The following is a 132,767-nucleotide window of genomic DNA, read 5'->3' as shown; positions in this document are numbered from 1 at the left end:
TGTGTGTGTGTGTGTGTGTGTGTGTGTGTGGTAGGTTTATTTGAACAGTGAGAGAACAAAAAAATCCAGAAAAATGCATTTAAAAAAAGTTATAAATTGATTTGCATTTTAATGAGTCAAATAAGTATTTGATCCCCTATCAATCGGCAAGATTTCTGGCTCCCAGGTGTTTTTCATACAGGTAAGGAGCTGAGATTAGGAGCACTGTCTTAAAGGGAGTCTCAGTTTGTTACCTGTATAAAAGACACCTGTCGACAGAAGCAATCAATCAATCAGATTCCAAACTCTCCACCATGGCCAAGACCAAAGAGCTGTCCAAGGATGTCAGGGACAAGACTGTAGACCTACACAAGGCTGGAATGGGCTACAAGACCATCGCCAAGCAGCTTGGTGAGAAGGTGACAACATTTGGTGCGAATATTCACAAAATGGAAGAAACACAAAATAACTGTCAATCTCCCTCGGACTGGGGCTCCACACAAGATCTCACCTCGTGGAGTTTCAATGATCTTGAGAACGGTGAGGAATCAGCCCAGAACTACACAGGAGGATCTTGTCAATGATCTCAAGGCAGCTGGGACCATAGTCACCAAGAAAACAATTAGTAACCCCCTACGCCATGAAGGACTGAAATCCTGCAGTGCCCACAAGGTCCCTCTGCTCAAGAAAGCACATGTAGAGGCCCGTCTGAAGTTTGCCAATGATTCAGAGGAGAACTGGGTGAAAGTATTGTGGTCAGATGAGACCAAAATCCAGCTCTTTGGCATCAACTCAACTCGGCGTGTTTGGAGGAGGAGGAATGCTTTCTATGACCCCAAGAACACCATCCCCACCGTCAGACATGGAGGTGGAAACATTATGCTTTGGGAGTGTTTTTCTGCTAAGGGAACAGGACAACTGCACCGCATGAAAGGGACGATGAACGGGGCCATGTACCGCCAGGGCCAGGGAACTGAAGCCAGCAAGGGCATTGAAAATGGTTCATGGATGGGTTCCAGCATGACAATGACCCAAAACACACGGCCAAGGCAACAAAGGAGTGGCTCAAGAAGAAGCACATTAAGGTCCTGGAGTGGCCTCGCCAGTCTCCAGACCTAAATCCCATAGAAAATCTGTGGAGGGAGCTGAAGGTTCAAGTTGCCAAAGGCCAGCCTCGAAAACAATGACTTGGAGAGGATCTGCAAAGAGGAGTGGGACGAAATCCCTCCTGAGATGTGTGCAAACCTGGTGGCCAACTACAAGAAACATCTGACCTCTGTGATTGCCAACAAGGGTTTTGCAACCAAGTGCTAAGTCATGTTTTTCAAAGGGGTCAAATACTTATTTGACTTATTAGAATGCAAATCAATCGTTTTTCTGGATTTTTTTGTTGTTATTCTGTCTCTCATTTTTAAAATAAACCTACCATTAAAATTATAGACTGATCATTTCTTTGTCAGTAGGCAAACGTACAAAATCAGCAGAGGATCATATCATTTTTTTCCCACTGTATGTATATATATATATATATCAGTGGCGTTGCGTCCATATAAACTGCACATGCGCCGCATACCCAGGCCGTCTGAGAGAATGAGTTCACGAGCTAATTAATATAAACATGATTATAAGTCACATGATTATATCATTTGAGATGTGACTTCAAGCTTAATAAAGTGTTTGGAATAAGTATGTAAAATTATTTATTTGAAAGCAACTGTAAATCTTCCGGGCGAGCGCATTCTCCGCAGCTTTGGCGTCTTGCTCTGTTGCTATGACTCCTCAGGATTGTTGCCCGTTCACAGTGCGCGTGATTTCATGCGCGAGGTAAGCTGTCCTCGAAGCGCGCGCCCGAAAATGCGCTGTTGCTGCCAGATCTCGATTGTGTTTGATGCAAAACTAACTCGACGAAATCATATAAAAAACAAACAAAAAACATCATAACTGTATATTTTCATATATTTAAAATTTTGAAAGTCCATCAAAAACATATCTGGTCATATACAACGTTATTGTCAACATGCCTAAGTAGTAAATAAAAAAATAAAAAAGTTTATAAAAATTTATATAAAATTTGAAATAATAACAAACATCAGGAAAAAATAGGAAACAATACCTTTGTTTTCCGTAAACTAGTGTGGCTTACAGTTAAAGTCCTTCTGTGATTTTATTGTTGTTTGCAACGTTACTTGGCAAAATTTTAAAGATATTATTATTATTTTTTATATACAGTATATATATATATATATATAAATACATATATTTAAATACCAAGGCCAAATATATGTATTTGCTAAAATGTTTCAAAATATATTTTACTTTAATATACCTGCTTAAATATATCTACCATAGCCCATTTTTTTCTATAATTTTGAAAATACATTTTGAAATATATTCTGTTATAATTTTAGCAAATATATTCTATAAGCATTATTAAATCATAACTTATATTTAGACTAAAATTTGTATTAATCTCAAGCATAAATGTAGGCTAGGAGAGATGGAAAGTGTATGTTCTTGCCTCTGATATAAATATTGAAGGTTAAAACTAAAGCCTAGAACTGTTGTGTTGGGTTTTGCACAGGCAATCATCACACAACTGAACTTTTAATGGAATTCAAGATACTACACTGGTTAGGGAGCAACATATGACATAAATAAGAAAGTGCAACATCTATATATATATATTTTTTTTTTAACTAAACTATAATGTGTTGAAGATGATGGCTCATGAATGATGCGTCTCCCATCATAAGCAAATACTGTTGAAGAAATGTTTCTCCTGTCTGAACTAACAGGCAGTGAAACAGCTCATATGATTTACGAATGTAGACACGACTGATCTCCTATGATTTTGGAGCAACACTTGGCCTGTTCTACAGTGCAATGGAAAGTGCTGGATTTGCATATATGCTGTCATGGCACATCCTAACTGTCGAACTCCCACTTCAAGCTAATTCATGCAGGCTGTAGAGCTCACAATGGAGCCATAGAAAAACCACAACCACAATATCAAACGTCTGTTACGATGCAGTTATGTTAAGAAGCCTCGCCACTTTGAAATAGAGACCATTTGAATTCAAAGGGTGTTCAAGCGAGTCTTCACGCTCCTCTTGTATCTATTGGCAAGATTTACAGTAAATGCAAAAAGAAAAATATGTTTTATATAAATGTTTATTTGTAAACCGCACTTTAAAACAGCTTACAAATTCCACAAAGAAAAAAATCATTACAAACACACAAAAAAAATACAAATAAAGGTAGTCTATATATATATACTACCATGTAATTAAGCTCACCAAGGCTGCATATATTTGATCAGAAATACAGTAATAATGTGAAATATTATTAATATTTAAAATGTTTTCTAATGTTTTGTAATTTATTTCTGTGATCAAAGCTGAATTTTAAGGACCGTTACTTCAGTCTTCAGTGTCACATGATCCTTCAGAAATCACTCTAATATGCTGATTTGCTGCTCAAGAAACATTTCTTATTATTATCAATCTATATTTGAAATAATTTCATGTTTTTGTAGAACCGGTCATACATTTTTCAGGACTCTTTGATAAATAGTTCAAAAGAACAGCTTTTATTTATAAATGTCTTTACCGCTTTTGAGCAATTAAATGCATCCTTGCTGAATAGAAGTTATAATTTCTTAAAAAATACATATCTTACTGACCCAAAACTTTATAACTATGGACATGCTACACGAATGCTTCCAAAAAAAAAAAAGTGTTGTATTATTTTTCATCTTTCAAGCTTTTCAAATCAAACAAACTTGAAAAGAGTGTTTGTTTGTTTGTTGTTTCTTTCTTTGAAATAAATGCACATGATTTGATGTTTTGTATACCATGCATTGACTATTATGTGTGCCTTAAGCATCCAAATAATTTTAGGGAAACATGTTTGTTCATGCATCCGCATTGGTTAAGCTTTCAGGTATGTTTTGCAGTATCTGAACACATGGTTGGGGAGTTGTGAGTGTTTTGGACAACTTTTTCCAGCTTTCCATGAACTCAGTCTTCTGTCCAGTTTCCATCACACCACGCTGGGTAAGATAGCAGCTGGTGGGTGGTATGGGTAGGGCAGGCTGGCGTGGCTGTGGAAGGCAGCGGTGGGCGGCAGTGAATGGGAAGAGTGGCTGTAGAAGCCCAGAGCTCCCGGACTCTGAGAATACAAGTCGAAATGCTGATCAGACACAGGATTCTTTGAAAAATACAGATTCTCCTCTGTGGCGCTAAACCTTTTCCCTTTCCTGTTCTTGCTGGACACTTTACGGTTACGTGTCTGAATGCCTTCCTTCTTCATAGTCAGCGGTCTGTTCACCTGATGAGAAGGATCGAAGTATTAGACACAGAACTACAGTTAAAGCTGCTGTGTGTAATTTCTAGCCAAATGGAATTGCATGAATAATGAAAAACTGGTTGAAAAACTCCTTTAAAGGGATAGTTCACCCAAAAATTAATGTTTATCTGCTTACCCCCAGGGCATCCAAGATGTAGGTGACTGTTTCTTCAGTAGAACACAAACCAAGATTTTTAACTCAAACCGTTGCAGTCTGTCTTCTGACTTTCTATTCATCAAAGAATCCAAATGCATCACGTTTTCCACAAAAAAATTACGCAGCGCAACTTTTTTCAACATATCAGTAGCGGCAAATGAGCATATACAAATATTTTTAGGGCAACATGTTTTCATGCATCCGCATGTGGGTCCAATTAACTGCCATTATATGACTAACAGACTGCAACGGTTTGAGTTAAAAAGAAACAAAGTCACCTACAGCTTGGATGCCCTGGGGGTAAGCAGATAAATGTCACACTTTCATTTTTGGGGGAACTATCCCTTTAAGGTGTTGTGTTTGTCAGAAGTTGACAATGAATATGTCAAAATGTCTTTTACAAGAAGGAATTTACTATGAATGTTTTTTTTGGAACACAAATCATACAACGAATTCATGCAAATCAGATAACAGCACAAATGCAGGCAAAAATGTAGTGCTGGATACATGCTGCAATTCCCACTCTTGCAGTGCTAAGTTTTGAGTGACACAACTTTTAACATTAAAATGACACTCATCGGCTTTTACTAAATTAATCGAATACAATTTTTACGTTTTAGTCATGTGAAATGAGTGAAGTTGCTCACATTGTGAAGCTTGAAATAGAGTCCGCAAGCGTTACACACGGGCTCTCCGCTGGCGTTGCGTCTCCACAGCGTGGTGGTGCTGGTCTGACAGTTCGCACACAGAGTTCCTGTTCGCTTACTGATGACCTACAGAAACAGAAATATCATATAGCAGAAAGTCTATAGATTATATATACACTAGTGTTTAAAAGTTTGGGGAAATTAATACTTTTATTCAGCAAGGGCATTTTAAACTGATCAAAAGTGACAGCAAAGACATTTATAATGCTGCAAAATGTTAATATATTTGAAATATATGCTGTTCATCAACTTTCTATTCATCAAAAAATCCAAATGTATCACAAAAACATTACACAGCGCAACTGTTTTCAACATATCAGTAGCGGCAAATTAGCATATTAGAATGATTTCTGCAGGGTCATGTGACAATGAAGGAATAAATCACAGTTTTCAAACAAATTACAGATATATTAAATTGTAATCATATTTCACAGTTTTATAGTATTTTTGGTCAAATAAATGCATTGCAGCCTTTTTTTAAAGTTTGTTATCATTATAGTGAGAATGGGAGACGTGTACCAGTCTCTTTTTGGGCTGGATGAGGGGTCTGTTCTGTCCGTTCATCTTGTGGTACAGACCGCAGGCATTGCAGAGGTAATGTCCCGTTCCATCACGCCGCCACAGAGGGGTTGCAGTGGCTCCACAGTTCACACACTCACGCGGCTCTGTCACCACAAAAGATCAGAAATAGTGTTTACATTGCACGTCATCACCCAACTTTAGCAGAAATGCATGCAAAATTTCAATTAAAATGTTTACTGACTGATGTCCTAGGAGAATTTTTATTCTTTAGTTTTTTAGAAAACCATTTATGTGCTGGTGATTTGTGCTGATCTGAAGAACCTTCAGAGTAACATTAAAGAACCATATAGCTGCTGAACCAAAGGTACTGCAAAGAACCACTGAAGGATATTCAACTTTAAGATTGGACTCTGTAAAAAAATTTTGGCAGGAAAAATACTAGGGTAAAAACCTGTTAATTTGGTTAACAATATGTTCCCTTATTCTATACTGTCAAACTGTTTCTAAAGTGACTTTTCGTGTAATTTTACAGGAAAAAAACTGTTAAATGTACAATTTTTGCAAGTGAAAAGAATGTCATCTTTTAGTTTACACTTAAAAACTGTTAATTGACAGCTCACTGTTGATGTTTTTTCATTGATGCATTCATCTTGGTTTTTAATGCCAGTTATGTACATTAGGGTTTTAGGTTACATCTTATTGCATTATTTTAGTGTCATGCGTGTTCGTATTTACCTCAGCTTGTGGAAAAGCTACTTGTGATGAACTTTGATTTTGTAGCTTTCTCTTCACCATCTGTATTATTATGGTGGTTGTCAGTATATTATAAAGGTAAAACCAGATTTGAGTCATTTTAAATTAACATGACTTCACATTTTTGAGTTTGTTATTATTATTATTGTTGTTTTTAATTATTATAAATGTTAGGATGGAAATATTGTGGTGTTTGGATATTATAACAAATAAAAAAGAGCAGAATGGCTCTAATTAATGGCTCACATCATGGAAATTTTGACTCTAGAACTGTTTAACTTAACTGCAGAAAAAAGATTGTATTTTTGTTTTTTCTAGTATAAATATATAAACATTCTTAAACAAAGACACAATTATTTGAGAAAGAAAATTACAAATTATTAAGTCATTTTCCTGAATTTTTTTTTTTTTGGTCAGATGAAAAATACACTTAATTCAAAAGAAAACAAGATTATTTTCTGACCACATTGGCAGATATTTTTTTCCTGTTTTGAGCTAATTTTATCAGAAGACAAAACTTAATACCTTAAGTAATTTTGATTTATCTTGATTTAAGAATGTTTAGATATTTGCACTGGAAAACAAGACAAAAATAGAGAATAAGAAAATTGCTTTTTGCAGTGTTTTTTCCCACAACTGTATCTGACTGTTATGAGGCTGTTAAGGTGCAGTCGTGGCCTAATGCATAGAGACTTGGCCTTGTAACCCGAAGGTCGTGGGTTCTGGCAGGGATTGTAGGTGGGGGGAGTGAATAACCAACACTCCTTCCACCCTCAATACCACGACTGAGGTGAGACCCTTGAGCAAGGCACCGAACCCCCAACTGCTCCCCGGGCACCGGGTGTGTGTTCCCTACTGTGTGTACACTTGGACGGGTTAAATGCAGAGCACAAATTCTGAGTATGGGTCACCATACTTGGCCACACACCACTTCCCTTTCCTCACCTAAAGGAGAGAATTTCATCTTGCTGCATAATTTGGGTGAGAAGGACGAGGCTGTGTAGAGAAGTGAACTGTTGTAATCCTGCGTGAAGCTCCCGTAGGGACTGTAGTGCGGCAGTGAGTGTGTTTTTAAAGAGTGTGTCTGCGCATACACGTCGCTCACTGAGGGGGGAAACACACCGCCAAACGCCTCCCCACCTCCAGGAGGACTCAGCCTCTCTCCTTTCACGCTCTCCTGCACACCGAAGCTCTCCTTTTGGTGCTGTGAAGGGGAGTGAAGGGCCGAACGAGGCAGTCTGGCAGAGACGTGAAAGGATGACGAGGACGTCTTAGAAAATGCACTGCTGTGCCAGGATGATGGGGATGATGGGAAGGGGTTGGTTAGAGCGGGGCTGTTAGAACTTTCCAGCCATGACAGATTTCCGAGGAATGGAGAGGAGTAAACGGGATATACTGTGGGAGAGAGGAAGGAGAGGAACTGAAATCAGGTTTCTGGAGACAAACAAATTACTTTTTTATTCAACTTTTACTTAAAACAGCCAAAAAGATTATTTTTAGTGTAACTGGTCACCTTGTGAATGGACAAAACACAGCCTTTAGCCATACATTTGAAATATAACCATTGCTGAAGATGTCAAAGAACTAGTTTTAAGATACTGATTTTTAGCTTAACATCCAGGTGCATCAAAATTACTTTAATATATTGTAAATTAACTTTTAAATGCTGAAGTATAACTAAATGTGTAAACATTTTTAGTTTAATTCACCTTATGGCTTGAAACTTTGGCTTACATACTTTGGTCCTTGTTATATTATTTATAGGCTTTTTAATTCATAGGACAGCACGGTACATTTTGGACATGGTGATACTATGGCATTGTTCTTATAGTATCGTGTAAATGTAATAGTTTATGATATGAATGTGGTAATAGTTCAGTACCACAGTGCAGTATACACTACTATTCAAAAGCCTGGGGTCAGTAAGATGTTATTAGAGAAATTAATACTTTTATCCATGAAGAATGCATTAAATTAATCAAAAATTACAGTAAAGAAAAGATTTCTATTTTAAATAAACAAATGTAGAATAAAACTTCCTATTCATTAAACAATCCTGAAAAAAAGTTAACGGTTTTCAACATTCATAATAATAAAAAAATTACTATTAAACAGCAAATTAACATATTAGAATGATTTCTATAGGATCATGTGACACTGAAGACTGGAGTAATGATGCTGAAAATTCAGCTTTGCATCACAGGAATAAATTATATTTTAAATATACATTCAAACAGAAAATAGTGATTTTTAAACTGAAATCATATTTCACAACATTACTGTTTTTACTGTATTTTTGATCAAATAAACACAGCGTTGGAGACTTCTTTCAAAAACATTTTAAACAAAAAACTCAGAGTTTGGAAGAATGATAGGTGAATGGTAGGTAGTATATATCAAAATATCATATGACACTGCTATAATACAGTGTGCTGTGTCCTGTACCTGGGCTGTTTTGAAAAGCTCCAGATGGACGGCCATGGACCGGGCTGCTGAACAAAGAGGGCAGGCCGCTGTGATCAGCATCAGTGCAGGGGAACATAGAACCCTCTTCGGTGTGGACCACATAGCTGGAGTCAGTTGGGTAAGAGGGCATCATCTCTGATGATATCATGGAGGAGGTAACCCAGCGAGCCTGTTCAACGGAGGTCTCCATGTTTGTCAGAAACTCCTTTTGTATGGTGTGAAAAAGGGAATTTATACACACACACACACACACATATATATACAGTATATATATTCTGAAGTAGCATGTTAAAGAATAGTGCAATGAAAAACTGTATGGAACTTTTTTGTGCAATTGGAAGTGTGCTACACACAGGTTTTGCCTGTACAAACCACCTGTAGTACCACACTCTCCTCTATGTGCACTAGACACTTTACACACACTGCTGCGTGTATACAATCCCACAAAAGACTCAGCAATATATGTATGTTTACAAGCTCATGCACTACAAATCATCCTGCTCTGTTCCCCGACCAGCTGCTCGACTCAAAATGTTTCTCTTTGCACATGTACAGTATTTGTGTGAAGCATTCGTATAGTTTGTATTTTTTATCTTTTATTGTTTTAGTTTGTATAGGGTAAATATTTATTTATAGTATACTTATAGTTAAATCTGTCAGTAGGTTAGTTGTGTATAGGTTTATAGTGTTTTTTAATCATTGTTGTACGTCTGTATTTATGTAGCACCGTGGTCCTGCGAGGCATGACATTTCGTTTCACTGTATGTCCCCACATGTAGCGGAATGACAATAAAGCTCAACTTGACTTGACAAAATTTTTTTGCACTGAGTGCAACAGTTACAGTCTAAACTATTATTTGTTTCAATAACTGCAATAGAATATCTTCAGTTAAAAGTTGCAAGAGACCACATAGAAATGCATTTCAGAAAAATATTCTATATATGTTTGGAAATCAATCGCAATAACATTTATTAGCTGTACACAAGACCATATTTACATTTCAAACCATATTCTTACAAAACCCATATTTTCAGCAAACAAACCTTTCTATTTTTCACACTTATCTTAAAATAAGTGATACTATTTGAAGTGCATGACAAATCACAACAGCAATGACAGTCTCGCCTGTCCATTTAACAGAAATGATATTTAGAATCAAATTACTCTAAAAACATGATAAGCATCACTTGCATTGTTTGCTTTGCTAATGTAACTGTAGATATGGTAATGTAGATCAGATTGTAAAGTGGCATACCTGAGCTTATCTCTTCAGTCTTCAGGACAGGTGTCTGCAATGAAGATGAGTGCTGCTGGTGGGTCAGAACTTTATGTGTGAAGGTTTCTGTGCTCTGGCATTGTGGGTGATTGAGGTTAGACATGTGGGGACAGTGGGCGGAGCCAAAGACAGGTCAGCTTCAGCAAACGTGGTGCCTCATAAATGCAAATGCACAAAAAAGTCTGAAAATATACCACATCAGTCTGCATTGCAAATGAGAATTACAAATATGCAAAGCTACAAAGAGTAAAATGACCAAAATCAAATACTCAGATCTGCTAAAATACACAGAAAAGTTTATAAGTGGAAGTTAATTTTTTTATATTGTATTTTACAATTTTCACTCTCCTGCCTTTCCAAATTTCGACATACTTTTGTGGAGCACAAAGAAGATATTTTGAAGAAAGTTGGGATACAAACAACTTTGGAGCCCACTGACTTTCACAAAGCAGGAAATTATACAGGTATGGAACAACATGAAAATGAGCAAATAATGACTATTTATTTTGGTGCGAATTTATTTAGGTGAAAGCTAAACCACTGATGGAACGAAAGGGAAAGTGGAGCCAATAAAAGATGCAAAGCGCAGCTTAATAGGACAGTTGAGCAGATCGCACTAATGCAAATAGAGACAAATGCTGCAGTCGTTCTAAAGACATCCAGCCTGACCACATGCACACAGAGCGGGGCTGTGGAAGTCATTTGTTAATCAAAGCGTACCGTTTTCTTTCCTATTGTTCACTCAGTCAGAAGGGAAATTAGAGCGGTGAATGATGCTGTGTCTGTCATTCAGCTAAAAATGTAAAGTATGATATTTTTAACAAACTACAACAGAACAAAAAGTCCTGGTTTGGAGTTTATGTGCCCTAACTGCAATATCATGTCTATGTTAATTGAAGATTCACTGAAGTTACACTATTTGCCTCCACCTTTGAGGTTGTGTGAAATCATTCACCACTATGACTGAGTTAGTGATTAAAGTAATTAAGTGAAATTAAAAAAAAGTAATTCAGTAATTAAGTAAATAATCTAAGCTATACAACAAGGACAGAACTGCTTTACGCACTATTAATAGAAACTAGTTGTTTGCATGTTCGGTGATAAGACTAGTTTCCTTCACTGCTTTTCAACAATGTAACGATCATTTGAAAGGTAGAATGTTTCCCTATTATTATTAACTATATAACAGGGGAAGTTTTAAAATGGTAAGATTTTTTTTACTGTTTTGAAAGAAGTCTTGGTAACACATTATTTAAGGTGTCCTTGTAACACGTTACATGTACTTACTAATGTAATAACAATAAATTATGCATAATTACATGCAAGTAACCCTAATCCTAACCACATAGTGTCAGAGAATCACAGGCACCTGCACCCTCGTTACCCAGATCACAGTCACCTGAGTTCTGATTCCCTGCACCTGTCACCGCCTAATCACCAGCACTATATCTACTCGCTGCCAGCACTCCATCCTCGTCCGGTCTACCGTTCACAACCGAACCTAAACCAGACCCCTAACCTTGTGTTTACTCCCCTGCAGTACTCTGACGATCTCCACCGCTCCTGTTCTCCACCTCTCCAAGGACCCACCTACCTGCACTACCGTCCTTCCCTCCTGGATCCAGCCCCGCTCCTTGACACAGTCTCTCTCCCTGTTATATTCCAATAAACCTTGTACTGATCCAACTCCTCCGTGTCTCTAGTCCCGTTCGTGACAGAAGACCGGACCAGCCCAAACACCGCGTGTCATGGAAACCTCAGGCTCTCCAGTACCAGATCCCACGCTTGTCGACACCGCCTGCCTATCCCGCACGGAACGTGCGCGCCGCCTGGTGGCGAATTTGTGTCTCTACTGCGCCTCGCCAGGTCATTACATCCGGGAATGCCCCGTGAGACCACCACGCCCAGCGGTGAGTACCCTCCAAGTAGAACCCGATATTTCTTCATTATCGCTGATGTCAGTACAACTGGTCACCCCAGACTCCTCTTTTACAGTCTCCGCCCTGGTCGACTCGGGCTCCTCGGGGAATTTCATCTCCCAAGCCCTTCTAAACCGCCTCAATCTCCCCCGGAAGCGGCAACCCCGAGATCTCCAAGTCGAGACCATCCAGGGAAAGCCGCTGGGAGGCGGCAAGGTGAAGTACCGAGCTCCCCCACTGACACTCAGGATTGGTTGCTGGCATGAGGAGTCCATCAGCTTTCTGGTACTGGAGGGGCCCACGGTGGATATCATCCTGGGACGTCCCTGGCTCCATCAACACTCTCCAGTAGTCAGATGGGATCCCTGTGAGAATTCGCTGGAGCGAAGCCTTTTCCCATTCCTGCCTGCGGTCAGTGCAAAAGATTCCACGGAACCCCACACTCCTTCCAGTCTGCTCCACCCGAATAAAAAGTCCTGAGCCCGAGGTTAAGATCACGATCCCACCTGACTACCAGGCGTTCCAGGATGTGTTCAGTAAACAGGCAGCCACCCGCCTTCCACCGCACCGGCCATGGGACTGCGCCATCGACCTGCTGCCTGGAGCCAAACCCCCGAAGGGTAAGGTTTACCCCCTGTCCATCCCGGAGCGCAAGGCAATGGAGGAATACATCAAGGAGGCTCTCCAACAGGGGTTCATCCGACAGTCAACATCCCCTGCGGCCTCAAGCTTCTTCTTCGTGGGCAAGAAGGACGGAGGCTTGCGGCCCTGCATAGATTACCGCACTCTGAATGACCAGACGGTCAAGCTCCCTTACCCGCTTCCCCTGGTCCCGGCGGCTCTAGAGGAACTGCGTGGGGCCCGCATCTTCTCCAAGTTGGACCTGCGTAGCGCGTACAACCTCGTGAGGATCAAGGCGGGCGATGAGTGGAAGACGGCCTTCATCACACCATCAGGCCACTATGAATACCGGGTTATGCCGTATGGCCTCTCCAACTCACCGTCCGTCTTCCAAGGCTTCATGAACGAGGTGTTCTGGGAGTTCCTCCACCAGTGTGTTATAGTATATATCGACGATATCCTGATTTACTCCCGGAACCTGGCCGAACATCGCCACCACGTTACGCAGGTCCTCCAGCGGCTACGAGAACACCAGCTCTACCTGAAACTGGAGAAGTGCGAGTTCCATCGCCCCTCGGTGCAGTTCCTCGGATACATCATCAGCGCCCAAGGAATCCAGATGGACCAGAGGAAGGTCAAGATGATCCGGGACTGGGCCCTACCCCAAACGGTTAAGGAGCTCCAACGTTTTCTGGGGTTCTCCAACTTTTACAGATGGTTTATCCATCTATACAGCCGGCTGTCATCACCCCTCACGTCCATGCTCCGCGGTAAGCCCAAATCTCTGTCCTGGAACCCAGACGCCCACGAAGCATTCCAGCAGCTAAAGGAAGCTTTCAGCACGGCCCCCATCCTCCGCCACCCTGATCCCCAGACCCCTTTCGTCGTGGAGGTGGACGCCTCCACCACAGGGGTCGGGGCCGTGCTGTCCCAGTACCAAGGTGAGCCTCCCCGCCTCCACCCTTGCGCCTACTTCTCTCGTAAGCTGTCCCCTGCGGAGGTGAACTACGATGTCGGCAACCGGGAGCTGCTGGCCATTAAGTTGGCCTTAGAGGAGTGGCGTCACTGGCTGGAGGGAGCCGCCTTCCCCTTTCCCGTCATCACAGACCACAAGAACCTGCAATACCTCAGAGACGCCAAACATCTAAACCCCCGTCAGGCACGCTGGGCCCTATTCTTCACCCAGTTCTCCTTTGTCATCACCTACCGTCCAGGAGTCCGCAACATCAAAGCGGATGCCCTTTCCCGCCTGCATGCCCCAGAATCACCCACGGACCCCGACCCCATTCTCCCTCCAGCCCTTATCGTAAGCCCCATCCAGTGGGAACTCACCGACCACATCCGCGACGCCACCCTCACCGAACCCGCTCCGCAGGGAGGCCCAGAAGGGAAAACCTATGTGCCCCGCTCCCAACGCCTCACCCTTCTGGGCTCAGCTCACGAAGTACCGGGCTCTGGACACCCAGGCAGCCAGCGAACCCTTTCACTTCTCCAAGCTTGGTTCTGGTGGCCCGGTATGGCCAGGGACGTCATCAGGTACGTCCGAGGATGCTCAGTCTGTGCCATTTCCCAATCTCCCCGTCATCTCCCCGCAGGCAAGCTGGTTCCCCTGCCCGTTCCTCAGAGACCCTGGTCTCACATCGGTGTGAATTTCGTCATCGACCTCCCGGAGTCGGAAGGTCACTTGCGTCCTGGTCGTCGTAGATCGGTTCTCCAAAGCCTGCAAGCTCATCCCCCTCAAGGGCCTACCCACGGCTTTGGAGGCCGCCGAATGCTTCTTCCACCATGTGTTTCGCAACTACGGCCTGCCAGAGGATATAGTGTCAGACCGAGGCCCTCAGTTCGTGTCCCGGGTCTGGAGATCCTCCTTCCGCCTCCTCGGGGTCACCGTCAGTTTGTCTTTGGGCTACCATCCCCAAACCAACGGCCAGACTGAGCGTAAGATCCAGGAACTCGGACGCTACCTCCGGTCATACCCCAGACCCATGTGAACTACGTCACCTATGAGCTCCAGCTCCCCCCCCAGGTACCGCATCCACCCTACATTCCACGTCTCCCTTCTCAAACCCTTTTCCCCTCTGCCACAGGACCCACGGAACCGGTCGCACCCCCTCCTCCAGAGATGATCGACGGAGCAGAGGTCTACCGAGTCCACAACATCCTGGACTCGCGGCAACGGGGGGCCCGGCTCGAGTACCTGGTGGACTGGGAGGGGTACAGCCCAGAGGAAAGATCCTGGGTGGCCAGGGACGATATCCTCGACCCCTTACTCCTGGAGGAATTCCATCAGAGCCATCCCAATCGTCCCGCACCCAGAGGCCGAGGCCGCCCTCGTCGCCGCAGTAGGGCGTCAGGAGCCGCCCCTGGAGGGGGGGGTAATGTCAAAGAATCACAGGCACCTGCACCCTCGTTACCCAGATCACAGTCACCTGAGTTCTGATTCCCTGCACCTGTCACCGCCTAATCACCAGCACTATATCTACTCGCTGCCAGCACTCCATCCTCGTCCAGTCTACCGTTCACAACCGAACCTAAACCAGACCCCTAACCTTGTGTTTACTCCCCTGCAGTACTCTGACGATCTCCACCGCTCCTGTTCTCCACCACTCCAAGGACCCACCTACCTGCACCACAGGTCCTTCCCTCCTGGATCCAGCCCCGCTCCTTGACACAGTCTCTCTCCCTGTTATATTCCAATAAACCTTGTACTGATCCAACTCCTCCGTGTCTCTAGTCCCGTTCGTGACACATAGTAAGTACATGTAGTTAATTAATATTACTCAGCACTTAAATGTATAATTACACTGTAACAAGGACACCTTCAAAAAAAAAATTATCTTATAGTCTCTTATGCTCACTAAGGCTGCATTTATTTGATCATAAATACAGTAAAAGCAGAAAAATTGTTAAATGCTGTTACTATTTAAAATAGTTGTTTTATAATCGAATATCTTTTAAAATGTAATTTATTGCCATGATGAAAAAGCTGCTCTCAGCATCATTAATCCAGTCTTCAGTGTCAGCATATTAGAATGATCAGAAATCATTCTAATATGCTGATTAGCTGCTCAAGAAACATTTCTTATTATATTAGTCTTATTATTACAATTATGTTGAAAACAGTGGTGCCGTTTCATATTTTGTGGATACATCTGTTTCAATTCAAAAGAACAGCATTTATCTGAAATAGAAATCTTTAACATTATAAATGTCTTCACTGTTACTATTGATCAATTTAATGCAACTGACCCCAAATGTTTGAACGGTAGTGTATGATATCTGGCAATTTGTTGTTTGGTGCTCTGAGGAGTGATAGCAGTAAACGACATGACCAAACCTGTTCTGGTACATCCATTACCATATAAAGCTGAGCCTAACTGAATAAAAACAAAACCAGTTCATTTACACCGGCGTGAAACGATAAGGTTAATGGTTGTTGAGGAAAAAGGAAGAATCGTTTTTTTTCCATTCTCATTTTACAATTCCTCTGAAGTGGAGTAACTAAAACAGCTTGAGATGATATCAAGTCAAATATGCTACTCTAGAAATGTGTACTGTAATTTATAGCATGTAAATTGAAACGGAAATATACACAAATACAGTTAGACATGCCGTTTGAATGTCTTACATAAGCAAAACTGAAACATTATATAACCTATTCCTATATACCAGAGCATTATAAAAAATTAATCTGAATATTTAAAATCTTTTTTCATCAACAGATGACAAATATTTTTTTCATTTTTTGTTATAATCATGACTTAGTATGTCACAATTTTGAATTTATCAAAAAATCTTTATTAGAAATTTAAACACCTATCACAAAAAAGTATTTGAAAGTTTACTAAACGTATACTCAACAAAACGGAAACATAATATAACCTGTATAATAGAGCATTATAAGAAATAATTTGCACATTTTTTTTTTTTCATCCTCAAGAAACGACAAATCATGCTTTGGTAAATCATAATGACAAAAAGTCATATTTAGGACAAATGTTTCGACTTTTTCTCATAATTAGGACTTTTAATGAAATTATTTTGCCTTTTTGTCCCATAATTGATTATTTCTTGAAAACATTTTATCCAATTTAAACACATCACAGAAAAATAAAGCTAGACATCTTCACTACAAGAATATTCAGCAAAACTGAAACATCATATAGACTATTCTTGTATAACAGAGCTTTATAACAATTTAAACATCTTACTACTTTTTTCCATTGTCCTTAAATTAAATAAATGTGTATGACTTAATGGGCCACTTCCTGGTAAAGTAAAAAGCCCTACATTTCTGCTCATACCACTGTCATAAACAGCTCCGCGCATGTCTCTGGATCAGACTTGGGTCCACCACGCTCTCGTGTAAAGGTCGATCCACTGTGAATTCATAAGGGGGCTGCATGCGCTGTCTGGAGTGCTTTCCTCCATACTGAGGGATGGGCAGCTCTGAGTGATGAGCCGGGAGAGGGTCTGTGAAGAAATACGGATGGAGCAAAGCCTGAGGAGAGAGACAGGGCATTATGAGTATTATTCGATGTACATGACTGAATGAACCTGTACAGAACTTCAAATGTGCACCTGTCTAGCACTGATCCTCTGTTTGGACGGATAGACGAGGAACTTCTTCAGCAGGTCCACAGCTTGCGGTGACGTGTCAGGCACGATCTCCTCCAAAGGAATGGGGGGGTTTTCTTTAAACGTGATCTTATTGTAGTCTGGTAGTTCTGTTATTTCCTAGATTGGATCATCATAGAAAAAACATTCACACGCAGTCCACCCATTGTGTGTCATGTTGTTGTAAACAACTGGTCTCAAACTCAATTCCTGGAGGGCCACACAGTTTAGTAAATAGTTGCACAGTTTAGCTCCAACCCTAATCAAACACACCTGATCCAGCTAATCAAGGTCTTTACAATTACTAGAAACTACCAAGCAAGTGTGATTTAGAGCTGGCTAGAGCTAAACTCTGCAGAGCTGTGGCCCTGCAGGAATTGAGTTTGAGGCCACTGTTGTAAACTGTAATGATTAACAGGCATAGCGAATGTAAATGAGAGCTCACTGGCCAAACTTTCTGGTTGGGAGTTCCCAGCACTCGTAACACACAGCACAACTGCTCAATGTCATTCTCTCCTGGGAAAAGTGGAGAGTTATTCAACAGCTCCCCAAAAATACAGCCCACTGCCCTGAAACAAGCCAGAAGAGACACACAGACACCTGCTGAGTGTGGAATAGGCACTGCTGCCATCTAGTGGACACTTGAGGAAAGACAAAATTCACAAAAACTACTCCAACACCCAATTCCAGAGAAGTGCAACAAAATCAAGAATCTGTGATTTGTTCATTCTCTTTAACTTTTTTTTACAAATAACAGATTTCCAAAGTTTTCACTGACCAACGTAAATGTATATTGTAAATATGCACAAATTTAGATTTTGATGGCTGCAACACACTCCAAAAAAGTTGGGACAGAGGCACGTTTAACACTGCGTCCTTTTAATTGCAGTGTTTAATTGTTTAGGAATTGAGGATACTAATTGCTAAAAGTTCTGCAAGCTACATTTTTGTTCAATTTCGCTTGAGACAAGACTTCAGAAGCTCAGCAGTCTGTGATTGTTGTTGTCTGATTCTCCTTTTCATACATTTTCAATAGGAGACAGAGCTGGACTGCAGGTATGCCAGTCTAACACATTCACTCTGTCTGAATGTGAGAGCTGGCATTGTCTTGATCTACTAACCAAAGACTTCCCATGTAAGACATCATCTTGATGGCAGTATACGTCTCTGTACAACCTCAGTATATGCCTCCATGACAATGGTACCTTCGCACATACTTCAGTCACCCATGCTGTTTGCTCTGCTGCACCCCCATACCAAGACAGACATTTGCTTTTGCTTCTGTCGCTGATGAAATCTGGATGGTCCCTTTGGTCTGTGGGACTGAGAACTCCAAATCCATTTTTTCCGGAAACAAGTTGAAATGAGGACTCATCTGTGTACAGCACACATTTTCACAGTCTTTTTGACTATCTGAGATGAGCTCTGGCCCAGAGAATCTGGCAGCATCGCTGCATAGAACTGATGTATAGCTTTCTCCTAGAGGAGTAAATATTCAAGTTGCATTTCTTGATGCAGCAGCAGACCGTGGTAATTGATCGTAGTTTTCTGAAGTACTCCTGAGCCCATGTGGCTATATTTAACACCGCAGCATGACGGTTTCTTATGCAATGCCATCTGAGGGCTCAAAGGTCAAGCACATTCAACTGAGGTTTCCTGCCTTGCCCTACATGCACTGTCATTTCTCTGGATTCCCTGAATCTTTTCACAATATTTTGTATGGTACTTGGTGAAAGACCTCAATTCTTTGCAATTTTGCATTACGCAATGTAATTTTTGATTTCTTTGACGCTTCTCTCGTGAAATTTGGCACAAAGTGATCCAGCTTTGCTTGCAAAGACTGAGATGCTCCTTTTATACCCAAACATGATAACCTATTATCAACTCACCTGCTTACTCTGAACTGTTTCAAAACAGTTAATAACCTTTTCATGGATATTCTACAACCTTTTCACTTTTATTTTGCCTCTGTCCCAACTTTTTTGGAATGTGTTGCAGCCCGCAAAAATAAAATTTGTTCATATTTACAAAATACATTTACGTTGGACAATGAAAACTTTGGAAATCTTTTTTCAAAGAGAATGAACAAATCACAGATTCTTGATTTTATTTTATGTTTTATTGCATTTCTCTGGAATTGGGGTTGTAGTAAGTTATCTAAATATTTGCCTTAATGCTCATTTGAATACCATTTTTACTCATAATACTATGAAATCTGACACAATTTAGTTTGATTTATTTTTTTGGTACAATTCATCTCAATTAATTTCCAAAAAAATCGAAAACATACAAAAATGTAAACTATACATTTAAAGACTTTTTAAATTTAACACATTGATTATTCTTAGAGTGATTATAATTAATTGTAAAAATGGATAGAAATAGACAAAATTGATAGTTAATTTATAGTAATCACTGAAATATTACATTAAAAAGTTGGTGACTGGAAAAAATTATTCCACAATTTCTTACCAGAGATCAACTCCTTCATCATATTTCCGGGCACCATACAAAAGTTCTGGCGCTCTGTACCATCTGAAACACAGCACAACTAATATTTTTAGTCATATGTCACCATGGAGCACAAAACCAGTCATATTGTTTTTTTTTATTAGAAAAATCAATAATTTTGACCCATACAATGTATTTTTGGCTATAGCTACAAATATACCCCAGCGACTTATGACTGGTTTTGTGCTCCAGGGTCACATATGATCTATGTTGTAGCAGAAAATCACTGCTAGGACCAATGAAGCTCAATGCTTGCTTGACAGAAGCTCTAGTAAATGATCACCTGGTGGCCACCTGGTGACTGTACAGACGATCTCCTTCATTGGAAAAGAGCCTGGCCAGACCGAAGTCAGCGATCTTCAGGTGACCCGTTGAGCTGATTAGAAGATTCGCAGGCTTCAGATCCTACACACAAAAGCACGTGAAGCACATATATAGGACAGATCACAGCGAGGGACAAATGTAATGGCATCAGGAGCACAGTCTCACCCGGTGCATGATGGAGTTCTCGTGGCAGAAAGCCACTCCTTTCAGCAGCATCAACATGTAACCTTTGACCTGGGATGCGGTGAGAGGACGCTGGGAATTCCGAATGACTTCCGACAGATCTGACAACATGTACTCAAACACCAGCACAAAGCCTGTGCCGTGAGGGAAGACGTCTTTCAGCTTCACCACCTAAAGAGATAATCAAAATATCAACCAAATAATCAGATCAAATAATGAAAATATAAATAATGTCTGTGTGGATTCCCAGTTATTCAAATAACCCATTTCTGCCACAAAAAATCATGCTTTGGTAAAACAAAATGGCACAATTGTTACAAAAAGTTATGACATAAAAAGTCATAACTGTGACAAAAATTTGACTTTTTGTTATAGTTATGACTTTTTATAATTCATCCTTCTGTTATAGTTTTGACTTTCATCTTATATGAATTTTTGTCAGTATGACAAAATGACATCTCATAATTATGACTTAGTATGTCACAGTTTCATCTTTTTTCAGTGACTTTTCATCATTTCACCTTAGTATGTTGTATTTTTAATCTCATAAATCAGAACTTTTTTCTTATAATTGACTGTCATGACTTGATATGACATAATTTTGACTTTTCATCTCATACATATTACATTTTTATGTCATAATTATTGCCATGGTATGTCGCAGTTAAGGCTGATAATTCTTATGTTATAAAATTGACTTTCATCTCATAAAATGCCTTATGTTATAATTATGATACATCTACCTAAATTTAGACATGTCTCAAATATCTCATAAAAAAACACCTCATAAATGACAGTCATGATTTTAACTTTTTATCTCCTAATTATGTAAAATTCAACTGATTATAATTTTATAATTTAAAAAAAGTTACACTTTTTTTAAATTCTTGTCATCATTTTTTTACTTTTATATACCTGTAATAATCTAATAATCTGTCATAAATCATAACTATCATCTCATAAATGACTGTCATGACTTAGTATGTCAATTTAAATTTATGACACACTTTTTATGTAATAACTTTGACTTTTATCTCATAATCATGACTTGGTATGTCATAAACCTTTTGCCATAATTTTCACTTTTGATCTCCAAATTATGACGTAGTATGTCATCATTTCCACTGTTATGTGCTAATTATGTTTTTCCAAAATAGTTTTATTATGTGAAGCAAATGGGCTTCTCTATTCCTAGAATGTGAGTTGGATAGATATAGAGCTACTTCAAGTTGTAAACAAAAGAGTTTATCTTGACATTACTAAACAAAACTTTGTAAATCTTCAGTGGCCAGTATAGCACAGTATATCTCAGTATATCACAGTATAGCACAGTATAGCTCAGTATAGCTCGGTATATCACAGTATAGCACAGTATAGCTCAGTATAGCTCAGTATAGCACAGTATAGCTCAGTATATCACAGTATAGCTCAGTATATCACAGTATAGCTCAGTATATCACAGTATATCTCAGTATAGCTCAGTATAGCTCGGTATATCACAGTATAGCTCGGTATAGCTCAGTATAGCTCAGTATAGCACAGTATAGCTCAGTATAGCTCGGTATATCACAGTATAGCTCGGTATAGCTCAGTATATCACAGTATAGCACAGTATAGCTCAGTATAGCTCGGTATATCACAGTATAGCACAGTATAGCACAGTATAGCACAGTATAGCACAGTATAGCACAGTATAGCTCAGTATAGCTCGGTATATCTCAGTATATCACAGTATAGCTCAGTATATCACAGTATAGCACAGTATAGCTCAGTATAGCTCAGTATAGCTCGGTATAGCTCGGTATATCACAGTATAGCTCGGTATAGCTCAGTATAGCTCAGTATAGCACAGTATAGCTCAGTATAGCTCGGTATATCACAGTATAGCTCGGTATATCACAGTATATCTCAGTATATCACAGTATATCACAGTATAGCTCGGTATATCTCAGTATAGCACAGTATAGCTCAGTATAGCTCGGTATATCACAGATTAGCTTGGTATAGCTCAGTATAGCACAGTATAGCACAGTATAGCTCAGTATAGCTCGGTATATCACAGTATAGCTCGGTATATCTCAGTATATCACAGTATAGCTCAGTATATCACAGTATAGCTCGGTATATCTCAGTATAGCTCGGTATATCTCAGTATATCACAGTATAGCTCAGTATATCACAGTATAGCTCAGTATATCACAGTATAGCTCGGTATAGCTCGGTATATCTCAGTATATCTCAGTATATCACAGTATAGCTCGGTATATCTCAGTATAGCTCGGTATATCTCAGTATATCACAGTATAGCTCAGTATATCACAGTATAGCTCGGTATAGCTCGGTATATCTCAGTATATCTCACACATTGGTTGTCCTCGATCTCTTGCAGGGCTTTGATTTCTCGAAGGGCCTGGTTTGGAATTCCATCTTCGAGTTTCCGCAGAGCTACTTTTTTCAAAGCCACCGTCTCTCCTGTCTGAAAATAAAAAGATAACGCAGTGTACAGCTTTTGTAAGCTTCTGTCATTAACACAGGATTAATATAGATAAACCGAGAACAGTCCAGTCTTACCTCGATGTGTTTGGCTTTGAAAACAATTCCGTGAGCTCCTTCCCCGATCCTGCCCAGAATACTGTACTGATCCATTCCACGACTACACAGCTAGCGAAGCAGAAATATGTTTTTGATTCCCGTTCACGCACTGGCAAGTATTCACCAAAGAAACTGTGCAAAACAGAACAAAATAAAAACAACTGCTAGCAGGAATATAGTTTCGAAGAGATCATCTGTGGCAAAGATCCGGTGATGCTCCGCTGAGGCGAATAGCAGTTGCCATGGAGATCGTCTCTGGACGGCAAGCGAATGAAGACAAAATTTGTTTTAAAACGACCACGTACTGATTTCCTCTAGCTAACTATATAAATACAAACGGAAAATATTTTTTTCTAACAAAAAAATACTTTAATATATTATTAGTGTAATTTGTTTAGATTTCTTAATGGCTCTGGTATAAACACGGATTTGTCAGGTGGCACCTGTTACTTTTCTCAGCGCTGGTCTGGACGGACCAATCATAATCGATTGCGCTTACTGTAAATTATTTTTTATTTTTAATGATTTTGAAGCGAATAAATGCCTCTAGGCTTATGCTATCAACACAGGAGTAAAATAATTTTACCTTGGATATCCTAAGTTTTTATCCCCCCATATGCATAATAGTTAACACCTATGAGCCAAATAACATTAAGCAATCATTTGTTAATGACAGTAGAATTTTGCAGACATTTAAGGGCAAATATAGTACATTTTCACTTTACTTACTGTACTTAAAGAGAATGTTGAGGTTAAATCCCAAAGCCTTCTCTTATTTTTCCTGCTACAAATAATCTTTAATCTCTTGCTGGTCATCTATATTTCTTGTACATTACATTTCTCACAAGACAAGACCATCAGCAACACAAAGGACAAAAACGCAGGCAAAACAAGACAAATCAATACAGAGACAGAATTCCATTACTTTTATATGTCAAGACACAAAAGCAATCAATAGACGACGACATGTAAAAACATTTTGTTACAGATAATCATATAAAAAAGGCAAAGTGTTTTTTGTTTTACGTCTTGCTACGTGAAATAACTAATTTACAACGGAGTTCAAACTCTGGCTAAGCCAACAATCCATCTGCAACATTTCCCAACCACTAGAAACAGGAACAAACCGTTTCTAACTTCCATTCAAAAAAAGACATACCCATCAAAACCTCTCCTTACTGTCCACCAGTTTAGCATTTACACAGGCCTGCATCCATAAGTCCAAACAGTCCGAAGCAGAGAATGAAAATGGTTCAAACTTTTGCCGCACAACTTGAGAAGAATCCCAATTCATATCTACCAACTCACAAAACCAACGTGAGATTCAGAAAAGTAAATGTACAGGAACTATAGACTAATGACAAGAGGGAAATAAAAATAAAAGCATATTTTTCTGCAGTAAGCTTCTATAAATGCCCAAAAATAAAAAGTTGGGTGGAGAAAGCCTCAAAAGTGGGTCATTGTTTAGAACAAATACATATATTTTACACTACAACTCCCAAAATAAAGGTGAAATCATTCATGAACACGGGAAACACTGTGGCCCGCATGTCAAATCCACAAGCATGGAGACTACAGGAACGAGCAGTTAACATGTTGAGGAGAGGGGTGAGGTTTAAAACTGTGCCCTGAAGCACAAAAACATGAGAAGGAAAGACCTTTTCTTATTTATTAAAAAAAGAAATCCAAACATAAACCACAAAGAACTCCTGTATCACCATTTACTATTTTGGGGATTTTTCTCTCTCTTTATACAAGATCTAGTTGACGCAATGCAAAAGTAGTATGCTTTTCATCTACATGGATCGAAGTCCTTTTAGTCTTCAGCGTTGCGGTCCTCAATTGTCCCTCACAGCAAATGTATGAACACACAGTGATGCAAAACAGGCTACTGAACTCGAAGTGAATGAATAATTACAGATTCTCCAAATGAACTGAGTCTTTTCCCTCACAAGGATCGCCGTCCATTTTCATTTGATTTCCCCCGCTTCCTTTTACCGTCTGCACTCCTTCCTCCGTGTCTCCGTCTCCTTTCAGCGCACGGTTGAAATATACAGACTTGCCCAAATAATGAAAACATCAAAAACTGACAAGAGAGCAAAGTTATTTTTCTGTTATCTATTGGTTGTATTGAAATAAGCTTAAAAATAAATGAATATCAAGGGAGGAAAAAACAAAGAATGAGTATCTGATAATAGTTGTAACTAGATTGAACGCTGCTGTCGGAATCTCTTTACACAAAATTGTCAGGAAAAGCAAATGTATGTGCTTCTGAGGAGGAACATTTACGTTTTTTTAAAAAATACAGTTAGAAATTAGGCGTCCATGGCACCAACATGTCAAATGATGGGAGCAGATTTCTCAAAAAACGGAAACGGAAAGGTTTTTCTTTTTTTTTTAACGTTTTCCTATTTTTGGCTGCAGTTTCCTTCCGGTTCATTGCAGAGGATGGAATGGGGTGAGAAGTGGAAGCAGGAAGGTCATTCAGCAGGAGGTGGAGTTCAGTCATGGTTCAGCTCATAAACAGGGCGGGTCAGGGGTCACTGTGAGCTCTCACTGGTCAGATCTGGCCTTCTTTGGACCGGCGCCTTTCCTGAAAGGGGAAAGCAACATTAGGTTGGATATACAGATCGGTACTGTTCATTTTGAAAGGTATAATGGCCACAAACTCACATATCAGGTGACGAGACCGGCCTCTTTGCTGCAGGTTTAGCCGCAGAGCCATCTTTACTGGTTTCTGCAAACATATTTGAATAAAATTAATAAAACAAAATCCATTCCATAGCTTAAAGATCTTTAAATACACCCTTTTCGGATTTCCAGGCTTCTCAGAAATCATTGTCATAGTTGGGTTAACTTGGTTAATAGAAGCAACAAATATATATTTTGCTACACATTTGCTCCAATAGCAAAAATCCACAATAGCATTAGTATTAGTGTTATGGTTGTATTTAAATTTATTGCCATATCAGCTTTATAGGCAATTACATGGGAGATACAGATTCAACATTCAAAATATATAATAAAATCATTTAAATTGAAAAAAAAATTATATAAAACATTTCATGCAATAAGTGAAAAAATATAATATAAATAATAAAATACAATAAATTATAAAACAAATAAAAAAAACATACATATATACATAACTCTTTTATAATAGATTTTTAAATGTAATCTTTTTTTATCTAGTCCTTTAAAGTCACAACATTAAATTTTACCAAAATGTTTAGGCATAGTGTTCTAAAGGAATGTTTAACATTTACAATGTTAATAACTGTGGAAATGCATCACCACAGAGGGTCCATCCAAGTAAATATCCTCACCTTGTAGCCACCTGACTTGCGTTGCAGGGCCGTAGCCCTTCTCGTTGCGTGCGGCAATGCGGAAGATGATGGCGGGTTTGGTGGTGTAGTCGATGTGGGCGTTGGAGAGACTAGACGACTGCACTAGGCAGGACGGGTTGGGCCCACAGTACACCCGCATAAAGGCAAGCTGAGCCGGAGAAGATGCTTTAGCCTCGACTGTTTGTGAGCTTTGGATGGCCAGATACACCGAATATTCGATGATCTTCCCCGACGTCACTGAAGGAGGCTCCCAGGTCAGATGGGCACCATCGGGGCTCTAATGGGAGAGGAAAAACTATTTTAGTCACCAAGATTAACCCACATGTAGATCAAACGCAAGCCATTTGCAGTGACCAACCTTGCTGATTTTGATGGCACACGGTGCTCCAGGGAAGCCAGGTAAGCAGGTCTTAAATGCAGAGACCTCGGAGAACGTCCCGCGACCGCACGCGTTGACACCAGCCACGCGAAACTTGTATGCAGTGCCTGGAGAAAGCTCAATCTTTTTCATTCGGCTGTAGTCTGGGATTGCGCCAGAATCATCCTGCAACATCACAGTAAAAAAAGATGATTAATGGTCAACTAATATGGATTCTTTCTCTTGCTCTTTTTAATGTAGATAGTGACATAGAATCTTTTTCTCAAAAAAGACCAGATAACACTAATCTTACATACAGTACACAGTGATTATGACATGAGTAACAGTTAATTAGATATTCAAAGACTTGATATAAATTTGTATTTGTCAAATGCTGACATTCTATGAAAATACTGTAGTTTGACTTTCTATTAAACAGAGAACAAACTAAACTAATGCAAGTTCTCAGAACTGTCAAAATGAAATCCTGCTTGCAAATCATATCAGCCAAAGTGCCAAACTTACTGGCCTTGGCAAAATATATTTCTCTACCACAAAAGTCGATTTCAATTAGTCCTAAATAACACTTCCTTTTCCAAAAGACATTTTACTTGAATTGCAGCAAAATACACACACTGCAACTTAATCATTACTTACATCAGTAACTGCTGAATCATCTGCTGGCACATAATAGTGCGTGACAACCATGTTTGTGACCTTAACGATTCCAACGTCAAACCACTGATTCTCTTTCTTCACTGGTGGCTTCACAACGGCTGGAGGAGCTTCTTGCTTCTGCGATAAACAGAGATGGTTGAACAATAGTCTCAAAGTTAATGTCTGAAATGGAAATGCATTAATTCAAATCATGTGCCACCAGTAAACTTACCCCAGCTGCTGATTCAATCCCATTGGCCACCTCAGCTAAAGCAGTGGCCGCTTGCATCTTGGCAGGACTGGCGACCACCATTGGCTGAGATGGTGCAAAAGTACTCGATGGGGCTAGAGCTGCAGCAAAAGAGAGGCATTTTTAGCATGCACTATAAACCACCAGATTTGATCATAACTAAAATATTAGAAGAAAAAAAAAAAACACCTTAACTAATTTGGTAACACTTTACAACAAGGTACCGTTTGTTAATTAACTACATTTAAAGAAATAATTCACCCCAAAAATTACAATTTGCTAAAAATGTACTCACTCTCATGCAAGCAAAGAACAAAAAGTGTTTGTTTCTTCATCAGAACAGATTTGGAGAAATTTAGCACCAATGGATCCTCTACAGTGAATGGGTGCCTTCAGAATGAGACTTCAAACAGCTGATAAAATGCATCGTTTCACTTCACAAGACGTAAACTGATGGACTGGAGTCGTGTGGATTATTGTGATGTTTTTATCAGCTGTTTGGACTCTCATTCTGACGGCACCCATTCACTGCAGAGAATCCGTTTCTGAGCAAGTGATGCAATGCTACATTTCTCAAAATCTGTTGATTAAAAAACAAACTCATCTACAGCTTGAATGGCCCAAGCGAGTACATTTTCAACAAATTTTCATTTTTTCATTTTGTGTGGAATAGGACTATGTTGTAAAGTGTAACCAAGCATTTTTGTTTGCACCATTACAAATGATCATTTAAAAACAAAAACAAGCATCTCTTACTCTCTGCAGAATTACGTGGAAGGAGACAGGCCACAGCTCCCGCAACAGCAGTTGCCATCTCGTGGCCGTTGCTCTCAGACGCTGGGTCGTTGAGACTGTCTGCTGGTGCCAAGGCTTCAGTGGGCAGTGCAGCTGCGGCTGCTTCAGCGCTTAGCTGCTGAGCTGCGGCCGCCTGCGCCTCCTGGAGCTGCTGCTGCTGCTGCACCAGAGCAGCGAGCTCCTGCTGAGTCAAAACTATAGGGATGGTGGTGGGTTGTTGCCCATCGTGACCTGTGTCTCCCTCACCTGAGATAAAGTCAAGCAAATCTGAGAATTCAAACTCTACTGTATACATCATAATGCATACGGCAGTCTCTCGTACACTTACTGAGCACAGCCTGCTGAGCCGCCTGTAGGACAGCCTGGATGGCGAGGGCCTGTGCTTCTTCTGTAGCGGCAGCCTGTGCTGCAGCCTCAGCCGCTGCGGTCACAGCCAGCTCCTCTGGAGTCAGTCCGGTCACCATGAGGGTGGTTTGTTGTCCTTCTGCAGACATCAGCTCCTGGGGCAGAGCGAGGGCTTCGGAGTCTTGAGCTGCGAGACTCATCGCTTCTGCACCCTCCACACCGGCCTCCATCTGCTGTATGGAGAGCACAAGGAATTGTTTATTATGCACAAGAGAAATGCATGCTTTTATTCAGCAAAAATGCAATAAACGGATTAAAGGTGACAGGAGACTTATACAGGTGCATCTCAAAAAATTACAATATAGTGAAAGTAATTTTTTTCTTGTAACTTATTTGAAAAAGTGAAACTTTCGTATATTTTAGATTACATGTAAAGTAAAACATTTCAAAAGTTTTTTTGTTTTAACTTTGATGATTAGAGTTTACAGCTCATGAAAGTCATCTCAAAATATTTCCTAAGATCAAACAAAAAAAGGATTTGCAAAACAGAAAAGTTCAAGTTCTTTAAAGTATGTTCATTTATGCACTCAAAACTTGGTCGAGGCTCCTTTAGCACAAATTCCAGCATCAGTGAGGAATGGCATGGAAGCGATCAGCCTGTGGCTCTGCTGAGGCACTATAGGTCTGGATTGTTGGATTGACTGTTTCTCATCTTTCTCTTGAAAATATCCCATAGATTCCATATGGGGTTCAGGTCAGGATGGTATGGATGGATGGTCATTTATTGAAACTCAAAATGTAAATATTCTAATATTTTGAGATTGATTTTTGACTTTCATTAGCTGTAAACTCTAATCATCAAAATTCAAACAAAAAAAACTTTAAATCTTTTACTTTACATTTAATTAATCTAAAATATATGAAAGTTTCACTTTTTGAAATGTTACAAGAAACAACTTTTTCACCATATTCTAATTTTCTGAGATGCACCTGTAAAGTAACAAGAGACAAAGACCCTTAAATGTTACAAAAGATTTCCATTTCAAATAAATGCAATTCTTTTGAACTTTCAAAATAATCTAATAATTCTGAAAAACAATGTCTTACAGCTTCCACAAAAATACTAAACAGCACAACTTGTTTCAACATGAAAGATAATTAGAAATGTCTCTTGAGTAGAAAATCAGCATATTAGAATGATTTCTGATAGATCATGTGGTACAAAAATAACTGAATTACAGTTGTTTTGGTGAAAGAAAGTGACTAACATCAGCATAAAAGTATAGAATATGGCTCTTAATTTATGAAAGCAATACTTATCAATTTACAACAAAATTCTTATGTATTCATCTCTAAATCACTCGTTTACAAAACTAGAACTGAACAAATGCTGCTTCACAATTTGCTTCATTATGGATGGATTAGGCAACATTGACCGAATCCGACCGAACCGAATCAACACTGAACTGCTTGAGCTGAATAACAACACTTGCCTTCTGTAGAGCTGCTTATAGCTTAACTGAATTATTCATAAGTGATCAACTTCACATATTTGCTGAACTGAACCAACACTAAACTGACAGCTGAACTTGTCACTATTGTCTGTAAAACTGTTTTACAGCATAATTATAATGTTTCATTTTTAAAGTTTGCATCTTTGATTCTGTGAGTTAACTGTTTATTACTGTAAGGCAGTAATAAAGAATCCATACTGTATAATGCACTAAATAAATAAAGGTGACTTGGCAAAAAGTTCCTTACCTCAGCTTGATCTGCTTGACCTGGCTGTGCTTCCATGGCGACATGAACCTGCAGCACGGTGCCTTCCTCACCGGCTGCACTTTCATCTATGGCCACGACCCTGACGGCTCCCTCTTCACCCAGCTCTCCCTGACACTCGGTCTGCATGGGCTCTTCTCCTGCTGCCACGGCCTCAGCACTGGTCTGCTCCATGGCCTCGGCCTCTCCTGGGACCTCAGCCACTACCGCAGATCCAGCCATGGATGAAATCTCCTGCATTGTGGAGAAAACACAAACAGAACATGAGAGTGACAACAAAACATCTTAATTTAGAGAATGTATTTGCAAAAACTTGCATGACTATCACAGCAAACATGTCTTGCACTACAGCTTATTCTGGTAAAGATGCTCCCAATTAGACAGGCAAGGACTGTGTGTTTATGTAAAATGACTTTCCTAGTAACTTTGAGAGCAAAGTGGAATATACAGGTATGTTGGCTACAGGAAATCCACAAAGCCAGCTGATCAGATTAGAGTTGTGTTTGTACCGGTACTGATGGTCCTGGAGTGGGCGTGGCCTGTGTTACTGTTGTGATGGCTCTGCTTTGTGCTGTGGGATTGGCTGGTTCTGTAGATGATGAGGGTTCTGAGCTGGTACCACTATCACTCTGTCCATCACCGGCCTGCTGGGCTAGAAGGACAAACACAGATGAGCTTAATTACTAGGGATGCATTGACACTGATAGACAATTTACGTTGATAGCTGACAGTTGATAATAATTGTGAAATGCAGTTGATATGATGAGCAATATCATAAATGCCTGAGAACATTTTAATTTACAGTAGAAAAGATGAACAATTTAGTACTTCTGAGACTGTGCACATAGGGGAAATTAGTCAGCCCTAGTATGAACAGATTTAAATGTCTGGCTAATCAGATAAAACCAAACAAACAAAAAAACATGAAAAAAATTAATTTACAAATAAAATAATGTACCTTTGCTTACATATACTTTATGCACAGATGAGTAACAGATGAGCAAACATATTTTTACATTAACATAAAAATCTGCCCACAGAACTTAAAATATGAATACATTCTCTTTTAAAAGCAAAAAAAGTATTACTACAATCATTATTGCTAATAATTTAATAATAATTATAATAATAATAATAAATACACAACACCTTCACTTTTGAAAGCAAATTAAATAGAATACAATTACCACCATTTAATTAATAATAAAAATACAAATACTAACAACCAATAATAATAATAATTTTATATTATATTTAATAATTTATTAATTATTTATTTTGACTTGATTTGCAGCCCTTTTTTAATGTCTGGCAAATGAGATCAGTGGCAAAATAGGTCAGCGACAAGTTGGGACAAAAATAAATAAATACAAAGTCTCTCTTCTACAAGCTATAACACATGAAAATATGATTGGATAAAATGCATCTGCCAGTTGAGCTGAAAAATACATTCTTTTAAAAGGGAATACAAAATTTTGTATTATTAATTAAACATTATAATACATCAAGTATACATATTCATGTGCACACAAAAAATAATCTTCAGGTGTTGTACAGATAAGTACCTGTTCCTTCTCCAGTTTCTAAATTGCTTGTTGCTGTCGTGGCTGTGTTGGTGGTGCCGGTCTCGTGGGTTTCACAGGGTGGATTGGAACACACCCTCTGCACAGCGCCGTTCTGTCCATCACCAATAGAAGACGAGGCCTGAGTCTGCGTGTTTGTAGTGCCCGTTTCATGAGTTTCACAGGGCGGATTGGAGCACACCCTCTGCACAGCGCCGTTCTGTCCATCACCAATAGAAGACGAGGCCTGAGTCTGCGTGTTTGTAGTGCCTGTTTCATGAATTTCACAGGGCGGATTGGAACACACCCTCTGCACAGCACCATTCTGTCCAGCACCAATAGTAGACGAGGCCTGAGTTGGTGTGTTGGTGGTACCCGTTTCATGAGTTTCACAAGGTGGACTGGAACACACCATTTGAACAGTGCCATTCTGTCCAGCACCAATAGAAGATGAGGCCTGAGTTGGCGTGTTGGTAGTGCCCGTTTCATGAGTTTCACAGGGTGGACTGGAACACACCCTCTGTACAACATTGGTTTGCCCACTACCCATACTAGAGCTCGACTGCGTAGCCGTATTAGTCGTGCCAGTCTCGTGTGTCTCACAGGGAGGATTTGAGCAGACCTGCTGGACGTCACCAGACACAGGTGAAGCGTTTGTGGTGCCCGCCTCGTTTGTTTCGTCGGGAGAGTTGGAGCAAACAGACATCAACGTCGAGGAGATGGCGGCCTGGCTCTTGTTAGAGCTCTGCACCGTTCCTGTCTGGTCAGAGCCCATGTTGGAGCGGGCGGTAGTGGAGGTGTTGGTGGTCCCCGTGCGGAGATTCTCCGGCCGCATGGTGCCCGGTCCAGCACTGCTCTCTGAGACGGGTGTTGCTGGTTCTGAACCAGAAGGTGAAGACGTAGCTGGTGAAGACGACTCCGTCTTGCTGTTCACGGTTCCCATCTCTGTAGAGCCCATGTTGCAGCTGGCAGTGGTGGCTGTGTTGGTGGTGCCTGTGTCATGGGTCTCTGTGTTGGTGCACACCTGCTGTGCACTGCCCATGTTCGCAGAGGCCGTGGTTGCCGTGTTGGTGGTGCCTGTGTCATGGGTCTCTGTGTTGGTGCCCACCTGCTGTGCACTGCCCATGTTCGCAGAGGCCGTGGTTGCCGTGTTGGTGGTGCCGGTCACGTGCATCTCACAGGGAGGGTTGGAACAAATCTGTTCTGTGCCCATTTTGGCAGAAGCCGTTGTCGCCGTGTTGGTCGTTCCAGTCTCATGGGTCTCACACGGAGGGTTGGAACAAATCTGTTCGGTGCCCATTTTGGCAGAAGCCGTTGTCGCCGTGTTGGTCGTTCCAGTCTCATGGGTCTCGCATGGAGGGTTGGAGCAGACCAGTGTCACGGTGGTAGCACCATCGCCAGCGCCGTCACCAGCATCACCACCAGTGGTGGACAGCTGCTCTGAGGTGGGAGAGGCCAGGATGGAGACAGGAAGGTCCTGTGCAGGCTGGGCCTCAGCACCACTTGGAGTCGTGATCAGGGTTACTTGAGTAGGTTGGGCTGCCGACTAAAAAAAAACAAAACAAAAAAAACATTGAAATTCAAGAAAGCTCCAGTTCCCATTAATTGTGCACATCAAAAGGAATGGATAAATTAATTATTGTAAATTATTATATTATTATTACTACTTATATTTGTTTATATAAATATAAATAAAAATAAACTTTTAAACAGTGTACAAGTAATTATAATTTATTATACTATTTTGTATGTTTATTTTTATGTTTAAATGTTTTTGAAAGAAGTCTCTTACGTTCATCAAGGCTGCAATTATTTAATGATAAATACAACAGAAACAGTGAAATATTATTAAAATGATTTACAATTTTCTATTGAATATTTAAAATGTAATTTATTCCTATGATGCAAAGCAGCTGAAGAAACATTTTTTTATTTTCAATGTTGAAAACAGTTGTGCTGAATATTTTTGTGGAATCGGACACATTTTTTCTGGATTCTTTGATAAATAGGAAGTTAAAAAAAAAACAGCATTCATCTAAAATCATTAAAATCTATTGTAACACTATAAATGTCTTTAGTCTCACTTTGTCAATTTAATGCATCCCAGCTGAATAAAAGTATTAATTTCTTAATAAAACATACAATAAGAAGGTCAAGTCACCTTTATTTATATAGCGCTTTTAACAATACAGATTGTGTCAAAGCACTTAACCGTATCAAATTGGAGGATAGAGTGTCAGTAATGTATAAAAATAAGATTAAACACTCAATTTTCAGTTAAGGCATTTCATTATTGAATTCAGAGATGTCATTGTCTAGCTCAGTTTAGTTTAAATAGTATCTGCGAAATCAAATTGACGATAATCACTAGAAATTAAGTGTCCCCAACTGAGCAGCAAGAAGAAGAAGAACAAGAAGGAGTGACTCACTTGTATTGTAGCGGTGGCGAGGTTGGTCTGGGCAGCAGATGCAGTGATGGCCGTGGGACTGATCACCTGGTTGGACAATGTGGCGATGGAGGCAAGTGTGGTGACTGGAGTCACCAGGCTGGAGTTAGCGCTTGCCACATTGGCCCCTGCCATGCTAGTCGATACAGTACCACTTACTTTACCTAGAGTTGTGACTCCTAAATTCAGAGAGGGCATTATTAATGAGGCACATATTTCAAGAACAACAACTTCTCTGCAATTTGTATAAAACCACACTGCAGAGAAAGTTTACAGACTAAATATTCATACCTGTGGTGCCCTTGACAACCAGTGTGGTAACAGTTGGTTTGCCAGCGGACACAGTGCCTGGTGAAACCAGACGCATTCCACCCATAGGCAAAGTGCGCAGGATGGTGCCGGGCTGCCCTGGCGCCCCCTTCAGGACCACCTGAGAGCAAATCAAATATTCATGGCCCACACAAAATACCAAGTCAAAACTAGATGAGCTTAAAATGAAGCATGGATATGCTTTGACTGTGGTTACGGAGTTCAAATGGGCCTCACCTGAGTGACCCCCTGTTGTCCTGCACCTGTCAGTTTTGGCACAGCTGTTATGATTTTCCCTGGAGTACCCGTGCCAGGAGTAACAACCTTAGTGGTGATAATTGTGATGGGGGACTTGACGCCAGGGCTGCTAGTCAGACCTAGAAATGAGACAGGAAATAACATCAGGAAATCATGTGAGCTTGCAACGATGTGTAAAAAACAGATCTGTTAGTTAGATATAAACAATGTGACATTGTGTGGCTTAACTCCCGAGAGCAAAAGTGAGATATAATTCAACTAAAAGCTCTTTAAATATTGCACAATTACAAATGAGATGAACAGTCAGAAGTGAAACGGACCTGTTGCTCCTTGTTGGAGAGCAGACATGGGAATGGTTTTAATAATGGTGGTTCCTGGTTTGTTGGCGGCAGTTGGAGAGACAGTGCTGATGCCCAGGATAGTGGGTTTGGTGCCAACCCCTCCTGCCTGTGAAGTTGTAATGATTGTGGTGGGCTTGCCATCAGCAGATGTGACCAGTTTCAGGATGGTACCAGCAGGCAGAGGAGTCTTTGTCTAAGAAAAACAAGTACAAATCAAAATAAGCTACTTAATCTAGGAAATTCATGAGAAATGTTTTTGAGTTGCATATCAGAATGATTTCTGAAGAATTATGACATGGAAGACAAAGTGGAGTAATGATGCTGAAAATTCAGCTTTGCCATCACAGAAATTACAACACGTACAAGTGCAAAATCGCAATAAGCTACTTATTCTAGGAAATAAGCATTTAAGTACACAATTTAAGTACACAATTTATATTAACGCGATAGGTTCACCCAAAAATTTAAATTCTGCCCTTTACTCACTCTCCAGTTGCTCCAAACCTGTATAAAAGATCATTTGCAGGGTGCTGTAACCAAACAGTTGACAGTAGCCACTGACTTCCATAGTTTCATGGAAGTCAATGGCTACTGTTAACTGTTTGGTTACAAACACTGTTCAAAATATCTTCTTTTGTGCTCAACAAAAGAAAGAAACACATAAAAGTTTGGAACAACTTGAGGGTGAGGAAATGACCACTCATTTGCGCAAGTTTAGATAACAAAAAAGTTTGCACATAAAATGAGCAGCAACACTGACTTGTATTAGAGTAACAGGACTGCCTCCAGCCTGCCCGGTGACCGCAGAGGTTTGTACTGGTTTCGTCTGGACAACAGACATCATCTTCCCAAGGCTGGAGATCTGAAAACAAAGGGTTATTGCTTGAGGATATTAACCAATCAACTACTATAAAACCCAAGTTGGATCATAAAAAAAATAAAAAAAACCTTTCCATATGATGAATCATTAAATGTATTCCTTATGGAAAGGTTAGAAAATAATCTCATAGTGATACCTAATTTAGGTCACAGTGGTTGAGCAGAACAAAAAACAACAAATAGAGGAGAAAAAAAAAAAAAAAAACGTTTTCATGTTTGGGATTGCCCATAATTATAAAATACCTTCAATTCTTGTCATTATTAACTCATTTAAATGTTCCCCCCCCTTTTTCTTACCAGAGAACCACTGCCACCCATCGTAATGGGGCTCTTAACAAGGGTTATAGTTTTGGTGACTCCTCCGACCATGGTGGTGACGACCTGAGCCTGCTGGGCTACCGTAACTGTGCCTGATTTGTGCACAGTGATGATCGGCCGAGTCTGAGTGTTAGGTGTAGAGATGGCGGAAGTGCCGACCTGAGCTGCAGCCGTTTTCAGCATTCGGGTCGCGGGATTAGTAACCTGGAATGGAAGTAGGAACAAAGACACATTAAATCACAAACAGCTACAGGACAGGAAGTGGATAATCTGGTTGATTCAAGTCCGGAAGGATGTGAGAAAGAGAAGTTGATGAAACTTTTTTTGTGTTTTATTATTTTAAGAACACATAAAATAGACAGTTAACTAAAAAATCCTACATCATCTCAATTTATTAATAATAATCCATTTTAGGCATGTAAAAGATACCTAATGTCTAGATGGCTCTCAGACAGAATAAGCTGCATATTTTATGTCGTTTGGTCAAAGGTCTGGTTATGAGAGTCGATACGTACCATTAAAGGGGAAGCTACTTTGACAGTACCAGGCAGAGTTGTGGATCCAGGAGTCATAGCGACAGTTTTCATGATGGTGGCTCCTGCTGGAACATTTAGCACAGTGGTCGTGGAAGAGGGCGGGATCTTCTGTGTGGCGGCTGCAGCTGCAGCCAAAGCAGCCATGCCACTCATCTGAGGACTGCTGCCGATTGGCTAGAGACCAAAACAGTGTTACAAAGGGTTTCAATACAAATTCAACATGAGACACTAACATTTGAGACAGGGCTGAATGACTAGGGAAAAAACTGAATTGCTACATTTCGGATAAAAATTGTGCCAAAAATGTTGTGATTTTATCTCAATAAAACAACAACAATAATAGTAATAGCGGTTATTTATTAATAAATTATTTGTAAATAATAAAATCATTAAATAAAAGTAGTAATAAAATACATTAGTTTTTATCATTAACAACAACTAGTAATTAGTAACATTTTATTTGTAAACTATTTAATAAATATTTAAATAAAATATAATAAATTACTACTTGAAATAAGATTATTACTATTATTATTGCTTAAAAAATTTAACACAAGACCGTTACTATTGTAATATTTTGCTGTAAAATTACAACACTAATATTTGTCTTAAATTTCCTCATTTTCACACCCGATCATGAGCTTGCATGTTTGTAAAAGAATAGTGCTGCACTTCACTCTAAAACAAGCAGTGCATATATTTATTTAATAAAAATGGCAGCCTTTGGAGTTTGTGAAATCTCTTTTTCACTTCTGTTTAGATTAATTGTGCAGCCCTTATGTAAGATTTACACTGATACTGATTATTTACATACCGTCCCCTGGGTGCTCTGTGCAGGGACAACCATGCGGACACCTGCAGGAAGTGATGTAACCGTGACTGGGGACTTTCCTCCTGGAGTGGCCTGACGCACAGTAACGACTGACGTCCCGGGGGTGGAATGAGGCGCTGCCACTTTAAGAATAGCTGGGAACGGAGAGTATAAATTGGCTTAGGTAGTGTCACAATTATTAATATCATTCTTCACAGAAAGTTGCACAGCAGTCTGCCAGTTGCAAAAACCAGAAAGTCATTTGTACCTGGTCCACGAGGTGAGGCTGCAAGCGGGCTGCTTGGCATGGCGGTGGTGGGGGAAGGAACTTGTGGCACCATTGTGACCCCAGAGAGGGGCAGACTCTGAGCTGCAGGAGCAGCAGTGGCGGGCGCCGGACTCTTAGGCGAATTGATGGGTAAAGACGGGGTTGGGTTGACCATTGGCGATGTGGCAGCTGTTGCAGCAGGGATGTCGTATTTTTGCAGCTGCAGCAGGTAAGTGTCGGCGGTAGGCACTGCCCCCCAGCTCACCTCCAAAGAGTTGGTGTTGGCACGGACCAGCTGCACACGTGACGGAGGCTGAGGACGATCTGTTAGTGAAAAATTAGATTTTAAAAATTGCCTGAAATAATATATAGCACCATGCCAGCTATACTCATGTTTGAAAACTAGTGTGAAAATAGAAAAGGAAAATGTACTAAACTATATATAAACAAGAAATAAAAACAAAATAGTCCCAGCATTTTCTACCAACCACACGAATGATTTTGTAATGTTTATTTGTGCTACACTGATACCACTGGGCTCGCCATTTATTGAGGATGTAAGTATTTGAAATGGGTTAGGTGTATTAAAGCTTTTTCTACACGGAGGTATCAGCTCAACTCACCTGTTTCCAAATACCACAGATCTTTGCAGCAAACTTGGTTGTTCCAGGCTTTGCGGTAGCCATCTCTTCCACTCCAGACATACAGCCTGTTGTTTATAGCCACAGAGCAGTGTCCGGCTCTGGCCCTTGGGATATTATCCTCGAGCGTGTCCATCAAGATGGTTTCCCAAGACATTGAGTCTAAAGGAAATAAAGGTCAAGTTCAGTGATGATAAAGCATATAAGCGGTGTTCTGAAACCTAATGAGCTATGAACAGAGGCAGCATTTTTTAAGGCATAAGAGGCTGTTCTCTTTTAAAGACCTTTGGCTTCTTTATTTAATGTACCTAGATTTAAGCAGGCCAGTGTGTTAGTGCACTTCCATTCCTTTTCGTGTGTCGCTACTTTGACATCATCCATGACCAGAGGAACCCATCCACCAAACACAAACATCCTAGGAAAACATGAGACCAACATTAGTTATGTCCACACTAAATAGACTACTAATTAGGACATGGTTCAACACATTTTACTTTTGTGATGTGAAATTATGAAAACTGTAGGGTTGCACTTAATTGTATCCACTTCCAAAAGAGAGACAAAGACATTCATTCAGACAAAAAGTTTTTTGATGGCCAATGCGAATACCATTTATTCAATACAAAATCGATCATATTTATATTTAACTCTTTAGTTACACTTAAAAGATAATAAATAATGCACGCTGCAATTAAATATATTTTCCATACTATTTTCTGAAATAATTTACAAATAAAGAAATTATGCAGGATACAACTTCATAAAATCTAAGAACTGGATTTGCTAGTTTGCAATGTTTGTGGAATTAATAATTTACTAGATATTTAAAGACTTAATGTCAACGCTATGTGAGAAAGTATTATCTCACTAGCCTTTTTATTACTATTTAATAACATTATTAAATATTACTAATAACAGAAAAGCAAACACTATAATACTTTTAAACGCAGTTTAAGTGCTCAATCTATTAGTTTAATAGACAGAACTCATAAGCAAAGGCAGTCAACTATTGCTGAGGGAGAACGGGAGCTCCTTTCCATCTGTGATGAGGTGCATTTTCAGCACGGTTAAAATAAAAGCTTCCGACACTCATCAGCCAAACAGAAAAACCTAAAATGCCAAATATCATAGAGGTCAACTACTAATTTATTTCCTTGAAATAACATGGGTAATGACTAAGAACGCTTGTTGAAGTCAATAATGACTTCATGTCAACTTTAAACCTGCATAAAAATAAACAGTACCGGTTTCTTAGCAATCATTTCCAAGCTTGAAGACAGTCAGTGTTTAAATAAACACCATGTTTAAACAGGTTTGAGAAAGTTATAACGTACTTGTTGGTTATAGTGGTGGCAGAGTGGAGACTGCGGGGCAAAGGTGCCGCACCACTTATGGCAGGTTTGTTCCAGGTTAAAGTATCTACAAAGCAAAAAACAGTTCATGCATCTTATTTAACATTACAGCTTTGGAGTTTCTTGAACAAATCATTTACGCCAATACTTTCTCTCACCTATGTCTAAAGTCCAGAGGTCTCCAAGACGGCAACCACTCATGCCGCCATAGATGACGAGACGAGACTTTTTGGACGTTTTCTCTGTGTAGACAACAGCAGTGTGGCTTTCACGAGGAGGGGGAAGCACACCGTATGTAATGGGGATGTCCCAGCCTGCTACGTTAGACCCCGGGCGTAGCTCGAGTGTGTAGAGGTCATTCAGGTATCTGGAGAACAAATGGAGAAAGCATTTATTTGCGGATCTGCTGCTCAAACATTTAGGAATTAGTTTGAGCATAAACTGTACAAGGCCTTCTACCTGGGAATATTGTTCTTGGGATCTTCACTGTCATTTGCCAGTCCACCAAACAAATAGCATTTGTTTCCAACCAGGGAAAAGCTGTGGCCCAGCCGAGGACATGGTGGTGGGCCATTCTTGGGGGCTTTGGGCTTCAAGCGTTTCCACTCCCATCTACTGGCCTGTTTGAAATATTTGACAGAATTTAATGAATTATGACCAATATTAGGGCTGATATTATGAAAAAAAAAAACAACAGTCACTTCTATTGAGCTCAACCTTAAAGATGATTTTGAGAGACTTACCTGTAGTTCATAAAGATCGTTGCTATACTTTCCGTACTCAACCATGCCCCCGAACACAAGGAGTCTGGTGCCGTCGCACACAAACCCATATGCAGCACAGCCGGGAGGAATGTCCCCCCGGACAGCAGGAATAAACCACTGATTGGTGGCTGTTGAGAAACATAGTTGCGTCATTGTGTGTTTGGATGAATAAAGTTCTTTCAGAGCTGTGTTACAATGCACCGCGTTCTTTTATTCTGTGCAGAACAGGGTTAATACAGTTAACTAAAACCATTCAAAAACACCAAAAAAACAACTTATTTTAGGTAATTTCAAAAGCAACCTCTCATTTCCATTTAGCTTAACTTCATGTACTAAAATAACAAACTGATTATAAATATAGTATAAAATATTACGCTAATTCAAGTTATGTTTTGTACATATTTATTAGTTACAAGTAAATAGCTTTAAAATGAAACAATATAAAAAAAAAAAAAAAAAGAAATAAACCTGCAAAATACACATTTTTACTTTTAATCATACAGTATTTTTCACAAACAAAGAAATTGTTAAAAACATGCATTTTCATGCAGGCTACAAATACACGTCAAAGGACCAGAAATGTGCTATATTTTGTCTGTGGAACTAAATATTTATTTATATTATAATTGAGAAATGTTGCTTGGGCAATTAGTTGAAATACTATTCAAAATAACTCGGTGCAATAAAAGTAACTAACAAAAATATTAATAATACTACAAACAATAAATAAATGACAACACAATTACAACTCAACATAAAAACTCGTTCAAAATATGTCGATAAAAACTTCAATACTATCTACAGCAGATGCTTTAATAGCATCTCAATGATACTAAAATTAGACCGATTCGACAGATCACCCATGAGCAAAACGCAAATGTGGCGCATCTTTATATCACAATCTTAAAAATCATCTCTCAGCAGCATACAGTGCAATACATATCCTTGTAAAACAATGCTTTTTGGAGTGCTTCTACTCCCCAGGCCTTCCCACAACTTTGCAACATTATTTAAACCTCAACAAAGTTATCCACACCGGAAATACTGCGATTGACAATCTCTTCCATTCATCCCAGAAGTATTTAAAGGGCAATGCGGGAAATATTGTGGGCGGGGCCTGTGTGTTGTGATGACGCATGCGGCGTTCTTTTAACCCGCCATTTCTCTTTGCATTTTCTTGGCGTGCTTGGCTAGTGCTGTAGCGTTAGCTGACACTTCAACCCATAAACACCTTAACATAACACAACACAGATCAGCTAACAGTGCACCTAAATGCAAGTCCACATTCAGCAGATGATGCACTGAAATTAAGTGCGCTAACATTAGTCCAAACACGTCTTATGTGAGTTGAATTACACAGCCATGTGTTATTTTTGTGCACATTCTTTATGGCTAGTTAGCTTATGTAGCTGATCACTAATGCAGATTTTGTGTAGCCGCTAACTGCGCTAATGCACCTGGCTAACCCTGAAACAATTAGACAAGAAATCGCTTAAGAAATAAAGGAGTTGTGTAAAATGCTATATATGCAATGAATTATTTCACCTGTCAAGAGGCGTTTGAAATAAAGCAAATGGCAAAACTGACAACAAAGGCAGAAAAGATAGAATCTGGCTAGTAATAACATAGCGAGCTAATGTCTGCAGAAACAAAATGCACAAATATAATCGCCTTTATCACTATATAATAAGATCCTCACCTGTATTATAGACGTGCAGCTCGTCCACGATGCCTTCATTCCCTCCGCCGAACACCACCATCAGCTCTTTAATGGCCACAGCTCGGTGTCCGTGTCTCGGGCGAGGAACCGGGCCAGACCAGCCCAAAACCCTCTTCCAGCGCGGCTGCAGAACCGAGGTCCCTGAAGAAGCCATGTCCACTTCTCTAGCGAGACACAAATCCCACGCACAGCGCTGATTTTAGTTTAGCATTCGTGTGTCTAAAGCTCTATGCTAACTGGATTAGCCCGCTAGTGCTCTGTAGCCTCGCGCAAGCTAACTAGGTCACCGAAACGGGTTCGACTTTCACAAGGTTTTTTTAGGGGGGCCAAATGCTCTCCAAAATACACTAAAAGACTCCGCTATAGCAAGTGCTGGCGTTTATGCGCGTCGGAATTCAAAAGTATAGAGTATGAAAGAAACGTCGGCCGGTTAGCATGTTAGCCGCTCAAATCTGCGCCAACCGCCATTTTAGCGGCAAAGACGAGAAGAAAATAAGAGACGCCGGCGGCTGAGCAAACGCGAATTACCGGCGAAACGAAGGAAAGCTTCGCATGCAGATTGGCTCCTGCGCATTTTTTCTTGAATCTCCGTATAGCAAGCGAAAACGCGTTTTTGTGTTAAATATCTTTAGGAGAAAAAGAAAAGCGCGATGAAGATGTGTACGCCGCCATCTTGCAGAGGCTAGCTAAACGCTACCAGCACAAGCGCCTAGTTAGCTGCTAAGCGGCTAAGCTAACACACACACAAGCTAGTGAATAGAAATGGGCGGCGTGAACATAATAATAACAATAATGATAATAAATCATAATAGTAAACCGAGAGGTGGAATAATATAAATTAAGAAAATTAACTAACACGTACAAGGCAGAAACCCCATATGGTGAGCGGAAAAAATACAAATAAATAAAAATAAAAAAGGATCAGCGAACCAAACAAAATATGAGCTTTTATTGAAATGAATATTACGGAAATCGTATTATAATACTAAATACGTCCGCAGGTAAAATGTGTTAAAAGGTTATAAAATTGACTCGTTTAAAGTCCGCATTAAAACAAAAGCGGATAGAGGTTATTAGTGTAGTTTTGTGTGATATGTGGGTTTTCATGCCTCGCTTGTCTGGGTGCCGCCATCTTTATAAACAAACCAAACAATCCACCCTCTGGAGAAAAGCTTAGGGCTTTTTTTAGTGATCCAAATGCATTTGTATATTTATAAAAAAAATACACAAGACTCTTCAAATACAGATTGTTTTTCTAACAAAACAGCGCTGATCAGACTAAAAAGCACTTTATATTGGCTGCTGCTAGCCGCATTAGCTGAAATGTTCATTGGGCAGCCAGTTAGCTTCAATGCTACATAGCTCATTACAACACTGCAAATTCTACATACTCATTTGGCACAACAGAGAAAATGTTACAGGTTTCATGTTTATTTACTGTTAGAATTGCAAGTGTGATTTTATTCGAGATGCACAGTTCAGTTATTGTTTGGTCCCTGGCTACTCGCTTAGCTTCCCTCAAGAGAAATGGCGGATGTACCGTTAGCGTCACAGAAAGCTGATTCTGGCATCGCCTGGCACCAAATACTTACTCGTTCCGATTCGTTAACTTAATTTAAAAATCACGAGGGAGGACTCAGAGAACGAATTCGACCCTGGGTGCGCCTTTCACTGTAGATATTGCTAACTCTACATCTTTTCATGCCGCCCAGGAAGCCGCCATCTTCTTGACGAGCGCTCAATAATTCAGCAGCGCGCGCAGCAGCATCGCGTTCTGTGTACGCGCATATATTTTCTGTTCTGTGTACGCGCACATATTTTCTGTTCTGTGTATCTCATATATTTTCTGGCCATATATGACTTATTGGTTTCGAAACAAGGGTCCAATCACTGCCTGCTTTTTTCTTTCTGGAAACCATATTGTTTGTAATGTTGTCGGATGACATATTTTCATTTATGTAATGTTGATTCTTTATCCATAAAATATAAGAGTAACGTTATACGAAGACATAATTCAGTATTTTAAATAAATGTTTTATGTAACTATAATTGAACTATATTTCGGGCCTGCAAATCTGCTGGATTGATCAAACGTTTGGAAGATGAATCTTTTATTGATGTGGTATGCTTTATGAATGTCATAAATTATACCCAAATTTTACAGTTTATTACTGTAACAATAGGATTAGATTCACATGTGGCCTAGTGTAGCTATGCTCTGTTGTTTTTGCATATATATATATATACAGATACCTGTGGGTGTGTATATATATGTTTTTTTTTTTACTTTTTATTCATCAAAGAATCCTGAAAAAAGTATCACACGTCACTTTCAAAGATTAATTAAGCAGCACAACTGTTTCCAGCATTGATAATAAATCAGCGTATTAAATGATTTCTGAAGGGTCATGTGACTGAAGACTGGAGAAATTATGCTGAAAATTCAGCTTTTCATCACAAGAATAAATTACATTTTAAAGTATATTAAAACAGAAAACCAATATTACAATAATAAATACAGCCTAGATGAGCATAAGAAGCTTCATTAAAAATCTTACTGATCCCAAACTTTTGAACGGTAGTGTGTGTGTGTGTATATATATATATATAGGTAGATAGATAGAATTTAGCTTTTCAGAAAAGGTTTTGTAAAAGTTGTAATTTTAGCTTTTAAGTTTTTATTTTGTCCTTTTTAAAGTTTATTCTTCAATGACACTTGTCTCCTTGTCGAACAAAAACAGTAACTTTACATTAGGGGTGGTGGAATTAATGGCACAATATTTATTTCACTTAATAAAACTGCTTTTGCATTGCAGTAATCTAAAACAAATCCAACATGCATAATGAAGATTGCACAGGTTAAATGTTTAATTTAAGGTATGTAACAATCAGCAGTTAGTACCATAGAAATAGATTAGTCATTAATGTTAAATAGTACTCTCATACAAGTAAACTTGATATTACGTTATAAAAAACAATATGCTGCCAAGAACTAAGCCAAAAACAACAAGCAACAGACAGACATTCGATCGCCAAAATAACAGGCGTATAACAATAAATTATGCACTTTTATATTTCTTTGGCTTGTCAGTCAAGATTCACAGGTTCATAACTACAGCTTTCTTAATTTCACTTGCTATTACCATAAAAAAAGATTATTCATCTGCCGCTTTGGCCGAGGTATTTATGAAGGTATTTTCTCTACCATAACCGTAAAAGAAGTACCATGTGAATATTTCATAGAATATTTTAACAACATATTTGCTGGGTTCCTTCCTCCAAACATTGGGCAGTGTTAAACAGCAGCAGGAGACTGCATATTGATGCCAGATGTCTCACTTGCAAACTCATCACTCTCTTCTGGCTCCCTTGTTTCAGCATTCATCTCCTCCCGGTCTACAAAATAATAGAAAAACACAAATATACTATATTATTGATTCAAATAAACAAGCACTGCAATTTTCTGTTGACACATTTAGGAAAGATCCTCTTGTATGTTTTTAACTCAATATTAAATAATGCACCGACAGAAGCAGACAACTGACACATTTGTGGGGTTTTGTCTAATCAGTGTGTTACACCTCTTGTTTTCACTGATTGAACATGTTGACTGCATTTGTCGGGTCTTCGAATGTCTGAGAAGTGACATTGTAATCTGGTGAACGTAGGCCTTGGTCTGCATCCGTTTGTGGGAATTGGCCTTTAAAATGATAACTGAGCAGCTCTGCAGATCTAATTGTCCGTTAAGCACGGTATAATGTTTGTTAATGCTAATGAAATTTATTATAAAGTGGTTTACAGTGACGATATATAGGTTCTTGTTTCACATTTATTCCATTGAATTTGTCGGATGTCTATCAGACAGGGTTGTTTTAGCATAATTCAGATATTAGTGTAGTTTTTATTGGGTTTATATTTCATTTTAAATTTAGCTAATGTTTTGTTGTGTGATTTGTCATTTTTATTAGTTTTCTTTATTTTCCATTTGAAACGTCTTTTCATTATTTTTAATTTATTATTAGTGTTAGTTTTATTTAATACATCAAGATAAACTAAGATAAGTTAAAATCTTTTATTCTTAACTGTTTTAATTAATTTGAAATCAAATTTTTAAATCATTTAAAAAATTGTAATTCCTTGCGTTTATTGTTGTGATTATTTTTTATTTTTAATAACCATTGTGTATGAAATGAGCTACATAAATAATCGTGACTTTCCTTGCCTTGCTTAAGTGAAAATGAGAAATGTTGCTGAAATCAAATCAATTTAAGTTTTTGTATAGATTATCTTATTTCGGTTCAAATTTATTTCATGTCAACTATAATAACCTTGGTATCATAGTGATGAAAAAATCATCACATTTACAAATAACTAAATAAAAATGCAGACATGCTTATTGGGTCCTGATAGAATATGGGGGTCTTGTACTTGTCACCCCAGTTGCACTTTGAATGTGAAAACTGAGTATTTGTGACTTGAGCAATGCCTTAAAAGCAAATCTCCAGACATCAGCCAAAGGGCAATAAGATCGAGCAGATACAGGATCTATGACTACTCTATATGGGCAATTTTCAGCTCAGCTGTTGTAAACAGTAACGTCATCCAGTTATAGTTGCTTTGGACACTTACATAATGAGGTGCCTGATGACAGCAGATCAGAAGTTAAAATCCTTCCCTCATCATAAAGCTCCATTTTTTGGACCATTCGTTGCCTCACAGGATTGACATACACTTTCTTGTCAGAAAAATCTGTAAATTCAGACAGGGCCAACTAGAAAGTTATAATCCCATACATACAGAAAAAGGCTCTTAACTATTTATGATCTACCCATTTTAATAACAAACAATCTTGTTACCTTCATTGGGACTGGACTGTGATGAGTTTTCCACTGAAGAACCACTTGTTTTAGTGCTCTGAATGCCACAGGCCCCACATGACGTCGCCTGAGCTCTGCTACAGTGATTTGTCAAGTACTGAGAAAAGCCTTGACTCTCATCCGATTCACACGGCATACCAGAGGACTGTGAAGCCCATGATTCATCTTTCACCTCTGACTTTGAGCAGCTAGACTGAGTCACGACAGAGGTCAAGGTGGGAAAGACAGTCTTGTCAAGGCAGGGGTACGTGTCCTCTTGAGGGCGGAGTTTGGAGAACTGATGGGTGAGAGAGTCCAGGGAGCTGCTGTCGGAGCGCAGGGGCTCAGGGGTGGATGGATGAGATGATACGGGAGACAATCTGACCGTGGTTGATCTGCCAGAGGTCTTCAAGCCTAAATGCACATCTTGAAGTGCTTTGAACACCTATAAACACCAAAATAAAACACCAGAATAAACCTGATAATTCCAACTAAACATAATATTATAAAGGGGTATTACTGTTTTTAATAATCGTATTTTTTTTTTCCTGATGTTCACTCGTAGTAATAATTCAGTTTTTGTGACCACTCTCTCCATTTGAATGGAACTTTCTGTTTTTGGATGCTGATCCTGTGCCTTTAAGAAACACCCCCTTCACATGTTTGTTGTCAGGTGCAATTGTTTTAAATCGCTCCATCCTTTAATATTTAATAACTTGAAGAAATGCTCTTTTTAGTTCTGAAAATAATATTACATTTACAAGACCGTTTAAAAGTTTAGGATCAGTAAGACTTGATTTTATTACAGGATTTTATTTATTTTTTAATGTCTCACCAAGGCTGCATTTAATACTGTGAAATATTATTGCAATTTAAAATAACGTTTCTATTTGAATATATTTTAAATTGTAATTTATTTCTGCGATGCAAAGCTGAATTTTCAGCATCATTTCTCCAGTCTTCAGTGTCATGTTCCTACAGAAATCATTCCAATATGCTGATTTGTTGCACAAGAAACATTTCTTATTATCATCATCATTAAAAACAGATGTGCTGCTTCATATTTCTGTGGAATCTGTGATACTTTTTTTGTCAGAATTCTTTGATGAATACAACATTTTTTGACAATATAAATTACTTTAGTGACTTGATCAATTTAATAAATGTATTCATATTGAACAGTAATTCAATTTTTACTGTACAAAATTAAAGAAAAAAAAAAAAAGGATTTGTCATCATCATCATGACATGATCAATTTAACAGAAACACATTACTAAAATCATAATATAGTAAACAAACAAGCATTTGAATTGATCAAGCTCCTACTTCCGTCATGCGGGGTCTCTTCTTCCGCCGTCGATCTAAACATTGACATGCCAGCTGAGAGATTTCCATTGATCCATGAGGGGAAGGTGTGTCTTTATTCATAAGTCGAGGATCCAGATGTTTCCTGCAGATGTTCTCCGCTGCGTAAGCATAGGACAGCTCCCGCGAGTGCTTCCCTTTGCTGAAGCTTCTTCCGTCGTCTTCCTCCTCTTTTACTAGATCTTTCTGTGAGAAATAACAGGTTTAACCACCAGCCAACTCTACACTAACATATGTGAGTAAAATATGACTTCAGCTCTTCTTACCAAATAAACAGTTTTGGATTGGCCATTGACCTCCAGAGCCTGGCGTCCAGTAAGTACCTCTAGCATGACCTGCGGTACGAGAGAAACTGGAGTGTTACTTCATCAAATATGGAAAACTGAAAGACCTTTGCGGTAAGAATGGGTGATCAATCAAATATTGTAGTGATATCTCTGCTGAAGATATAAAATTAGGAAATATTGTGATAATGCTTTGCTTATACAGGCTTTTTTGTCTGAATTAAATCATGTCTGCTTTCAAATGCTCTGCATATTTGTGTTTTTTAATACCTTTAAGTACATATGATTTTTAAATTGTCATTTTGTGTCTCTTCATGCAGAACAAAAAAAAAAACACCACCTTTTTAAATTTTTTCGAGAGCAAATACAATTTTTTTTATATATTAAATGTTTTCAAAATATGGAAAAATAGTGAGATAAATTTTTTTTTAGCTATACTGCCAAGCCCAGTTACAAGCAGTAAACATCACACACACAAAACCCCCCCCCCAAAAAACCCTGAAGCAAATATAATTAAGGATGGGTTCCTTAAAAACCAAACTCAGACCTCTTTGAGTGAATCAAAGTCTTTACATTGGCCATTTACTTTTCTCACACTGTCACTCTAATATAACGTGTATACATTATTGTAAAATAATTTTGTTGGTGAGAATGATGAACATACAATCCAAGTTAAAATCTTATTGGCGTTATTCAGATTTTTGCATCTGAGATGCATCTCACCACTCCAAAGCTGTAGATGTCGATCTCCACTCCCAGCTGTCCATCCTTCAGATATTCTTCTGGGAGGTATGCGAGAGTTCCCCGGACCGTAGCAGTTTGAGCCACGGTGGACGTCTTGCCTGGGGTTTTGTTGGGGTTCCGACAAAAACGGGCCAATCCAAAGTCCCCCAGTTTGGGCTCCAGGTGGTCCCCTAAAAGGATGTTAGAGCTGTAACAGAGGGAACATGACTGGTTGGTACCCTAATGATTAACATGCATGTCCAAGCGGAACAATATATTCAGCAAAAAGGAAAATTGTAGTGCTGGATAGTGTAGTGGTGAAATGTTCCTAAATCCAAGCATGAATTCTGACCCTTTTTCGGGTGATGAAGTTTTAGCAGCACCAGTTCCAAAGTCATCCCAATGTAAAGGTTCTTTGCAGTGATTGCAGGTTTTATAAAAAAACATAATGGGTGCAATTAGCTGCACTCACACGGCATTAAAGATACCAGTGGAGAACGAATCTGCATCCATGAAAACTTTCATTCCATCAACTAATCTGAGGTCCTGAGAGATGTAGTTGTGAAGTCATTTGGGTCAATATGATTCCTGCAATTTATGTAACAACAGTGTGATTGTCAGAAGCTCAAGCTGGGACTGACGTTTGGCTTTTACCAGAGAAAACTTTCGGTAATGTGTGATGTGAATTCAAAGATGCATCTAAAATTAGTGACTAGTTGGTTTGTCAGTGACTTAATGTCTCTAATTTTAATTAATCACAAAGTTATTTCATAATCGTCATTGCTGTCCCTCCCAAGCATTCAAGTTTATCCCTATCAAATACTGGAGATTCAACGAGTTCACTTAGAGACTAAATCTACTTTACCTTTCTTAAGTTTAGGGTTGGTAAGATTTTTTTGTGTGTTTTTGAAAGCCTCTTCTTTTTCCTCACCAAGGCTGCAGTTATTTGATGAAAATTACAGTAAAAACAGTAATTTTTTTTTACACAATTTTCCATTTGAATATTTCTTAAAATGTAATGTATTCCTGTGATGCAAAGCTGAACTTTGATGAAAGCTGGATTCTTCAGAAATCATTCAAATGTTCTGATTTGCCACTAAAGAAACATTTATTTTTAATATCGGTGTTAAAAACAGTTGTGCTGCTTTCTATTTTCATAATAATGATGACACATTTTTCAGGATTCTTTGATGAACAGAAGTATGAAGGAACAGCATTTATTTGATTTTTTTTTGTAACATTATAAAATGTCTTTGCTAAATAGAAGTATTAATTCTGTCAGAAAAAGAAAAATCTTACAGACCCAAAACATTTGGATGCCAGTGTACATGTGCTTTACATGTTCTCGCACTCACCTCTTGATATCTCCATGGATAAGTGCAGGTGAACAAGAATGCAGGTACTGAATAGCTTTGGCAGTGCCCAGCAACACATTTACACGCTGTGACCAAGAGAGGGCGATACTGTCCTGAAAGAAACAAGTGACCGTTTTGAGGGCTTATTTACTTACAATGATAGTGCATAAAAGCAAGACACAAAAATAATAAAAAGCACCACTAAAGTAGCATGGAAGTTCATATTCTGACTTGTGAGGCCAGTGACTCATGCCATATCTTTTTATTGATATTGTTTTTCATCATCATTGACGTTGTCATCACAATGACGTCAAACTCTGCACAAGTTATGATTCATTATAGTTGTACATGCAGGCCCTCAAATGAGATTTGAAAGCCAGGTTAGACAAAACTACCTTTTAGTGGAAAAACTATTTAAATTTCATTCTATCGTACAACTTCAGAACTCTTAACCTATGAGTCATACAAATTATTTTTGGGCTCGACAGCTCTGTCCCCATTCACTTTCAATGCAAATAAAAAGAGCAAACAGGGCCTTTCCTCAAAATATCTCACTTAGAATAATGTCATGCACATTTGGAAACAACATGAGGGCATGCAAATGACCATAAGTTTCATTCTGAGTGAGCTATTCTTTGAATAGCATACTAAACACTGATGCAGATCCCGTATTGTCAAGCAAGAGTGGTAACTCACCTCACATCGAAGCAGGTCCTCTAAAGAGCCCTTGGGCATATAACCATATATTAAACAATAAGTTTGTCCTTCTATACTGTAGCCAACAAAGTCCATTATGTTGGGATGTCTGTATCTGTGTAAGAAAGAGCCTAATGAAAAGCCGTGTAGCTTTAGATTATATTGCATAACATTTAACAAGAGCATTACAGTAGCTGAAGGAAGCAAAGCTTGAGAAGGCTGAAGTGTCAGAAAAAAAATGACCTAATTAAGAGACAAAAGAGTGACAACTAACCACACAAAAGTTTTTGGAGGGTGTGCTGTAGACATTCACTTTTGGGTCATGAAGAGGCGTGGTGCATAAAGAGCTATGGAAATTTCAAGCGGGTAAGTCCCATTCTGCGCTTCTGCTGAACAAACAAATAAAATCACAGCCAGACTGATAGAAGCTAATTAAAGGAATAGTTCATACAATAACAATGAATAAATAAAAAAATTAATAAAAATTGGAGAAATTTAGCATTACATCATTGCTGACCAATGGATGCTCTGCAGTGAATGGGTGCCGTCAGAATGAGAGTCCAAACAGCTGATAAAAACATCACAATAATCCACACCACTCCGGTACATCAGATGCTTGTTTGTAAGAAACAAATCCACCATTAAGGTGTTTTAACTTTAAATAGTCACTTTGGCCATAATCTATATTAACGCTTCCTCCAGTGAAAGAGTCCATCCCCTTTTGTCCTCTCACATCAAAATCCACTTACATATTTGTTTAAAATTTATTTTGGACCGTTCTCACTTGTAAGCCTGTGCAATCTGTGCATATTTCGCTCTTGATTCGGACAAGACAACTTCTTCAATGGAGTAAGTTATATTATGGTTAGAGGAATGACAGATTTATTTCTTACAAACGCACAGCTTTTCACTTTTACAAGACATTAATTGATGGACTGGAGTGGTGTGGATTACTTATATTGTAGATTTTCGTGATGTTTATATCAGCTGTTTGGGCTGTTAATTCAGACGGCACCCTGCAGAGGATTCACTGGTGAGCAAGTGATGTAATGCTCAATTTCTCCAAATCTGTTCTGATGAGCAAACAAAATTATCTATATTTTGGATGACCTGAGGGTCAGTAAATTTTCAGCAATTTTATTATTTTTGGGTGAACTATTCTTTTAAGACAAAACAGGAAGGACAGATTTAAGGCCCGAGAACAGGAAGCATAAGCCACGGGAGCAGAGGATGGACAGACAGTTTCTTACTGTGATAATTTTTCTACTTCCGTCCTGAAACTTTCCTTCACAACATTCCAATCCAAATGGGAGTCCTGCTCCAAACACCCACATGAAAGAGAAAGAGAAAAAACACGGATGCTTAGGAAACAAACTGAATGACTCAATAACAGAACGGCCAAAATCATAATTGTTTGCTTTGTTAGTTCCCGTCTAATACCTCTTTCAGCTTCTTCACAGCAAATTCAGTGTTTCTCATCACAGCTTTATATACGTGCCCGAAACCTCCTTCTCCAATCTGCTTGCACGGGGAAAAGTTGCATGTGCCAATCTGGATTTCCTCAAACGGCCAGCTCATTGCAGTAGAGGAAAGAGGAGGGGGATCCACATGGTTCGCACACGGGTACTATGAACAGACACAAATGTGTCAATGGATTAAGAAACTGGAAGGAAGAAAAACATGATGGCTAAAGGAAGAGTCATGCTGACTAATGCCTCACCAGCACAATAAAAACAGTGAGTGGTCAAACCTAGCAAGTTTTTTCTTTTAGCTGTTTTAATGGCTGAATTTTTTATTTTTTTTAATCAAATGAAGCACCTTTATATTTGAAACTCTTGAATCCATAGAGTCCAGATCAGGCGGTGGGGGGCTAGGCTTGGGTAGAGGCCTGACTTCTGGAAAAGCAAAATGACCATTTTTACCACTGATATTCTGAAGCAGTCAACTTGCATTTTTAAAAGGAATATCATGTTCGACAGATGCAATCACTGAACTTAATAAAACATTACCAGGGACAAGGAGAGACTCTTTGACAAAGGTGGCTGTACTGCTTTTACATTCAGGGTCTGGTGGCACCGCTGAAGGTGGCTGCTGCTCTGAACGAAACTGCCGCATACGCCTGCCTGTGAATATACATGCAAAAGTACATTAATGGATTTATTATCCAAATATAATAACATGCAGTGTCTGCACAAAAGTAAATCATAAAACTGAAATATATACATTTTTCTATTTAGTTTAATTTATTTTTTTCTTTTCAGTTTTAACATTTCATCATGGGAACAGTTCTAATTCTGATTTAAAAAAATTTAAATGTTTCTATCAAAAACATATATTTCTGATTTATTTTAGTAACCAAATTTAGTTTGATCACTTATTAGATTTAGTTAACAAGAACAATATTACTAATATTATTACTGATGACAATCTGATATATAAGACGGAGTCATTTATCGGCAGATATTAGGCTATTTTGAGATTATTGCCATTTGCCAACAGCAAGTTTATAGATCAACTAAAGTACCATCTCTCCCTTATGTCAGTTCTAATATATACTGTTAGCCATGTCAATCTGATAAAACACAATCTTAAAATCTGATAAAACACAATCTCATACTGCTCCGGGTGTGTGTGCACTTTGGATGGGTAAATGCAGAGCACGAATTCAGAGTATGGGTCACCATACTTGGCCGTTTGTCACGTCACTTTTAAAACAAAAGTAGTGAATTTTAAGAAAATATTGTGATAAAAGCTGTGTAATTGTAATTGCTTTAAACGAGCCTATATAACAAATTTATCTGCATTATATATGCAAATTGTTGAATTTTGATGAAAGATTATAAGCACTTTTTTCTTTGAAACAAACATGCACTGATGAATCAGGCAAAATGAAATGTAAACGTGTTTTAACAAAGCAAATAAGGTAATTTTGGACTTAAGATCAAATAACAATCCTAATTAGCTGTTGATTTTTTTTTTCAGTAGATATCAGAGGAGAACGTATTTGCTTGTAGCTGTAATTCTGACAGCCTCTAGTGATCAGAGAACAGAAACTGAAACAAATAAGCATGTGTGATCAAAGCAGAAATCTGCCACATCTGACAGCATTGTGTTTCTGCACAACTTAAATGTTACTTGTCAATAAAGTGCCTGAATCAAGACTATCAAGCAAGTTTCACGACAACCACAAAACCCACCTGACAACCTGGCTGGTTAGGGCATGAGATGTGGTAGAGACAACAGACGCAAGTAAATGACAAGACACAATACAGAAAGCAAACATACATTCAAGGATGATATCACGGGCCCTAAACCACTGCAAGCCCTCAAGAATCTTCAGCAGTTCTCCAACCGTCCCGTTGCGACAGCCCCATTTGTGCATCAGGTTATCTGTCCGTCTGGGGCTTTGCTCCAAAAGGCGTAGTTCGGTCTGGTCCAATATTACCTGTGAAGCTGCAATGGACATTTAAAGCAGTTTTAGCTTGGTTTCCACCAAAATACTTTAGTTACTACAGTAAAAACATCCTAATTTAATATGATATTCAGCTCCAAATCATTCATTCTAAAACTTCATGAAGAATCATTATTATGACTGTGTAGAAAGTCGTAGCTGACATTCTCCAGTTACCTGGATAAAAGGACAACATTGGCATCACACAAACAGCACACTAATTTCCAATCCCACGATTCCCTATTGAAAAGGAGCTGTGATTTGAATAAATCTCAGCATCTCACCTGAATCAATGGACACAAAATAAACCCCAACAATCCCAGTGGTCCACGTGCATCGCTGAACTTTTAAAACAGATTATTCATTATTTACCCCTTTATCTACTCCAGTGTCATCGGTCATCAGGCCAGGGCAACAATCCTGACATACAGCGAAACTTTTGTAGTTCCCTCAAATAAGTTACATTCGAATAACCACGCAAATATCATTACAAACTTTATTCACAACTATAAGTAAATAAACCATGGCTGTAAGAAAGAAATATTTCACAAACTAAACAAAAACGTAACTTTTGACGTCCCCGCTCAGATGGCTAAGCGAGTTAGCTAGTGTGCTAATCAACAAATCCTCTGGGGTTCGAGTTAAGATTGAAATAAATTACTACAACATCACCCTAATAAAAACATAAACACAAATACATAATTCTTACCGAATAACATCCAGTCTGAGTGTGAAAGTGAGTCCATAACCCGTGTAAAGTGATTCATAACAGACGCGGGTAAGTTGTACAGAAACTCCCCGTCAAACTCCGCTCCAGACATTTTTCCCTGACCTTATCTTTGTCTTCTTTGCTGTATTAATCTTTTAAATCAGAGCTGATATTGTTTTACGTGGTCCTTGAACGCGGGAGTTTCCTGCTTGTGGCTGTCACTTGTGTCAGTGGTCTTTTTTTCCTTTTACTTTGACTCATCACCACAGCCGTCACAAACCGTGCATCTCATGAATACTTATTGCGTCATCTTTAAGCCGTTGCGTCATCTCATTAATATTCATGAGCCACCATAGTCTTCCCCTGCGTCCCAATCAGTGTTGGGCTAGTTACTCAAAGAATGTAATATATTACTCATTACTAGTTACTCCTTTCAAAAGTAATATTACAGTTACTACCCAACACTGTACATACTGTCCACCCTAAATAGTATTGAAAATGACTAAAATCACAGAATTTAGGATGGATGGTAATTGAAATCTACGTGCAGAGGCCAACGTCACATTACATTTATTAATATTCATAGCCATCACTTTCACCATAGTAGTTGAGTTCATGAATTCCTTCTCCATCACGTCTATCTTACTCACATCTTCCACTTCCTTTTTTCAACATTTAGTAATAGGATAAATGTCACTGTCCAGATATGAAGTGCTGTTTTTGTATTTTGAGGCATTTGCTCAAAAATTTAAAGTGATGCAATATGCCAGACAAAGTTGCATTTGTATCAAAACATGAGATTACTACGTGAACGTAATGTAAAGTATGAGCAACAAGCATTGTTTTAAACCTCAGAGTGAAACTGAAACGTTGATTTTGCCGTCCAGATTACAGCCATCAGTACTTTTCCTTGTTTTTAAGTTTTTCCTAACATTCTTAAATTATAGCTAAAACCCTGATGATGAATAAAAACTGATTCATTTCACAATAAGGAAACAACACGAACATTGTTTTGTTTGTGATGCGAGTCAAATAAATGTTTTAGACAGAGAGCAGGTAAATGTTGTTTACTATTGTGTATCTGTTACATACGGCAAACAAATGATACAGTAACACAGTACTATAAAAGTAGACACAAACTATACTTTTCACTTTCAGGAAGGCAAGGACTTAGTCTGTAGGATTGTTTGGTTAAAATAACATATTTTTTTTTTTAGATACATACTACCCATCCCTTTTATTTAAAACTAAATTAAAAAATAATATGAAAACAAAACAGCTTTGGACAAAGGTAAAAAATACATACAAAAAGTTAATGGGTGTCCTGCCGGGAAACATACTTTATAAAGTGCAGATCTCAGACGCGTTGCCCTTCCGGTCAAGGTTGAAGGTTTTTTTTGTCATAAAATGTAATGTGATTGGAAGATTATGTTTGAGGCCAAGTGTGTTTTTTTATGGTCATGTTAAAATGGAGAATATTTCCCAACAAACACACGTTACTTAATAATATGTGAAACATTCAACATATCAGGGATGAAAAAACATCAAAATCCTATAGCTTTTTACATCGTCAATATTGCCCAAGTACATCTCCCTAATGTTATCCTTTTTTTTCTCCTCAATTAAGAAAATAAAGCAAGGCAAACATATTCTTGATCTTCTATAAATCCTTAATACATCCAAAGCACTGAATACCAACAAGAGGCAAACACAGGACTCGGAATAAAAATACAACTACAGTATAAAGATAAATTCTATTACTGAAACTTCAAGGCACAAGACTATGTTAAATAGACCATGAACTTTCTACCACGGTGGAACTGGAATCTATTTCTTATAGTTTAACTTCTGTTTCATTTGACTTGAAATTATCCTCCTTGCACGATTCAAAGTGCTGCATTTTAGTCGTAAGGGTACGTTTCTTTTACTTCAGTCCTACTGTTACACAAATCAGAGACGTACTAGAGGAGAAAACTCATCCGATCTGCTGGGTATACTATCGTACTATTGCTATGAAGATAAAACGGTCTATTTTCAAAGTTGGATTTATAATTGGAAAAAAATAAAAATACTACTAATAAAAATAAATCTAACACAGAAATCTACAAAATTACTCTAGCCACTGCAAGGAGTGGTGTTTGAAGCCCAAACTCAGCTACCATCAGTTAAATCAAAAAATACTTCAATGAAAGAAATCTGTTCATATTAAACAGACCGAAGTGCACAACCTTCATTAAACAGAACACATTCAGTATTTTAGACCTCATGAAACCCTTCGGATTCGGTTGGCGTGGTTGGGCTCAGCTCTTTGAGTGCTGTTTGAAAACATCTTATATATATAATAGTAAAGGGCAAGCAATGTCCTATCTTCTAATGGCAATCATGCATATTGATACATGTTCACGTAAATAGCATGTATTTTTGGCTACAGGGACACAAGGACATTCCAAAGCATATTTCACTGCCAGAGGCACAAACAACCCAAACAAACAAGGAAATAAAACAAACCAACATATATAAATAATAAAAGTAATCTTCTTATTCGGTCTTTACCCATTTGTAGGGCTCCATTTTTGTCAGTGGGCTTTGAGCGCTACAAAAGGCAAGAAGTTCATAAAGCAGAGGGTTCTTAACAATACATCATTTCTAGGTGGACACAAATGCCCAGCCGATGAAAGAAAAGAAAGAAAAATGAACAACAATCAAACCCTAGTTACAACACACACACCAGTGCATGTTCTACCTATGAAAAATGACCAAATAAAATCCAAGCATTTGAGTAAATTCACCTTCCACGTTGCTTCATTGGGGTAAAGGTGTTTCTTTAGAATCAAAGGTCACTTCTACCACCTTAGTAAGTCTCCCAAAAATAAAGGCACTACCTTTTCTGTTTCAGCCAGACTGATGCAGCTTGTGAGTCGAGAGTTGAGTCGTAACTTCAATTCATGTCTGGAGGTTTCGTTCCTTCGCTACTGTTCTGAACCTGTAACTGAGAAATGTGCTTGCTGAGGAATCCATTCGTCTACCTCCCATCTCCCGCCCGAATTTAGTCAGACCAGGGAGACGTTCACCGCAGACAGGTCACAACGTCAGCCGCCGGTTAAGTGAGCGCTCGAACTCTGCCGAGGACAGAGGGTGAGCCGGTGGTGTTTGACTTTAACACTTAAAGTCTCCTGTTTGCCCTCAAGCAATTAACTGAGTTGGCTCTTGCAGCGAGGACCAGACCGTGTGTTCCTCTGTCTTAAAAATCCATTTCCTTCATCTGCTTTTGACTACTTGAAATGATTACATAGCCCTTGTTCGGAGCGGAAACGCTCTTTTATTCTCTGTGCCTCTTCCCCGTGAGGGTCGAGGGAGCGGGAGGCTGGAGGAAGAGAATGGAGACGCTTTCAATCTTAATAAGACTTAAGGGGAAAATAAATATGCAATGCTCCTCGTGATTGACGATCGTAATTTAATCAGACATTTAGCGACAACAAAATAATATTAAAGATTCCAGATAACGAGTCTACTCTAAAACACACACTTGGGAAAAAAAGGACCGGTAAGTTCTCTATCGCATGCAACTGAACCCCTAAATGACAGCAAGTATCAAAAGCAACACCCTACTCTAGATGAACTACCAGACAAAAAGATTTAACAAGTGCTGAGTGTTGTGACTCTGATTAAGGTTTAGTTGTACATATTTTTCAGCATTTATGTCACCCGAGCCACAATAACCGTGAATGTATAAGATCGATACACAAGATAAGATACATAAACAAGACTGAACACAATACTTTGCAGAGAAAAAAAAGAGCAACTCCTCTCACTCAAAACAGCAATTACTGACAAATACAAAATTATAATCTGTGATAAAATCAGACCCAGAAGTCTGTAATAATTGGTTTTATACATGATCACTGAAATTGTATGGTTTGGATTTAATGTTTATATATATTTATTTTCATTTGATTTATTTCTATTAGATTAGACAAGCACACAGAGTTGCATGTAACATTCAAACATCAGGACATTTACTAACTGCCTTTGTCATCTCATTACTGGCCATAAATATGTGATCTCAAATACTTTAAGTTAGAGACGTTATACTTGGACTCGAACTGCAATTATGAATGAACTCAGACTTGGATGCACTCGGGTGGAACTCGATACGGATTATGACATTTCAGACCTTTACTGAGTACAGTCGAATCCACGTCATGTGTAACATGATAGATAAAAAATAAGTAACAACATAAAATTAAGATAACAAGACATTAAAAACGGTTTCCCGCTCAAACTCAATTGACTAAGGACTTTGACTCGACTCGGCCCTGACAAGGTGGACTCTGGCCCAACACTATTATTAGTGAAATGTAGACTTTATACACGATAATTTGGTAAATATGGGATATTTTTCCAGAAAAAGAAGAATGGCTCTTTATAAAGACACTGAACATGCATTCTATTCTATACAACCTCCGGACATGAAACAAGTCTGTGCAAGGCTAACCAGAAAAATATATGCAAATAAATTGGTAGGCTTCTCACAATTCCAATATTCGATTCTGTGAAGGTGTTTTAAAAGTAAGGTGCAATTCATCTAGAAGAAGAAACAAAAATGAAACAGAAAAAGTGCTGTAAAGTTTCTGGAAAATCCTAATCGATTTGACAATCAACAAAGAAGAACTTCCTCAGTTTTGGTTCAGAATTGCTTTAGGATTACGTTTCATCCCTAAGGTACAATCAAATTAATTACTAAGACATCTTTAGTATGTCCAATCTCTAACAACTTCACGCACGGAGCCGTGATTTGGTGTCCTCCTTTCTGATTGCAAATGTTCTCTGTCATTTTGAAAAAGTAGGCTTTAGAAAACTAATAGAACTATTCATGAGTGCATGGTCTTGTACAATGTATGCAAGTTTTTCTTTCATTTGTTGCCAAGTAATGTTTCATAATTCAAAATATTTACGTATCTATAATGTTTGACCCTCATCGTTAGTGCTGAACCTGGCTTTATGTACAAGAAAGACAATGTCAGAGTACTGTAATAAATAGCACGCAAAGCACGCAAACATCAGCAACCCATGCATTTGACACAGCTACAGCCTGACAAGACATTATATAAATATAGCCATCTATTAACTTTCCCATCAGAATCATTTTTAGAACAGCAGCTCTATGGGATTAGTCTATAACCACACACAATAAAACCAAAAGCTACATCATTTGAAACGGTATGCTTTTTTTTTTGCTTTTTGTTAGGGATTTGTGTCGCAAGAACACAAGGCCACACTTTAAATTGTACTTCATGGGAAAAAAAGCAGGTAAACATAACAAATTCCTTTTCTCATATTCTTTTACGCGAGTTGACATCTACTCCAGATGCTACACTGGACTGTGCTTTCAATATTTCCTAACAGATACATTTGTGCTTTATCTTCCCCACCGGAGAAAATGAAAAATAGAGCTTTCCGCTCTAGTCGCATTTTCTCAGGCACCGTCGAAACAGGTGATTAGGTTAACAAAACTACTGATAGTTAATAGACATGTGCGCTTAAAATACCAACAACTCAAAGGAAATACTACTTCCAAATTCAATTGATCTTCACAGGCCAACAGGCTGGAAATGTCAGCTTGGCACGAACCCACAACTAGGAAGTTCTTTTCTGTCGGAGTTAAGCTAGCGTCTTATTTCAAAGGTGAGGATGCTGCAACAGCTGCGTCCGACTCAAATGGAAAGATCGGAAATGTGGCCCTTTTTTCTTCAGCTTGCCATCAGACTTGCCCCTTCATTTTAGACACAAAAGGAAGAACACACTGATAGGACACCTTTTTGCTAGGGTTGAGATGACATGACTATGAGGCTTTTTAGTACTTTCGAGAGCATTTTTGATCGGAAAGTTTCGCTTTACGACAACTATGGCATGTGACTTGTGCATCCATTACCACTTGAGTGTGTTTCTACTTCCTACAAGCTCTGACAAAGGAATAACTGGTTTAGGTGAGTGCTAAGATATACTAATAGAAATATATAGTGGGAAATAAAAGGAAACCGTAAAGAAAAAGTTTAGTAGAGAATTCATCCGGAAGCAAAGAGAATTATCGCCCCGCGTCCAACCCACAGAGAGAACGAGACACAACAGCTGCCTTTTGTTTAAGTACGTTTACATTTTTTGTATATTTTTGTTTCCTTTTTCTTTTTTTCCTCAGTAAAAAAGAACGAAAAATCACTCGTCTCGCCGCGACCGCCTCCGACTCTTCGCACGCAAAGCCACTGCCGATCAGTCACTTAGTCAGTCAGCTCACTGGCTCGCTCACTGGTGTCCGGGACTCGACCGTTTCCTCTCGGCTCGGCCTCGGAACGGCGGAGGGAGGAACAATGTCTCTCAGCTCCTTGCCGTCCCCCGTCACGGTCGTCTGCTGCCCTCTCAGGTCAGAGGAGGCCATCTTGCTTGCGTTCTGAGCGTCCCTGCTTGAGGAGCTATCAGTTCTGGCTTCCTCCTTGCAGGCCACATGCTCCGCTTTGGGCCTGGAGGTGCTCAAGTCCTGGGGTTCGTTCTCCGTGGTCGCAGGCGGCCCCCCTTGCGTGGAGTGACCCATGGAGAGCTGGTGAGCCTGCGGAGTGTAGGTGGAGGGTGGCATGCCCTGCAGATGGTGGTGTTGGTGGTGGTGATGATGGTGGTGGTGTTTAAAGTGCTGCCCTCGCTGATCTCTCTTCTTGTGACTCTTTGGTCCGCTGCCGCTGGTTGCTGTCCCGCCGCTGCTGCTGCTGCTGCCGTTCCCCGGATCTGTGGACGCCTCTTTGTGCTTCCGGCCGGGATGCTTGTGAGACTTCTGTCCCGTTTCTACCTCCTCCCCTGTAGGGGTCACAGTTGATGCAGTCAGTCGTTTTGCTATCACCGGTGCGAACGTCTCCGTCGTGGAAGCGGCGGTGGATCCTTCCAACTCCTCTAAAGTCTCTCGAGTTTTGCGTTTCTTGATGGGAAGCGCCCTCTCCTGAACAGGCTTTACGGAAGACTCCTTCAGAGCTTTTTTCTTGGCCTCGGCGGTGAGGATGGCTGCGGCGGCGTACGCGGCGGCTGAGCCCGTCCCCACCGCCGACTGCGAAGCGGCTGCTGGCTTGCGGCCACGTTTTTTGGGCGTACTCAGCGGTTCCTTTTCCGATTTCCGCTTGCGGCCTCGGCGCACTTTGGCAACTGACGCTTGCCCCACTGGAGCCCCTGGTTCAGTTTTGGGGGCCACAAAGGGCATTTTTACGAGGAGTTTTCCTGGACTCTTTTCTATGACACGCTTTACAGCCACCCCTTCCGTGGCCTGCCGTACCTTGCCACTGCCTTTTGGCCGCCCCCTCCCGCGACCAGAGGGTTTAACCACTTTAGGCTTCTTTGGCGGTCTCTTTTCTCTGCGAGAGGGGCTCCCGCGGCCCGTGACTGTGAAGTCAAAGTCATTGGGATCTGTGGTGGTATCGCCCACCTTTTGGAAGTACGCCATGAGCTCCACTTTGGAACGGAAGGCTTTCCCTTCTGGGCTGAAAAAAACAAAAACAATATATTTTGTATTATACAAATTGATGACTGTAATTTTGAGAAAATAATTTGAGAGTTTGAGAAAGTTTGCGTGCACTAAATTTGAATTTGTAAATCAAATATAAATATTTTCTTGAATTCCACTTTTATTCTTATTAAGCACCCTTTAATAAAATGAAATAAAAGAAGAACAAAATCCATTATGGGACTGGGAAGTAAATCATACAAACCGTAGTCCAAATGCAAATATTCTTTGATTTCACATTTTTTCTTATTAAGCACCCTTTAATAAAATGAAATAAAAGAAAAAAAGTCCATTATGGGAAGTAAATCATACAAACTCATAGTCCAAATACAAATATTTTCTTTGATATCACATTTATTTTTATTAAGCACCTTTTAATAAGAATAAAATGAAATCAAAGAAAAAAAACAGTGGGACTCATGACACATCAATCAGTGTTGAACAGCATGCACCCCTATTCATTATGTCAAATTGTTTGGCAGAACAATGCACTTCGTAACACTGAACTATTTAGCCATAAAACAAATCATATAAATCAATCCACATTCGGCTCTAAAACACAAATCTCTGTGACCCCGACCAGTGTAAATGCACAACTCTCTTTCTATACTTGTAATTTATTTTATTGAACAACCACTGACTTGTTATATCATGTTTCAAATGCTGCTGGGACCTGTTACACAAGGTTGGCTTACACTGAAAGTGACACACCACCTCAGACAAATCAGCCATGAATCCATGATTAAAAGGCCGTTCATATCAAGAATGATAACTATATTAGCGTCCACACCAGCACACAACAACGCTCTGTTTATTATAAGCTGCATTTATGTCGTCTGCCACTTTAAATGCTCGAGCTCTGTAAAGCAGAGTGGATTCTGATTGGCTGTCTATGTTTTTCTCACTCATTAGCTAGAAAAAAAATCATTTTGGAAATGATTGCAACTATATTGATCCTCTGTGCTGTTATCATTAAAGTTGTAGCTCTGGTGTGGACTCTGCTATTCTTTTAAATTTAGAATGATTATTAAAACTGTCTCTTTATCAGTGTTAACGGACCTTCAGACTTCAATGATAATAAAATGGGAAAGTTTCTTACTCAAAACATCACCATAAAACTGACTTTGTATAGGCCGAAACAATTTCACATGTTAAAACTACATATAAATATGGTGAGGAATAAAAGATTATTTAAAAAGCTGGCTTTGACGTAAGGGACAGAAGTATATAAGATTCAAATAAATAATACATGATATATGTAAACATATGTAAATGGGGAATATAGCATATTGAATGAGGGCCTAACTGGTACTTCCAGTGTTAAAAGGTTATGCCGTCCCTTTCAATCAGCAGTCAAAGACTCTCCAAACACAATAATTTAACTTTCATAATGATTGATTTGTTGCATGTGTGTCATTTGGACGCAGCATTACGAAACAAATATCATCACAGTTGCTCTCAAAAAAGCACTAACTTCCTGCAACTTGTACTAACTTGATCAGGTAGACATCAAATTTTCCAGCGGATCGCCCCGACTTGCGCTGTTTCAGCTTGCGCGTCCAACCTTGAGGCAGTGAAGGGTCGTCATACAGTGGGCCTCTGTCCCGAATGATGGAACGCCGCTGCTTGGCCGATGCGGAAGATTCTGGAGCGCTGAGAGCAGCTCCAACTTCAGGGTCAACGGGTTCAGACTTCCCTGCCTCCGTCTGTTGTCCAACATCCCCCTGCGTAAGAAGGGGCGGAGGAACGGACACTGTGGCCTCAAGTTTTTCCACATCTTGCCGTTCCCTTTTGTATTTCTTCTGCTTCTGCGTCTTGTCTTTTGAGCCCTCCTGGTCTTCATTCTTGTCCTCACCTCTGCTGACAACACAAGAAATAAGTGGCACACTGAGACAGGATGACAGTCTTACAGGTCCGTATTCAAGTCAAGCGTTTGTCTAAATGTATTTTTTTTTAAACTGAACAGAATTGCTGCACGTTTGCCACCGTAAATTCAATATTTTGGCATCAAAGCATGCTCATTTTCAGATCACACAAGCTCTATTTAATACCACCAACGAGCAGGCGAGATGTGGCCTGAATTTGTATTAGCATAAAACTCGGTTAACCGAATAAACTGATGCAATTCGCATCTTAACATCTTTAGGAGTCATGTGAAACCTGAGGAGAGAAACACGTTCAATTTGATTTCTACTCTGCTTACAGGCTCACGGAAACCACCCTGGAGGTGTCGAGACACCCGTATCAAGCAAAACCTTGACGTGGAGGTTGAATCATTGTGTCTTCAGAGGGCAGATGAATTTCCCGCTTGTCTGTGGCCTGTCCCTCAAGGCGACAACAAACTCTTTGTCACTTTTACACAATGATCAACTTAATTGGCAGATTACTCTAAAAACATATGTTTTTGTCAAGGTGGTCACAATATTTCACCCATAAAAACATCAGATCACAATGAAACAAACTTCATTTCCATATCGACAGCAAAGAAAAACAGATTTAAAGGTGAAAAAATAACTAACCAAAACATGCTACCTACTTATTTTGAACTTTTTCTTCAGTTGGCAAAACTTTCACAGCCAGGCTGAATTAAAAGACACATTTTTTAGATTTTCTTAGCATTTAGTTACTCTACCAGGGTGGAGACTGTAACAGATCCCACATGTTTTAAGCTCAAATGCTGTCACTTTTGATAACAGTACTGTGTTGAAATTCAGAAGGCAAACTCAAGCGTTGAACACATCCACAAACCAGGTACATAAAGCTGAATCAAATAGTTACTTTGTTCTTTTATGTTACACTCCCTCAACAATGACTAACAGTCTGCAAAAATAGTCGCTAACACATTTCATTACATAAACAAGAGTTACCACACCTTAGAAGCACACAAGTTAAAAAAGACGGTATTCAATTTTAGCACATTATCATGCTATATTGCAAACGAAGATGCATATCTGAATTCTATTTAGCCAACTTATACTATACATGCTGCACTTAGTATGCATGTGAAGTATAGCTAGAATATTTCATCTGCACTATAAACCGTGAGCTAACAATGTGGAGTAGCATTTCCCACAATGCAATTTCACAGGTTTTAAAACTTAAAACATAAATCACATTTTCACCAGAGGACTTGATTTTTAACTATAACATATAAACCTTTCAAGAGCTCAAAGACTGTTAAGCGATCATATCAAATATGCTTCTGTAAAAGTCAGCGAAAACGTCCTTTTTAAAAGTTGCTTAATATAAACTAATTTAACATGGGTTCTAGTTAAACAGTGAAATTCACAGTAAAAAACTATGCTATCCACAATGATCCAAAACATTTATATAGAAATGGAAATCGCGGCAAAATAGTTCTGCAGTGACCGCTCACTCTCACAAATCATTGAAAAATAAAATCCTCAAGTCTCAAGCTGCTTAAATCCATATATAGATATATTCTGCAATGAGCATCATTTAGAATGTAATGCTGTTTTGCTTAAAATCAACAATTCTGTCACATTTTTTAAAACAATTGCATCACGTTTCATAGGATGAGTAGTTATATTGAGTGTCTGGCAACCCTTTAAAATGATTTAAATGCTTGGTGACACATAAAAGAGGACTGACAGCATGAGATAAAGACTCCTTCAAGCAGTCAGGATCAAATAATATTAAAACTAAAAAAAAGTGGTTTCCGCTTGACTTTTAAATAAAACACTCTTAAAATAAGTAATGAACTTCGAGTGTTTTAACTAATAAAGCCAAGCAAACTTCCACAGATATTCACTTGAGTTCTTGATTTATATCTTTTGAAGAGCAAGTGTCTTGAATATGCATTTCTACAATTACTTTGTTAATAAGTATAATTTTAGGCAAAACCTGCATCAGTTCATCGCTTTAGCAGAACATTTATGCCAATTCTGACATAAAACATTTTTGGCAAGTTCACGTCCTGCAATGTGACATGCAAAACCCTTTTCTTAATATATTTTGCATATATGTTATGCATGCAACTGCATGGAATATTTGTATTTCATCAATATTTGTAAAATGATGCACACTGCAGGACCATCTAAAATGAGTTGAAGACAATTACGTTATTAAAAGTCCAGTCACATGACCCAATATGTACAATTTCCCTTATTTACATAATACATTATTTTTAACTTAAGCTTATGCATTCACATTTATTAATTTACAACTGTATCATGTACAGCATGCTCCATGAAATTATTGCTGGGGGAGATACTGGATCATGTGGCGTAGATGGGATATTCTGTTTGTTAGCCATGGAATAATTTATAGATCTGACCTTAAGCATGAACTACCCATTTATGAGATCAACACAAATGAACACCAGCATGTCATAAGTTTTCTTTAAGCCACAACTTTGTTGGGGGCAACTCAATTAAAGAACCATAATGAAAGCTAATTGGTATTGGTAATAATTAAGTTTTTATTGTGAACATTGACTGTTCAATTTAGTACTACGTAGGAGGTGGCGAAGGCCTTGAACCTCAGCTGGAAATCAATGAATATGTGCATTAGACAGCTCCTCTTAGGCAACCTTATCAAATATGAACAATTATTATGCCATGTTTGACAATCAAGGACCATGCTTAACCATAATGAACAACCGTCTTTGAAAAGACGCCAGAAAACTAGAGATGGAGAGATGGTAACGGTGTTTATTTGAACTTCCTTTTGACTCACGATGTTGAAAATTTGCCCCACTGTAATGTGGTAAAATACAGATTATTAGAGACCGTTTTACAAGAACATATTCTTTCAGTTTTTCTACTTTAAAATGTAAAGCTTAATTCAGTGTTACTTGCCATTTTCTGAAACATTTTGTAAAAATTTACTAGCAGTTTCGGATTTAAAAAATAAAATAAAAAATACTTCCAGTACATTTCAAAACAACATTTTAGTGACCTAATGAAATTCATAACTGATCAAAATAATAACCTGTTTGAGTTAAGATATAAAATATTCCATGGCTGGCAAACAAATTGTTTAATTTAGCCAGTACCTGCCCTTGCAATGAATTCATGGAGCATGCAACACAGGAAGAAGTTGCACAGGATGCAAGTTGAGCCTTCGAGACAAGTAGAAGACATGAAGCATTGTCTTGCATGTCACTCAGTTCGTGCAAATCCCCCTGCGGTCGACCACACACACATACAGACAAATATGATGCTGCTAGATCCGTTAGCTGGCTACCGGAAGTCAGCTCAACAATATCACCAGCCTGCTCTCACATGGGAGTGCCTTGTGCATTGCTAAAGCAAGCTGATTATCTATATTTCAATGATGCGAGAAGCACAACAGTGTGTTTTGCACCTGGAGTTACATGGTTTGCATGCTGCAGGGGCAAAACGAGCAGCAATAACAACACAGAAACGCACGCACGCAGTGATATTAGGCAGAGAAATAGCACACTGGCCAACTCGGTAACGTTACCTGATGATGCAGAGCTACCTACAGAGCACAACAGCATTGCACTGGACTAAAACGCATCTTAACCTCATTTCTAAGCACTTAGGCAATCCTTTCCACAACAGGACAGGCAGTTCTATCTGGAGCAAATCTCATTTCGGTCCCCTGCCTTGTCCTGCAGCGCCACAAGCGAGCTAACTTACTTCAGTCTGCTGTTTTTGACAGCTAGCGAGCGCTTTGGAATTAAACAACACAGGAGCGCCGTAACATTCGCGCGAATATCAGCAAAACAAAACATGTGTGCGTCCAAACCCCCAGGCAGCTCCAGATTTCAGGAGAGTTTTTGAAGTAACGTCAGAAAACGACACCGGACTAACGCGTGCCGCACAAAGTGTCCGCGGATCGTGGAAAAAGAGCGGGAGAAATGCGAGTGACGTATTCTCAACGCCTTCGCGGGCTAGCGCGGCTAACATTTCCCTCAGCTGCGCCTGCCTGACAAAATATCACAGCGACGATCAAAACCGACGCCATCGCCGCTCGCGACGCCTGACAATGGGAATGGATGCGATTCACACTTACAGTCTCTCCTCTCCGCTCTCTGCGGCGGACATTTTTATTTAAATAAATAAATTTCCAAAAAATCACGCAACATCTTTGTGGGTACCCCTCACCCTCCTCTCCCACTCCCTCTAACACAACACCGTCCTTCGGACGCGAGATCTCGCGAGAGGTGGGGTGGAAGGGAAAGGGGGTAGCGCGTGCGTTCTCGCGAGAGCTGAGCAGTGGCTAACCAGAGAGGGGAACAACGTCCAGGGCGAGGAAAGCTGCATTGCACACCACAATAATAGTGCCTAACTGTATTATTTCAATCTGCGATAAAATCCATGTCAAGTTTTTCAATGTGCTTTCAGATATTTTTGCCTTGTGATAAATGTGTAGATTAGTACAATTTATAAACACCCCTTTCAAACAGGTCTGCACAATATATATGAGAGACTAGGAGAGTCACAAAAATACATTTTAATGAACAAAAATGACTCTGTTTACAGTTCTGTTTAATTCACATATCTTTTATGTCAAAAAAAATCATTAGGCTAGAAAGTAAAGATCATGTTCTAGTTCCATGAAAATATTTAGTACATTTCCCACCGTAAATATATTAAAACTTATTTTTTATTAGAAATATGCATTGCTAAGAACTTTAAAATATTTAGATTTTCTTTTTTTTTTTGCACCCTCAGATTTCAAATTTTCAAATAGTTGTATCTAAATATTGTCCTATCAAACCATATGGAAATCTTATTTATTCAGCTTTCAGATGATGGATAAATCTCAATTTCAAAAAATGTACCCTTATGATTGGTTTTATGGTCCGGGGTCACATATATTTTATAAGTCTTAAAAGTTAAAAACATTGCAAATACAGCAATTATCCTGCACATTGTTTTAATATTTAAAAAAAATGCCTTTTAAACTGCATTTTAAAAAAGCATATGACACTTTGCTTTTTAAATCCATTTTTGATGCCGATTTGCTTGTTTGTTTGTTTTTTCAGTTGAACGAAATTACAAACCTAAGCCAGCAAGAATAAGGCTCTTCATGCCAGTGAAATTCATATGTTGTGCAATTTTAACTTTCTTCAATTGCACATTTTGCTTGACATTGACATTTTCATCGGTCCAGCTGTGAGCAATCAACAAGTGTTGTGGGGTGATGTTTGCAAGGTTGACGTTTCTAATAATTTTTTTTCCAACTTCCTCTTTCGACAGATGAATGCAATGAGGTAATAAAAAGAAAGAAAAAGAAATAAGAGTACTGTTAGGGGACGTCAACAAAAAGAACGACACTTAAAGAAATGCACATGTAACCATTACCTTTAAAACTGAATCAACATCAAATGCAAATCAAAGACTCTTAAAGGGACTTTGATGCAAATTATATCATGAAAACCTCTGCCATAAGAATTTTAAATAATTGTCCCATCCATATTAGATTTTACGTGGTGAGATTTGATTGGAGATCTTGAGAATGTTTCCTTACATTCAGCTGAGCTTATTTTAGTCTCCCGTCCTCCTGCAATCAAAAAACACTTGCTTGGTTATTCAACAACACTCGTATCTGACACAGCAAAAACAGAATAAATCTGACAGCTACAATTTATTGAGAGGCACTAAATCCATACTAAACCCATCACTAGATAGGCTTAGAATAGTATATAATGAAATATGTAAAAGGTTAGATAACAGATAAAAATAAACAGATGAATGCTCTACTGGGACATTTCACAGCCCCATATTTTAAATCTGAGGCATTTTAGTCGCTTTTGATAGCATTTTTGCACCAAGCACTGCTTAATTTCAGACCCTGTCTGTAAGACACAAAATAGTAGTGACAGAGTGATATATCTCGACAAGGCCTATTAAACAGCATATATTTGTCCATTTTAAGATGATCAGCATGTTGATAACCGTGCATGCAGTGCTACAAATTAAATTTCCTTCTTAGTACCAGGATGAAACTACCAACAGTTGTCAACAAATTTAAACACATTTTTTTTGGCTATATATAGGCTATATATATATATATATATAGCAAAAAAAATTGTTTAAATGTGTTGACAACTGTTGGTAGTTTCATTCCTGGTACTAAGAAGGAAATGTAATTTGTGTATATATATATATATATATATATATATATATATATATATACACACACACAGAGAGAGGATTAAGAAGAATGAATGAAGATTAAATTAATTAATAGGCCTATTTTTATTTAGCAATGATGCATTAATTAAAATGTGATACATTAAAAGAAATATATAAAAAATATATGAAGCTGGACAACTGTTTTCAAATAATAATAACCGCTCAAATCAGCATATTAGAATGATTCTGAAGGATCACGTGACTCTAAAGACTGGAGTAATGATGCTGAAACTATATTTTTGATCAAATAAATTGGTGAGCATATACTAAAACATTACTTTTAAATGGTAGCGTATTTGTAAGAAACCTTTCTGAAAACCTAAGACATGGAAGGAAACTGATTTCTGGAAATTAATTATTGTGGTGTGTATCAAGGTCTGAACTTTAAACATAATGCAAAGCATACAGCATACTTCAGTGGATTTGATTGTGCGCGTATTGAATGTAGCCTACTCCACAACATCGCGTGGACTAATGCGAAACCACACAAGTAAACCACAGGCCACATTCACTTATTCTCCAGCCTGTAGGCGGAACCACTGCCGTTCATGGCGATTAATCACTCAAATTGAACTGAACGCGGTGCGTCGTGTGAAGCCTTTGGGTTTTCCTATTAGTCATTTAATATTGATTGAAGGTTTGCATGTTTTTAAACCACTTCTGTCGTGTGTCCAACAACTCCTCGCGTTCTGCAATGTGGGCCACGGTATTTTTGGCCATCTCTGTTGTTGTCTGTGCCGTGAGTAGCGACAGAAGTTTGGAGGACAAGGGCCGCGTTGAACTGCAGCGAGCGCGTGAACTGGCGCAGCAGCCGCGTTATGGCGAGTGCTGGTCTCGAGCGCTGGAGAAAATACAGTCGAGCTGCAAAGACTTCAGTGATGATGTGCAGAGCAAGATCGCCTTGTCCTTCACACACTGCCACCTGCAAAGGTCAACCGCTCATTTTACTGGAATCAGCTGAAAAACAGGCGGAACCAGCTTAAAGTTCGCTGGTCTTCAGTGGTTTACGGCGACCCTAACAGACCGTTTTTACGATAATTCCGATAGCACGTGAATGCAGCATGAGCAGGTTTTCCTCAGTAGGAAAGATGTTTCACTACAGTTTAGACCAGTGGTCCATCCATCTATCGTTCTATGTATCTGTGTTTTTATTTTATTTGAAGCAACCGCAAGTGTCTATATTAACAAATCCATGATTAATATGGCTTAATATGTTCATATGGCTTCATTTTATCCAGTATATTAAAAATGCATTATTTGCATTTTATTTTCATTAACATTATTTTTTATTAATTGCATTTCAAACTTTTTTTTTTTTTTTCCTGCTGTCAATGAACAAACCAGATGAGAACCACTAGTTTAGCCACAGTGTTTTGACTTCATTCAACGTTAAATATTCCCTGTCTTCTGTCTCTGTCTTATCATTTATTGCAGGTCAGGTCGTAGTTTCCCAGAGTGTCCTGAAGATAGTGATGTCAAAACCTGCACCCAAGACATGGATCCTGTGGCCTTCAACACCTACACTGAGTTTTTTACCCATGCACACAGTATATGTCATTACTTGCAGAGTGAGCGCTGGCAACAAAGAGCTGAGAACACCATTCACCGGTACAAAGGTCCCTAGATGCATGTTTTGAATATGAAAGGTATTTATGTGCATAAATTATTAATGTGAGCCATTGTTCATCTGTGTTTCAGGTTGACTGAGAGTTCAGCAGGGGTTGCGGAGCAGTTGGACTCCACCCAGAGGATGGCAGAAGATCTGGTCGTGGCCCAAAGTGCTGCGCTGAAATCCCAGGAGAGCATCCTTCGCAATGGAGAGGAACTCAAGAGCACCCTGCTGGACTCCACTCAAGGTGATAGCCAATACATAAAATAGAAGGAAATATGCTTATGGAAGTATGATATCTGGTTTAGAATCACCAATAGTGAAAGTTTTAGCAATAAAATGATAAAATATACATTTATTTAAAATAAGAATAGGTCATGGTAAAATAAGAAAATCAAATTATATAAAATGTAATTACATTTTATAGGCTTGCTAATTTAGGCATCGCATTATAATGTACAGTACAAAAAATGGATAATTTTGAGTTTTAATACAATTATATTTTACAGTGTTATTAATTTTTTAATGTTTAACTTTAAATGAGTATTAAATTATAGCAGAGGTAATTTAAATGTAATATTTGGAGAAATGAGCACGCACACTGAAATATTCAGTATTAAAAAATGTGTAATATTTGCCAATAACCAATATGCTACCGATATATTATACATCCTTTGTAATTACAGCTCCAAGGTGTAAAGGTCAAAGGTCAGGTTGAGATGTCACAATCCTCCTCTCTCTTATTTAGATTCTCAGGTCATCGCTGACTCTTAAACTTATGTCAGTTCTTGCAAGTATCTGCAGTTAAATTTATTCTGGAATTAATTCACTCTTAACCACTTAACATGCAGACTCCATTCAGACTGTTTTGTAGATAATTTCAGCCTGACAGAAATGTCTTATTTTTTGCATGTCGTAGAGATGAGGCAATCAATGCCAATCAAACTGAAGTATGTGCTTGACCTCGAAATGTCTTGTCTTTTACCTCATTCTTTGCTTGTGTGCTGCGATCCACACCGAGCTAAAATGTTTCAGGCCTGAGAGCTGTGTTTGCGGAGATGAGGCATTCTGCACAGGAGCAGCAGGTGGCATTTGCAGAAATCTTTAACCGTGTAGCTTTCCTCCAGAGCTTCATTATGTCTGAAACGCACACGTTTAGTTCCCTCTTCTACAACGCCCTGGGCTTTGGCGCCTCTTTCCTTCTGACTTCTGTCCGGCGCACAGCTGGAGCAAGGTGAGTATAAACCTGATTGGCCAGTGCAGTGCTTCTAGAATAGATGATGCTGTAGAAATAAGTAAATCTTTTTATTTATCCCCTCATTTGTTTTTTTGGTTTTACTGCAGTTTTTTTAATAATGGTTCTGTGTAAACCTCTTCTTTGCATGAGAACTGGCACCTCTTTTGGTCTCAGGTTCCAGGTTTTGTTAAATCAGTATTGTTTTTAACTGTCCTATCCTTTAATAACAGCCTGTATTATTTTGTGAAATGATCATATGCAGAGTTGTAGGTGCTACACACAGTCAGAAAAAGCACTGGTTGGACTAATTTTCCCACCTCAGAGTATGCATAAGTGTTCATTTGTTCAAATTTATGCATGTGCCTTACATCAGAAACTTGCACAAATTTGGAAAAAGCCATTTTAAAAGCTTATTTTTAATTTCAATTTCTTAAGTTTCATCGTGTGCATATGTTGAAATTTATTCATCTATCTGACATTAGAAACTTGCACAAATTTGAAAAGACATTTTAGAAACAAATTTTTAATTAATTTAATTTAAATTTTGAAGTTTGAGTTTCATAGTAGGCATCATGTGTGCATATTAATTTGTCTGAAGTCAAACATGCAAATTTAGAAAAAGCCAGTTTAGACGCTTTTAAAATCGAATCTAAGTTAATGTTTTAAATGTTTATAATGGTTTAAATATTCAATTATTTAAATATTTGTTAAATTTTGACTGACATTGATGCATCATGTTTCATTTTAGATTTTTCCTTTTTGGACTTGTGGCGTTGAATATATACCTCGAAAGAATGATCTGTAAGACGGTGTTGGAAAACGAGGACCATGGTTTTCAACAGATGGTAAGACTACTGCATAATACCGACGTGGTCTGTGTTGTCTAGGTTTAAAGTGTGGAATTTATGCAAAATCTGCATACTGTCAATCATGGTTTTATTGCAATTTTTTCTCTTTTGCATAGGAGAAAATCGCCTTTTTAGTTGGTCTTCTAAGAAAATCCATGGTTCTAATTGGCTGCCTTGTTCTGCTTTACTTCGCTCTGCGCTACCGCAATATCAGCCGAGAGAGTCTTGAAATTCTGAAGGAGCTCAAAGAGACTCGCTCTGATCTTCAGCAGGCCTTGCAAAAAGCAGGTATCTCCAAGAGAGCAGGTACCTTGACAGTTAAAGGCTTTAGTTCCAGAATTTGTTCTTGATCTTTCTTACGATACCTTCTAGAATGTCTCTCGGCATCTGTGGATGAATGGAAGAGGTCCAGACAAAAACATTGGCAGAGCAAGTGGGAAGAGAGAGATGACAGTTTAGTTGTTCTGCATCCCTCTGGCGTCGTGAATGCGGCCCTGTCCACATTCTCTGCGTCTCCAGAAAGTAAGCGCTGCTTCTGAAAGAGCTGACATTTTAATCAAACTGCATGTTTCAGAAGGTGTCCTGAGCTCAAATGTGACCCTGGAGCACAAAACCAGTCATAAGTCGCTGGGGTATATTTGTAGCAATAGCCAACAATATATTGTATGGGTCAAAATTATCGAAAAAATTAGCCAAAAATCATTAGGATATTAAGCAAAGTTAATGTTCCATGAAGATATTTTGTTAATATTTCCTACCGTAAATATATCAAAACTTCATTTTTGATTAGTAATATGCATTGCTAAGAACTTAATTTAGACAACTTTAAAGATGATTTTCTCAATATTTAGATTATTTTTTTTTGATTCCAGATTTTCAAATAGTTGTATCTCAGCCAAATATTGTCCTATCATAACAAACCATACATCAATGGAAAGCTTATTTATTCAGCTCAAATAAAAAAAAAAGTGACCCTTATGACTGGTTTTGTGGCCCAAGGTCACAAATGATGATTTAAATTTGTTTCATGAAAGATACGTAGTTCATTATGTAATACAAACCGTTTACAGTCATATTTAAGTTAGTGTTCTAATTTGCTGAACTAACATCCTGTTTCCAATGTAAATTGATATTGTCATCAGCCAGACATTATGAGACACGGAGCACCTCAGAAGCCCCGAAGAGACGTCAGCGGCGCACGTCAGGGTCTCGTTCACGGACGTCTTCTGTCACAGTGTACAGTGTGCTGGTGGATGACAGTGAGGTGCTGTACATTAATATATGTTTTAATTTGATTGGAATGTTTTTATGAAGTGGTTCCTTTCCAGGAAGATTCTTAGTAAATAATTTAAGAAGCTTATTTAATCATTTGCATTTGAATGTGTTTCATAGTACAGTGAACTTGATGTTGACCCTGGATATTGACATTGATGCATTTTCATTTTAGATTTTTCCTTTATGGACTATGAATTTACATCTTGAAAGGACAATCTAATTATGCGCTAATGTGGTTACATTCCAGGAAGATTATTAGAAAATAACTTTAATTTCAATTTGTTCCTCACACAAATTACCACACTGCATCATATTTACTGAACGAAATCCAATACTTGTTTCTTATTGATTTTGTGGAGTTGACTGTTGAACATCTAATCCTGATTTCAAGGGAAGAATTACAGCCAGTGATAAAAGAAAATGCAAACATGAGCCAGTTGTTTTCTGCTACATCTCTGGGTGTTTTACTACATCTGTAGAGTGACAGACAATTGCAGATTTTGTGAATAAAGCTTATTTATAAACCTCGTTTATGTAAGTGTTTGAACATGTTTTTCCACTCTTTTGCAGATGAACCTTTTGACATTTGATTTTGTTATGATAAGTGCTTTAAAGCTGATATATAAATGAAAATCTACTAAATTTAGTATTATTTAGTGGAAAAATCTGTACATGATGAATTTTTTTAAACACTGCATCATCAAATTAGATCATATTTAGGCCTTTTTTTCCACAAATCACCTGATCCCCTCCCACTCGTTCAGTCATTTTTGAAGTTTCTGAATTCACAGCTATATACAGACATTTCTAGCACTTTTTTTCAATAATATTTATCCATTTCTAGCAAAGTAATTATAGATGTTTATTGCAAAAAACCCCATGGCATGTGTTTTCCAGCTGTATTTTGATTGAAAATGTCTGTATGCTAATGTATTCTCATTGTTTCCCCAACAGCCGAGGTATAGCCTGAGAAGTCGGAAATCTTTGTGTGGTCCAGAAGTTAGCAGAGTGAAGGACTGATGCAGAATATCAGAAAAAGCTTTGATCGCCATCTAAAGATCTGATCCAGTGAATAACAGAGGTGCCGGATCACAAGAGAGATCTAAAACCTCTGAAAGATGCAAGATCACAGACATTTTATCCATTTTCAGTGTACGCTTTTTAATCTTTAAACATTTTTTTTTTTTTTTTCCAGATGTGTTGTTTTTACATAACCAATAAATAAATTCCAGTGTAACAACTGTAGTGTAAACCCCTTGCCCTTTACTACAAGCACAGCAGGTTATTTGTGTATCTGACTTTATAAGCAAGACTGACATCTAATGGTCAACCTGTGTAATTGACACCAGCAGTTATAGAAAAAGCTCAAAACACCTTCCTTAGTCAAATACTGTCATCACAGTAGTTAGTGGTGGGCAGGTCCTTTTTGCTCTTTTTAAGTTAAAAGTGGATTGAATTCTGTACTATATATGACCGATGCAGGAATAGATTTAGAATGGTCTGTATGTCATTATACCTCCAGTGATTAAGCAGTGATAAACATGCAAAAAATGTATTGCATAGAGAGACGTGTGAAGAGTTCCAGTCCTGCAGCTGGACAGAATCTACTGACTCAGCCTGTACGAACTCAACTTATATAAACACTGCTGAATTTGATGGCGCCCTTTCCACCCATAACATGTTCATTTATGGGAAAACACACTCAGAAGGTTCACACTGCTGACAGAAAGGCAAAAAGCCGGGTTAATCTCACAAAACCTGTCAGAGATCATAAATTATTAAATTAATAAAGTTGAAAATTTATTGCTTACAGGAATTGACATCTATTATTAGGGCCAGCATTTATTTATTTTTGCCGTATAACACAATTTTTATGACAAATTAAGCACATTTTCTCAATAAATTTCACAAACCAAAAAAGAAGAAAAAAAGGCTTTACTTCCTTTAATTTGTATTATGATATGGATATGTTGTGGTTTTGATTATTAAGATCTTAAATGGAGCTAAAATTAATGTCACTTAAAACTATGCATTTATCATTGGCTATTAAGGGTTTTATGGATATGAGTGGTATTAACCTATAATACAGCCAATTATATCCACCCAAATTCAAAACTGGTTAAAAGTTCAGTTGTTTTTTCCCCCCTCCTCCCTCTGAAGCCTTCTCAACTTCAGCTACTGGTGCAATGTAGGTCAAATGGGACGAGTCCATGTTTACAACCACTTAAGCTCTCTTCCAAAGTCCACATATTTTTATGGGGTGTAAATGTTTAATTTATGAAATATGAACGATCTCCCCGATTAGTACACACGGGGGTTTATTTTCAGGAATGGGGGAACGTTCAAGTCCTTTGGAAGTTTTTCCTTTGCATTAGATTTCAAGCACAGACCCTTAGGAAAAGAAAAAGAGAGAGGGAGAAAAAAAATGAGAAACAGACTTTGGGAAAAGAGGAGAAGAGAGATGGAGGGGGGTTGAAGCTCGGTTTCATATGTCCTGGAGGAGGAGGAGGAGGAGGAGGTTTTCAGTTTAACACACTTTGGCGTTGTCGAGTCCCACAAAAGAACAGACAAGCGACCGGTGGAGCGACAGGAATTGTAACATTGCAACATTCTAACAATGGAACGTTGCGACATTGTAACGTTTGTTTTGTTTGGGAATCCCGCTTAAATACACGCCGACAGCCGGAGGAGTTTTCAAACGGCGAATGTGGATGGTGTTTGAAGCAGCTGAGTGTGCATATTTTTGGATACGGTTATACCGAGAGGAAACCGTCGGAATAATATCGACAGTATGCGGCGCCGAACAAGAAGTTTAGGAAATATGAAATGGGAAAGTTCGTTTTAAAACGCGAGTGTCTCTAACAGAAGAACCAATGTGGTCCTTCGAAGCTCTTTTGCTTTGGAAACGTCATGTTATAATGTTACGATCTTCTGTTGTGGATTTATAACGTTATTCGTTGCTTCTGTACATCCTGTGACCGCAACACTACTGCAAATGCCATAAGAAGATGATTGGTTTTCATAAAGGTCGTTGCGCGTTGGGAGTTCTTTCAATCACAATTGCTTGGACTTGTATGTGGTTCTGATTAAACTGATCGTTGATGGCTGTTTCTGTTCGGATTTACTGTCCACCGGCTGATCAGGGGGGATCGATCCGCCTGATTCACCCTTTTCAGCATCTACAAGAGGAGGACGACCTCGGGACGCAAGAGGTTTTGCACCTGGACTGTTTTGAAGATTCAGCTTTTATATCTGGACCTGGATTATAAAGCCCGTTCCCTGGAAATCGTCCGCATCTTGTGTGCTGTATGCCTGCGTGAGGGTTTCCCAGGCAGGGATGCAGTTGAATCGACCCAAAAGCGCGCATCTCATCAGCTCCAGTCCGCACAATTCATCCTCCTATTCCAGCCAGTTCAAAAGCATGCGCTTCTCATACCACATCAGCAGCGGTTTATCCAGTCCACAGCCTGCCCTGCGCAGATCAGGTGAGTCTGGAGCTGATTTAAGGCTAGATGCTCTGACGTGTGTGTGTGCCATTTCCATTTCTTTTCAGTTTCAGCGTTTCGCATGCAGTTCTGCCAAAGCATCATTACAAATAACAGAGGTGACATTGATGTATGCAAATGCAGATGTGTCAGTGACAAACAAGCATGATAGGAAGGAAGATTTTTGTAAAATTAAAAAAAAATGTAATGTTCCAACTTATGGGAAAAGTATTTAAAATGTTAATGTTGAAAAGTTTATGCTTATTTTCGACATAAAATGTGAATTAATAACTCTCTAAAATGACAAATGATGTAACCACCGTTTCAAATATATTTTCTTAAAATATTTTAAATTTTTCTTCAAGATTACTGCATTGGACCCGAACACGACTTTTCATTAAAAAGGTCAAAATATGATATTTTTAATAGCATAGTCATGTTTGGATGGTTTTATTGTCACATGACAACACAATGGCTTCCTGCATGTTGGTTATGCCTCTGATTTTAAATTGGATGAAGTCTTTATTATAGTATTAATATTTGAAATCAAATTTGCTCAACTGGGAGTAAGATTTATTTTTTTCAAGTCTTATGCTCACCAAGGCTACATTATTTGATTAAAATACTGTAAAATATTGTTATAAGTTTATTATTATAAGTAATATTGTGAAATATTACAGTTTTAATTTCAATTTTAACCTATTTTCTTAGATTTTTGTTTTAAAGAAATGAAAACATTTTAAAATAGTAATTAAAAAAATGGTCATATTTAACAATTTTACTTTTTTTGAACTTTTATGCTGATTTACCTAGCTTTTCTTTTTTTCTTCTTTTTTTTTTTTTACAAGTAATAATTTACTAAATGGAATATTATGCCTAACATTTCTTTTAACAAGAATTTTATTTGAATGAGATTTTGTTCTATTTATAATCTCTGGATGGTCACGTCACCTTGACATTTTTTACTTTAAAGCTGCTGAAAAATATCAAAAGGACAGAAATGGAAAACGTTTATCATAGAAAAGGTGCATTAGAGTCATTTTTTGTATTAATTGGCTTTTTTTAGTAATTCAATAGGTCTGGACTACAGAAACAAACATCATTGACCCATACAGTATATCATGTAGCTAAGGATCTGGTAAACCAAAGCTTGCAGGTTCAAACCCCACAAGGGTAGATCCGTTAACTGTGACCGTTGTGTCCTTGAGAAAGACCCTCAACCTCTTGTGATTCCAGAAGGACAGAACAGAACCTTATTTGCTACATTTTTGCTACAATTGTTACCCCAGCACTTCAGACCAATAAAGGACAACTCAGTCGCATGACAACCCAGCTATATCATGATAATGTTAACAACAGACATAAGTAATGTTTGCATAGAGTAAATGTGACCCTGTAAACTGCTTTGGATAAAAGCTTCATTTAAAGTAACACATGTGTTGATGTAAACGTAGACATAGATGTTAAATACTTGGAATGCTTGATGTTTTTCTCTCTGAGAGCGCGCTTTGACTCCGGATGTCTTTAAGACTAGAAAAATGCCACCACTCCAGTCCTTGTGTTTAGCATATTGCGCTTGTACGAGTCCCAGAAAAATCACTCTTATACTAGATTAAGGGGAGGCCAAGCTCATTTTAATGATTACCAAAAGAAATCAGCATTCGTCTTATTTATCCTACACAGCACAGAAGCAACTGTGCTCTGAATGGATGTGTCTGAAGACGAGGTCATCAGTCAAAGTGGCATAATGTATTATCCTGCCACCGCACGTTTGTCTCAGAGGACGGCATGTCACTAAATCAATGCCCTATGTTTAGAGTGACATTTTCAGGTGATTCCCATTTAAAAGGAGATAATACTCCTGTATAAAGAGTGTGTATCTTGATAATACAGTGCAATATATTCCAGTTTGCAGCAGCCACAGTAATGTATGTAGGTAAACATGTGTTGGTGATGCAGTTCGTCAGATGTTCGTTGTGCATGTAATGATATTCACATGCTCCGCTGCTCACTTGCTGATAAGGCAACAGCGGAAGTCCTTGAAGCCTGACCGGGGTTTCTTGTTGGTGCTACGCTGCCTTGTTTGTACTCGAGAGTGTGGTTACTTGAGGGTCTGTCAGTTTGGGATATTTACTCAAGCACTGCACTGTGAAATCCAATTAAATGCGTCTGGAGTTCAGTTCAGTTCAGTGGTTCGCATCTGTGCTGACCACCAACTTGCTAGCGGCTTTCAGAAACGTGTCAGTGGTGTTTGATGCACTGGAAGGCCAAACACATGAAGAGTCAGACTCGGTGAAGGTCTTCTTTAATAACTCGTGGCGTTTGCTCAATCTATTAGCCTTAAAGAGCTCCTGTGGTGAAAATCAAGTTGTTCACAGGTCTGTATGGTGGTTTTAAAGGGATAGTTCACCCTCAATAATACAAAAACACAAAAAGAAGATAGCCGGTAACCAACCAGTTGCTGGTAGCCACTGACTTCCATAGTATGGAAAAAAAGTCAATGTGCTACCAAATGTTATGTTCTTAATCAGGTTAACCTCAAATTGTAATATTTAAATCATCAAAATATTGCAAACTATATATCAATGTATACCCAACATAGTTGATAGGAAATTAATATACTCCTTGTGCTCAAAATGTCCACTGAAGAAAAACTAACCACTTTATTTTTTAGCTTTAAGGGCGTGTTTAGTTAGTTGACACAATTTTTGTGAGCAATATTTCATTTATCTGAAAGAATAAAATGAAATATTTTCTTGTTTGACTTTTAAACTGTCTATTTTTTCTGGGCTATTTAGATTGTAGAAATATATTTAATATAGATCATCTTGATTTTAACAAGACTCACTCAAATCAACAAGTGAACATTGCAAAATTTAAGGCAAACTGAATAACAGCATGCATAAAATATATGTGAGATTATTGTATGTATTCACTAATTGCAAGTAAAAGCAATTATCATCAATGGACATGAAATGTACCCTAAATTATAGAAAGGCCCAAGCATTTAAGTCAGCATTGAATGGAAGTTGCACTTGTCTTTTCTTCTCTATTGTCAATTTTGATTTCATGGTGACTTTAAACTGTGGTGCTGCAGTATTTGCATATGAATTGTGTGGCTTAAATAACTGTTCTTCTGCAATGCATGATGATATCTTGTTTAGTCAGACTGTGTAATTCGGAAAAATTAATGTACCCCAGCACATCATAAATAATATGATGTTGATGTTAAAGAAGAAAGAATGAATGTGGAGTAGAAATAGCACTGTCTGTGGCTGATTTAACACACGAGCAGCGAAATGATCTCACTTAAGACTTGTGAACGGGATCAGTTTCCATTTTCACCCATAAAAATAGCATGTGGGTGTTTTAATCTGCTGTTATTTTGAAATATTTTATCCTCATTGCATATGATTGTAACAGATAGGGTCATCGACTTTTTGTCCATGCATTGTTACCCTAAACTCACTTGGATGTGGTATAATCAATATAACAGCTGTATCAAATGTGTTTGAATGCTCTTCAAGCGTCTGTTAATAGATTTGCAATTTAAAAGAGAATTTAGTTTCATGTGTAGTTTTTGCATTGATTTTATTTATCAAAAGTTTTGGGTCAGAAATTTGTGTTTTTGAAAGAAGTCTCTTATCTTCACCAAGACTGCATTTATTTAATCAAAGATACAGTAAAATTGTGAAATAATATTACAAATTAAAATAACTGTTTTCTATTTGAATATGTTTTAAAATGTAATTTATTTCTGTGATCAAAGCTGAATTTTCAGCATCATTACTCCGGTCTTCAGTGTCACACGATCCTTCAGAAATCATTCCAATATGCAGATATTCTGCTCAAGAAACATTTCAACGTTGAAAACAGTTGTGCTGCTTCATATTTAAAAAAAAAAAAAAAAAAAAAAGTGTCAGTTTTCAGGATTCTTTAACGAATAGGAAGTTTAAAACTAAAGAACAGCATTTATTTGAAATACAAATCTTTTGGAACAACATAAATGATATATTTAGTGCATCCTTGCTGAATAAAGTATTAATTTAAATATTAATAATAAAAAAACACAACTTGTTGACCCCAAGTATGATCCCCATTTATATAATAATACTCCAGTATTATTATTTCATACCATTACTGCACAATGATTTTACCACAGTACTTTTTTTTTTTTTTTTTTTTTTTACAGGACAACCTCAGCGGAAACTTGAGCTTGTCTTCATTTTAAGAATACATGATCCTGTTGCAGAAATAATGGCAGAAACCATATTTCACACCATGTTTTCTACGTCTCAGAGTCTGTTTGCCTTGGATGAAGGAGTTTTGTTGGAAAATGTTGGAATGTGAGGGAAGAACGTGTTGCAAAAACTTGGACCCGTCTATTCTTAAAAGGGTGTGTATCTGCGTAACGCAGCCCGAGTACGATCAGCCCCACAACTCCCATGATCATTGTCACATAGTTTTGGAAGACAATCGTATCTCCTCCCAGATGATTATCACGAGTAGCTGTGAGCGAGAAAGCTCCAGCTCTTTCGCTTCTGATGGTTCAGAGCGGCTGAAGTGCTGTTATTATGACAGTGTGAAAGCGCAGCAGTTCTCATTGGTCAACGGCCAACTCGGTAGATGAGTAGGAAGTCTGTCTGGCTGCTCGGCCTGGCGTTCTGTGGAGAATTACACTTGTGTGAATGAGCCAAACTCCTTGTAAATCTCCAGAGCGCCGTTAAAGAAACAGTCCTCGAGATGAATCCATATATAGGTTGGGAATGAAGACTCTGTTATAGCTCTCTAAACCTTAAAGAAGCCCTGTATGCAAAACAGAACCTTACCCATGACCCTCTTGGCATCTTTTATAAACACAGAGTAAGGATAATACATTATGTTTACTTTAACTCATCCTAGTTTGATTGCTGTGTAATAGAGCACAACAGCTGGCCTCCGGAAGTAAAAATCCCACTCGTTTGCTTCTCAGAGAAAATGATTTTTAACAGAAACCTTTCCAGACAGACCTACCACCAAATCCCAGCTTGTTTTATGTTTCTGTGCAAACCACAAGTAAATGTGATAAATTACGGCAAAATTACTCAGAAGTGACTGCCCACTCCCATGATGCACTGCTGATGACATAATTGAGTCAGTCTCTTAAAACTCCCAAACAACTTACTTTAAAGTGGCCAAAGAGTTTTTATTTTATGTTTTTGAAAGAAGTATCTCGTACTTCAACCATGGGGTTTATCTGATCAAAAAAGTAAAAAATACACCAAAAAATTGTGAAATATCATTGCAATTTAAAATAAGTGTTTTCTATTTGAACATATTTTAAAATGTCATTTATTTCTGTGATGCAAATGCATCATTACTCCAGTCTTCAGTGAACATTTTAAATTGTAAAAATATTTCACAATATTACTGTTTTAACTATTTTTGATCAAATAAATGCAGCTCTGATGGACAAAAGAAACTTATGACAAAAAAACTGAAAGAATTATTAAAATTATTCCAAACGTTTGATCTGTAGTGTATGAATTTAAGCATATCTAAAACCAATAAATTAATAAATTATGCTTGCAATATGAGCAATATATGTAGTGAACCAAATTTTACATTATATATTTTTATATTTGATTCTTACATCACTTGACAGTGCTGCCTTGGTTTTTCTGATTATTTTTATTTATTTAAAATCTGTAATGTTGTGATCCATCTTGCAGCTGGTTTGTTTAAAGGGGTCATGAACTACCTTTGTTTATTATTTTTTTTACTGTTCACTGAGGTCAACGTATAATGTTATCAAGATTTTTAGATAAAAAAAAAAATGTTTTCATAATTTATAAGTAATAGGCTATTTTCTGTCCTGAATAGGTGTGGCGGATTGTAGACTCGGAAGTAAACGAGCACTTCATTAAAAATAAAGTTTATCATTTGGTTTCTGCATAGACTGCGTTTGCTGCTCTTGTAACAGACGCAGGCAAGTGTGCTGGTGCGTGTAAACCTCACTCCCTTGATCTCAAAGAAGTGGCGCTCTAGCGACTGACGCTAGGGGCCGTGGCCTTTAGCCTCCTCGTTAGAGCGCCCGCCTCCCGCGCCAGAGACCGCGGTTCGAATCCCGCTCGGAGCGAGGCGAAGTAGAACCGGTAACATTGGTGCCGTTGACCCGGACGGGAGTGAGGTTTAGGGGGGTGAGTGTAATAGACGCAGGCAAGTGTGCTGGTGCGTGTAAACCTCACTCCCTTGATCTCAAAGAAGTGGCGCTCTAGCGACTGACGCTAGGGGCCGTGACCTTTAGCCTCCTCTTTAGAGCGCCCGCCTCCCGCGCCGGAGACCGCGGTTCGAATCCCGCTCGGAGCGAGGCGAAGTAGAACCGGTAACACTCTTATCTTATCATTTACCTACTACGTGTGTGAATCGGTGGGTGGGGCTAAACAGGCAGTGATGTAGAAGCAGGCATTGATCATCTTCTGTGGAGGCGGTGCTTATCCACACTCGTTTCGGCAGATTGGCTTCAATATAAGATGTTTTTAGACTAACAAGAAAGGTTTGAGTTCTGAAACTTACAGATTGTTTTTATAGCACAGTAACCTCTTATATATCAAAAGATCAAGGGAATTTAGATTTATCAGTTCATGAGCCCTCTAATGGTTTAGAGCTGAATGAATGGAAAGGGTTCAAGGTTTTTGAAAAAGCGGACAGTTACTGTTGTGCTCCACTCATAATATCATCTTCATTGCTGACTAACACATTCTGTGCTCAGTCAAGTCAGACTTTCTGTAATATTGCTATTTGCAACCTACGCAATGCGGAACAGGATAAATCTTATATAATCTCTTATATTGTTATTCAAGCTTCTCTATAAAAGTTCTGATTCGTTTTGGCAGAATCAGTGATAGAGAGAAATTTGATCAGATAGAAATGTGAAAACCTAAATCCTGGCCTTCATAAATGCTTTGCTGACCTCATATAAAAGCCATCTGGTGGAGAGATTAGATTACTCTGAGGTGGTTGTTTCCATTCTGAATGTGTGTCTTCATTTCCAATATTATGAATTGTGAAAATTGCACGTTTGCACACTTTGATGCATAAACGTGTGGGTCTGAAGGTCATCTGTCTGTTAGTGCTACACAGTAATTAGTATTTAGTGTTACAAACCCTAAATACTAAACTTTGACGTATTTTAATATATTTGAAAATGTAATTTATTTCTGTGATGCAAAGCTGAATTACTCCAGTCTTCAGTGTCACATGATCCTTCAGAAATCTTTCTAATAGGCTGATTTGCTGCTCAAGGAACATTCTATTGGAAACAGAACAATTCCTTCAAGTAGTTAATTTTTATTAAATGGTCTGAAATTTCAAATACAAAAGGAAAGGCAGTGCAGCAGAGAGTTCATCTGATTACAATTTCACTTTAGCATGTTGATTTATCAGCCCTGTGTAATATTTCGACACGGTCTACACTTTCTTTATTGTTGTAGGGTAATGTGATTTGGAGTCTTTGGGGAAATAAACAGTGGAGGCAATGGAGCAACTGGGAGCTGTGTTGATGAAGCTTTACTGTTCTGGTTCTAGTTAGGATCCCATAAAAGTCTTTCTTTATTGGTTTTTGCATATTTTCATTTTTGATTCATAATTACAACCATATTTCGTGTTGTGGAGGTTATGAAATAAACACAAACTCAGTAGGAAAGTCCTTATTTAGCATTGATCGTTGCCTTAGGATTGAACTATTTCAGGTGCTTCAGAGAAACCATTTCCACAAAGAAAAATACATGCAACAAAGACTAATACCAGGGATTTGAGAACTTTACAATAAAGTTCTGTTTGTTAATATTAGATTTGTACATCATTTAAAGAAATAGTTCATCCAAAAGTAAAAATCTGAAAATCTGAAAAAGTACTTGCTCTCAGGCCTTCCAAGATACAGATGAGTCTTCATCAGAACAGATTTGGAGAAATGTAGCATTACATCACTTGGTCACCAATGGATCCTCTGCAGTGAATGGGTGCCGTCAGAATGAGAGTCCAAACAGCTGATAAAAACATCACAATAATCCACAAGTAACCCACATGACTCCAGTCCATCAGTTAACATCTTGTGAAAAGCTGCATGTTTGTAACAAACAAATCCATCAAGACAAAATTTTTATTTTAAACCATTGCTTCTGGCATGAGTCCATAATCCATAATAACGCTTCCTCCATTGAAAAAGTCCATCCCCTGTTATCCTCTCATACCAAAATCCACCAACATATTTCTCTCCTGATTCAGACGCAATGACTTTTTCCACTAGATAAAGTTTTATTATGTATAGATGACTTGTATTTCAGAGTATGTTTGACGTTAGAAACATCTTGATGGATTTGTTTCTTACAAACACGCAGCTTTTCTCTTCATAAGACATAAACTGATGGACTGGAGCGGTGTGGATTATTGTGATGTTTTTATCAGCTGTTTGGACTCTCATTCTGACGGCACCCATTCACTGCAAAGGATCCATTGGTGGACGTGATGTAATGCTACATTTCTCTAAATCTGTTCCCGTGAAGAAATGTACTCATCTATCTTGGATGGCTTGTAGTGCTGGGCAATGATGATTAATTATGATTAATCGCATCCAAAAGAAAAGTTTTTGTTTATTTAATATATGTGTGTGTGTACTATGTATATTTATTATGTATATATAACGACACACACACACAGTATATATTTTAAAAATATTTACACGTATTTACATCTATATATTTATATTCATATTATATAATATATTTAATTCATTAATACATTTAATATATAACCAGCATGTGTGTGTATTTATATATACATAATAAATATACCCACACATATATTATGTGCACAAAAACGTTTATTCTGGATGCGATTAATCGTTGGCCAGCACTTTAGCAAACACTACCACTAATAATGTCAATATAATTTCCACTTCTTTTGAGCTCCCAAAAGGTCCATAGTTTCATAAAAAACACTACAGTGGTAGGTAGACAGTTAAAAGATGAGAATATATAGCTATCAAAGAGCACTGACAGGCATTTCGGTCACACATCCACCACTCACGGGTATAAATAGAAACCACAGAGGTTTGGCCGGGGCTCACGGAGGAGAATGGCCATGATGTTACAGAGCAGGCAGTGACTGTTCATGAGAGTCGTCGGCTTCACCAAATCCTGCACAAGATAAAGTTTTAGTTAGGCCACCCCCAACACCACGAGAACCAGGTTTCACCCTTGAGCAAGACACTTGACCTTTGACCCCTACGTTTCTCTCCTAAGTCTCTACACTCAGACCCCTTAGGGCATGTTTTTATATTTCCCCAGTGAAATCGAGGTTCTCATCAGAGTTGTATATAATGTAAAGCCTCTGTTAGTAATGCGTCTGGTAGCCTGAAGCGGATGTGATTTAATCGCAGTGTGGAGTGAACAGTCTTTAGCAGGTACTGTGTGAGTGTTAGCTAGCTGTGAACAAAGTGACAGTGTGATAGACAGTGCGAGGTGCTATTACTGTTCTCTCGCCTTCTCTTTCTCTTTGCTTCCTTCCTTAATTTAGTGAAAAACACTAGCACCGTGTGGCTGCTTTTTACCTTTATTAAATTTGTTTAAACGCAAAAGCAAATTCAATCAACCAGGACCTTTGCTAACAGGGAAACAGTAAGTACTGCTAAGGCAAACAAGCTCTTTATTGTGAAGAGTGACTAGTTGCATTTTTATGTCCTGGGGATTTCTTAAATAAATCCCTTTATAAAATAGAATAAAATACATATTTCTTTAAATGAAAAAACTCTCTCCTTTTTAATTCCTTTTTTATTTCGTTTTATTTGTGTAATTTTATTACTTTAAAAAAGTAAAATATTTTTATTTCCTTTTTAATGTTATTTTATGTACTTTAATATTATATAATATTTATCATGAATGTATTGTATTACTTTTTAAATATATATTTTTATATATATTTTTTATTTTATTTATATATTTATTTTTTTATTTATATATTTATATTTTATTTATGACTACTTTGTTGTTTTAAGATCATATCAAACATATTCCATATTCTCTAGACAAATTCTTCTGTTGAAACAGGTCCATATTTCATATATCTTTAAATGCCCCATTTTGTGTCTTTTAAAAATTGTAATAATATATTTTCACTATTTTACAAGTGTCATTTGTGTCCCAAGCATTCAGTTTTTACAATTTTTTTAACTACTTTTATATTTTTATATGTAATAAATTGTGTGAAAATATTTTTTCCCACTGAATAGCTTAGCTTTAGCTAATAGACAAAGAAATGTATTGCAAAAATGTTTGAAATTTGCACCATAGAATGTTATTAAGCAAAAACATAATAAAATAAAAAAAATTAAATTTATTATTATTTTTTTTTAATTTTTAGAAAATGATACAGTCTTCTTCTGATGTATGCACAGTATGTTTGCTGTTAGTTTACAAATTAAATAAACTAGTGAGAAAAGTTTTTGGTCCACATGGCCACTAGTGCCCATAGTTGAAGAAGCACCCTTGAACGAATAAGGCTGCATATCGTGTGTGTGTAAAAATGTTAATAGCAGTGTTCGTGGCTAAGTCTTTGAGCAAAGATGTGAGCTAAAATGCTGTCTGTTACTGCAGCTGTGGGCTGAGGATGAGACGAGGGAAAACGAAGGGAAAGCAAAGACAGTGTGTCAGTGTGTCAGCGTGTGGGAATGCCGTGCTGCCGTTTGAAACCACGGACAACGTGGCAGGAGAAAGAGAGAGCGGAAGCTCTAATCGCTCGAGAGGGAGCTTTAACCCACTCGCTCAAATCCTGAACGCTTTAATCTGCTCAAGAGAACGGGGAGGGCTTGATAAGTACAGAGATGACTCTCAAAATCACGAGCTGATTAGACGGCTCACGAGAGAGACCAATGTGTGTCTGGAGAGAGGAGGAGGGGGACGTCTTCGGTCTCTGCTTCTCCACAGCAGAAAATGTAATGAGTGAGGCAGACAAAATGAAACGTGACCTCTTAACCACGTTTTTTTTTTTCAGCAGTGAAGGGATGAGAGAAAAGCATGCAGTGCTTCATGGATTTTCCTATACGTGTAGCATTTTATGCATTTTTTCAGCAACGGTCAGCAGCCAAGTCCACGTGTGCACTGGTGTCGATGTGAAAATGACAAAACCTTATGATACAGTCGATAGATGAATCATACTCATGGTGCTCACTGATCCATAGCTTTAATTCATAAGAACAAAATGAATTTCTAGTCAGATTTAATTCAGTGCTACAGTTTATGTAAAAATGATATTTACGTTCATGCATTTGGCAGATGCTTTTATCCAAAGCAATGCATTGCATTCATCAAACTTGCATGCATTGCATTCAAGATCTTCATTTGATCAGTTCATGCATTCACTGGGAATTGAATCCATAACCTTGGGGTTGCGAGGTCAACTTTGCTTCTTGTTGAGTTTCCTTCATTAATATGAGCTAATACTACACAATTCTTTAACAGTTTGTCCTGTTAAACCTGGATGTTTTCATAATTCATTTGTGTTGGATTACGTGCATCTTGAATTGTGACGGTAAATATCAAAATCAAGTGCTGTTTTATGTGTTTTTGAGAAGAATGAGGGAAAAGGAAGACTTGTTTGTGTTTAGCGTTCTAATATTGAAAGATTTAGAAGAGATTCCATTATATTTTTGGAGTTACTATGAATGGAGTTTGTGTTTCATTTGAGGTCAGGTGCAGTGTTGCCCATAAGCCAGTGGGCTGTTGCTAGTTGGTATTAGTTTTTGGACCAAATAAATGTTATTGCGAGCTACTAAATTGAGTAACATTTCTACTACACGGGGTATTTTTGTTGAGTCAACACAGTCATTTTATGTTAAGAAAACACATTTTCAACTTGTGGAACATTATTTTTTCTTTTTAGAAATTAATATTTTTATTCAGTAAGATGCATTAAATTGAACAAAAGTGGCAGTAAAGACATTTGTCGTGTTTCAAAAATTATAATTTTCAAATAAATGCTGCTCTTTCAAATTTTATATTTATCAACATTGATAACAAAATGTTTCTTGAGCAGGAAATCAGCATATTAGAATGATTTCTGAAGGATCATGTGACAATGAAGACTGGAGTAATGATGCTGAAAATTCAGGAATAAATTACATTTTAAAATATATTAAAACAGAAAAAGGCTATATTAAATAAAAAAAAAAAATCACAATATTACTGTATTTTTGATCAAATAACCGCAGTCTAGGTGAGCATTCGAGACTTCTTTTATAAACATTTAAATGTGTTAAAAATGTTCGTATACTACTTTCATTCTCTTGGCTCCAAAACTTCCATTATAAGTCTCAGACTCAAATACCAAAGTCAAAGATCACTGAACCCACATTCCAGCCCCGTGAGCTGAACAAAGCATTGCATTCCTGACCGCTCAGAGAAGCTCATCTATACATACAATAGTATCAGAATTGAAATAGAAGCCTGGAACGCTGTAACCGAAGCAGATGGATTCTCTTTCTTTGCAAGAGATAAGTGAAGCTACTAGCAGTAAAAATCAATGGCATCATAAATCTTTTACTCCTCGTGCACCGGCTCTGAAGGTCTTCCTTGAATATCTGCAACGTGCTTCAGTCCCAGAGAGATATGCATTGAGCAGGTTTGGTTTAGGGAAGACTGTTGTGCAGAGGTGTAGCCTAATCTCAGTTTTCTTGAATAGAAACCGCTTTTGGAGGGAACTGATAAAACCTTTGGTTTGGACTGCAGGATCTATTTAATGATTCTGCTTATTTAAAGGGATAGTTCACCCCAAAATTCAAATTGTCATCATTTAGTCACCCTCATTTATTTATCTTCCACCCGAGTTTCTTTCTTCTGTTGAACACAAAAGAAGATATTTTGAAGAATGTTAACTAAACAGTTGCTGGTATAGCCATTGATTTCCATAGTGAGGAAAATAATACTATGAAAGAGAATGGCTACCAGTAACAGAAAAAAAGAAACCTATGCAGGTTTGTAACAACGTGAGGGTGAGTAAATGACAGAATTTTCATTTTTGGGTGATCTTTAACTGCAGTTTACCTACAGGTACATCTCAAAAAATGTGAATATCGTGAAAAAGGTCAATATTTTTTGTCACTCATTTCAGAAAGTGAAACCTATATATTATATAGATTCATTACACATAGAGCGAAATATTTCAAGCCTTTATTTCTTGAAATTTTGATAATTATGGCTTACAGATAATGAAAACCCAAAATTCAGTGTCTCAGAAAATTAGAATATTACATAAGATCAATAAAAAAAGGATATTTTAAACAGAAATGTCAGGTTTCTGAAAAGTATGTTAATTTATATGCACTCAATACTTGGCTGGGCCTCCTTTTGCATGAATTACTGCATCAATGCGGCGTGGCATGGAGGCAATCAGCCTGTGGCACTGCTCAGGTGTAATGGAAGCCCAGGTTGCTTTGATAGCGGCCTTCAGGTCATCTGCATTGTTGGGTCTGGTGTCTCTCATCTTCCTCTTGACAATACCCCATAGATTCTCCAATCAAGCACAGTAACACCATGGTCATTGGACCAGCTTTTGGTACCTTTGGCAGTGTGGGCAGGTGCCAAGTCCTGCTGGAAAATGAAATCAGCATCTCCATAAAGCTTGTCAGCAGAAGGAAGCATGAAGTGCTCTAAAATTTTCTGGTAGATGTCATGACTGTGGAAACTTCACACTGGACTTCAAGCAACATGGATTCTGTGCCTCTCCACTCTTCCTCCAGACTCTGGGACCTTGATTTCCGAATGAAATGCAAAATTTACTTTCATCTGAAAAGAGGACTTTGGACCACTGAGCAACAGTCCAGTACTTTTTTTTACAGGTAAGACGCTTCTGACGTTGTCTCTGGTTCAGAAGTAGCTTGGTAGCCCTTTTCCTGAAGACGTCTGAGCGTGGTGACTCTTGATGCACTGACTCCAGCTTCAGTCCACTCCTTGTGAAGCTCTCCCAAGTGTTTGAATCAGCTTTGCTTGACAGTATTCTCAAGCTTGCGGTCATCCCTGTTGCTTGTGCACCTTTTCCTACCCAAATTCTTCCTTCCAGTCAACTTTGCATTTAATATGCTTTGATACAGCACTCTGTAAACAGCCACAGCTTTCAGTAATGACCCTCTGTGACTTACCCTCTTTGTGGAGGGCGTCAGTGTTTGTCTTCTGGATCATTGCCAAGTCAGCAGTATTCCCCATTATTGTGGTTTCAAAGAACAAGAGATACCCGAAATTTATACTGTAGGGATGGTCATTTATTGAAACTCAAATGTAAATATTCTAATATTTTGAGATACTGATTTTTGACTTTCATTAGCTGTAAGCTCTAATCATCAAAATTAAAACAAAAGAACTTTTGAAATGTTTTACTTTACATGTAATGAATCTAAAATATATGAAAGTTTCACTTTTTGAAATAAATTACAAGACAAATGCACTTTTCAATGATATTCAAATTTTTTGAGATGTACCTGTACTTTGTTCACATAATTCAGGTTAGTACGATGCTCAAAACGGAGATTCTATTCAGAGTCACTTGAAAGTCAGCAGAGGCTTGTTTTTTTTGTTTTTTAACGGACCGGATATTATTAATCATGTTTTTAAAATAATGCTTTCTCGCAAGTGAGCAGATGACCAGCCCCCTCTATCTGAGAGTGTTGTTAGACATCTGTAAAGGGGGCGTAACAAATCCAGCCCTCTGGGAATGAGTTCGACATGTCAGCAAGCATACAGCTGAGACTCTCAAGGCCTCATTCGACCCTACCGTACAGTCCTCAGTCACACCAGCTCCATTACAGGCACAAGACCCTCCAGTACAACAACAACCGGCCATAATCCACTCATACACTTACACTTCCTGTACTTCACTGTGGCTGTGCTCACAAATAGCATTTTGCATACTATTAATACTTTTGTAGTGCGTAGCTGTGCAGATTTTTAATGTGCATGCATGGACTATCTAAATATTTATAAATAGCTACATTTGCCCAAATTAGGAATATCGTAGCCTATTTCATAATGCAAAGCACTTCAATTGATCTTCCATTTGTATGTATTTGTATGTATGTGTGTGTATATATATATACATTTATTTAGTACAAATGAACAAAAAGTAAATAAACAAAATATATATGTAGTGTTTATAAAATGCTAAAATTATGTGCAAAACCTCAGGACTATGAGGAATGCTGTATACTGCGTGCTATTTTTAATATGTGTGAAACTGTGCAGTATTCAATTATAAACAGTACAAACAGCATGTGTTGCATTATCGCATGACTTTATTACATTGCATTTTTAATTCAGCGCATTTAATTTGGTCAGGTTATGAGTCAAGAAGTAGATGTTGTATGCGATGATGTAGTACTTGAAATTCATTCTGCATGAGTCCCATCTGTGGAGTTTGTGTTGTTAATTACACTAAGGTGCTTTGTGTATTTATCTAGAGGCCAATAAAAGTGCACTGAATGCAGAGAGTGAAGGTAAACCCTATTAACCCTTAGTTCTTCCCTCCTGTTACTAACAAAAGACCAGTGAACTCTTCTACTAACTCTCTTACATTCATCCAGAGGGGCTGTTGTTGGGGTTTTATGGCCTTGAGGTAAACGCATGGGGGTGATTGCACCTCTGGAGATCATTTTAATAATTTAACACTGGGAATTTATACATAGCTCATCCAGTTGTACTCACAGAGCTACTGTGCTATTTTTAGTGTCGTGTGTGTACTTATATATTTGTAATTTATTTTTTACAAGGGCCACTCATATTTATTTTGTTTTTTATTTATTTATTCAATTTATTTTATGTATTCATATGTTTGTTATTTATTATTTATTTTTTGCAAGGGCCTTATTTATTTATTCATCGTCTATTTGTTTTAAAAATTATTTGCTTTTTTTTTTGCATTTGCTTTTTTGTTTTTCCCCAAGGAGCTCTCACATATACAGTAAATACATAAATAAATAAATAAATGCAAACATTTTTTTTTGTTTACATTTTATTTTTTTCCAAGGGCCACTCACATTTATTTATTTATTCATTTAATATTACATTAATTATTTATTTATTTATTTATTTAACAACACATATTTAATTCATGTGGAAATCAGTGCATGCCTTTAATAAACTTCTGAATGTGAATGCCGTTTGCCGGTCTGTGTCTAAGCACACATATGAATCACTGGCCTGTGGCATTTAGCCTTGTGATGCCGTCGGTGAGCATGCGCTCTTTGTCGAACTCACAAATAATGGGCCGGGTGACAGTAGGCAGATGGCCTTCTCTCTAGGGAAATCAGGGGGGGGGTAAATCTCTCCATTTAAAGCCTACAACCTGTGCCAGGGTCTGAGAGAGCAACAGCACTGCCGACCCAGCAGGAGTGAGGAAAATTAAAGAAACGGAGGGAGAGATGGGGCAAACCCGTGCCATGTAATCTCAAGTCATTCTCTGTGCGAGAGGATTATTCAGACCTTTGACAGCACAGACTTACACCATCACAAATGATCCTAGATGCACGCTATAGCATGATGTGTATGGTCTGGAGGGAAGCTGAGTGTAAATTGTGTAACCTCAGAGATCATCCAGGCCCGTTTCTTTACCTGATGTCATCAATGCAGAGAAATTGGTGTGACACTTTTTTTTATTCTGTGTCAGACTTCATTATCGTGTTCTCAGGCTCATCTCGATGTCCTAAACGCTACATTAATCCGGCTTGAAACCCATCTGGATGATTTGCAGTGGTTTATGTCAACACCAGAAGCATTTGCTAAGTCATTGCGCTTATTTACTTTACTGGATGAATGGCAGCCAAAATTTTACAAACCCTGAACTTGAGCTCCCTAAAGACTTTGGCCATTATACATCTTTAATATAACAAAATATGAATATTATTTGAAAGAAATATAGTGCAAGCACAACTTTTAACAGGAACTACTTTTTTGTTTTTAGCCCCAAAAATTGCTGTATAGTATTTGTATTTCCCATTCATTCTTTACCATTCTGATAAAGTCAAAATGTTTGGTCTAAAATGACTGAAGATCACTTGATCTTTACATTTATAAAATATGTGCTGACATTATTTGTTGAAGCAAAATCTCTTTAAGGACAGAGGCCATCTTGGAAATATTCCAGTCAGTTATTTTTTATGCATAAAATACAGCTCCTTCCTAAAGACAGAAATCTCCATTACTGCAATAATATCTAACAACAAGTTTTTCAGGCTGGCTCAGCTAATGCATATGCATGTTTCAGAGTTAAAATAGGCTCTTTTGACTATAAAGGTGAGACTTCTTTTCCTTTAGCTCCCTTGTTTTTGCGTTATGGTTTCGTTCATTCAGTTTCCTACAAATGGCTTGTCTCCTCTTTATACAGTCTCTGGATGAAGTCAGTACATGTCGATGATGACAGATAGGGTCACGTGTTTGATCATTTGTGATGCCTATTTTTAAAGAGAACCTAATTACACGGCACCACGTCTGCGGTTTAACTATAAGATGGTTATTTCATGAGTCACAGGCCCTCGATCTGTCGTAACCTTTTTAATTGAGTGCTTTTCTAATGCATCAGTTCCATTATGCCATCTTAATGAAAATCACATCAACCTATTATTTTAGAGCAGAGAGATGATGTAAATAGAGTAGAAATGTTTTATATATATATATATATATATATATATATATATATATATATATATATAGTTGAAGTCAAAACTTTACATACAAAATGCATGTTATTGTTTATTTAGTACTGAAATAATGTGAAATAAGATATTTCACATAAAATATGTTACTAAATAAACAATAACATGCAACTTGTATGGTTAACATTTTGCAGATTCTGAAAGGTGTATGTGAAGTTTTGACTTCAACTGTATGTACAGTGGTGTGAAAAAGTGTTGGCCCCTTCCTGATTTTTTATTTTTTTGCATGTTCGTCACACTTTAATGTTTCAGATCATCAAACACATTTAAATATTAATCAAAGATAACAAGTAAACACAACATGCAGTTTTTAAATGAAGGTTTTTATGAAGGGAAAACAAGTTATCACAAACGCTTGATTGCAGTTTTTGCAAAAAACATGTAAAAAAATAAAAAATCAGGAAGGGGCCAACACTTTTTCACACCACTGTGTGTGTGTATATATAATATATATATATATATATATATATATATATATATATATAACTTTAGATTTATTTATATATTTGTGCTTTAAAAAACATTGGTAGTAATGTGTATTATTATAATTATTATTTTCATTTATTTTATGGTTTGGTTTGCTGATTTATTTATTTTTGTAAGTGTGTGGTTGATTTGTATTCTTGAATACATAAATGTACTGAAAAATCTCATATATTTTATATTACATTATATTTAATTTTTTAAATAAACATTTTAAATGGTCCAAAAATATAATTGTTTCTTTCTTTCTTATTTTTGTGCATAAAAGTATTTGCATAAAAGTACTATACAGGATGAGTTTTTTTTTCCTTAGTGCTATACTACAGTATTTTTCTTGGAAAATACCTGGAGTACATGAATTTGAATACTGTGGTAAATATCAAATGACCATAATAATAGGCCTACCATGTGATATCATTACTGTACTGCCATAATGCTTTTTGTAAGGCTGACACTATATGCCAAGGTCATGAGTTTCATTAAGGGAAGCATATATTAATGCATTCCTTACATACATTAGTCATCTTAATATATAATAAATTACATTCTTTAAAAGAACTGTAAGTGGCGAAATACCATAGTGTTGCCAAGATACAACGGACACAAACACGGACACAAAAAAATCGTATTATTTTATTTTGAATGGTATAATAATATACACACAGTCCAAACTAAACCTCTAAACTGTTGTCAAGGAAACAGAGCTGAGGATGATGGTGAGGGGAGGAGGGACCGGGTGTGTGTGTGTGTCAGTCAGGGCAGTCGGAGAGGGGTGGGGGGCGCAAGGGTGCATTTTTATTTCCTTATCATATCCGCATTTTCGGTGTCATCATGGCCAACGCTGCACAAACTACTAATATCTCGGTTTTAGTGTCATTAGCGTGATTCTCGCGGCGGGTTTGTGTTCGGAAACGCGTGTCTCGAGACGCTGGAGATGATGCTCCTCGCGTCTTAGATCGTTCGCCGGTGGACTGGAAGAGCAACCGGGTTTGCGTTTATTTAGCGTTAATTGTATCCGTTTGATTTTTATTTCGTCCTTGAGCATCTGGGGGGGATTGTGTCTCCCCGTCCTGTATTTTAATGACTGGTTTTGTATTTTGCTGCGCGATGTACATGGATAAAACCAGTGTGCTCCGTGGTAAGAACCTCTTTTTTTTGCATTTCAGATTTTATTTCGACATATTAAAGCGTAATGTGGGGTTTTAAAACGAAATTGTGTCAATAACTGTAGTTTAAGCATATGCAATGTTGTATGCTCATCTGCAGCATCATATAGGCTACACCATCATGGTCGGAATATTATACATGCATGTTCAATAGTTCAGTGTGTCAGTATGTAAAGTGGGTGTATTCACCATCTGCTGTCTTTGCATGCATAATTTGCATTGACATTTGAGTATTTTCAGCATGTATTGTCATAAAATGTATATTTTGGCTTTGGGTTCAATTGTGATGCTTTGATCCTGATTTTTTTTTTCTTTTTGGTGGAGGGGGATGGGCTTTTACATGCAATGGAGTAAAATAAATGACATGCACCTTTCCTATGCACATGATAAATCACACAAACATGCACATTTTGAATTGTCTGTGGAATACAGCTGGTGCTTCACCTACATTTTGCAGGCTGGTGCATCATGCCTGCTGCACATGGATGCAGGGCGACATGCAGTGGAGCCTGACATGCAGACGTGTGTGTGTGTGCAGGGCACTACTACTGCTGTCTCCGACCCCTGCGTTTGCTGTATGCATGCCTTTTGAAGGTTATTTGACGATGCAGAGACGGCATGCACCTGCCATCATTAGGGAAAGTGTGCTGTCGGTGTGTTTGTTTGTGTTTCCATGTTGTTGTCAAGGTCTGGCTATGTGAATGCAATGTTGGTTTCATCATTGATGTCTGATGAGCTGACAATCTGTTATTTTAAAAATCAAAAGGCACTGTATGATACATCAAAACAATGCCAGTTAGCTGACAACTCACCACAGAGTGGGTGTGCCTGACTACAGTATCCATTTCAGAGATGTGTTCTTTCGGACTGCTGCATTTCGGAAATGAATGAACTACATTCAAGTGCATCTACTGAAACTTTATGCATCACAAGTTTTCCCTGAAAGCACTATTTAGTTTCATGCACTGGTGTTGTAGTGGCCTTTTTGATGCAATGCACTGATTGATGTATGGATTTGTTTAGATTTATATAGGAGATTGGGTGGCAGATGTGTGCAGTGGTGTTTTTCTGGTGTCTGACCCATTAACGCAGCCATTAGAGGCACAGATGTCTACGCCTGGTTTAATCTACATTATTGGCCACCTTCAGTAGGTCACCTATTAGAGTCTTTAAGCTTATGTTGTTCTGACTGCAGTAGTTTTCTTAAAGGAATAGTCCACCAATAATGAAAACTTGTGAAGAAACTAAATTCTCATACAGGCCATCCAAGATGTATTTGGAAATTTGGAGAAATTTAGCATGACATCACTTGCTCACCAATGGATCCTCTGCAGTGAATGGGTGCCATCAGAATGAGAGTTCAAACATCTGATAAAAACGTCACAATAATCCACACCACTCCAGTCCATCAATTAACTTCTTGTGAAGTAGAAAACTGTGTTTTTGTCAGAAACAAATCCATCATTAAAACATTTTTAACTCCAAACCGTTGCATCCAGCTAAAATAAGTCCTCTATCCATAATATTGCTTTCTTTGGTGAAAAAGTAATCTCGCCTGAATCAGGAGAGAAATATGCACAGATCAAGCACCATTTACATGCGGATTATAGACTCTTATTTGGACCAAAAGCAATGGTTGAAATTTAAAATGACTTGATGTAACTGTTTGTTACAAACACGCAGCTTTTCACTACACAAGATGTTAATTGATGGACTGGATTGGTGTGGATTACTTGTGGATTTTTGTGATGTTTTAATCAGCTGTTTGGACTCTCATTCTGACGGCACCCATTCACTGCAGAGGATCCATTGCTGAACAAGTGATGTAATGCTAAATTTCTCCAAATCTGTTCCAATAAATAAACAAATGAAGCTGGACCATGTTGGATGGCCTGTAAGTGAGAGCATTTTAAGCAAATTTTTCGATGTAGTTTATACACTTAAAGGCACGGCACTAAAGGCAAAATAATTTTTTTCATGCACTGGTTAATGAGATCTTAGGCTATTTGGCATTTCATGATGTGTTTTTTTATACTACTGGAAAGAAAACAAAGACACTTACAAGTGTTTATTTTATTGCACTTTATTTGCGTCTGAATATTTCAATTAAAGTACATATTTTTAAAGGCTGAATCAGAAATCTCCACTTCACTAGCACTTACATATACTAAACTTTACAGTTTTATACATATCTATATACTGAATTCCTATGTATATTCTAAAGGAGTATTTTGAACCTGTTCTTCAAATATATTCAAATTAGTGCAAGAACACTTGTTACATAAAAAGGCTTTGCACGTCTTAATCAATTAACTGGGGAAATATGGGGATATCTATTAGCACAGTTTGTACCCTCTTCTCCTGTGGTGGCTTTGCCTTAAACCTTCCAAAGACTCCAGTAATGTTTCCCTGCAGATTTCTGCACAGCTTTTCAGGTGCTGTGATAAAGACTTGTTTTTCTGTTTCACAGGCTGTGCATTGTTATGCAGTGTCATCTTCGCTTGCGTCTTGGCCGGGTTTAGATGAGAGCAAATCTTCGCGGCGGCTCGGAGTGTGTGTATCAGCGTGTTGACTGTCCTGTCAGTGCACACGCTCCTGATCAGGATAAAAATAGTCCTTCTGTTTCAACACATCCCTCAGCACATGGTGGAATAGATATTATCAAAGAGAAAGTTTGTCTCTCTGTAGCCGCAGCGGCCTGATGTTTGCTGTTACGCTTTATATTCCCTGCATGTTGAGATGAGCAGAACAATAGGTATACAAACTGACGTCTGGCATTTCTGAGGAGCCTGTTTCCATTCCATATCGGTGAGCTCATGAAATATTCATGGAAAGTCACATAAGATAGATGAATCAGCAAAGTGGTGCGGTTCTAAATGTCTTATTGATCCTGAATTGACTGACAGACACAGGGATTCTGACTGGTCATGTTATTGTAACATGAGGAAGCCCTAATCACAGACTGACACATCTCTAACCACAAGTGTCCTATTTTATCTTTGTTACAAAACACAGGCATAGACCAAGATAGACCATAAACCAAGAAAACTGGAGTGGGGTTTACTTGGAATTACTCCAGTCTTCAGTTTCACGTTATCCTTCAGAAATCATATGCTGATTTACTACTAAAAACATTTCTTATTATTTTCAGTGTTGATATTTGTGTGGAAAATCCATGAAACATTTTTACCAGGATCCATTGACGAATAGAAAGTTCAAAAGAAGAACCTTTATTTAAAATATAAATTTTTGTAGCATTATAAATGTCTTAACTATCATTTTTATCATTTTAATGAATCTTTGCTGAATAAAAGTATTAATGTCTTCCAAAATAATAATAATAATAAAAAAAAAATGCTGACCCCAGAAGGAAACCACATGGTTTGAATTTTGAGTAGCCTATATACAAAAATATTTTTCTAGTTGTAAACAAAGCAAAGATTATTAGAGTACATTTTACTGAAATAATATAAGAAAATGCCATTTCAGTCATTTTCCTTAAAAAATCTCACTTTTAATTAAATGTAACTTGTAAACAAAGATTTTTTTTATAAATAATTGTGGAATTTAGCAATTTCTGAGTGAAAATAGTTTCTACACTGTTTTTCTTTCACTAGTGTAAAAAAGCAAATGTGCCTGACAAGCTGCAAAGTGCATCATCATCATCATTCAAATAATAGAGTTTCTGTGTGGTTTTATAGTGTAGACATCAATCTGAATTGTGAGGATATCCTGATATCAGACCCATGGGGTGGAGATTTCTGCAGAGGTTGTCAAACGTGTGTCCGCTGTGCCTCGGTGCCTAGCCAGCAATACCTCCACCTGTCTCCACCGGACCACAGCTCATTTTTTACAGGCCTCTTGGCATCATTTAGGAGAAGAATTTGACCTGCGTCCTAATGTATGAATGTCTTTAATTGTCACTTCCTTACAGTGCAGGTGCAGTACATCCTGTTTGCTCATGCACGAGGTGTGCGCCGATGTCCTGATTTCACGCTCAGAGTTGACCTTGAAATGTTTTCCTTTGGTTTTAGCCAGGTTGGCAGTTTCTTTTAGGCTCAGTTGTGACTAAAGAACTGCTCATTCACATATTGCTAAATAGTTTACTGGGGACTTTTGATTTTTGATCGGAAATCTTTCGAAGTGAAGCCACGGGTCTTGTTATTGAAATGCAAACTGCTACAGTCAATAGGAAAATGTGGCACGGAATTTCTTCAAAGTGGTTTTGTTAGGGAAGCTGGTGGTGAGGCAGATGTTCTATTGAATCATGGGTAATTCATTCAGACATGCATTTTGATATAATTTCGCGTGTATGTGTCATTTCAGACACAAATTGATGTGGAAGTGAATCGAATTCAGTGTTTACGTGCATCTGTGTGGCTCTCAACACGTCTACACTGGACGCGATGTGACAAAATACTATAGAACCCGTTATAATCAGTGATGCTGTCTATACTATGGCCTATATGTTTGTATTGTCTTTTGGGTAGGTAAATGTTTCGTATAGCACTATGTAAAGTGACCTTGAGCAATGGAAAGGCGCTATATAAATAAAACTTCTTCTTCTTCTTATACTGGATGTGACGCGACAAAATACTATAGAACCAGTTATAATCAGTGATGCTGTCTATGCTGGATGCGACGAGACAAAATACTATAGAACCAGTTATAATCAGTGATGCTGTCTACGCTGGATGCGACGAGACAAAATACTATAGAACCAGTTATAATCAGTGATGCTGTCTACGCTGGATGCGACGAGACAAAATACTATAGAACCAGTTATAATCAGTGATGCTGTCTACGCTGGATGCGACGAGACAAAATACTATAGAACCAGTTATAATCAGTGATGCTGTCTACGCTGGATGCGACGAGACAAAATACTATAGAACCAGTTATAATCAGTGATGCTGTCTACGCTGGATGCGACGAGACAAAATACTATAGAACCAGTTATAATCAGTGATGCTGTCTACGCTGGATGCGACGAGACAAAATACTATAGAACCAGTTATAATCAGTGATGATGTCTACGCTGGATGCGACGAGACAAAATACTATAGAACCAGTTATAATCAGTGATGATGTCTACACTGGATGCGACGCGACAAAATACTATAGAACCAGTTATAATCAGTGATGCTGTCTACACTGGATGCGACGCGACAAAATACTATAGAACCAGTTATAATCAGTGATGCTGTCTACGCTGGATGCGACGAGACAAAATACTATAGAACCAGTTATAATCAGTGATGCTGTCTACGCTGGATGCGACGAGACAAAATACTATAGAACCAGTTATAATCAGTGATGATGTCTACGCTGGATGCGACGAGACAAAATACTGTAGAACCAGTTATAATCAGTGATGATGTCTACACTGGATGCGACGCGACAAAATACTATAGAACCAGTTATAATCAGTGATGCTGTCTACGCTGGATGCGACGCGACAAAATACTATAGAACCAGTTATAATCAGTGATGCTGTCTACGCTGGATGCGATGCGACAAAATACTATAGAACCAGTTATAATCGGTGATGCTGTCTACGCTGGATGCGATGCGACAAAATACTATAGAACCAGTTATAATCGGTGATGCTGTCTACACTGGATGCGACGAGACAAAATACTATAGAACCAGTTATAATCGGTGATGCTGTCTACACTGGATGCGACGAGACAAAATACTATAGAACCAGTTATAATCGGTGATGATGTCTACACTGGATGCGACGAGACAAAATACTATAGAACCAGTTATAATCGGTGATGCTGTCTACGCTGGATGCGACGCGACAAAATACTGTAGAACCAGTTATAATCGGTGATGCTGTCTACGCTGGATGCGACGCGACAAAATACTGTAGAACCAGTTATAATCGGTGATGATGTCTACACTGGATGCGACGCGACAAAATACTGTAGAACCAGTTATAATCAGTGATGCTGTCTACACTGGATGCGATGCGACAAAATACTATAGAACCAGTTATAATCGGTGATGATGTCTACGCTGGATGCGACGAGACAAAATACTATAGAACCAGTTATAATCGGTGATGATGTCTACACTGGATACGATGCGACAAAATACTATAGAACCAGTTATAATCGGTGATGCTGTCTACGCTGGATGCAATGCGACAAAATACTATAGAACCAGTTATAATCGGTGATGATGTCTACGCTGGATGCGACGAGACAAAATACTATAGAACCAGTTATAATCGGTGATGATGTCTACACTGGATGCGATGCGACAAAATACTATAGAACCAGTTATAATCGGTGATGCTGTCTACGCTGGATGCGATGCGACAAAATACTATAGAACCAGTTATAATCGGTGATGATGTCTACGCTGGATGCGACGAGACAAAATACTATAGAACCAGTTATAATCGGTGATGATGTCTACACTGGATGCGATGCGACAAAATACTATAGAACCAGTTATAATCGGTGATGCTGTCTACACTGGATGCGATGCGACAAAATACTATAGAACCAGTTATAATCGGTGATGATGTCTACACTGGATGCGATGCGACAAAATACTATAGAACCAGTTATAATCAGTGATGCTGTCTACACTGGATGCGATGCGACAAAATACTATAGAACCAGTTATAATCGGTGATGATGTCTACACTGGATGCGATGCGACAAAATACTATAGAACCAGTTATAATCAGTGATGCTGTCTACACTGGATGCGATGCGACAAAATACTATAGAACCAGTTATAATCAGTGATGATGTCTACGCTGGATGCGACGCGACAAAATACTATAGAACCAGTTATAATCGGTGATGATGTCTACGCTGGATGCGACGAGACAAAATACTATAGAACCAGTTATAATCGGTGATGATGTCTACACTGGATACGATGCGACAAAATACTATAGAACCAGTTATAATCGGTGATGCTGTCTACGCTGGATGCGATGCGACAAAATACTATAGAACCAGTTATAATCGGTGATGATGTCTACGCTGGATGCGACGAGACAAAATACTATAGAACCAGTTATAATCGGTGATGATGTCTACACTGGATGCGATGCGACAAAATACTATAGAACCAGTTATAATCGGTGATGCTGTCTACGCTGGATGCGATGCGACAAAATACTATAGAACCAGTTATAATCGGTGATGATGTCTACGCTGGATGCGACGAGACAAAATACTATAGAACCAGTTATAATCGGTGATGATGTCTACACTGGATGCGATGCGACAAAATACTATAGAACCAGTTATAATCGGTGATGCTGTCTACACTGGATGCGATGCGACAAAATACTATAGAACCAGTTATAATCGGTGATGATGTCTACACTGGATGCGATGCGACAAAATACTATAGAACCAGTTATAATCAGTGATGCTGTCTACACTGGATGCGATGCGACAAAATACTATAGAACCAGTTATAATCGGTGATGATGTCTACACTGGATGCGATGCGACAAAATACTATAGAACCAGTTATAATCAGTGATGCTGTCTACACTGGATGCGATGCGACAAAATACTATAGAACCAGTTATAATCAGTGATGATGTCTACACTGGATGCGATGCGACAAAATACTATAGAACCAGTTATAATCAGTGATGCTGTCTACGCTGGATGCGACGCGACAAAATACTATAGAACCAGTTATAATCGGTGATGATGTCTACACTGGATGCGATGCGACAAAATACTATAGAACCAGTTATAATCAGTGATGCTGTCTACACTGGATGCGACGAGACAAAATACTATAGAACCAGTTATAATCAGTGATGCTGTCTACGCTGGATGCGACGCGACAAAATACTATAGAACCAGTTATAATCAGTGATGCTGTCTACGCTGGATGCGACGCGACAAAATACTATATAACCAGTTATTATCATATTAACAGTTAATAATATAAATGGCCCACCCTGTACACTGGATGCGAATCATGCGATGCAACATGACAAAGTATGCCTCGTTCTATTAAAGACATACTGACACAAATTTCAAATAATTTGCGAAGGCCGCTTTGTTGCATCCAGTGTAGACAGACTTTATCTATTGCGGCGCGGGGTGGCACAACACGACAGCTGTCGCGTCCGGTGTAGACACCATGTCTGTGAATGAGCAAAGAAAACGATCAGTATAAATATAATTAGGGCTGGGCGATAATTCGATAACGAGAATTATCGCGATATTATTTTCCTCGATAAAACGATATGAAGAGTTCGATAAATGTTCGATATAATGTTTATGCGCCAAAAGCAGAACGAAACAGCGCAACTCATTTGAATCGCGCCACACTGAGCGTTTATCCGCTCTGATCACAGTTGCGATTGAATATTAATTATATTTGTGATTAAGGTATAACGTGTGCATTTATACTGAATGTTTTTAGACTACTGTCTTTAATACAAATAGGCTACCTAAAAAAATCATATATTTATATTTTTATCATGGTATTGAGGGGCTGTTTGGTTTTAATTGTGTTTATCATGATTTAAATGTATGCTACTATGGGAGACCAATGCTTAATAATTTTTTTTTTTTTTTTACAGATGTTACTGATTTTGATAAATGAAAAATTTCAAATGTGCATTTCTAAGAGACAAAAAAGTGATATTATTATTATTATTAATAATAATATCAGACAACTCAAACCTGTTTCTTGATTTGAAACAATATCACTCATTAGAACGTGCAGAAACTAAGAAATTAATTTTCCTATTTAGATATTTGTTTTGTGATACGTGATCAGTATACTATCGCGGAATGAGCATATCGCGATATCGATGCTGAAACGATATATCGTGCAGCCCTAATATAACAATGTTAAAATGTTTAACTATAAAACTGAATATACATATGAAACAAAGCTCATAGGAAAAAATGTCCCCATATACCTTGAATTTTTGTAGACAATAGATATTTCGCAAACCGCTACAGTATGACTATCTTTCATGCTGCACAAAATAATTTTTTGGGAAAAAACCTCCAAGCTGCCGCAGTGACGGGGTATTGTGACCAGAGGCTGTGAAGATGCTCCAAAAAAAACTAAAAAGTTCCATAACTTCTCTTTTTCATATGGATTAGGAATGACATGAGGGTGAAGACTGAACTAGAGGTGAATTATTCCTTTAATAAACTGCTGCCAAAGCATGTCAAGGATTAATCTTAAGTCTCTGAATTGAAGAGCTGTACAGCATATTTTGTCTGTCTCTGCTTTATCTTCATGGCCCTAAAAGCCCCCTGTCTGCACTTTATGCCTTCAGGAGAAATGGAGCATGAAAATATCAGTCAGTCAGAAGTAAACTTCTCAAAAGAGAAGACGCCTGTGTGAAGCGTATTTCAGCAGCGCTTTATTTTGATGACATTGAATTTGTAGCATGAGCATGTAACGCTAGTCTTCATTAAAATGCATGCTTTTGGCCTTACAGGAGAAATTTTCCCATCTGTTTAGATGTCTTGATGCGTTTGTGCTTGAATTGACTTTAGGCTTTGTGCCTGCAAATGGAAAGATTTTTTTTCTCTGTCTGCTATGGAAAAAGAAGTCTGTCTCAGAGAGCATGTGAGAAACTAGTTAGGTTCTTTTGAATAGAAATTTAACAGTTGGTTTCTGGGTTCATCTCTGTAAAATTCATGTTTTAAAATTTTTGGGAATAAGCTTGTATAATTAGCGGTAAGCAACACTTTTTTATTATGTATCTGAACAAACCCCTTACACTATCTATTACATTTCAGCATGTGAATATGAATGATTTCTCAAATCATGTTTTGTTGTAGAACAGTGTGCTTGCTGTTGTTTTTCTAAGCATTTAGTTTTACAATTTTCAGATGATGAAACATGAATTTTTTTTTTTTAAAAACATTAGACTTACACTGAAGAGCCGTATCTAGAGACAAGAAGATCATATAGACTTAAACACAGACTGACATGCGTCAGTAAGTAATTCACTTAACACCCTAAAAATCATTCTTCAGGGTTACTATAAATATAACTATAAAGTTAATTTTATTTTGGATAGCACTTTTAACAATACACATTAAAGCAGCTTTATAGAAAACTATTATGTTTATATTTATAATATTTTCATTCTTTATTTGCATTCAGCAGAGTCGGGCGATAATATATTTTACATTTTACAATGATACAATGAAAATGCATTTTTTATTCAGAAATTGTTTGTAAATTTCACAAGTAATTACAAGTAATGATCAGTTACACATTTAATTAAACATTTTTAAATACACAGACTAAAATAGTATTTTCTTGTAAAATGTACTCTAATAATTGCATTTTATACACTGTAGACCTACTAAAGACCTAAAAAATTGCTACATGAAATGGAATAAACATTAACTGAAATAAAAAAACAATTAATAGAACCCATAGAACAGCATTTCTCATTTAATTTGACTTGATATACTGAAATGAGTAAAAGTGAAAAATTAGTGAAAACTAGCCTATATAGACATTTTAAAATCTAGTCACAATTACAATAACACAAAAAATTCCTAAAACTTTAACTACATTTTAATATAAAGAAATTAAAAATTTTAAAAAAATCTTAAAAGAATCTAAAATATATAAAACACTACCACCCAGAATACCATACCAACCATAAAGCATAGTATATTCCTGCTATTTGCAATAACAGTACAAAGACCATTACTAAAAAATATATATTTTGTCTTTTATATGCCCTTCAAGTTGATGTGAATAAAAACACCACATGGCATAGTGGACTCCTGCTATTTGAAATGTCAGTAAAAAGACAATTACTAAAAATTAATTTGAAAAGTTTATATGCCTTTCAAGTTTGTGTTTTGGATAGGCCTGTTCTTTTGATACATATTTAATCCGTCCCAACTCAAACGGGCTTGTAGGTCACAGCACACATCCCTTTCCCGTACAGGAACTCCAGAGCACATGGGAAAAACAACATGTGCTGCGAATCCAAATCTGCGGCTAGGATAACTCTGGTTTTCTCCCTCGCTAGCCTTTCTTCACCTTTAAGTAATTTTGGTCGAGCATGTGGAAGTCATTTCATCCCCCTGCCTTCACTAGCTGGTATGAGTGTCACCATATGGAACCAATTAGCTCTTTGTTGGGGGACAGGCGAGCTTTTTTTAAAATGGCAACGTCATCGAGACGGCGGGTCTGCCCACCATCTGACCCGTCTGTGCAACTTTAAGAAATTCCAGCAAGGTTTTTTCCTGTCCATGCTCATTTTGATATCAAAGCCCTTCAAATCATATTTACGTGTGCGTTGTTTGTAGCTGTGAATTTTGTTATGTCACTAGATCCAAACTCATGATATTTTACGCTGATTGAGCTGAACAGGCAAATATACACAGTAGTGACTGGCACTTTAACACACTGACCTACTTAACACACGACGGCCCAACACGGGCACAGAGCGCTCTGCTGCTCTCCCCGTTTACCCAGAAGTCTTTTTACACAGTTTGATGTCATGTTCACATTGTGTCAGCACAAACCAGTGTGTAATTTAAGCCTAAGATTGATGTGGAGTATATACTTGGACTTATCACTGGATCTGGACTCGCACTTTATTGAGCCAGAGGTGATTTGTGTGAAAACGTGTTGTACATTTATGCTTTCTGGCGTTCAGACACATCACTCAGCCGAACTGTAATCCATTACGCCCAGCCGGCTCCATTAAATTAGGCTGAATTGAATCTGCCTGTCTTGTTTTCTTCTCTTTTGTTGATTCTTAAAGTGTTTCCTGTCTGAGATGATCATATTAGCCATGATGAGACAGATTTTACTTTTTGAATGGCAGTGGATTGAATTTTTGCATGATTGAAAAATTACATTTTGCAATATCTTTTAAAGATAAGTATTTTTGTTCTCATTACCATGAGGTTATATTCATTACTGTTCAATTGTTAAAGAATTGAATACTTTTATTCAGCAGGAATGCATTAAATTGACCAAAAGACATCATAAAGACAAAGATTTTCATTTTCATTTCATTTCATTTTTTTTTCACAAAAAGCAAATCAGTATATTAGCCTGATTTCTGAAGGATCACATGACACTGAAGACTGGAGTAATGATGCTGAAATTTCAGCTTTGCATCACAGGAATAAATTACATTTTAAAATATATTCATATAGAAATTATTTATTTTAAATTATAATAATATTTCACATTATTACTGTTTTTACTGTATTTTTGATCAGATAAATCCAGTCTTGGTGAGCAATAAGAGACATTAAATCTTACTGACCCCAAACTTTTGAACAACACAGGTCATTATAGCACTTAATATGAATCAGTCCGTCTCTCTGTAAAAATGAACATAAACACATCATTTTTTTGTTCCGTTGTGTTTAAGAACAACATCTTCAAAATCTTCTGATGGTAAAAGTTGTTAGGAAATGTGACTCTTTTGGTCATTCATTTGAAATGACTCGCATTGTTTACAAGTAACTCTTTTATTTTCTTGCCAAAGCCAATTTTATTCACATTAATGACCCTCGCTGTATCGTGTACATGCTGCTGTTATATCACAAAGCTCTGGCTATGAAAGAGAGAGTGGTGTATTTCAACTAATTTGAATTGCAAAACAAGTCTCATTTCGGCCAAAACCTACTTAAATGAAACCAATAACAAGTTATTGGTTGTAAATGATAAAGAACACCAGGCATGGTTTACTCCCTTCATTCAGATTCTCCGAATCAAAGCGAGTTTGCACTCTCTCTTTCTGTCAGGCCCGTCCACCACCAGTCCACGGCTTCTAACCAAGAGTCTGTCCCTTGAGCCAGGCCCCTGCCTCGGAGCCCACGAGACCCCACAGCGCCTCTGCTCTGACCCTGGACCCCTGGAAGCACAGCACTGTAATGGCACAAGTGAGAACGGACCTCAGGACGTCCCACCTCCACCCCCACCCCCTAAAACACGCCCACCTTTACCTGGGCCAAAGCCTCAAGGTACGTTCTATACATTTAAAGGGATAGTTCAGCCAAAAATTAAACTTCTATCATCATTTACTCACCATCATGACACAAAATAGTGTATATTGAAGAATGACCAGGCTATTTGTTTCTATACAATCCGTGAATAGTGAACACAGGACATCAAGTTCTAAAAATGACTTTGTCTTGTGTTTCAAGTCTTGTGAATTTTCAGCATCTCCAGTCTTCAGTGTCACATTATCCTTCAGAAATCATTCTAATATTCTGACTTGCTGCTCATAAAACTCTTCTATTATTTTTTAAACAATTGTGCTGCTTAATATCACGGAAACGGTGATCCTTTTTTTCCCCAGAATTTTTAATGAAACATTTTTTAAATCTATTTTTTTTATTATGTCTTTACGGTTTATTAAATTAACAAAATGATCCATTTCTTAATTTTAGTTTTTTAAATGTACAAATCTTTTGAACGATAGTGTATGTTTTATGCATATTTAAGTATATGCAGAACTTGTAACTAAATTGAGGTCACCATTATTTTAATGTTTACTATATTTTCTTTCACCTCATGTATAATTTATGATATAATATAATATGCAATCTAATAAAAGTACTTGTTATTCTGCCCTGCTGTTCCAATTTAATATCTGTGTCTGTCTGTGGTGCGGTCATGTGATCGTGCACCAGTCTCACTGTATTGATTTGCGTATTGATTTTGTCTCGTTCAGTGCCCCCGAAACCCCCTCATCTCCAGCAGCAGAGCGCTCGATGGTCACGCCCCCCGGACAAGCCCCTCCCACCTCCACCCTCCCGCCCACTCCCCGCCGACCCCCGCCAATCACTCGCCACCTTACCCACAGCAGAGGGAAGCTCCTCCCCCACTTGTGTCCTCTCGCTCATCGAGAAGTTTGAGAGGTGAGAGATCACAATCATTCGAGCGCTTGTCACTGGAGCCGCTTTTTAGATTACGGCAGAGTTTATTATTCATAACTACAGTTCTGATTTGGTGTTCTCGAGTAATGATATCTCCGTTTGTTGATCACAGGTAAACAAGAAGTTATATATTTAATCTCACTGCCAAAAATTATTTATTAATCAGTATTTTTGTCTCGTTTTCCAGTAAAAATTTAGTTCCTGAAAACAAGTTGTACTTGAGAATATTATTGAGAATAAGACTTTTTAGAAAATATAGCTATAGGTTCTTATTTTTTAAGAATGAATTTTTCTAAATGCATTTTTTCATTCAACATTTGTATTGTTCATAAATGTCTTTTTTTTATTTACTCTAGTTTAAAATGTAATGATAAGCAAGATTAAGATATTAAGACTTTACTTTTACGTTTAATTTACCAGCGGCGTAAGAATGAATTAATCCATTATATGTTGTCTGAAAACAAATGTTAATTTCACCAAGTACATTTTTGTCTTAAGGATATTGAGATAGAAAAAAACAACCTAAGGAAATTTAATTTAATTAAATGTTTTAATATAATATAATATTTTGTTTTTTATTTTATTATATTATTTTAATACAGTGCTCACAATGTGGTGTTTTAAATATTTATATGCATATTTAGAAATATATATTTGTCATATGTAACTTGTTTTTATTTTTCTATCTTTATTTTTTTAGGGAGCAGATCATCGTGGTACCAGATATCACTGGGGGAGTGATGTGTACCCCACGGGTCCCTGAACAGCAAGCCGCCTCTGGGTCGTTTAGCCTGCCACCCTCAGAGTTCATCCTGCCCTGCACGTCCCTTCAGGAACCATTAGAGGCGCCGCTGGCTGAGGAGGAGGTCGAGAAAGAAGAAAAGGAGGAGGAAGACGAGGTGGACGAAACCGAGGAGGATGACAGTGAACTCGGGGCATCCTGCTCAGAAAAGCGTCTCTCTATGGAATCGGGCTACGGTGCCTCTGATAAACTGCTGGACACCATGGAAATGAGGGACCTCACAGCCAACCAATCAGAAATCCCCTCGGATCGCTTGTCCCTCCCACCGTCACAGATGGATGGGAAGCTGGCCAATAGAGACAGTGGTATCGACAGCATCAGCTCGCCCTCACACAGCGAGGAGCTCTGCTTCGTCGGGGACGAGGATCGGGTTGGTCACGAGAGGGAGATTTGCCCCTGCAGCCCAGGGCCCGGGCTTGCTTGCGGCTATGCCGAGGGGCCCGAAAGAGAGGGGGCCAGCGGTGTGGAGGGCGGCAGAGACTCAGAGGGAGACAGTGATATGGAGGAGGGCAGTGGGGATGAGAGTGAGATGAACCCTATGGCCCTTCAACCTCTGCCTAAAGCTGAACGACAGGACTCCACTGAGGTGAGAATTTATATAGGTATTATTTGGGAAATGATTAAATAATTTAGTCATGAATGGATCTCACTCTTGGTGCCAGGGTATTACTAAACACTCCATATTGACTTCCGTATTGTGAATACACATAAACACATACATATACGTGAGCAGCTTAATGAATTCTAAGAGATAAATTACAAATTTGGTGCAAGAAACCCTGACTAAAATATATACTTGTATTTATAAATATATTATTAAATATAAACATAATCTGTATTTTATCATTTATTTTTTAATACAATTTTTATATTTTAAATATTTTAATTTATTTTTTATTATTTATACAATTTTTATACAATCTTAATCTATAATTTTGTTATTTATATATTATATAATTACAATTCTAATTATATATTATAAAATGATATATATTTATACTTTAAAGTATTGTTTTGTATGTAATGCATTTTAATATATATTTTAAAAAAGTATTAATTAACCATAACCCTATGTATGAAAACAAAAAACATTAATAATATAATTGTTATATTATTATATATATATATATATATATATATACTATTTATTATTCATAAAAATTTATAATATAAACATTTATTTTAACCATATATACTTATGTAATGTATATACAAATATATATATAATATATAATAAATACATATAAAATTTAATTATTAAAATAATTTTTAAAATACATGATATACAAATTACATAAGTTTTTTATATTTATTTAATAAAATGTATATAATTTTATTGTTTATTTATTTTTATACCATTCATAATTTTAGGGTCAGTAAAATTACATTTTAATTTAAATTAATACTTTTATTCAGCAACAATGTAATAAATTGATCAGTGATAAAGACATTTATAATTTTACTAAAGATTTCTATTTTAGTTAAATGTTGTTGTTTTGTTAAACTTTCTATTCACTGAAGAATCCTGGAAAAAGTATCTTTTTAAAAAAAATGATTGGTATTTGTTATTGTATTTTAAGTATAATTATTTGTATTTTAGTCAAATAAATGCATACTTGGTGAGCATAAGAATCCTTTTTCAAAATCTTTCACAAAATTCTTAATTTATACATTTTAAATTGGAATGTTTTTAAAAGTTCTTACTGTTGGAAAGAATGAGACTTATTCTATGCACTTCAGTCCAACTTGTCACAGGTTTGTTCAAACTCATTATTCCACCAACATTTTCTGGTTTGCAGCTGTCAGTCCAGCAGCGGGTGTTTAACATTGCTAATGAGCTGCTGCATACGGAGAAAGCTTACGTGTCCAGACTGCACCTCCTGGACCAGGTGTTCTGCGCCCAGCTGATGGAGGAGGCCCGAGCTCGCAGCTCCTTCCCCTGTGAGGTGGTCATGGGCATCTTCTCCAACATCTGCTCCATCTACTGCTTCCACCAGCAGTTCCTGCTGCCCGCGCTGGAGAAACGCATGGAGGAATGGTGAGAAAGAAAGAAAGACTGCAAGATTGATTTTATTATGGTAAAATGGTAATGTTACTAATGTTTTATCTTGCCATCAAGTCAAATTTATATATATATATATATATATATATATATATATATATATACAGAGAGAGAGAGAGAGAGAGAGCACTTTTCACAATACACATTGTTTCAAAGTAGCTTTGCAGAAAATCATGATGTTAATGTTTATATCTCAATATCTTTATGCCTTATAGTCACATTTAGCAGATTAGGGCTGGGCAATCATGTATTTTTGTGATGATACAAGCAAACAAGTAGATGAGATGTGATACATAGTATGTAGTAGTAAAAAATGATTCTTACACAGTATTTTTGTCTTGTTTTCCAGTACAAATATCTAAACATTCTTATATCATGATACATTTACTTGAGAAGCAAAATGGCCTAAGATATTAAAGTCTTGTTTTCTGAAAAATTCTTCAAAAATAAGTCCGTTTATGCTTAAAATTAGAAAAATATCTGCCTTAATATAAAATATCAGCTTTCACAGTGGCTCATGCAATCTCTTTTCTTTTGGACATAACTAGAAATTTGACATAGAAAGTGACATGTGTTTCCACAAACTAAACTTTGTTTAGAAATAGTCTAATTTTGGAAAGGGAAGGGTGACCTTCACGAAGAGTTGGGACACAAATGATGAGCGAACCTTGACTTCCGCCCCTCTCCCCTCAGGGATCTGAACCCCCGCATCGGGGACATCCTGCAGAAACTGGCGCCTTTCCTGAAGATGTACGGCGAGTACGTGAAAAATTTTGACCGGGCCATGGAGCTGGTGAACACCTGGATGCAGCGCTCCTCTCAGTTCAAAGCCATCATTCACAACATCCAGGTACCAGACTGAGATCCAAACGCTTTGTGCTAAACTAATGATGCTCTGTAATAAGAAAAAGTGTTTGTATCATGCAAAAATATTGGATGAATTGCAGTACTATCGTTCAAAGGTTTGGAGTCAGAATGTTTTTTTTAAAGGAAATTAATACTTTACATCATAATTTCATATTGTATCATAAAAAGAACACAGTAATCATTCAAATAATGGTTACCTCAATTTAGTTATGTCTTGCATATATTTATGCATGCACAAAAGTTGTTTTTTTTCGTTTAAAATAAATTAATACTTTTATTCAGCAAGGATGCATTACGTTATGAATGAATGAGGCATTTATAGACTTATATTTGATATACTTATAATGAATATATTTACATACATTGATACATTAATCAAAAGTAACAGTATTTAAGATATTTATTTATGATTCTTTGAATAAATGCTGTTCTTTCTATTACTTTCTATTCCTCAAAGAATCATGAAGGAATTCAACAATGATGATAATATTAATAAGAAATGTCTGTTGAGCATCAAATCAGCATATTAGAGTGATTTCTGAAGGATCATGTGACACTGAAGACTGGAGTAATGTTGCTGGAAATTCAGCGTTGCATCACAGGAATTAATTACATTTTAAAATATATTCAATCAGAACACAGTGATTTTAATTTGTAATAATATTTCACAATATTGCTGATTTTACTGTATTTTTGATCAAATAAATGCAGCCTTGGTGAGCAGAAGAGACCTCTTCCAAAAATATATAAAAATTGACCCCAAACTTTTTAATGATAGTGTATATTTAAAATCAACCAGTATTTTATATGAAAAATTACTCATTACAGTGCATTCTGGTCTTTCCTTTCCAGGAAGGATGCAAATTATGCTAAAATTGTCTCTTTAAAATTCAAATTGTGATAATGTCAAGGCATAAATCGTTTTCTATTAACATAAAGTGGAAGTCAGATGTGTTGAGTGCTGTTGAGCATCACACTCTCAGCTGAACTGTGTGAAAATAAGAGAGCCTTCCCAACCCCCTCACGGTTATAATGAGTGTTAATTGCGTGCAACCCTGCATAATTCACACCCGTGGACTGAATGAACAGAGCGTGTGTTATTCATACAGTAATCTCATCCACCAGGTGTACTCCACCAAATTCACCTTCACAGTCTGAGACAAGAGCATTCGTGTTCAAAATAACGAGAGCGCTCCCACGGCTCAGCCATGATTGAGTGCGTCAGATGAAAGAGGGAGTCGCTGTGGGTGCGCGAGGGTTTTTGGGGAGTTGTAGGTTATGGTGAATACTAATGGCGCCCCAATCAGGCCTGATGTGGCACTTCAAACGTCTCTGGTTGCCACTGTGTGGAGAATTTTAAGAGAACGCAAGGCACGGCGCCTGAGATCACAGCACTGCTGGAAGAAGATCAAGCATGTCACAGGCTCCATCACACACGGGCTACACTAACGATGAATCATTTGGATTGTGCTTGGCTGTGTTTTGGGAGTTTGCCTTATTGTTAAAGACAACATGAAACAGCATTCGTTCAACACTTTTGCAATGTGATATATTTCAGAGTAAAACTAAATATTCAGTGGGAAATAAAGTAGGCAGATACTTATACAGACTTGATGATGACTACATATATAATTAAATATGTATATATGGCTAAAAAAAAGTTATATATATATATATACACTGTTTTTTTAATGAAGTTTCTTCTCCTCATTAAGGCTGTATCTATTTAATGAAAAATACTGAATTTTTTTTATTTTGTGAAATATTATTGCAATTTCAAATAACAGTTTTCTATTTTAATATACTTTAAAATGTAATTTATTCTTGTGATGAAAAGCGGAATTTCCAGCATCATTACTCCAGTCTTCAGTGTCACATGATCCTTCAGAAATCATTCTAATATGCTGATTTATTATGAGTGTTGGAAACCGTTGAGCTGCTTATTTTTTTGGGGACCTGGGATAATTTTTATAGTCTCTGATTAATAAAAAGTTAAAAAGAACAGCATTTATTTAAAAAATAAATTTTGTGTTACAATATACAATGCTATTCAAAAGTTTGGGGTCAGTAATTTTTTTTTTTTTTAAAGAAATTAATACTTTTATTCAGAAGGGTTGTGTTAAAGGGGTCATATGAGGCTTTTTTAAAGATCCTTATTTTGTGTATTTGGTGTAACGGAACATGTTGACATGCTTTAATGTTCAAAAATCACATTATTTTTCAAATACTGCACATTATTGTAATTCCTCTATGCCCCGGCTCTCTCAAGTGCGTCCTTTTCTACAAAGCCCCTCCTTCCGACAAGCACAATCTGCTCTGATTGGCCAACTGACCCAGTGCATTGTGATTGGCCGAACACCACAAGCACGTGTCGGAAATGTAAGGCCCCTTACCATAATCGTGAGCTTCAGCTTTCAAAGTAAATATTAAGACAGTTAATAATGTCCTTAGTTTTACCATCAGTTCAAGTCTGAAAGGGGAACAGAGTCGCGTGACAGACACAGTGATGATGCTCGTATGTATTTGCACACAAGCTGCGATTAAGACAGCTGACTCCACTGTGATGTGACCCTGTCTCTCTCTCTCTCTCACACACACACACACAAGACGCGTTACTCTACACTGCGCAGAACTCTGCATTTGAACAGTCAATAGCAAATACTTAAACTAATAACAAAACATACTTACAGTCGCTGATTCAGAAGCGCCAGATTGTCACAGCAAAGTCAGAATTGACCCTTTTTTAAAGAAATGGCCTTTGTGCACAGACAGCCTTGTACTCTCCTAGGTTCACAAAACTGTCGTCCATAAAATACGTTGCACAAATTCAAACATTTGGGTTGTGCTGCTCTATTTGAAACAAATCTTAACCAATGATTTCTAATTGCGTCTACTTTCAAAGCCAAATAAAGTGCTTTTGCGTTCGCACAGAAACACAAAGTGTCTCCCTGACATGCCTGCATCAACACTACTGCGGTTACTGAAACCACGCCTTCTTTCTTTGAGTGAACTTTTGGGCAGCATTACGCAAATATTTCCACATCGTGACGTAGACATGTGGGGGCGTGTTTGAATGAGCCGTTTTAGCCCGGTCTGGATCAGCCTTCTGTTTTAGATAGAATAAATACTTTTGTGGGAGACTTTGAGCTTTGTAACTCTGCAGATCGATGCATGCACAAACAACTACATAACACACTAAAGCAAAGGAAAACAAGAAATCGCATCATATGACCCCTTTAAATGAATAAATGTCATAGTAAAGACTTATATTGTTTAAGATGACTATTTTGAACAAATGTGACACTGAAGACTGGAGTAATGATGCTGAAAATTCAGCGCTGCATCACAGGCATAAATTCAGTTTTAAAGTATATTAAAATAAGATTAAAATTTTGATCGAATAAATACAGCCTTGATGAGCAGAAGAGACTCCCTTAAAAAACATTAAAAATCTTACTGATCCCAAACTTGTACACTGCCGCTCAAAAGTTTGGGATCAGTAAGATTTTTAATATATATACATATACATACACATACATGCATACATTACATTCTAATATATAAAATAATATGTATTATATTACATTATATATTATAATTTCTATTATTTTAATAATGGATACTTTAGTAATATGTGTAATATATAATGTATTTTAATATGTAATATTTTAATGAAAGCTTTAAAAACAAGTGTTTTTTATTTATATATATATATATATATACACCTTAATAATATATTTTTATAATATATATTTTATCTGTCTGTCTGTCTGTCTGTCTGTCTATCTATCGACACACACTTTAATAATATATACTCATGTAATGTGTATGATATATCATGTCTTATATATTTTAATGAAAGCTAAATTAAAAAACAAAAAATTACACACACACACACACACACACACACACACACACACACACACACACACACACAGATAATATTATACTTCAATAATAATATTTACATATGTAATACATATAATTATGTGCGCAGATGAAATGTGCACAATAAATGTAGTAAATGCAGGCAGTCTTGATTTCATGTCTTTAAAGTTTCTGCTTTTGCAGATATTCCGAATTTGTGTGTGGGAATGGAGCGGTGCATGGTTTGTTTTTGCTCATCGAATGATTTTGGGTGTGTTTTGCAGAAAGAGGAGATGTGTGGGAATCTTACCCTACAGCACCACATGTTGGAGCCTGTGCAGAGGATCCCTCGCTACGAGCTCCTGCTCAAAGACTATCTGCACCGCCTGCCAGAGGACGCAGATGACTTCAAAGACGCTCAGAGTGAGTGCAGAGCAGCGCAACGCTCAAATGGGCCTTATCTCCTCCACTGACCACAGCGGCCCACTTTCTGTTTCATTCCAGCTATTCGTGCATGTGCCTGGAAATACTGCAGTGAAAAGATTCATGCAAGGTTAACAGGCCAAGATAAAAGGCAAAATGGAAAAATGACACTTTGTGAATATCAAGTCCTTTTTCTTTACAGAATCTCTGGAGCTGATCGCCACAGCGGCAGAACATTCAAACGCTGCCATCAGGAAAATGGTGAGTGCAGTTTCAGACGAACCACACACACTCCATCTGGGCTGAAAACCCCTTAACATCCCTTGGTAATTAAGCATGGTTGTGAAAGTCTCTCATTTGAATCTGTTAATTGCTTATGTTTTTATTTTCTACATTTTGAGGCATGAGTCACCTCCCTCCAAATAGACCTGATCTAAAACAGACAAATCTGGCATTTTTATCATCAATGAAAACAAGGTCATAACCATGTCATAACAAAGTCTAATTCTAGTTGTGAAGTAATCAATTTGAATTATTTTAAAATAAAAAATGCACTTATGCTTAATATTTCAAAAGCACAAAACATTCTTGTTATGAACTACATGAATCAGGTACTGTAAATGATAGGATATTTTCAATTCAAAATAACAAAATTTCAGAAAGCAAGTTGAATAGTTTTGCATAATTGGATATATATAATAAATAATTATTATTTATATCAAACTTTAATAATATATACTGTAGTGATATGTTTAATGTATCGTGTAGTTTTTAAAAATCACTATAATATTAGTAAAGAATAGTAATAGCGATTAGTAATATAAAATTATTTCTAAAGTTAGTATATGTATATGAATATCAAAAATAGCAAATATTGGTGGGGACAATTTGGCCATTTCTTTGACCATTACTAAATGTTTCAACAAACATGTGAATGTTTTGTCCCTCAGGAGCGCATGAGAAAGCTGTTGAAAGTGTACGAGTTGCTCGGTGGAGAAGAGGACATTGTTAACCCAACTAATGAGCTCATTAAAGAGGGACACATCCTGAAACTGTCAGCTAAAAACGGGACATCACAGGATAGATACCTCATTCTGGTGAGTCAAAGACAAGCATAAATGACATAAATCATACCTCAAAGTGTTTTTTCTTAGTAAAAATATTGGTAAATCATGCACGGTTAACTTTGCTCGTCTCTCTCTGAAGTTCAATGACAGGTTGTTGTACTGCGTTCCCAAACTGAGGCTGATTGGACAAAAGTTCGGAGTGCGAGCGCGGATTGACGTAGACGGCATGGAGGTTTGCCGTGATTTTATCTTGTTTACAGCATAAAACTCAAAATAAATGTGCTGTTATCAAATGGCTGATTCACTCTGCATTGCTTCACAGCTGAAGGAAACCAGCAGCATGAACGTACCGCGAACATTTCTGGTGTCGGGAAAACAACGTTCACTAGAACTGCAAGCAAGGTACGGCTGAGGGAATGTGCTTCGTCTGCTTTAAAAATAAAATCTGAGGTTGATTGACCACCACAGAAATGTTGTCCGAGCTTTTGGGCATTAGGAGAAAATACCCAAGATAAGCATGTCAGCCACTGAAAAACAAGAGAAATATGTGCGGCTTTTGGCATTTTTAAAACCTTTGCCGTTTTGATTTTCACCAGGACGGAAGAGGAGAAGAGAGATTGGATTCAGGTGTGCTTTTCTTCATCATATCACAGGTGCTCATATCTCTCGACTGTAACACTCGTGCTTACATTATTCAATTTTTTGTTCACTTTCTCACAGGCGATCCAGGCCACTATACAGAGACATGAACAGACGCTGGAGACCTTCCGTATGCTCAACTGCTCGTTTCGGGAGGAGGACTTCACTCCTCCAAACTCACCGGTTAGTTTAATCTTATCACTCGCAGTGTTGTTACCTAAAGCTAGAAGTAAAACTATTTAAAATCATTTTAGTTAATTAAAATAAAGCTGAAAAATAAATAACAGATGAAAAATTTAACAAAAACAAAAATCTAAATGTTGCCTTGGCAACCAAATTAAATAATTTTAATTTTAGTTGAAGTACTATAATGACTAACACTGAAATAAAATAAGTAAAAGCTAAATAGAAATATTAAAGTAACGAAAAAAAGTACATAACAAAACAATTAAAACTAAACTTAAAATGAAAACCGAAAAATAAAAGCCAATTCAAAATATTTATAAGTACTCTAATAATATATAAATAATACTAAAATAAACCATATCCAGGCTATATCCATATGTATCAGGGATTTTCAAACTTGAGTCCAGAGACCTCTATTAAATACGAATATGTTAATAAAATAATATAATTTTAAAATATAATACGTTTATTAATTAATTAATTTTAAATTATCATGCGTATATCTATGGTGCTCCGCAGGGATATGTATACATATGTTTACAACTTGTAAATTAAAAAGAGAAAATTATATTACTAACATATATTGAAATATTGCTAAAGCATATATTTGAATATTAAAAAATAACTATATATATATATATATATATATATATATATACATGCATGTTTGTATCTGTATATGTGTGTGTATATATATATATGTGTGTGTGTGTGTGTGTGTGTGTGTATATATGTATATGTATGTGTATATATATATATATGTGTGTGTGTATTTTAATGAATTTTATATACATGTTTATTTTAATGACTTTTTTTTAATTTTTATATTACAAGAGTATACGATAAACGGGTCTTCATACATGAAAATATATAGCATTTATATTTCGTGAAGGGATTGACATATTTGGGAGTCTGTGGCATCAAAATGTTTATAAACCCCTGATCTATATGAATAACTACAAAATATAGTGGCTCCAAAAAGTCTTTTGATGCTCAAGCCACACATAGAAATGTATGAATGTCATTGCATTAGTTAACAAAATATGAAACCAAGTGGCATTTAATCATATCACTTTTTAAAGCAAACACCTTTTCTGATAACTAGCTCTAATGCAATGACATTTTAACCCACGTTTAAGTGTTGGTTAGGATTTGTGGCCACTGCAATATTCTCTGACCGCTCTTTGTTTTCAGAATTGCACAGAGCTTGGAAAGCGAGCACCCACTCCAATCCGGGAGAAAGAGGTTACGCTGTGCATGAAGTGTCAGGAGCCTTTCAACTCTATTACCAAAAGACGGCATCACTGCAAAGCCTGTGGACATGTATGTTACACCATACCTATGTTATCTGACATGCTCTTTGATGCAGGGAGCTGACGTGGGTCTTCTTGATTTCAGGTGGTGTGTGGGAAGTGTTCGGAGTTCCGTGCCCGTCTGTTGTATGATAACAACCGAGCCAACCGCGTGTGTATAGACTGCTACACCACGTTAGTGGGAGTGCCGCCCTCTCCGGCCAGTCTGAGCAACAGCACACAGAGACGCCGCTCCATTCTAGAGGTTTGATGGCAGATTTAAACTCGTGACATCTGGCAACCCAAAGCGTGAAAGCTAGTGGTGGTCTATATTTTATTCTCCTCTTTTTCCTGCAGAAACAGGCCTCAGTGGCAGCGGAGAACAGCGTGTTGTGTAGTTTCCTTCATCATGTGGAGAAAGGAAGTGGACGTGGGTGGCAGAAGGCCTGGTTTGTCATCCCTGACAATGAGCCACTGGTGCTGTATATCTATGGTGCTCCGCAGGTAAGACGATCCTGATCCTCAGGTTTATACATGATAGTACGTAAATGTGTTATTGCAAAATATGAATGAGTTCATATGTCTGCACTTTTGACAAATTTAAACTACTGCATCACTATGATACCATTTACACCTGGTATTAATATGCGTTTTGTGCTTTAGGCTTTCCTGATGCATCTTAGACAGTAGCGGAAGACCGTCTACTCGCCTGTCAATCAACCATAGTGTTATTTCAAGTGGCTTTGAAAGACATTACATGCATGATTGAAAAGTTATCAAAAAGCCTAAATATTTACATTACTGTTTACTAATTTGGTGTCTTAAAGATTTTATTTTGCATGGATGCATTTAATTGATTACAAGTCACAGTAAAGACATTTATAATGATATAAAATATTTCTATTTTAAATAAATGCTGTTCTTTTGATTTTTCTATTCATCAAAGAATCCTAAAAGAAACTTTCCATTAGACTGTCCACAAAAAATATGAACTGTTTTCAGCATTGATAATAATAAAAATGTCTGTTGAGCATCAAATCAGCATATTAGAATGATTTCTGAAGGATCATGTGACACTGAAGACTGGAGTAATGATGTTGAATATTCAGCTTTGCATCACAGGAATAAATGACATTTGAAAATATATTCAAATAGAAAACAGCTATTTTAAACTGTAATAATATTTCACAATATTAAAATTTTTACTGTATTTTTGATCAAATAAATGCAGCCTTGGTGAGCATAAGAGACTTTTTTCAAAAACAATGAAAATCTTACAACCCCAAACCTTTGAACGGTAGTGCATATGCTTGTTTGATGTCAACATGAGATTCGGTCACACATGGTTACAGGAGACGCATTCGACATACATGTTACTACCATGTGATCAAACAGATGTTAACACCAGGTGTAAACAAGGCCTTAGTGTTCAATCCATGACTAATGCGGTTCACAATGGTCAGTTAATGGTTGACCAGTGAAGTATTGATCTTTTCTTCTCTCTTTCTCTCTCCATACGCACAGGATGTCAAAGCCCAGCGCAGTATTCCCCTCATCGGGTTCGAGGTGTCTCTACCCGAATCAAGTGACCGTCTAGAACGTCGCAACGCCTTCAAAATGAGCCAGAGTCATTTGACCGTTTACTTCAGTGCCGACTGTGAGGAACTGCAGCGACGTTGGATGGAGGTCTTATCGAGAGCCGGCAGGGGTGAGGAGCTGCAGTCAAACGGTCCGATATCCGAGGCCCTCGAGGAAGAAGGGGAGGAGCCAGGACCTACGGGAGAAAGCACATGATTGGCTGAAAACCTGATATCATTTTGCACACACAAACTGTATAAATGTGACCACAGCGACAGGATATAATAGACAAACACACACACACACACACACACGTATACCTTCTCTCTTACACACATCTGTATTAATTGTCAGTTGTAAATTGCATGAAATATCTACAGGTACGTTTCTCTGTGTATTGCTCATCTTGTGTGAGTGACCAGTGTTTGGAACAATCTGACAAAAGTGCGCACACTTTAAAGACGACTTGATTATGTGCATCAACTCTTTCAGCCGCTAGCAGTTTCTATGTTAAATCGACTGTTTCTGCCAGATCTCGAGGTGTTGTGAAGTGGTTTCTCGACTGAGGCTATGGTTTTGCGAAGTGAGACAGGTCTACGGTTTGGTGGCTGGCTCTGTGTGAATGTTTGGCCTGGTTTCATGAAAAGTTTAGGTGACCTAGAGAGTCTACAGTGAAATACCCTAGTTTACATAAGCAGAAGCTGAAGGGATATGACTGATTTTGTTGGTTTTAAATCAGTAAATGTCAGTAGACTACGAATCCTGCCAATATTAAATGGCAATAATCCGCTTGGTAAGAGGATCAAATTCTGGATTTCACATTTCGATTACATGTTAAACATCGGCTATTGCATTGAGTAGTGGATTGTGACAGGATTGGCCACATGAACTGTTGTTCAGCTATGCAAGCCTGTGTTTATCTCAGAAACATAGTGTACATTTGTGGTAATCAGGAACTGCTGGAACATAGCAGGAATATTTATTAAGCGGGTTTTAACCACTCACAACTGACAGAAATATGTTCTTCCTGTTGACTCCATGGTCCTTCAGCTCCAACAAATTTACTCTGCCATCTAGTGGGCGCTCATCGTAGCACGCACACATTCTAGGGGTGAATGTCAGGAAACCTGTCAAGAACGTGTCAACCCAAATTTAATATCAGTTAAGAAACTTTATTTTGCATTTAAGTAAAATAAAGCAAGCTTATTTTAATGACCATTAATATTTTTGTTGCACTGTGACATGGTTTATTAGTACAAATCTCATTACTGTAAGGTGAAATAAATTATATATTATTTAAATTGTCAAATATTTATAGTGTGGTATTATATGTTGTACTGTCTTTAATTTATGCAGATTTACAGTAATGAGAATCTGATGAGAATTATTGAGAATAATAGGAATTACAAATCATCTTAATTGTAATTAAAATTGTCACAATGTCAAAAAATAAAAACTTAATGGTGCTAAAAATAAGCATTTTTTATTTTAAATAATAAATGGGGTGAAATATATGGAAGCTTGTTTCTGCCATGGGATAAAAAAAATAAGGTGACTTTTTAGCTCCTATACAGAGTTTTTGTTCAAGTTCAAGTTTATATGTATAGCGCTTTTTACGATACAAATCGTTGCAAAGCAGCTCTACAGGAAATTAAGTTTCCACAATATATTTATATATTGCAGAACCTTAATATATTTAACTTATGGCAAGATTTGGTAATTCTGTATGTTGTCTGAGCGTTGGCATCCTCTGAGGTCCTCTGAGGGGTTGGCATTATCTTTTCTCAGGTGTTCGGTCATCTCAGATCATTTAAGGGTTGGATCCAGACTGAAGCTTCTGTAATTCCTAGTTACCACGGGATGTTAAACAGAGAAACAAATAGAGACATAATTAGCATAGCTGCTGTTCCATCTAAGCATAAATGATTTGTTCAACCCAAGCTAAAGAATAATAATAATGTACATTTGATCAGATATAACTGCAGTACAAGATTATAAGATGCATTATGTGAATGCTTGACTAAAGAGATGTGTCTTTAATCTAGATTTAAACAGAGAGAGTGTGTCTGAACCCCGAACGTTATCAGGAAGGCTAGTCCAGAGTTCAGGAGCCAAATGTGAAAAAGCTCTACCTCCTTTGGTGAACTTTGCTATCCTAGGTACTACCAAAAGACCAGAGTTTTGCAACCTTAGGGAGCGGGTTGGATTGTAGCGTGGTAGAAGACGAGTTAGGTACGCAGGAGCTAAACCATTTAGGGCCTTATAGGCAAGTAATAATATTTTGTAAATGATACGGAACTTAATAGGTAGCCAGTGCAGAGACTGTAAAATTGGGGTAATATGATCATATTTGCTTGACCTGGTAAGAGCTCTAGCTGCTGCATTTTGGACTATCTGTAGCTTGTTTATTGAAGATGCAGGATAACCACCTAGCAGTGCATTACAATAGTCCAGTCTAGAGCTCATGAATGCATGAACTAGCTCTTCTGCATCAGAAACAGGTAGCATGTTTCGAAGCTTGGCAATGTTTCTAAGATGGAAGAATGCTGTTTTTGTAACATGGGAAATATGAGTTTCTGTCTAATATAACACCCAGATTTTTGACTTTAGAGGACATTCAGTGCATCCGTCTAGTTGCAAATTGTAATCCAAGAGATTCTGTGTACTGTTTTTTGGTCCAATAAGTAATATCTCTGTCTTATCTGAATTTAATAGGAGGAAATTATTGGTCATCCAATCTTTTAAATTTTTTAGACAATCTATTAGCTTAGTTTAGAAGTTTCATCTGGTCTTGTTGAGATATATAGTTGAGTATCATCAGCATAACAATGAAAACTAATCCCGTATTTTCTAAAAATATTACCAAGGGGCAACATGTATATTGAAAATAGCAGAGGACCTAGGACAGATCCTTGTGGTACTCCATACTTTACACGACAGCGCCGATGCTCTCGTCGCCCTTCAGGATCGCGGATATCTGCGCAGAAACATCGAGAACACGAGCACCGGGGAAACAGTGAGTGTGCACTTTACCTTCAGCTAACGTAGCACAGATGTGTCGGACGATGGAGTCTCCGACGAACACAGCGTCGCGTTCCATCTCGCGGAGGGGAGCGAAGCGGTTCCGGGTGGAGATCTCGAAGACCGGAGGCGGCGGAGGAGGAGAGGTCGTCGCCCGGGGCCTGGCTCGCGTCTTCCGCTGCTGGTGCACCCAGGGTCCGTGGCGCCCGGTGCCTGAGTGAAGGACATCTGGGAAGAACGTGTCCTGGGTGTACAGGGTCTGTGCAGAGAAACACACAGAGTAGAGGTGGTGGGAGTGTTAGCAGCGTGCTGTATACTTACCCCGGACTTGTGAGCGTCAGCCCGGGATGTTTCCAGCGCGGCTCTCCACTCTCTCAGCTGAGCCTGCTTCTCCACCAGGTCGCGGATCTGCTTCTCCACGGCCTCCAGCTCCAGCTGCACCGAATGCAGCTCGAATGTGTCCTCACCTGCACTCAAAGGTAGACACAAATCCGCCATTTAAGCAAGTAACAGTGAAATGTGTGTGAATAGAGTATTAGCAATGCAAGCGAGATTAGCGGCAGCCATGCTGCCGATGCTAACGGGCTATAAGCTAATAGCAGACTCGAGAAATCAAAATAAAACTAGTGATAAGGCGCTCTGATTGGTTTTGTTTAAGAATGCTATAGGGGATATATTCACGTATAGGTTATAGAAATGAAAATTATAGTGTATAAAATAGTTTTTAAGATAGAAAATAGACAATAAAGAATCAACTTGATGGAGCTCAAACTCAAAACACAATTCTTAGTTTATATCTCACAGTTGTGATTTTATATAAACTCAGAATTGCGAGATTGTGAGACAAATGTACAGTTCTGAAGGCAGAATGGTGTGACGAAAAGTCGCACATACCTTATTTATTTTTTAGGCCAAAAAATTTTAAATCTTGCAATTGACAATTTTTTTTTTCTCTTTGTATTGTGAGATATAAACTCAAAATTGTGATTCTGAATGATGAAACAAATTTGCAATTACCTTTTTATTTATTTATTTTTTACTCCGTGGTAAAAACAGGCTTCCATAGAAATGTGACCTGGACGTGTTTTTGTGAGATTCACACTTAAGACTGTCCCTTTTGCTCCAACTTGTAGGGGAAAAACAATTCTGAGGAGGAAAACGGGTGTAATGGGAACGTTTCAATCAAAGGACTTTACAGGGCTCTCCCTACAGGATAACAGATTTGATCCTGTTTTCTGAGTGTGCATGAGTGATTTTATGAATGCAGGGGTGTTGTGGCATTTGATAAGACAATATGAGATAAGATAATATGAGGATTTTAGGTCATGATGAGGGTGTGTATGAATCAGGCTAGTTTTGATCATTGTAAACTCAATGATATCCCTGCCTTATTTAGAGGGTGTTTTGATAAATATAGAATATATATATAAATAAAAAAGGTCAAAGTTTTGATGAGGATATCAACCGTTTTCAACTGTGTTGTATTTGTGTATGAAAAGTGCAAAAGATTAAAGGACGAATTCATTTGTAAATATAACTTATTCCTCTGAGCCCAGTTTTGTGGGTTAGGTATTGTCGATGAGCTTTGGTGTTTGATCTTTGTTATGTGCCGTTTTAAATGGACTTCTGAGCATTGTGGTAAATCCCAGGTCAAGAAAAGCTTAGGATAAGTTATCTCGTTTCACCACTTTTTCCAGAGGTAGATATTCTGTGTTTTAGAAAGAGCTATTTTAATTTCTTCTTTTGAATCCAGTTATTTGCCAATGTGAACGCCTGATGTCTCATTGAGAACTGCTTTACCTTTTTTGTGTTTGATATTGCTTTAATCTTGCTCTTTAGTTGTCAAAGACATCGCTGGAGTAAGTAAAGATGAGCCAGTCGTTGTGTTTTCCCAGTCCGCCAGCCTCCAGCCTGCCTGCGGTTTCCTTCCTCAGAGGTTTTTGGACTGTTGATGGCAGCGCATGGCTTTGGGACAGGGCTGCGTGTGTTCACTTCCATATGTTTACGACTTGTACTGGTCATTCCCAGATCCTCAGTTGAGCCTGCCCGTCACTCACGCATTCATCTTCCTGCTTCTCTCAGTATTATTGCTCTTGATATCCTGCCTTGCTGATATTTTGTAACCTTGTGCTTATCTTCACATTGTTTTTCACGATTGCTTTTTGCCAAAGTATACTGCAGAAAATGTGTATTAGAAATTGAAATGTTTTCTGTCACATTTTTTGTTTCTTTGCCCTTCTTTTGTTGAATACCGATATTTATTGTCTTTTTTTACTCCTTGAGGTAATTGTAGTGAAGTTAGTAAACTCTGCAATGAACCAAATGATGAACACTACCAAAATACAAAGGCGAAACGCTATACGTTAACATTTGGGAGAATATAAGTTATTGTTTCTGTGTGCTCCAAATCCGACAATAATTGGAAGTTAATGCATGAAATGAGATTTTCTATATTTTAGTTTCTATTCTTCATCCCTTAGTCCACAAAATGTATTTGTAAACTGTTTTTTAAAGGATATATTTCTCTGAAATCTCACAGATGAAATACACTGTAGTTCATTTTAGCAAGGATATCTGACCAATTGTGCATTTTTAAGCAAAACTATCTGACATTAAGTGTCATATACAGAAACAGAGGTGCTATTTTATTGTTTGATCAAGGGAACAGCTTTGTGTTTATAAATATATGATATGATTGGATCAGGAATTCAGTTTTCCTGCATACGTACATTCAGTGTAAAAACAGAGTTTCTAGTCTTTAATATGGAGGAATAACACAGTGGATTATTCTGTGGCAAGAATCATTTGGGAGAAACCGTTACATCTCTGTGGTGCAGAACAGAGAATTAAATGTTACATTGTATATATTGTATATGCTCAGATCTGCATACCAAAAGATTCCATGAATAGCACAGACAGTCTGATGATGATGTAATCTGTTCCTACACCTGGATTTTTGACTTGAGGGTTCTAAACTTGTTCATGTTTATAACCTAGTTCTATTGCACCAAATTAAATTTTGCCATGAGGACGATTACTTTGTTACATGCCAAACTTTTAAACACTATTTATTGTAAGTTTGGTCAAGCAGGTTTCTTTTATATATGGAAGCTAAAGAGAGCAATGTTGAGGCTGTTTTGCTCATAGATGTTAATGATTACCTGCCTAGAGATGATCTACCATTCCTTCTCCTCTGCTCTCTGGCATCATCACCGCATGCCAAACCCAAGGTAGTGGAATGAGCGCCTCCTGACAGTTTTTTGCTGACTCTTGATGTACGTCTGCAACAAATCAGCAGAGAGGGATTTGTAAAACAGATAGCCCTATAGCTGATCTTCTCAAGGACACTTCACGCCCTGTTATTTTGCTCAGAAACACTCTCACAGAAAACCAAGAAATGGCTGCAT

General features: G+C 37.8%; 7 protein-coding genes across 9 annotated transcripts; 2 read left to right on the top strand and 5 right to left on the bottom strand.

Annotated features, from left to right (window-relative positions):
• Nucleotides 1-3,140: 3,140 nt before the first annotated feature.
• Nucleotides 3,141-10,266, bottom strand: gata1b (GATA binding protein 1b). Its single transcript, XM_079382039.1, has 6 exons — nucleotides 10,188-10,266; nucleotides 8,911-9,136; nucleotides 7,411-7,860; nucleotides 5,710-5,855; nucleotides 5,131-5,256; nucleotides 3,141-4,308 (listed from the first exon to the last, which is right to left on the bottom strand). The coding sequence occupies exons 2-6, from the start codon at nucleotides 9,119-9,121 to the stop codon at nucleotides 4,021-4,023; spliced, it is 1,221 nt and encodes a 406-aa protein (XP_079238165.1). The 5' UTR covers nucleotides 9,122-9,136; nucleotides 10,188-10,266; the 3' UTR covers nucleotides 3,141-4,020.
• Nucleotides 10,267-16,498: 6,232 nt separating this feature from the next.
• On the bottom strand, nucleotides 16,499-23,247 carry cdk20 (cyclin dependent kinase 20). The gene is made up of 8 exons (XM_079382192.1): nucleotides 22,955-23,247; nucleotides 22,746-22,859; nucleotides 20,366-20,554; nucleotides 20,160-20,281; nucleotides 19,838-19,900; nucleotides 17,811-17,934; nucleotides 17,330-17,485; nucleotides 16,499-17,249 (listed from the first exon to the last, which is right to left on the bottom strand). The coding sequence occupies exons 1-8, from the start codon at nucleotides 23,027-23,029 to the stop codon at nucleotides 17,058-17,060; spliced, it is 1,035 nt and encodes a 344-aa protein (XP_079238318.1). The 5' UTR covers nucleotides 23,030-23,247; the 3' UTR covers nucleotides 16,499-17,057.
• A 639-nt stretch (nucleotides 23,248-23,886) lies between these two features.
• Nucleotides 23,887-44,470, bottom strand: LOC306847858 (host cell factor 1-like). The gene is made up of 28 exons (XM_079382053.1): nucleotides 44,305-44,470; nucleotides 42,692-42,876; nucleotides 40,972-41,120; nucleotides 40,688-40,848; nucleotides 40,387-40,595; nucleotides 40,211-40,295; nucleotides 39,185-39,291; nucleotides 38,859-39,038; nucleotides 38,236-38,559; nucleotides 37,971-38,122; nucleotides 37,136-37,330; nucleotides 36,600-36,824; nucleotides 36,184-36,285; nucleotides 35,403-35,616; nucleotides 35,062-35,201; nucleotides 34,807-34,945; nucleotides 34,498-34,694; nucleotides 32,072-33,614; nucleotides 31,016-31,158; nucleotides 30,489-30,740; nucleotides 28,711-28,960; nucleotides 28,344-28,628; nucleotides 27,570-27,688; nucleotides 27,338-27,475; nucleotides 26,681-26,866; nucleotides 26,302-26,599; nucleotides 25,649-25,712; nucleotides 23,887-25,568 (listed from the first exon to the last, which is right to left on the bottom strand). The coding sequence occupies exons 2-28, from the start codon at nucleotides 42,864-42,866 to the stop codon at nucleotides 25,529-25,531; spliced, it is 6,072 nt and encodes a 2,023-aa protein (XP_079238179.1). The 5' UTR covers nucleotides 42,867-42,876; nucleotides 44,305-44,470; the 3' UTR covers nucleotides 23,887-25,528.
• A 936-nt stretch (nucleotides 44,471-45,406) lies between these two features.
• LOC306848444 (interleukin-1 receptor-associated kinase 1-like) lies at nucleotides 45,407-56,417 on the bottom strand. The gene is made up of 14 exons (XM_079382995.1): nucleotides 56,153-56,417; nucleotides 55,278-55,445; nucleotides 54,002-54,115; nucleotides 53,811-53,887; nucleotides 53,433-53,618; nucleotides 53,243-53,307; nucleotides 51,993-52,107; nucleotides 51,297-51,409; nucleotides 49,942-50,149; nucleotides 49,201-49,269; nucleotides 48,896-49,120; nucleotides 47,569-48,013; nucleotides 47,342-47,461; nucleotides 45,407-46,108 (listed from the first exon to the last, which is right to left on the bottom strand). The coding sequence occupies exons 1-14, from the start codon at nucleotides 56,262-56,264 to the stop codon at nucleotides 46,008-46,010; spliced, it is 2,118 nt and encodes a 705-aa protein (XP_079239121.1). The 5' UTR covers nucleotides 56,265-56,417; the 3' UTR covers nucleotides 45,407-46,007.
• A 3,177-nt stretch (nucleotides 56,418-59,594) lies between these two features.
• LOC306848443 (methyl-CpG-binding protein 2-like) lies at nucleotides 59,595-69,850 on the bottom strand. The gene is made up of 3 exons (XM_079382994.1): nucleotides 69,693-69,850; nucleotides 65,184-65,546; nucleotides 59,595-63,666 (listed from the first exon to the last, which is right to left on the bottom strand). The coding sequence occupies exons 1-3, from the start codon at nucleotides 69,722-69,724 to the stop codon at nucleotides 62,436-62,438; spliced, it is 1,626 nt and encodes a 541-aa protein (XP_079239120.1). The 5' UTR covers nucleotides 69,725-69,850; the 3' UTR covers nucleotides 59,595-62,435.
• A 2,169-nt stretch (nucleotides 69,851-72,019) lies between these two features.
• On the top strand, nucleotides 72,020-78,703 carry LOC306847813 (uncharacterized protein). 2 transcript variants are annotated; one of them, XM_079381987.1, is made up of 9 exons: nucleotides 72,020-72,076; nucleotides 73,256-73,429; nucleotides 73,520-73,677; nucleotides 74,466-74,664; nucleotides 75,416-75,512; nucleotides 75,632-75,803; nucleotides 75,888-76,037; nucleotides 76,658-76,779; nucleotides 77,745-78,703. In XM_079381987.1, the coding sequence occupies exons 2-9, from the start codon at nucleotides 73,317-73,319 to the stop codon at nucleotides 77,808-77,810; spliced, it is 1,077 nt and encodes a 358-aa protein (XP_079238113.1). In that variant the 5' UTR covers nucleotides 72,020-72,076; nucleotides 73,256-73,316; the 3' UTR covers nucleotides 77,811-78,703. The 2 variants fall into 2 exon arrangements, with proteins under 2 accessions (XP_079238113.1, XP_079238114.1); XM_079381988.1 differs by lacking the exon at nucleotides 72,020-72,076 and adding an exon at nucleotides 72,295-72,458 and having other exon boundaries at nucleotides 77,745-78,045.
• Nucleotides 78,704-79,368: 665 nt separating this feature from the next.
• Nucleotides 79,369-127,695, top strand: LOC306848441 (FYVE, RhoGEF and PH domain-containing protein 1-like). Of its 2 annotated transcripts, XM_079382990.1 has the most exons (16): nucleotides 79,369-80,275; nucleotides 113,352-113,538; nucleotides 114,257-114,944; nucleotides 116,158-116,396; nucleotides 117,114-117,270; nucleotides 121,439-121,577; nucleotides 121,780-121,838; nucleotides 122,528-122,674; nucleotides 122,784-122,876; nucleotides 122,967-123,046; nucleotides 123,241-123,271; nucleotides 123,365-123,466; nucleotides 124,664-124,792; nucleotides 124,868-125,026; nucleotides 125,119-125,265; nucleotides 126,286-127,695. In XM_079382990.1, the coding sequence occupies exons 1-16, from the start codon at nucleotides 80,128-80,130 to the stop codon at nucleotides 126,553-126,555; spliced, it is 2,775 nt and encodes a 924-aa protein (XP_079239116.1). In that variant the 5' UTR covers nucleotides 79,369-80,127; the 3' UTR covers nucleotides 126,556-127,695. The 2 variants fall into 2 exon arrangements, with proteins under 2 accessions (XP_079239116.1, XP_079239117.1); XM_079382991.1 differs by lacking the exons at nucleotides 79,369-80,275; nucleotides 113,352-113,538 and adding an exon at nucleotides 113,557-113,668 and having other exon boundaries at nucleotides 126,286-127,692.
• Nucleotides 127,696-132,767: the final 5,072 nt, after the last annotated feature.

Source organism: Barbus barbus (assembly GCF_936440315.1).
Source record: "Barbus barbus genome assembly, chromosome: 28".
Taxonomy (NCBI): Eukaryota; Metazoa; Chordata; class Actinopteri; order Cypriniformes; family Cyprinidae; genus Barbus; species Barbus barbus.
The sequence above is the reverse complement of the archived record's forward strand: the minus strand, read 5'-3'. Positions and strand labels throughout refer to the sequence as shown.

Excerpts from the sequence above, each read along its gene's own strand:
- gata1b (XM_079382039.1), bottom strand. The coding sequence starts at position 9,121 with ATGGAGACCTCCGTTGAACAGGCTCGCTGGGTTACCTCCTCCATGATA. Across the intron at positions 7,861-8,910 it reads AGCTTTTCAAAACAGCCCAG|TATATCCCGTTTACTCCTCT; the intron begins GTACAGGACACA and ends TCTCTCCCACAG. Across the intron at positions 5,856-7,410 it reads GATGAAATTCTCTCCTTTAG|AGCCGCGTGAGTGTGTGAAC; the intron begins GTGAGGAAAGGG and ends TTGTGGTGACAG.
- cdk20 (XM_079382192.1), bottom strand. The coding sequence starts at position 23,029 with ATGGATCAGTACAGTATTCTGGGCAGGATCGGGGAAGGAGCTCACGGA. Across the intron at positions 17,935-19,837 it reads GATGAAGGAGTTGATCTCTG|GGCAGTGGGCTGTATTTTTG; the intron begins GTAAGAAATTGT and ends GGCTTGTTTCAG. Across the intron at positions 17,250-17,329 it reads AGAGGATCAGTGCTAGACAG|GCTTTGCTCCATCCGTATTT; the intron begins GTGCACATTTGA and ends CTCTCTCCTCAG.
- LOC306847858 (XM_079382053.1), bottom strand. The coding sequence starts at position 42,866 with ATGGCTTCTTCAGGGACCTCGGTTCTGCAGCCGCGCTGGAAGAGGGTT. Across the intron at positions 34,946-35,061 it reads GACAACAGGGGGTCACTCAG|GTGGTCCTGAAGGGGGCGCC; the intron begins GTGAGGCCCATT and ends ATTTGCTCTCAG. Across the intron at positions 31,159-32,071 it reads AGAAACTGGAGAAGGAACAG|CCCAGCAGGCCGGTGATGGA; the intron begins GTACTTATCTGT and ends TTGTCCTTCTAG.
- LOC306848444 (XM_079382995.1), bottom strand. The coding sequence starts at position 56,264 with ATGTCTGGAGCGGAGTTTGACGGGGAGTTTCTGTACAACTTACCCGCG. Across the intron at positions 53,308-53,432 it reads CTGTGAAGAAGCTGAAAGAG|GACTCCCATTTGGATTGGAA; the intron begins GTATTAGACGGG and ends TGTTTGGAGCAG. Across the intron at positions 49,270-49,941 it reads ACATCTACAGCTTTGGAGTG|GTCATGCTAGAGGTACTTAC; the intron begins GTGAGATGCATC and ends CTCGTACCGCAG.
- LOC306848443 (XM_079382994.1), bottom strand. The coding sequence starts at position 69,724 with ATGTCCGCCGCAGAGAGCGGAGAGGAGAGACT. Across the intron at positions 65,547-69,692 it reads GAGAGCGGAGAGGAGAGACT|AGGTGAGGACAAGAATGAAG; the intron begins GTAAGTGTGAAT and ends TGTTGTCAGCAG. Across the intron at positions 63,667-65,183 it reads TTTGATGTCTACCTGATCAA|CCCAGAAGGGAAAGCCTTCC; the intron begins GTTAGTACAAGT and ends TGTTTTTTTCAG.
- LOC306847813 (XM_079381987.1), top strand. The coding sequence starts at position 73,317 with ATGGATCCTGTGGCCTTCAACACCTACACTGAGTTTTTTACCCATGCA. Across the intron at positions 73,430-73,519 it reads GCTGAGAACACCATTCACCG|GTTGACTGAGAGTTCAGCAG; the intron begins GTACAAAGGTCC and ends TCTGTGTTTCAG. Across the intron at positions 75,804-75,887 it reads GCAGGCCTTGCAAAAAGCAG|AATGTCTCTCGGCATCTGTG; the intron begins GTATCTCCAAGA and ends GATACCTTCTAG.
- LOC306848441 (XM_079382990.1), top strand. The coding sequence starts at position 80,128 with ATGCAGTTGAATCGACCCAAAAGCGCGCATCTCATCAGCTCCAGTCCG. Across the intron at positions 123,047-123,240 it reads TCACTAGAACTGCAAGCAAG|GACGGAAGAGGAGAAGAGAG; the intron begins GTACGGCTGAGG and ends GATTTTCACCAG. Across the intron at positions 123,467-124,663 it reads TCACTCCTCCAAACTCACCG|AATTGCACAGAGCTTGGAAA; the intron begins GTTAGTTTAATC and ends CTTTGTTTTCAG.